We start from the raw sequence: 133,322 nt of genomic DNA, 5'->3' as shown, positions 1-133,322 counted from the left end.
ACACAATGTAAGCCGCCCTGAGTCTTCGGAGAAGGGCGGGATATAAATTCAAATAAAAAAAATAAGCAAGTTTCTTTGAAAAGACATCAGCTGGGAAGACTGGAGTGTCTGCCCAAACCTCTCCCAGTAGACAGCTTAAGAGAAGACCTATTTTTCAACTCAATAGCACTCTGCTTCAGGTACCTCCCAAATACTGGAGTTCTAGTTGGACTGTAGCACCCAAAATTCGCAGCCAGCCACAGCTCTCTTCGGTGATCAGCAGTATAGCTCGGTGTAATTCTCCAGGTTTAGAAAGGGTGTTTGATTTTGGGGGACCATTTAGGAGCAGTAAGAATCATTTCACATGTTAGAGGAGAGGTCAGGTTAGTTGCTCAGTATTCCTTCCCTACCCTGGTATCCTGTTCGACACACTTGTCCAAACTGAATTCCTCTTATGCCAATTTTGATGCCCAGTGTTTTCTATAAGGCAGTTGTTTCTGCTTGTGGAACCATATAGCTTCTCATAGTTTACTTTTACCAGGGGTGAAATCCAGCAGATTCTGGCAGGTTCTGGAGAACTGATAGTGAAAATTTTGAGTAGTTTGGAGAACCGGCAAATACCACCTCTGGCTGACCCCAGAGTGGGGTGGGAATGGAGATTTTGCAGTATCCTTCCCCTGGAGTGGGGAGGGAATGGAGATTTTGCAGTATCCTTCCCCTGCCATGCCCACCAAGCCATGCCCACAGAACCGGTAGTAAAAAAAATTGGATTTCACCACTGACTCTTACCCATGTTGGATAATACTGACCAACAAGTTCAAGAACATCTAGACAGCACAAATTCCCCACCCTGTCTTCATGCTTACTGCTTTCTCATGTCAACCATGAGCTACAAATATTCTCCTTTATTATTACTACTTTCCTTCTGGCGTCTTCTAGAGCTCCGTTGTATCAATTTTCTTGTCCCCAGTCTCATTCTCTCACTGGTTGAATACAAGAATGAGCAAAGCCATGTGACGTACCTGAGCCCTACTTGGCTTTCATTTATACTTGAAGAGGTCCTTTTTTTGAATTGGTGAATTACAGGAAAAGATTTAGGGGTATTTTTTTTAGTGCATTAAAAACACTGCACATCATAAAATTACCGTGCCACATGTCTTTCTAGATCAGGGGTCTCCAACTTTGGTCCCTTTAAGATTTGTGGATTTCAACTCTCAGAGTTCCTCAGCCAGCTTTGCTGGCTGTGGGACTCTGGGAGTTGAAGTCCACAAGTCTTAAAGGGACCAAGGTTGGAGACCCCTGTTCTAGATCACTTTTTTTCCACCAAAACAAGTGCATTTCTGTTACATAAGATCACATTATATTAAAAGTGATTTAAACAAAAGTTTAGGACAATTACAAAGAAATGTTGCCATTCTTAGAGGACTTTCCGGAAAGATTGAAAATATATCTCCGTATCCTAAATGCTTTAATAGAGTGTTGTTGGTTTTTTGGACCATTATTTCAGCTGAGTAATCATCTTTAGGGGATAAACAATCCTTTACTGGCCAGTAAATATTTCTTTCTAAATGTTTTATCTGTGTGTGAAAGTAAAAATAAATATTAAGATGATAATAATTTTCACTGAGTGCAAAATAAGCCTAGCTTAAGAAGTTATGAACAGAAGCTCTGTTCATTTCCCCCAAATCCCAAATATTTTAATGGTTTGACTCATAATTTTGTCTTGTCTAGAGGTGCCAGTATGGAAAATCAAATTAACAAAGATCCTTTGCAGGCTAGGAAGTTTTATCTCAATGATGGATATAGAGCCTTTAAAGAAATACAATTTCACTAATCTGGAATTTTTTTTTGAGATGTAAAGATCTCCTGGATACAGAGCTGTTAATAGTCACTTCATCATTGTAGGATCATTTAATTTCTAGACAGGGCAACTATATCAAGTCATAGAAGCCACTGTCAAATTATACAGTGGCTTCTGTGAATAATCCATGGTTAACACACAGTGCTACATCTTGAACACACATTAAAGCAACCAGATGCCCACACTTGATCTGCCCTCAAAACACGCTTTTTTTTTTTGCTTCCGATTTTGATCTTCAACGTGGCCTGCTAGTTTATTCAGTTTTACCCTGGGAATCTGTATAGGTAAGTGATAAGCTTCTCTCAAAAGAACAAACCAAGAGAATCTAGTTAAGAAAAACACATAAATGAGGGCTGGAGTAAGTCAGCTGTGACTTGAACACAGGGCAAATGAGGATGGATTCTCCAGAGACGGACAGGATCTAGAGCAAGGCCAACAGCGATAGATCACTGATCAGAACTGAAACCTGAGAGCTGCCTGTACGTTTCAAATGACCTAGCTAGATCTGGATTGACTTATGGATCACTCTGACATTGGAATAAGAGATGTCTTCTTCCAAATCCTATCTACCAGCCTTTCCCAATTGGATGCATTCCAAATGTGATGGGGAATATATTGCCCATTCTTTGAACCAGCCCAAAGTAGCAAGTCCATAGCCCTAATATTTCTCGAAGGCTCCTGCTTCAGGACTGATAGTTATCTGCACCAAGAAGCCAGTGTATCTTCTGGCAAAGAGTTTGCAAGAAACATTCCTGATCTCTCAGGAAATGATTTATCAGAACCAGCCACTTCATCAGTTCTGAAACTGTTGCAGGTAACTGTCGTCCCTCCAGATGCCTTGCAGATGTTGCATACCCATCAGCCTCAGCCAGTACGGCAAAGAGTTGGCTAAAACAGGAAGGTCACAGCTTTTCCACTCTCTGGTATTGTAAGGAGCATACGCCATCTGTACACGTGGTCTGTTGTTTCAGTGCTCCGTTAATTTAAGACTGCACATTATTTGCTGGAGTGAGATGTAAATTAGGCTACAATTGTATATGCTCTAGTATTTTTGCACACAGTGGGCTTACTTCTAAGTAAGATTTTGATAAGTTATTAATGAATGAAACTTAGCCTTATCTTTTGAGTTAACTGGTCCCCTGGCCTTTATTCTTGCTTCAAAAATTGTACGTGCGTGGTGTGTGTGCATGTAATGCACACTTGCATTAGCATGTGTGTTGTTTGAGAAAAGCAAGAATGAGCTTTTGGTATTTTTGATTTATTTGGGAAAATGTTCCACCTTTTTTCCCCCTCTCTCAACCGTTGTATTTCTGGCAACCTTGTAGGAGAGCTCTGTTCAGAAGAGTTTAACAAACAAGATCAAATTAAATGTACGTCATGACATGAATTGTGTTCTGTATGTTTTTCAGCCCAAATCTTTCTGTTACTCTTTAACGTTTAATAAAAACATTTAAATTTTTTCTTTGTCTGAGGTTGTGTTTGTCTTTCTTGCCTTAGGATGATAAAAAAGACGATGGCTTCTTAAGAGGTCTTTGGACCCCAAAGTTGAGGCAGGATTCTGAAGGTTAGTTAGACCACTGACTGCTGCTGTGACTCTTTATAAAGGATTTGTGACTCTGCTTTAGAGTAGTTGTTGTTTTTTTTAATTATGAGAAGTAGAAAAGTGTAAATACTTACATTGGGTATTTATATTTTTAATTCCAGACCTAGCTGAAATTAATTTGGATTTAGCATTTAGCACTTTTTCCCAAATTTGCTGAGAATGAAATACGATTGTTCTATGCACAGCCCCTTAAATAATCTGAAGCCCCCAAACAAACCAGTAATGTGTTTGTAATTCTGGAGCAGGGGTCTCAAACTTGGCAACTTTTAAGGCTTGTGGACTTCAACTCCCAGAATTTCTCGGCCAGCCATACTGGGTGGGAAGTTCTTTGAGTTGGAAGTCCACAAGTCTTAAAGTTGCCAAGTTTGAAGATTTGGAGATCCCTGTTTGAGAGGTTTGAATGTCAAAGAACCATCTGGCATCTCCAGATATGATTGGGAAGCTCCTTCTAAAAACTGCTGTACGTTATAGACAACCCTTGACTGGATGATTTAGGCGCTGAAGAAGATCATCTGAAAAAGGGAGGGAGGGAGAGAGGGAGAGAGAGGAAGAAAGTGTAAACTCCTCTCCATATGTTTCTATCACGGACCCTGAAGAGAAGCTCCCTTTCTCCTTTAGACCTTCACTCAATGCATGGAGGATGGAAATACTGGACCAGTGGCTGCTTGCAAATTGGAAGAGAAAGGTTGTGTTCTGCTCCACGTGAAAGCATTTGAAGTACGTAGACAGTGCTTTGCCAAGTTTGGAAAACATTGATGTAGACAAGAGTATTGGGTTATAAAGAAGTACATCAGGGTCTCCCTTCCTCCAATGTGAGGTAATAGATCTTCAGCTCCTTCCACAGAAGAGGACACAGTTTTCTCAATCTTTTGGTCTCCTGTCTCATCTTCATTGCCCATTTTTTGGAGTTCCCCACATCAGGAAAAAGAGAGGCCCAAGAGACTGAAGGGTGAAAGAAACTGAAGCTATGTCCTTCCCCTCTGAGAAAAAGTAAAACCCCATCTTTACAGTATGATAGCAAGTAATTTGTACAACATACTAATCAACAACAACCCCTCAAATCCTAAGATGACTAACCTTAAAAGACTGTGCAACCAATCAGTACTTTTTTGATTTGCCTCCTTAAGCGTATTGTGTGAATACAGCCAGAAGGTGATATTGGTTTTTTTTAAATGGCCGAACAAATCCAGATTTCATAAAATATTCTTTACCTAAAGGTAGGGATCTTTCTAGGCTGCTATTCAGCAGGTTTTGACAGGTTCTGGAGAACCGGTAGCGGAATTTTGAGTAGTTCGGAGAACCGGCAAATACCACCTCTGGCTGGCCCCAGAGTGGGGTGGGAATGGAGATTTTGCAATATCCTTCCCCCAGGAGTGGGGAGGGAATGGAGATTTTGCAATATCCTTCCCCCAGGAGTGGGGAGGGAATGGAGATTTTGCAATATCCTTCCCCCAGGAGTGGGGAGGGAATGTGGATTTTGCAGTATCCTTCCCCTGCCATGCCCACCAAGCCACACCACGCCCACCAAGCCACACCACAGAACCGGTAGTAAAAAAAATTGAATTCCACCATTGGATCTTTCCAATAAAATCTGGGTCCTTGCAGGAAAATATTCAACTTTAGCCATCATAATTCCTCTAAAGAAACAGGAACTAAACTTGGGCAGCAACATCATCTTACACATTGCAATTCTACCAAACCAAGACAACTTTAACATTTTATATTTATCTATCTTCTTCTCAATTTTAACTTTTTATTCGAGATGCTACCGCTAAATTTGACAGAGAAAGATATTGAAGGATATCAGAAAAAATTGGACAAATTTTGCAATGGTGGGAAAAGACCTAGATTAGTGAAAAAAATGTGGTATCAAAATCAAAAGGAAGGTGGATTAGGAATCCCCAAATTATTTAATTATTACTGTGCATATGGTATCCGGATAGTGGTAAAAATACTTAAAGGTGAAGATAACTATTGGAGAGACTTAGAGTTAAGGGATATAGAGAAATTTGGATCAAGGTGGTTTTTAGATAAAGCAAACTTAAAATGTGTAATTAGAAGTTATTGGTTAAAGGGATTAAGTAAAATGTGGAATAAATTTGTTAAAATTTTAATTCCGGATATAATCTTTTTGGGGAAGACAATTGGAAATTGGCCGATTAAAAATAATATAAGACGTAATGAAGTGATTAAAGAGGAAAATATAGAAACTATTAGAGATTGGATAAAAGTTTTGGAAAATGAAAGGAGGAACAAAGAAATTACTGAAAAATTAGGGTTAAGCTGGTTTGAAAAAATACAGATAGAAAAATGGACAAAAAAATTAAGGGAAAACTATTCGATAAATAGATGTGAAACTGAATTTGAATATTTAGTATCTCGGATTATGAAAGATGAAATTGGGCTAAAGGGACTCGTTAGCAGGGTTTATAAGATTATAAATTCTGATGAAAAATTACAAAGAGTGATGAGGACAAATTGGGAAAAAGATCTTAATATTGAAATACCAGAGTCAGATTGGAATGTGAATTGGAATAGTAGAATTATGAGAACTTTATCTATAAGGATTAAAGAGCATAATTATAAAGTTGTTTGGAAATGGTATTTGACTCCAGTAAGATTGTCACAAATGGATAAAAAAATTAGTAAAAAATGTTGGAGATGTGAGATGGAATTGGGGACTTATGAACATATGTGGTATAAATGTGATAAGGTTAAAAAGTTTTGGCAACAATTGGAGAAAATGATATTTGAAATGATGGGGAAAGTAATAATATTGAGAGTGGAAACTATATTATTGTTGGTAATTAAGGAAATAGAATTAACAAAATATGAAAAAGAATTGATTAGAATTATGATTATAATAGGTAGAATTATAATAGCTAGATATTGGAAATTAGATGTGATTTTTAGAATAGAAGAGTGGAATTCTGAAATGTGGAAATTAGCCTTAAATGATAAAATGACATGTGATATTAAAATCAGAAGTGGTGTGTATAAAGAAGATATTTTCTGGAAGACTTGGAAACCATTCGTGGACTATGCGCTTGGAACATTGGATGCCTCGGTACCTGTACCTCGAGAACGTGGATTTTGGCAATCATGAGGATAAATGTATTTATTTATTTTTTGTTTGTTTGTAATGTTAAAAAATTTTTTTAAAATAAAATAAAAACTAAAAAAAAAAAAAAAGAAACAGGAACTAAAGTTTGGAAGCAGGCTGAGAATTTTTCATTAGGGTTTCCTCTTTATTCCCATGTCCTTGCAATCGCTATTTCCCCCAAAGGAATAAAATGGTTTTTTTAAAAAAAAGGTTTCAAAAGATCCCTTGTCCTCTACCAGGCTGGACAAAAAATAAAAATCCAAACCGATCAATATAGTAAAGACTCTGCAACTCTGCATTCCTGACAAGACAGCAGAAATCAGCAAGATACACCAAGGATCACAGTTCCCTGGTCTCTTCTGCAGAGGTCTTAGGACGACTAGCTGTCCAAGTGGCCTGGAAGTTGTGATTCCCAACCCAGTTTAAGGGCATTGTCTGGAAAAGGATGATCTAGACAAAATTGCCAAGGGTGGAGAAATTTAACTTAAAATATACTTACTCACTTGTTGACCCATACAAATACAGCATCAGGGTTCCATGTAACACCCCCAATGAAAGAAGACTCCGAGGCTTGAAGTTCCTCGAAGTTCCATTTTATTAGAAATGTCATATTGGCACATCTGGGAAAACACAAATCTGAAAGGTTCCAGGTTTTCTTCACCCAAAGGAAAGTCCAAGTCTACCTACATGTCCATCACCTACATATCCATCACATGGTCCAATCAAAACACCATCCCAACTGGAGATGCCTCCCAGTTCCAGCCCTCCAGGTGCAGGGCAAGTTGTCCTTGACTCTCTGAGAAAGGAATGTTATTATGACTATATATCACCCATGCTCCATACAATCCCCCCTCCCAATTTCCCACAGTAATAAATGTAACAGTCCTGAAGGCCCAATGCAAATGATGGCTTCCAGGCCTGACATACAGGCTTTCTCCCCTCATTACAGTTAGACTATAACAGGTTCATCCTGAAAAAAGAAAACAACTGGCTTATTTATTTGTATTTAAATCCAGGAACATGAAATGACATAATCAGGGAAATCTAAGTCAATAGTAATTTAGAGACTGGAAACAAGAGCTGTGCAATTATTAAAAAGAAAGGACAGAGTGTTAAAGAGCAATTGCAAGGTGTAGATCATTTTCATCACAATTTAATTATATTGAGAAGGAGCTAAAAGATTTTGCAGAGGTGTCAGGACTATTACGGTAGTTAATTTTCACAAATCACATTTGATCTGTGTTTTTTTTCATGCACACTCAAAAATTCAAAAGGAATTTTCTGCCGTTTTAGGGATTCCAATATTACTATATCTATTATTAAACATGTTAATGATTATTATTAATTTTATATCAGCATGGAAGAAATTAAATAGGAAAACAAAAACTGGGTTTCAAAACATTTTAATGTTTAGAGTGAATTGCAAAATGAAAATCTTTACACAGCTCAACTTTCTATTTCGATGCCTGCCACTGGAAATTCCAGGACAGATTTGAAGACATGGGTCAGTGATGGCTAATCTTTTTGCCATCACATGCCAGGAGGGGGGGAGGAGGGGTCGCACACGTGCATGCCCACACACATAATTCTATGTGCCCCACCCCCACGCATGCACGCACAACCCCCCACGCTCCCCCTACTCTTGGCACGTGATGGCTCGGTAGGCCCGTTTTTGTCTCTCACCTTTCACCAGAGCCTTTCTAGGAGTCTGAAGGGGTGGCAAAAACGGCCTTTCCCACCCCTCGGAGTCCTCCGGAGGCTGAAAATGACCCGTTTGCCAACTTTCAGTCCCACTCTAGTTGATCTAAAGATCAACTATAGAGCAATGAATAGATGATAAGGCAGTGGTGGGTTTCTACCGGTTTGCCCTGGTTCAGGCAAACCGGTAGCAGCGGCGGTGGGAGGCTCCGCCCACCCACCCGGACATCATCATGGACACTCTGCGCATACGCGCACTCACAGTTCTGAGCCAGTAGCAAAGGTAAGTGAAACCCACTACTGTGATAAAGTGATAGGCTCTTTTCAAATCTCTTTGGAACTATAGAAATATTGGAGATTCAGCAGTATGGTCTTATACTAGTTTATACTGGTCATGCAATAAAACTATACCCTTTTGGGATACATTTTTGGGGGGAGGTAACATCACCAAATAAAGAACTAAATACTCCTCAGAGTTTGTTTTACTGCATATATTTGCTGGACCAAATCTCAAGCTTAAAAATATTTTGTTATTTAATTTTAGCAGCCAAAATAACTCTGCAATATTGGAAAATTCTAGACAGAATGCAATTGAGATGTGGATTAACTAGGCCTCTTCAATTGCCCCTTAAGAAAAAAAATATCATAGGCAATGTTGATATAATGAGACAGCAGAAGCAGGGCTCGCAATTTCATCAAATCTGGATGGATTTTATCTTAATAGCAATAGACATAATATGGTATAAATTACATATATATGGAAAGAGACACATACCATACCTGTCTATTTACATTGCAGTAAACCTTTTTTGTATCTTCTGTCTTTTTCCTCTCTATATATGCATCATGCATTTATGTAAATCTAGTTAACAACGCTGTTGCCTTCCCACCAAAGGTGGTCCCTATTTTTTCTACTTGCATTTTTACGTGCTTTCGAAACTGCTAGGTTGGCAGAAGCTGGGACAAGTAACGTGTGCCTTTGGCGTTAAGTCATGCTGGCCACATGACCATGGAGACGTCTTCAGACAGCACTGGCTCTTCGGCTTTGAAACGGAGATGAGCACCGCCCCCTAGAGTCAGCAACAACTAGCACATATGTGCGAGGGGAATCTTTACCTTTACCTTTTTAGTTAACATAATGTGGTAAAAACAATGGGGGAAAAATGCCTCCATTTCTTCTGCACACCATCACTCTGGATTGACTTACCCATATCTCACCCTCTAGTTTAGTCCTGGAGGTTCCATGCTTTTTTTTTCTTTCTCTGACGAGCCAACACTCCTACAACTTCTTGCTCCAGAACTCTTCTTTCCAAGCTGGGCCCAACTCAAATCAACCTTCAACCCTGGATCCAGATACCAGAGTTAATTCATTTTTCCAGCAGAGGTTTGTTTTGAATTAATGTTATCTGCAGCATGTTTTCTTTACCCTCCATCCATTAAAGGCTACCAGCGTCTTTTGGTAGACAGGAACGGGGGATAAAAGTGACACCACTTCATATCTTTTCCTTATTTGGTTTGTAGGTCATTTGGGGTGAAGACCCTAAAAAGTTGTTGCTATTTTTCTAAACACTTTGAGGCTGTCTCTTTCAGGACTTTGATTCTACACTCATTAGTTTCAGTATTTGAAAAAAGTTACTCCCGGTGATTCAAGCAGCGTTTTTCATAACACAGACTGACCTTGTCATCTTAATAAAAGCAAAACAAAGAAACAACCACATCCCCCAAGTGATGGCTTGTATGTTGGGAAGGCAACGGTGTGACAATTGACGCTTCCCTTTGTACCTGACAAACTATCTTGGTTTTTTACGCTTAAAGAAATAATAACTGAACTCAAGGGATGCTGCCAAGCAAGATGTTAGTTAGCTTCAAGCATCACCTGTCTTTCTAAGTATCCCCCTCTGCCAGAAATGATTCCATAAGTTTTCAGAAACAAAAATGAAGCCCAATGCTTTGGAAAGAAAGTGAGGCTCTCGCCAGGTGTATCACAACCTGAATGTGCAAATTGGCAGATGGAAGGCAATTCAAGTAACATTCTAGTCGAAAGCTTGAAATTATTTTATGACGGGCACGCCTTCCTCACGACCATAGGATGAAACAGGCAACTATCCTTCTATATGTGGGGAGAGAAAACCAGAAGGTGAGGGGATTAAACCAAGCCACCTGTTGTTTCCTTGACATATTACGTTACTATAGTTTGGGAGGGGTGTGTGTTTCTACAGTGGAGAATTTTAATGATTCCAACTCCTATCCGTCCACAATTTCTCCAAAATGGTTTGAGCTATAGCTTAGTCTGAAAATACAGGTCCTCTTTCTAATCCTAGCTTTGAGGTAGCCTTGTCCAAGAGTGAGTCCCAACTCCTAGATTGATCTGTCCCCCTCCGCAGTCCAGGAGACACGAGCGATGACTTAATTAGCCAGCAACTATCAGCTCTGTCAGCAAACTACAAGCGTCTGCTAAGTGTCTCTGTTATCTCTCTTGATGCCGATGAGTCAGCCAGGAAACCAGGAACAAACAGGACTTCAGCTCTAATTCTCCCTCTAAGCAGTTGATTTGCTTGCCATGAAGTGGTATAGCAGCCCTTGCTGCTTTTATAACCTTTGGGGTGTGGCTCCATGACTCAGCACTTCCTAGGCCTGCCCCACCCCTGCTTCTGTTGTTCCCGCCTCTCCTGCCTACGAAACCTAGGGTCCAGCCAGGCCTGATTGTCATCAGCCGGGTCTGGAGGCATGGCCTGGGGGGGGGGAAGAGTCAGGGGACGGAGGCCTCATTATCTCCTCCACCTGCCTCTGGCTCCTGGAGCTGAGCCAAGGAAGCCGGTGCTCCAGAGGTAAGTCCTGATGGCCCTTCCTCCTCACTTTCCGAGTCACTTTCTGGCAGGGGCCCAGCTTGGGGGGGCGCAGACACAACATAGATTCTCTGCAATGGCCAGGCTGGCTGGGGATGGCAGGGAAAAGAGGCGTACTCATCTGGCAAGCCACGACAGTCAGGAATACTATTTTTAAGAGCCGTGGCAGCATAGTGGTTAGAATACAGTATTGCAGGCTAATTCTACTGCTACAAGGTCAGGATTGACTCAGCCTTCCATCTTTCCGAAATCGGTAAAATGAGGACCCAGATTGATGGGGGGGGGGCAATATGCTGACTCTGTAAACTACTTAGAGTGGACTGTAAAGTGCTATGAAATGGTATATAGGTCTAAGTGCTATTGCTATTTAAAGAATTTGTATTTATAAGAAGAAGCCTTGAATGTTAACATCATAATGCTTTTCACATGATGGATTAACTGTGGAATTCCCATATGCAGGAGTGAGGGAGAGTGCATTTACTGGTTGCTTCCTATCTAGAACAGGCATAGTTTCCTGCCATATTACAGGAGATTATTTTAAGACCAAAGATGAAGATGAGACTGACCAACCATACTGATCATAAAAGAATCAAGAATTACAGATTTGGAAGAGATCCCAGCTCGCCTCTAAAGCTCAACAGAATACGAAGGTCAGTCCCTATTTCTGCTACAAATGCCCCAAACCTCCAAAAGTAGAAATGGACCTCAGAATCCTACTAAGATGCTTCCTGTTCATATTCTAATAATGAAATGGGATTCTTTCTTTTTCTTTTGCAATGCTGATGGACTAAGAATGGAAAATTAAAGTTATTATTAGCAAAAGGCATGGGTTGGATTTCCATATCATTAGCCACAAGTTGCCATTACCATTAAGTAGAGATTGTTCTTGTTTGCTTTTGTACACCTCCCTGATGGAATATCCTGATCAAGGACTCACCTAGGACCAAGGTCTTGGAGTCACCATAAGGCATAAGGAGAAAGTCAAAATATCCTAGGAAACATCCGAACATTGAGGCTGAGTTTTAATGCCACCTAGTGGTATTGCAGGGGACGCGGTGGCTCTGGGGCTAGGACGTTGAGCTTGTCGATCAGCGTTCCGTGCGCCCTTGGCGTTGAGTCATGCCGGCCACATGACCACGGAGACATCTTCGGACAGCGCTGGCTCTTCGGCTTTGAAACGGAGATGAGCACCGCCCCCCTAAATTCAGCAACGACTAGCACGTATGTGCGAAGGGAACCTTTACCTTTACCTTTATTTATTTATTTATTTATTTATTTATTTATTTATTTATTTATTTATTTATTTATTTATTTATAATTTAATTTCTATACCGCCCTTCTCCCGAAGGACTCAGGGCGGTTTACAGCCATATTAAAACACAGAATATAAATAACAAATTTAAAAAGAATTAAAAACAAATATTTAGTAGGCCAAATCAACTAAAACGGTCATAGACCGACATAAAACCCCTTTAAAATTACAATTAAAATACACTTAGGCTAGTCCCGCACGATGGAATAATAAAGTCTTCAGTTCCCGTTTGAAGGTCCGGAGGTCGGGGAGTTGGCGTAACCCCGGAGGCAGCTCATTCCAAAGGGCCGGTGCTGCCACAGAGAAGGCTCTCCCCCTGGGGGCCGCCAACCGACATTGTTTGGTCGACGGCACCCTGAGAAGGCCCACTCTGTGGGAGCGCACAGGTCGTTGGGAGGCTATCAGTGGCAGAAGGCGGTCTCGTAGATAACCTGGTCCTAAGCCATGGTATTGCATCCAAACATCTAAAAATTAGGCATGTTAGGAATCTAATCTCAGAATTAATAGGGGATTGGTATACATAACTTGCACATCCATAGAGTAAGCTGCTTCCTGAGGTGACCATTTTCACACAGAAACAGTTTCCTGATCTTATGGAAGGCTTCAGTGTAACCACTGCTGTCAGTGAGATTCATCAAGGCAGGTAATCCTCGACTTACAATAATTTGCTTCCTGACTGTTCCAGGTTACAACAGCACTGAAGAAAGTAACCTACAATGGTTGCAACATCCCCATGATCACTTGATCAAAATGCAGATGCTCGGCAACTGACTCATACTTATGACAGTCGCAGTGTCTCATGGACATCTGATCCCCTTTTGCGACCTTCTGACAAGCAAAGTCAATGGGGGCGCCGGATTCACTTAACAACCATGCTACTACCTTAACAATTGCAGTGACTCACTGAACAACTGTGGCAAGAAAGGTTGCAAAATGAGCAGGGGTGGTATTCACTTATCTTCCCTACCGGTTCGCAAATGTGCGTGCGCGCGCATCTTCCGCACATGCGCGAGGCCTTCTGCGCATGCGCAGAGCCTAGAAAACGTGGAAAAATGGGGCCTCATGATGTACGTGCGGGTGAGCAGGGCATCCAACAGTCGCCCCTACTGGTTCGCCCGAACCAGATAGAACCGGCTGAACACCAGCACTGAAAAAGAGGCAAAACTCACTTAATAACTGTCTTGCTTAGCAAAAGAAATGGGCTCAATTGTCATAAGTCGAGGACTACTTGTATATATTTTAAAAAAAACCACTGCCATGGATCTGCTCAAAATCAGACAAGGCCCAGTGAAGAAACTTGCCAACTAACTTGAAGGTCTTCTTGATTCTTGATGAACGTATCTTGTCTTTTTATGTACACTGAGAGCAAATGCACCAAAGACGAATTCCTTGTGTGTCCAATCACACTTGGCCAATAAAGAATTCTATTCTATTCTATTCTATTCTATTCTATTCTATTCTATTCTATTCTATTCTATTCTATTCTATTCTATTCTATTCTCCATATTACAGCCAAACCCAGTTTGGTGTTCCAAGAACACCCTGCAAGATGTAGTGATGGTAACTCTTGGTTTACATGACATGAATAGAAAGTAGATTCTTGGCAGAAGATTGATGGAGGTCCCACTGGGAAAATAGAAATGAAAGCTTCATATTTAGAATCTTAACATAATATTATAACACAAGTCATCCATGAATGGAGGCCTAATTAATCTCTAGAGTTGAGCTTGCCTATTGTGTAAAGTCTGCACGTACAATGTGGGGCTCTCCAGCCTGCCCTGAATTTCTCTGCCAGATTTCCAGAGGAATAATTAAACATTTTTATCTTGTTTGGGATCTGTTGAGCATGTTTTATTTCTGACCTAAGTAAAGTTCTTCAGTCATTTGTCTGACACTCTCCTAACACCAGTTTTCTTTATGGCAAGAACCTGGACATCTCGGGTCATATGCAATAGGGAAGTGCCACTGCAGAGTCATCGTTGGCAAGTCACAGTAAGAAAATGTTATTGCACTTGTAGCCTATTACAGCACTTTTTAAAAAAAATTTGCATTTATATCTTGCCCTTCTCCGAAGACTCAGGGCGGCTTACACTATGTTAGCAATAGTCTTCATCCATTTGTATATTATATACAAAGTCAACTTATTGTCCCCAACAATCTGGGTCCTCATTTTACCTACCTTATAAAGGATGGAAGGCTGAGTCAACCTTGGGCCTGGTGGGACTTGAACCTGCAGTAATTGCAAGCAGCTGTGTTAATAACAGACTGTCTTAGCAGTCTGAGCCACCAGAGGCCCTGTCAAAGACTGGCAAATGGGCTTTGGAACTGGCCTGAACTGGGTTTTTTTTTTCCCTGCCCCAGAACATTGGGACAACTTGATTACACTCTGTCACAGAGGATATTCAAAACAACATGGCAATCTTAAGTCTTTCTGTTTGTCTTTAAAAGAAACGAAAAAGGATATTTACAACCTGGAAAGAGTGCCCTGCCCTAAAGTGAGTCATTGAAAAATGTACCCAGCCTTTCCAGTTTAGGGTTGATAGACATGAAGAAACCTGAAACTGTCTTAACAGCCATCTAGATTTTTATGGCCCTGATATTGTTTCCCCACAAAGGTTATCAGGATCTGTCCTGCAAATCATGATGTTGAGACCTAACGATTTGCTGAATTTTACTATCACAGTATCCAAAATGGCTGCCATTTGGAGACGACTTCCGGTGTCCGGTGGCAACGGACGTCTGGAAGGCTTCTCCTGCCTCCAGTGTCCGAATCCGGCCGCCGCCGAGGCCCTTAGGGGCCAGGTGTTCCGAAAAGGACACCTGCCGTACGGACGGCTCGCCAGGGGTCTCCCAGCCGATATACAGGACTGGGGGGACCGATGCTGGCGCGTCCTAGGCTCGGCGGGGTGCGGAGGCCACAGGCCGCGGCCATTACTTTGGTCGTCGCCTGGGCCGCTGTGCCCGGTGACACCGGGGCTTTGGATTTATAATTGCAGCAGCCTGGTGGTGAACAGGGAACGGAGAAGAATTGAGGAATGAAGAAGGGAAGGGAATATCGGCAAATGTGAGTGGAGTACTCCGAGTGCGGGGGTTTTTCTCCCTGCGACTGGAAGGAGTACGAACCACTTTGGAGAGAGGAGAACTTAAAATAACAAGATTACGGTTTTGTGGAGCTCTGGAGAAGAGGTGATGGAGAAATTTAGGAGGGAGGGTTTGAGGCCCCTCCTCTGGGGAACAATGGTGGCGTCCAGCTTCCGCCTTCACTATGAGAATCTTGATGACATCACTTCCCTTGACTTCCTGGTTGATTAACTGTACTCTGGACTCGTTGCTCCTGTGAGTGCCCGCTGGTGGATCCGGAGGAAATTATAAGGATACTGTGCTTGCCTGAGGATTTTGAAAATTTTTTTTAAATGGCAAAAGGTCAGAGACCAACTGCTGGAGAAATGGAGAATTCTGGAAAAGTTATCTAATATGGACAAGAAACTGGATGAAATAAGAGCAGAAATTGTGACTATCCAAAAGGATTTAAAGGATACTCAACAAGTCTCAGCAGAAAATAAGCAGAAAGTGGAAGGTCTGGAGGGTGAGATGCGGGCGGTGCAGAAAAGAGGGCAGACGACAAGCAATGCTGTGCTTGGACTACAGATGGATAAAATGTCTTATTTCCTTAGGTTTCAAAATTTGGAAGAAGTGGACCAAGAAGACTTGAGAGACGTTGTGACTAAACTGTTGGGAGAATTTCTTGGGAGAGGTGTTGATTTTATGAATTGGGATGTGGATCGAGTTTATAGAGTTAATTCACAATATGCACGCACGCATGCAGTTCCTAGAGAGGTTCATGTCAAATTTGTGAAAAGAGGCGAGAGATGAAATTCTTAGAAAACATAGGAGTGGGGCACTGACTTATAGGGGCAGGAGATAGCCATTCTGAGGCAGATTCCCAGACAGGTGCGTGAAATGAGAAAGAAATATTACTTTTTATCAAGCAAATTGTACCAGAAGGAGTGGGCTTCAGATGGCTGATGCCAGAGGGATTGATGATTTTCCGGGAGGGCATTACGAAAAAAATTAGTACAATTGCGGAGGCTGCGGCCTACGTGGAGGAACACAAAGCCCTCTTGGATTTAGATGACCCAGGAGTTGAAGAAGGGGAGGTTATAGACCATGGGGCGGAGGCGGCTGCCGCTGTTGCGGCCCTGGAGTTGGGTCAGGCTGAACCCAGAGTTCTGAGATCCAAAACTAGGAAGTGATAAAGATATTTGGTATTGTGTTGGTTTTTCTTATTCTCTTTCGTATGATATTCTGATTATTCTTGACCCTTCCTCATTGTGTATGTAAGATTGAAACTTAGCTACTTCGTTTCACCTGCTTGCCATATGGCTGTTGTATGTGTTTAAAATTTTGAGTAAAATTCTTATCATGTATAAGAAAAATGAAAATTTACCATACCTGATATGTATTTGCATAAATCTTTTTTGACCAATAAAAACTTTTTTTATAACAAAATGGCTGCCATTTCCTCATAGCCAATTAACAGCTTCAATAGCAATAGCACTTAGACTTATATACGGCTTCACAGTGCTTTTACAGCCCTCTCTAAGCCGTTTACAGAGTCAGCCTACTGCCCCCAACAATCTGGGTCCTCAGGAGGATGGAAGGCTGAGTCAACCTTGAGCTGGTGCGAATCGAACTGCCAAACTGTTGGCAAGAATTAGCCCCTAATATTGCACTCTAACCATTGCGCCACCACAGCTCTTCAACCTCATTTGAGTTATAAAAATACTCCTGGAGTGGAAGACAACTCCAGATGACTTCAGGACCATGACCATCTTGCTCTTGGCAATGCTGTGGAAGGAGTTAGCAGTTGCCCTCTTGCAGAACGTAGTTTAAAACCAAAACCAAAACTCCAGACTGGTCTACAGATTAGCATTTCCTGGTGGTATTACATGGAAGGATTGAGAGGCATCTTAATAATAATAATAATAGCAACAACAACAACAACAACAACAACAACAACAACAACAACAACAACAGAGTTGGAAGGGACCTTGGAGGCCTTCTAGTCCAACCCCCTGCCCAGGCAGGAAACCCTACATCATCTCAGACAGATGGTTCTTGTGCTTAGCTTTGTGAGATCAGCCAAAGTCAGCTAGGTATTGCCATTGTATTTTGTTATAAACAGCCACAAATCCACTTGAGACAGTATCTGGTAACAAGGAAAGTGTTGCGAAGAGAGGAAATTAAGACAGCTTTCTTAGAAATAAACAACAGACATCAGACCTGTTAACAAGACCTTTCTCCACTCCCCTCCCAACTTTGCTAGCCTACACCGCCCATCATTGATTGAAACAGATCAATAGTCCTTTTAAAGTCTCACTTCCCTCCTTTCTCCCTAGAGCTTTCGACCGAATTTAGTCAATCAAACCTGGAATGACTTGATTGCATATGAGCAGAGAAAGCCTCCTAGCAGCCAGGGTCACTTGCAGCTTTTAAATCAATTATCCCACAGGTTCTTGCTCTTCCTTTTAAGGAAGGACCCTGGGTTTTGCTTCAGTTGTTTCAAATCTTAATTGGTAACAAGAGAGATTGTACAACTCACATGGAGGCCAGTGTGACCACTGTCTTCCAACATGGATGCTCGGTCCTTTAACAAGTCAGAGGTCCCAAATCTGGACTGGAGCCAGGGTCCCAGTTGGGGAAAGGGAATTGACCATTCTGGGTGGGTGGGTGGATGGATTCTTGAAAAGACTGTGCTTTCCAAGTCTTACAGTCAAGCATGGAGGCCTTGCTCCATTGTCCACCATTAAAGACCCATTAGCACATTGATGAGACTTTTTGGAGGTGGCCTCCTCATTGGGAAATGTCATTTATTTAACATCTACTTATTTCCTTCCACCTTTAATAGAAACAAAGCTTGGTTGATTGCAGGATTTTTAACATGGAGAGCATGTGATGGTTGTACTCCTTTTTTGTTGCTGTTTCAGGTGGTACCATCTCATCAGAGATGAATAAATACATCCTCAAATAGATGTCATATTTGAATGATGTAGTTGGACCAGGAAATGTCTTTATTCAAAGGGATTCAAAGGGATGAGGTCAATGCAGTTGATTCTTTCCTGATATGTTGGAAGCATTCTTCTTTCATTCAAATATTTAAAATATGGGCCCTAGTAGTAATAAACAGATGCTCTGTGCCAGCTTTCCAGAGCTCATCTCCTGAAATCCATGATTCATTCGAAAGTGATGAGAGCCCTTCTGAAACTATTGCAACCGAGATGTCGGGAGGGCAATTTGTTTATCCATTGCTATGGCTTTATCATGAAATGCTCTCACTGCCTAGAGACCAAACCTGCTCTTCTTCCCTCCCAATATTAGATGAGAATATCTCTGCAAGGCTGGATCAAGGATAGGTAGTTTGTTACCTCCTCAATGCTGTCAATTGCAGCTCCCAGAATCAATAGCAATAGCACTTAGACTTACATACCGCTTCACATTACTTTACAGCCCTCTCTAAGCTGTTTTCAGAGTCAGCCTATTGCTGGCCCCGCCCACCTGCCCCCGCTCTATCCTGTCCCTTATTTCCTGCTTTGCAGCTCATCTCAATCACGCAGCACAGCTGATTTCCCTCACCTCCCTCAGTGTTCTACTTACCTTTGCTGACTTGGAAGATAAGCAGCTGAGCTTCTAAATGCTCCATTTTCAGCGCTGCATGCAAGCGCCCTAGGTGCAAAGCATGCACTCACCGAACGGTGAGTGCATGCTTTGCACCTAGGGCGCTTGCATGCAGCGCTGAAAATGGAGCATTTAGAAGCTCAGCTGCTTATCTTCCAAGTCAGCAAAGGTAAGTAGAACACTGAGGGAGGTGAGGGAAATCAGCTGTGCTGCGTGATTGAGATGAGCTGCAAAGCAGGAAATAAGGGACAGGATAGAGCGGGGGCGGGTGGGCGGGGCCAACTTATCTGGGTCCAACAATCTGGGTCCTCATTTTGCTGACCTCGGAAGGATGAAAGACTGAGTCAACCTTGAGCCTGGTGAGATTTGAACTGCCAAATTGCAGGCAGCCGGCAGTCAGCAGACGTAGCCTGTAGTACTGCACTCTAACCACGGTGCCATCACATCCAGTGGTGGAATATTGCCGGTTTAACAATCAGTTCGGTGAGTGCATGCTTTGCACCTAGGGCGCTTGCATGCAGCGCTGAAAATGGAGCATTTAGAAGCTCAGCTGCTTATCTTCCAAGTCAGCAAAGGTAAGTAGAACACTGAGGGAGGTGAGGGAAATCAGCTGTGCTGCGTGATTGAGATGAGCTGCAAAGCAGGAAATAAGGGACAGGATAGAGCGGGGGCGGGTGGGCGGGGCCAACTTATCATCGTCGCTACTGATGAACCGTCCTGAACTGGCTGAATACCACCTCTGATCATGTCTCAATAGACTTGTGATTTGGGATCGCACCAGTCATGAAATCCAATTTTGTTTACTACCAGTTTTGGGGGCGTGGCTTGGTGGGCGTGGCACGGGAAGGATACTGCCAAATCCCCATTCCCTCCCCGCTCCTGGGGGAAGGATACTGCAAAATCCCCATTCCTGCCCCGCTCCCATTCCCACCCCGCTCCTGGGGGAAGGATACTGCAAAATCCCCATTCCTTCCCACTCCTGGGGGAAGGATACTGCAAAATCCCCATTCCCGCCCCACTCCTGGGGGAAGGATACTGCAAAATCCCCATTCCCATCCCACTCTGGGGCCAGCCAGAGGAGGTATTTGCCGGTTCTCCGAACTACTCAAAATTTCCGCTACAGGTTCTCCAGAGCCTGTCAGAACCTGCTGGATTTCACCTCTGGATTGCACCAAGATGTAGTTCAGCCAGATCTGCTGGATGAGAGTTTTCCCCACCTGAAAGGTACCTGCTCCATGCTGCCATGAACAGGGGAACGAGGTGACTCCCGAATGCTCCAGCCAGCTAACTTCTCAGAGAGCCATTCTTCCTTGAATTGCACACCAGACACTTTGAGGCTTCTGGAATTACATGGGAAGAGCATGGAGATGATTGAATGAATTACCCACTTGCAGCCCAGCGATTATGGTTCAATTATTTGGAATTACAGGTAGCCCTCGACTTGCAACCATTTGTTTACTGACTGTTCCAAGTTATAACGGCACTGAAAAAGTGACTTGCAACCTTACGACTGCTGCAGCATCCTCAGGGTCATGATCTCAAAAGTCAGATTGCTTGGCAACAGGATAGTTGTTGCCGTCCCCTGAAGTCATATGATCGCCTTCTGACAAGCAAAGTGAACAGGATAACCAGATTCCCTTAACTGTGTCACAAACATAACAACTGCAGCGGTTCACTTAACAACGGTGGCAAGAAAGGTCACAGAACGGGCACAAACATATTTGGCAATGGTCTTGCTAAGCAACATAGATTTTGGGCTCAATTGTGTTCATAAGCCATAATACCACCTGTATAACTTCCATGAATTTCTGAGGGAATGAGGTCAGGTATTACGGGAAGAATGGTCCAAACATTATCAAACTGCCTGTTCCTGCACCTGGTAGGGTTGGAGCCAAGAATTCTACCCATCATGCTTTCCGTTTGTTCCTGTCTTTTTCATTCTACTGTATGATATTGAGGAGAAGATAACATCAGCTAATTTTTTTGCTTTTCATGTCAACATTTCTCTTGTTTTTTGTGTCTGGTGTCCTCTTGTGGCAAACATTTTGCCATGCATCTTTTTCTGAAGCACCTGCTCTGCTTTTTAGGTCTCATTTTGATTGCTGTAACATGCACCTGTGCTCAGAGCAATTTATTTATTTATTTATTTATTTATTTATTTATTTTATTTTGTCGCAACAATATATGTAGGTATCATACAAAAAGATTATATAGTAAATAAACACATATATGGGTAAATATAAGGAGGTATAAGCATATATATAGGAAGAAGAAAAGAAAAACAATAGGACAGGAACGGTAGGCACGTTTGTGCGCTTATGCACGCCCCTTATGGTCCTCCTAGGAATGGGGTGAGGTCAATAGTAGAAAGTTTTTGGATAAAACTTTTAGGATTATGGGAAGAGACCACAGAGTCAGGTAAAGTATTCCAAGCACTGATGATTCTGTTACAGAAGTCATATTTTCTGCAATCTAGATTAAAGCGGTTGACATTAAGTTTAAATCTATTAGTTGCTCTAGTATTATTGCAATTAAAGCTGAAGTAGTCTTTAACAGGAAGGACATTACAATAGATGATTCTGTGAGTTAAGCTTAGGTCTTGTCGAAGGCGACCGAGTTCCAAGTTTTCTAAGCCTAGGATTTCAAGTCTGGTGGGATAGGGTATTTTATTATTTTCAGAGGAATGGAGAACTACCTCTTACCGCATTTTTCAGCATATAAGACGCACCTTTTTACCCCCAAAAAGAGGGTGAAAATCTGGGTGTGTCTTATATGCCGAATGTAGCTCCGCCCACCCACCAGCCCCCACCCTTTGAACATTTTCCGGCAGTTCCAGATGGTATGGATCTGGGCCGGGGCACAGCCTGTCCGGAAGAGGAACAAACCTCTTCGGGGCACTTTGGAGGGGGATCTGCCCGGCGGCTTCGGTGAAGAAGGCGGGCTCCCTGGTTCGCGGCCGGTCACCCTTCTGGCCACCCAGTGGGCAGCTCAGGACACTGCCGCCACCACCACCGCCTAAGACCTCTCGATGCAGGAGCCGAGCCGAGCCAAGCCAAGCGGGAAACGTGAAACGTCCCTCCTTTCCAGCCACCGCTGCCCATTGGCCCGATTCTCCAAGGCCAATTTCAGAGCTGCCTTTCAGGTGGCAGCCAGGTCTCCAGCAATGGGCAGCGGGGGAACCGGGAACCCTTTTGGATTCGAGGAGGGGATCGCAGCGCTGCTGCCTGAAAGTGCTCCTTGGGAAAGAGGTGAGTCTGCTGAGAAGGAGGATGAGGGTGTGCGGCTCTGCAATGTTGCAATGGAGCTCACATGGATTTAAAGTGTTTGATTATGCCTAGCAGGGTGCCAATTTTTCGAGTCAGCCTTATCTATGTTTCCTGGTAAGATACATGGGAAAATCACATTGGGGAAAAAATAGTTAGAGTTAGGTCTTCAGTAATTTGGAGAGCAAAATGGACATTGACAATGGATTCAGAGTGCTTGATTATGGTTAGGAGGGCGCTGACTTTTCAAGTCAGCCTTACCTACAATTCCTGATTAGATAGATGGGAAAATCCCATTAGGGACAAACACAACTAGCGTTAGGGTTAGGTTTCCATGAATGTATAGAACTGGCAGAGGAACTCATGGGAAAAATTGTAGAGATTATTCATTGTAGGAACTGATATTTTTAAAGGCTTGGATTGTACCTTTTTTAAAATAAATAGGCAGATTTTATATTTTCTATTGTTTGTATAGAAAATAGGTGACTACTATTTTGTGGTTAGAAATTAGAACTTATTACCCAGAACCACATATTTCAAGGGTCGATATGATAGTCATCTGCCCTCAGATACTTGATCAAACCTGTGGTTAGAAAAATCAGCGGAAAGAAAATGATCCAGTGAAAACAAAAATCAATTTACCGATATAAAACACCATCTTTTCACACAAGAGGGCATCCAAGAGCTAAGAAAGTCTAGCTGCCCGTTGAAAAAATAGGGTTGGTACAACCATGGCCTGGATGACTGAGAATCTCCATAGACACCCAAGAGGTAGTTTGTTGATCTTGTTCTCGTGAATCAGTTCAGCATCTGCCCCAAAAACATCAGTATTTATTTTTTTTTATTGAAAGAGTTTTAAGAAACAAAAACATTTTTCCCCCTTTTTCCCCCCTCCCTCCCAAAAAACCCCCTTCCCCTCCTCCTCCCCGGCTTCCGGGTCAATCACAAGGTATTGTTATACATAAACCAAACATAGAATAAAATTTTCCTTCAATCCAAATAACCACATCCAAAGCTTTTCATCTCCCAACCCCTCCCATTACATAAAATAACTTTCTAATTATTCAAAGGCAATCTGATATTTCTTAATCTGATATCTATTTTGTAGATAATCAATCCATTTTTCCATTCAATTAAATATCTTTCCTGCGTATTGTCTTTTAAAAAGCTGAGATTTTAGCCATCTCAGCCAAATTAATAACTTTCAGTATCCATTCTTCTATTGTAGGTATCTCTTCTTTCTTCCAGTATTGTCCAATCAACAGTCTTGCTGCTGTTATTAAATTCAGAATCAATTTAGTCTCAATCCCTGTACAATCTGTTATAATTCCCAAAAGGAAAAATTGTGGCAGGAACTTTATCTTCTTCTTCAGTACATTTTGAATAATCCACCAAATTCTTATCCAAAAGACCTTAATTTTCTTGCAAGTCCACCAAATATGAAAATATGTAGCGTCATCACAATCACACCTCCAACATTTCGCTTGGATATTAGGATACATACATGATAATTTTTTGGGATCTAAGTGCCATCTATAAAACAAAAAACATCAGTTGTTAAAAAGGAAAATAAAATGGATACTGCTTGATCCACAGAGAAAAAATTAGCTTGAATCCACCAGGGCAGATTTCTCAAGTTTCTCTTCGCTTTTTTTTAATTTAGAAAAACACTTATTTGAGAGAGACTTTTTTCCATAAATATGTGAGCATTAACCGACTGTTAAACTCTCTATTAGAAATAAAACTAATTTAGCACAAAAGAGAACTTTTATTACTTGTGCAATTGCGTCACCTAATGGAGGGTTTATAAAACTCTCTGGTTTATAAAACCATTAGATCGGTGGTGAGTTTCAAAGTTTTTTACTACCGGTTCTGTGGGTGTGGCTTGGTGGGCATGACAGGGGAAGGATACTGCAAAATCCCCATTTCCTCCTGATCAGCTGGGACTTGTGAGGCAGAGAATAGATGGGGGCGGGGCCAGTCAGAATTTTTACTACCGGTTCTCCAAACTACTCAAAATTTCTGCTACCGGTTCTCCAGAACTGGTCAGAACCTGCTGAAACCCACCTCTGCATTAGCTGTATCCTGACTGGAGAAAATCTTGCCCAAATAAGTGGAGTGGAGAATGTATGACCAGGAATTGTTTGGACTATTGTTCCTAATCAGTGGCCATGCTAAAACTGATGGTTGGGGTATTGATTGGATTCATGACAAGAAAGATTCTCAAAAGTTATCTTCTCCCTTACGTGTACTTAATTGAAAGACAATGGTATCAAACGACTGATTTATAGGAGTTCTCTGTGTTAATATGATCACTGATCTCCCACTCCCAGTAGTGGGAGACGAACCAGAACCTGTTCAAATACTGTAGTGTGCTATGGTGAAACCCTCTTACCCTGAACCAACTCAAGAGCAACTGAAACCTGGAAAGCTATTTTAAGAATATGTGATTGTAACTTCACTGTTTCGTTATGACTTTGCACTTCCTCTGTATTCCGTACTTCCTTGTCTTTCAGACTGCAGAAAAGCTTATTTATGTCTTACTGTACATTTAGTTTAGGTTTAAAAGACTTGATGCCTAAAATTCCTAAGAGACACAGTGCTACTGTATACATCCACCTCTTTCAAGGGCAGCTTTCAGAAATCACAATGGTGTTCAGAGCACAAACACAACAGAGCTTTCAAAATAAAACCAACTTTAACGATGAGCTTCCTCTAATGTAAAGCCTGCTAATAATATGACTTAACAAAGCAAATAGAACATTTAGCCTATAGTCACCCTTCCAGTTAGGCTCCATGTGAAGGACAGTCCTTTGCTTAGGACAGCGGTTCTCAACCTGTGGGTCGGGACCCTGTTGGGGGTCGAATGACGATTTGCCAGGGATCGCCTAAGACCATCGGAAATATGGGAAGTATACTTGTGAGTCGAAGAATCGCGCTCCAATGGTTGACTCCACAAGCCAGCTGCAGGCTCTTCAAATCGCTAGCCGAATTCGGCTTCAGGCGCGATGAATTAAAAAAAAGAGAGAAATCTTTGCTTTGATGTCTCCCTCTCAAGCCAGCTGCAATCACTCCTAATCGCTAGCCTAATCTGGCTTCAGGCGCGATAAATTTAATAGGGGAGGAGTCTCTGCTTTAATGCCTCCATCCTCAAGGCAATCACAAGCAGTTCAGATTGCTAGCCAATACGGCTTCAGGCGCGATAAATTCAAAACGAAAATAATTTTATGGTTGGGGTCGCCACATCATGGGGAATTGTATTAAAGGGATCGCAGCACTATAAAGGTTGAGAACCACTGGCTTAGGATATAAAAAGGGCTTATCGTAGAAATGGTGAGGTTTGGGTAGTGTCATAAATAGGGGTTCCTCCTACTTTTACACAAATCAGCCCAAGGTGCTTTTAGCTATATAAGATTTGTAAGACCCATTAAAGCAGAATGGAAACCTTAAATAAACCATTAGTTATAGGGGTAGGCACTATATGGAGAATATGGCTTGTTTCAAGCTCAAAATGAGAGCTCAGCTCGAAGTAGTTCAGGTTGGTTTGTGTAGTGATGAAACAACATTCAAAATATTTTAGTATTACAGCTACAGAAACCATTGGGAACTTGGAACAAATTTTTTGCTTTCTTGCTTTCCACTAGAAGTAGGTGTGCTGCTAGTCTATGCAGAATTCCCCCCCCCCATAAGATATTCCAGTTTTTGTCTGACAATTCAAGGTAGCGAACATGGGATGTCTCCTTATTTTTATTCGCAAAACAATTCGGTAAACTAGGTCAGGCTGAGATTATATGCCCCAAAGACATGTGACCATGATCAAGTGAAGTATTGTAACTACTACACCGCACCGCACTAAACTGCATTGTTCATTGCCTTCCAAACGGCGGTAAAATTGATACACAATTTTGGAACTGTTAAAAAAAACCTTAAGGAAAAATATGAATAATCAACTGGTTTAAATTATGTAAGTGGAGAGCCTTGTTAGTCTATGCTAGCAGGATTCTGGGGGCACCTTTTAGAATATGTAATTGGGCAAACTTCTTGGGGTACCTCAACAGAGAAATCTTTTTAAGTTTTAAAAATCCTGAAGCTCCCAGTCAACCCATTAACACAATGAAAATACTACTCAGAAACATTTCTTACCAGGCTCCCTTTTTCTTTTGCAGTCGGCCAACTCTATGACATTTTCCGATACTTTTGAATGTATGTAATTGGGGGAGGGAGGGAATTGTTCATGCTAATACATGAATATTAAAATGACAAGATATAAAAGGGAAAGGCCATGCATCCTGGGGCTAGGAAATGAACTTCTGGAATTAATCTCCCCCTCCCCCCTCAAGCCTGTGGATTTGTGAAGCTTGAAAGACTGATTAGAAATATGGATTTCTAAACCTTGTCTTCCAACACTACTTCAACACCAATGTTGTATGTTGACCCATTCTTTTTTTTTAGCAGCCTTTTAAAACCATAGACTTTCCCAAATGGCATGGGGATAATGGAATAATTATTCACCTAATAATACACTGATGTGTAAGCAGTTCTAAATAAGCCAATTTACACTAAAATACAGATTCAGAGTATCTATTCAAGTATGTAAGGTGGTCACACCGAAGTAAACTGCCAAACTAATTCCAAATATAGTAAACATTCACAAATACTAATTTTTAAGATGCTTCACAAAAGAGATTTGACTGCAGGTATCCAGGCTCGGTTTCTAATTGTTGCTATTATCATTGCATGATTCACCTTGTACCTGCTTACAGGCAAAGACTTAAAGCCATAAAACCAATAATTAAATCAGTGAAAACCTGGACGGAGAAATCAGAATTAAAGCTACAGGCATGTTTTGACTGCACTGATTGGAATATTTTTAAAGATACCTCTGCAGACCTGGATGAACTCACAGATACTGTAACATCATATGTCAGCTTCTGTGAAGACCTATGTGTACCTACAAGGAACTTGCGAATACACAGTAATAACAAACCTTGGTTTACACCTAAACTTAAGCAGCTACGACATTCCAAAGAGGAAGCCTACAGAAAAGGTGATAAAATGCTGTACAATCAGGCCAGAAATGCACTAACAAGGGAGATAAGAGCAGCAAAAGAAGCTACTCTGAAAAGCTAAAGAATCAATTTTCAGCAAATGAACCAGCAAACATGTGGAAAACTCTTAAAAATATCACCGGCTATGGCAAACCTCCTTCCCAGGCTGAAGGTAATCAACAACTGGCAGATGACCTGAATGAGTTTTACTGCAGGTTTGAAAGGAAACTACAGCCACCTATCTCCACAACCCCATCTCAGACACACCAACAACAGCCAAGCCTCCTACAACTGACCCCATTTCATTGGGTTCACAACCCTAGTGATCACAGAAAAGGAAGTGCAGGACCTATTTCACAGACAAAAGCCAGGAAAAGCTCCAGGCCCAGACAAGATAACTCCTTCTTGCTTAAAAGTCTGTGCTGACCAATTGGCCCCATCTTCACCCATATTTTCAATAAATCACTAGAGATGTGTTATGTTCCTTCTTCCTTCAAACGCTCTACCATCATCCCAGAGCCAGAGAAGCCCACCATCAAGGAACTGAATGACTACAGACCAGTTGCTCTAACATCTGTAGTCATGAAAACCTTTGAAAGGCTAGTGCTTTCCTACCTGAAAACCATCATGAATCCGCTCTTAGACCCCTTGCAATTTGCATACCGAGCAAATAGATCAACAGATGATGCTGTTAATATGGCTCTGCACTACATCCTACAACATCTTGAGTCTCCAAAGACCTATGCAAGGGTCCTCTTTGTAGACTTTAGTTCAGCATTCAATACCATCATTCCAGACATTCTTCTAACTAAGCTAAACCAGCTACAGGTACCGGAACAGACTTGTAAGTGGATCACAAGCTTCCTAACAAACAGGAAGCAGCAGGTGAAGCTAAGCAAGATCACATCAAATACCTGTACAATTAGCACAGGGCCCCCCCAAGGCTGTGTGCTCTCCCCACTTCTCTTCTCTCTGTATACCAATGACTGCATCTCCAATGATCCATTTGTTAAGCTACTGAAGTTCGCAGATGACACAACAGTGATTGGTCTCATTCGAGACAATGACGAATCCGCATATAGACGAGAGGTCGAACGACTAGCCTTGTGGTGCAACCAAAACAATCTGGAACTGAACACACTCAAAACCGTAGAAATGGTGGTAGACTTTAGGAAAAACCCTTCCATACTTCCACCTCTCACAATACTTGACAACACAGTATCAACAGTAGAAACCTTCAAATTTCTGGGTTCTATCATATCGCAAGATCTCAAATGGACAGCTAACATCGAAAACATCATTAAAAAAGGACAACAAAGAATGTTCTTTCTGCGCCAACTCAGTAAGCTCAAACTGCCCAAGGAGCTGCTGATCCAATTCTACAGAGAAATTATTGAGTCTGTCATTTGCACCTCTATAACTGTCTGGTTCGGTTCTGCAACCCAACAAGAAAAACACAGACTTCAGAGGATAATTAGAACTGCAGAAAAAATCATTGCTACCAACTTGCCTTCCATTGAGGACCTGTATACTGCACGAATCAAGAAGAGGGCCGTGAAAATATTTGCAGATCCCTCGCATCCTGGACATAAACTGTTTCAACTCCTACCCTCAAAACGACGCTATAGAGCACTGCACACCAGAACAACTAGACACAAGAACAGTTTTTTCCCGAAGGCCATCACTCTGCTAAACAAATAATTCCCTCAACACTGTCAGACTATTCACTGAATCTGCACTATTAATCGTTTCATAGTTCCCATCACCAATCTCTTTCCACTTATGACTGTATGACTATAACTTGTTGCTGGCAATCCTTATGATTTATATTGATATACTGACCATCAATTGTGTTGTAAATGTTGTACCTTGATGAACGTATCTTTTCTTTTATGTACACTGAGAGCATATGCACCAAGACAAATTCCTTGTGTGTCCAATCACACTTGGCCAATAAAATTCTATTCTATTCTATTCTATTATTTTACACTTCTGTTGGAGGCTTGTCAGACAGTTGGAGATTATAGTTGAGAGTTCCCTTTGAAATGTCAGCCCTCAAACAAGATAATATCTGCATGCTTCAAGATTCAGAATGTTTTCTACTCTGGTGATGAAATCAATTATCAGGACAATACAATTCTAAGTAATGTTGAGAATGAGTGGCTGCCCAGATTCTTCAAAGCCTGTCACTCACGCTGAACAAAGCAACAAGTCAACGGTCATGTTTCCTTCCCTTAACTATTTTTTCAGTCCTTTATGTCTCATTGGGAAGGAAAATATGGATGCAAACTTGGTGAGGGCCTACTCTAGCACTTCTTGAGGGAAAGAAAAGGTCTTAGAATTAGCTGGTCTAAACTCATCTTCCACTTGAGCGTGCAACATTTCACTTGGGGGCCCAGCATCAGTGAGTCTCCCTATAGACAAATCACTCAACTGGTAGAATGATGCTTTGCTTCATTCTAGTCCCTTCCAGTCACCAGACTTGGGGGTTAGAACTGTTGCTTGTTTTCAATGATTTCGCAGGGTAGCCCTTTCTTCATTAGTACAATAAAAAGAGGCAGAATGCCTTTATTAAAACGCTGCACATCCTTTAAAAGAGCACATCCCCCCCTCTATAGAGCCAATCTCTTTCTATTCTTACAAAGTAATTTCTCAAATAAAAGAAAGATATGGAAAGAAGCTGAATCTCCTTTCAAACATATATGTTTATGCAGTGGTGGGATTCAGCCAATTCGCACCTATTCAGGAGAACCGGTTAACTTTCTAAGCAGTTTAGCGAACCAGTTGTTGGAAGAAAACTTGTTTTTTCCCACTTTACAGGGCTAATCCTGTAAGGAAGGCAGGAAGGAAACATTCTGGTGTTGTTTCTAGCCTAATCTTTATTGCCCTGCTTACAGAAACTGCCTCTCTGCTTAACCCTTATTACATTGTAACAGCTAAGGCAAAGCACCCATCAACGTAACGTTGAGTTGGCCATGCCCACACAGTTACATGATCACTGAGCCATGCCTACCCAGTTGGTCATTAGGGCAGAGAACCGTTCGTTAGATTATTTGAATCCCACCACTGTGTATAGGGCCAGATGTCAGTATTCTCTTGTCCTGCAGACTATAAAAGATACATGGTAGTTAGTCAGTGTCTGGCACTCCGGTACCTTTGCATGCCCACAGGGGGCCTCACACAACATCTGCCAACAGAATTCCAAATTGCACAAAATGTTTATTTGCATTAATCCAGCACATTTAACCTTCAGGAACTAGATTAAATTAGGGGTAGGACATGTTCAGTTGTTTTCAACCTTAACACTTTTCATCCTTAAAATATGCAACATTATAAAGACCACAAGAAGTTACCATAAAGGTAGCAGTATTATTTAGAACTAGTTTTGACAAAAACAGAGCTTTAAACACATTTTAGTGGTTTTAACAGCACTACACTTGATTACGAGAACTCATGTAAAGTGAAAATATTTAGAATCAGATACATCAGTTAAGAAAATAAAAAACAGAGCTGTGTCATTCAGATATTCCAGAATGGACGCAGTAAATGTTTTGTACTCTGATATATATATTTTTCTGACATTCTACTCAGAAAGTTAAACAAGTTCTCCAACTCTTGGATTCCAATAGCTAGGTGGAAATTTCTTGTAAGGTTCTTCCGTTCTTTTGCAACACTGTCTATAAAATGTTGACATGTTAAGAAAAAGAGTGAAACAACTACTGCTTAGTCAGAAATTTACAGACCCCTTCACACTCTGAACAACTTTGGAACAGAGTCTGATAAGTTACAATTTTATATTCATTAGCTAATACTGCACTTAAACCAGGTTTCTTTCTGAGCACCCTTTCCATCTAAAAGGAAGGCATCAAACTCTAGAAGCCACATTACAACCAACTGGCAAATGTTGAAGAAGTTTACATATTCCTGGATGGTGGGGGCAACCCTTCTCCAACATTTTTATAGTTTCATTCTGATGTTTCACAGGTAAAATCTCCAGAGTAAAATCTGAAAAAGGCAACGTTTCGTTTTAGTGTTTTTTTTTAAACACTTACATGAAAAAGAGCAAGTTACAAAAAGCATAAATTCAATCTTAATATAAGACATTCATAGTACAGTGGGACGTATACAGTAACTTGACAATGACCATCACAACGAAGATTCAAACATCTTGTCATTTAAAAAGCACATCAGACAACCAAACTGCTACCATTATTATCCCAATTACTATGGTAAGAACCACATACGCTTGCAGTTTTGTGACTTTAAGTCCCAGATGGAAGAGACATCACAAGCCTTTTAAGTTTCCCTTCCATAAAGGCCATTTGGGTGTTATAGTGAACCACTCACTAGTAATATTCAAAAATTTATCAGCAATTCTTTAGTTTTCAGAAATGGCAAAAGTACCCTAGTGAGGTTACACCCAACGGGAGTAATTGGCTCAACTAGTAATCTTGAATACTGTAAGGACGCAGTCCTAATATCACCAGGGAGTAAACCTCATTAATACCACGAGATTTACTTCTGAGTAAATAGGCAAAAAGTTGCACTAGAACCTCTGCTTGAGCACCAAAGGTCTTACGAATCTACAAAATTACTGATGCTTTAGTCATTCAAATGTTACAGCTGTTAACCGCTGGTCACAATTTCTAACTAAAATGTCCAGAATGCTTTCACACAAATACCTACAAATTCTTCTAGAAATGGCACTGTATTAGGTAGCATTAGTTGTACATTCCACACAGGCAATTCAGTTTACCACAGAGGGCGGAAGCTTTTCAGGCTTTTAGTTTGGCAAAGCCAGTTTTAGAAATTATTATCAATCAGATTTTCTTTTAAATGAAAAACCTGATAGAGATATTATGTACCAATACATGGAATGTAGCCAGGTTTGTTTTTGGTTTTTGCAAAAAAAAAAAAAAAAAAAAAAAAAAAAAAAAAAAAACCATTTCTTTAATTTATTTAAAAAAAAACATTTTATAAAAGTCACATTGGTTATCAGGTTTGGGAAGGAAGCGCTAAACCCTATCAGTCCATGATTATATTTTATGAAATTATTTGTGAAAAGTGATAGAAGCAATTTTAAAAATGTGGTTTTGCTATCACATAAACTTCTACAATTCATAAGTTTACATCGTTTAAAGATGCAGAAGTTAAAACTCAGGACAGACATTAAAAAAGAATTTGTAAACATACCCCCCCCCCATTTTTTCACATTGTTGTAGCTTGTTAATGTGGAATGGATATTTCATAATGCAGCATGTTGGTTTGACCCACAATCCCAACCTGGGTTTAAATGGATTTAAATGCCCCACCTATAAGTTCACCATTTAGATGTAGCTTCCACATCTTCATGGTGGATGCAACGTGAAAAGAACAGGCTTCTGTGCAAGCCGCCCTGAAATGAACAGGAGTGCCATGTTCTTGCCCAAGTCCTATTTATTTCAATTGAGGCTCTCCTAGGACAGTGCTTAGAGAACGAGGTGCTCCAGCACTTGCTATGCGAACTGTAATTCTACGAAAGACTCTTGTCACTTAAGTTCACAGTAAAGGTGAAAACGGTCGAAGTCAGTGCATTTTTCCCTCTACAATCCCCCTCCCCACCTTTCCCAAGAATTTCTTTTCCCCAAGTAATACTGAGTCAAAGGCATATTGTTGTGGCAAATGTCTCTGTCTTTGTGTTTCATATCATAGCTGAAGGATGATATCTGCAGGACTTCTGTAAAGATACTTCCAGATAGCATAATAATGAACGGCAGCTGCTGTGGCAACAAATAGATGCCAGATGGCATGGGCAAATGGAATTATTCCATCGCTCTTGAAGAAGATCACTCCCATACAATAAATTACACCTCCCCAGGCAAGTTCTTGAAGTCCGTCCGTGTTGTTCTGTAGATGAACAGAAAAGGAAACAAGTTTCTTTTTAACCCGAGTACATATAAAAGAACAGTCATTAACACTTAAGGAATGCAGTACAATTTCTGTTCAGGCTATACACAGACAAGGTAAAGGTAAAAAACTATTAACAGGTATTGACGTAAAAGCCTCTTGGCTTAACACCAAGCAGCTCTGTAGTGCGGCATCCTGGTTTCTGCAGTGACCAGCAATATATAAACCAAATATATTTATTGGTTTAGTGAAGGGAGAGGATTATTGTGACCTAGGCAGATGTTTACATTCCTCACCAGTAGCTACTGGTGTTGCTATCCAAGTATAATAAGGCTAAATGGAAGAAGAGGAAAATGGGGGAGACAGATCCATGTGAGAGGTTAGACTATTTAGACATAATGATTCTTTCCTGTGCCTCTACTTGTGGAAGTAACCTGGACAATCAGGTGGAGCAGCCCCAGATCTTGATACTATTTCCAACGAACACCAGATTGGTCTCTAATAAAAATGTTAACATCCATGACATTAGAAAAAAATTAAGCAGTTAACTAAATGGGGAACATCAACTTGTGTGGGTTCACCTTCTGCCAACCGAGTACTTCATGCAGAAGAGACCCTTCCACAACAGTTCTCTCTGGGATTTGGCTACTTTAAAGGATATATGCTGGCAGCTTCACCACCTAAAAGAAACCTTGACCGAGCAGATACAAGGTGCTCAGGGTTAAATGTAGGGTTAGAGATCTGAAGGCTTCCAAATTTAACTTCCATGCTGAAGTCAAGGAAGTTCATGATTTCATGCGTTCTGTGCATTAGTTTGGATTCCCCTCAAAGGTCAATGGATCTGACTGAATTCTAGATGATTCTGGGGAACATCTTTTTTGACCAAGTGCCTTTCAGTGGCTTGGTTGGATGTGGAATAATCCCTTAAGGAAAGCAAAGATATTTGCCTTAAGGAAATATCTTTGAACCCAACCAATTCCTACTGTCCCTCTTTGTAGCCAAATTAATGACAAAGGTAGTAGCATTGCAACCCCAAAAGCTTCTTACAAATAATTATCTACATCACTTTCATCATTTGTACTGGAGAGATGCTTGCTGTATCTCTCCACAGGCTTTTATGCTATTGACCAGTTTCCTTTTAGAGCATTGGGAAGTCCTCTGTTGTCTATCCATGCAGTGCTAGGAAATAGTTTCCAGGATGCTGTACTTTGATCCAACAAAGGAATGCAATCCCTATTAATAGAATGTGTCCAACATCAGCGGCTCAACATTATTTATATCCATTAAAAAGGACGTTGGTCTTACTTGACATGTCTCTTCTCAGTGCACTGCAGGAGAATCCAAGCATTGGGTAAATCAGTGGTAATCAACCTGGTCCCTACCGCCTACTAGTTGACGTTCCAGCTTTCATGGTGGGCAGTAGGGGTTTTGTCCGATACTGAAGCACTTTCTTTTTATTTAATTTAATTGACTTCACAGCATTATTTAAAAACATTTTCATTAGGTTTTCATAAAATTCCCCGTGACAATTTAAATTTCTGAAAATATATTATTTGTATCGCCCACGCATAAGTTTAGTTCACGCTACATAAGTGAAACTAAATGGCGCTATAGTGCGACCGCAAACAAAAGAGCCTCGACCCAGAATAGCTCGCGCATCTCCCCCCACACCACCCAGCTGTAACAGACAAGCATAGCTGGTAGCCGGCGCCCCCCCCCCAGCCCAATCCACGATGCGCGAGAAGCATGTTCAGACGACGATACATGGCGCATTACTGTGGAACCGGTGGGCAGTTAGAAAATTTTACTACTAACAGAGATACAAAAGTGGGCGGTAGGTATAAAAAGGTTGATTATCCCTGGGGTAAATCATCAATCCTATTGCCAGAGACTGAGTTGGTAGAACTTTCTTGACCATGTCTCCTCTGCTCAGCTGAGCTCCAGTTTTTTGATGAAGGAATGGCTGTGAAGAGCACATGGTCTTGTCGAGGACAAATTCCACCCCGGATCAGGACGGTCGGCAGGGCAGGGTTGGATTCTCCCGCAGTGCACTGAGAAGAGACATGTCAGGTAAAATCAACGTCCTTTTTCCAGTGCACTGCTTGGAGTATCCAAGCATAGGTATATACCCAAGCTTAAGGAACAAAGGGCGGGAGACCAGCTAGTCACACCCCCACCCCCACCCCGGTAGAATGGACTCACTGAAGTACTCTTTGTCCAAAAGACGCCTCAGCCGAGGCATACATGTCCACTTTGTAATGGTGGATAAATGGTGATGGGGGTGACCAGGTCGCCACTCTGCTAATGTCCTCAATTGGAGCCTGTGTGGCCCATGCAGCTGTAGTAGCTGTACTGAGTGGAATGAGCCGTGATTTGTTTAGGAACCGGTCTCGCCTTCAGTTCATAAACTGTCGCAATACAGGCTTTCAATCAGCGGCCAATGGTGGAAGATTACACCTTCCTGCCCATGGTAGTGGGCTGGAAAGAAAGAATAAGGACTCTGTCTTGCAAAATGACACAGTTCGCTTGATGTAATGTCAAAGAGCTCTTCTGACATCCAATTTGTGCCAATGTTCCTCCGAAGAATGAGTAGGACCTTGACAAAAGTCAGGCAAAATGATCTCCTGGACCTTATGGAACGAGGAGTTCACTTTGGGCAGAAAGGAGGAGTCTAGGCATAGGACCACCCTATCTGTATGAAAAATACAGACATCCTCCCGCACAGATAAGGCCACTAACTCTGAAATCCTCCTGGCCAAAGTTATGGCCACAAGGAAGGCCACCTTAAGTATCAAAAACCGAAGGCTGGAAGTCTTTAATGGTTCAAATGGTGCTGATGTAAGCGTCTGGAGCATTAGAGCAAGGTCCCAGGTAGGGTAATGGTGGACAATTGGAGGTTTCAGGTTGGCAGCCCCTTTAAGGAAACTGCGACTCCTGTGATGTGCATGAATGGTTGTCCATTCTAACAGGACAAAACTGTGGATAAGGCTGCTACCTGTCTCCAAAGCGTTTTGGGAGACAGTCCTCTGTCCAATCCATATTGAAGGAAATCCAGTATCTCCGGAACCGATGCTATTAATGGATCAAGTTGTCCTTTGCCACACCATCTGCAGAATCCTGTCCAAGTGGCATTGTAAATTCTATTTGTTGATGGGCGTCTAGATGCCTGGATGGTCTGAATGACTTTCCCAGATAGCTTGACTCTCCTTAACATGTGCTGTTCAAGTGCCAGGTGGTCAACTGGAGCCACTGGGGTTCCGGATGTACCATGACCCCTGGCTGAGATGGATCCTCTTCCTGTGGAATCCTCCAGGGGCGTGAGATGGAGAGACTTACCAGAGGTGTCTGGGCCAATAAGGAGTGAGGAGAATGATCTCTGCCTTCTCCTCTAACACCCTCCGAATGAGGGGAATCGGTGGAAAGGCGTAGAGCAGACTCTGAGGCCAGGGATTGCAGAGGGCATTGACCCCTTTCACCCTCGGTGTCGGGAATCTGGAGAAGAATCTCGGCAACTGGGCGTTCAGTGGATGGACGAACAAGTCTACGATCGGGTGGCCAAATGTCTGGGCTATTTCATTGAAGAGATTTGGGTGCAGGCACCACTCCGAGTAGTCGATAGTTGTCCTGCTCAACCAATTTGCTTGTACATTGCTTGCTTCCGAGATATGTTTCGCTCTGATGAAGAGGAGTTGCCGCTCTGCCCAGAGCTCCAGCTCCTCCACTGCCATCATAAGGGACTTGGACCGAGTGCCCCCTCCTCAATTTATGTAAGCTTTGGCAGCCACACTGTCTGTCAAGACAAGAACATGGCGTCCTGTTACCTGTTCCTGGAAGTGGTGTAGGGCCATAGCGCTAGCCAATTTATGTTGTTCACAAGGTCTGTCGGAAGCCATCTTCCCTGGACCACCTGGGATTGAAAGGAGGGCCCCATCCGAAAAGGCTCGCATCCAATGTTAAGGTGATGTGTTGGGGTTCTTTGAATGTACTCCCCTTCCCTATGGCCAGGGAGGTCCACCAGTGAAGAGAATGAAGACCCTTCACTGAGAGCCTCACTTTGAGATGCTGGTGCCAGCCCTCTGATGAGGCAACAGATACCATTGGAGCAGCCTGGCATGCAGCCGCACCCAAGGCACTATCACTGTACAAGAGATCATTTCCCCTAGAAGCTGGGAGAGAAGATCCAAGGGAACTGATCTCAGAGACCGGATTTTGCTCACCAGTTGTCTGATACTTTCCTGTCGATCCAGAGAAAGGAACACCTCGCATGAGGTGGAATCTATCAACGCACCCAGATGAAGAAGATGGGTGGTGGGGACCAGATGGCTTTTTTTGGTGTTTATTGAGAAACTGTGTCTTTGGAGGGTTTGGATCACTGTCGGCAGGTCCCTTTGCGCTTGGGATGTTGAGACTGACTGGATTAGTATGTCATTGACATAACATTGTAATCTTACTGGAATGGCTCTGATGTTTGCTGCCACTGCTGCCAACAACTCCGTGAAGGTCCTGGGGGTCGATGACAGACCAAATGGCAGTGTCCGATACTGAAAGAGGCATTCTGCATAGGTGAAGCACAGGAATTTGCAAAGGTAAGACTTTATGGGTACATGAAGGTAGCCCTTGAGGTCTATTGACGCCAACATGTCTCCTTCCCTGATGCAGCCCAGGATGGATGGTAGGGACTGCATCTTGAAGCGCTTGTATACAATATACCTGTTGAGCCATTTTAGATCCAATATTCCTCTCCAGCCTCCTGAACTCTTTACCAAGAAAAGGATCGAGTAAAATCCTCATTCCTCCTAACCTGTCGGAACCGGCTCTATGACACTGATGTCCATTAATTGCTGGAGCTCGGCCTCCATCAGGTTCCTTTTCTCAATGTTCACTGGGACTGGATAATGAATAAATTGGTTTGATGAGCTGGAGAGGAATTCCAATGCGAAGCCAGTCTGAAATACCTACATATCTGTGGTGGACCCCTCCCATTAGCTTGCGAACAATTGCAGCCGCCCGGCAATGGCGGAATTGATGTGATAGTCATTTTCCCCTATGAAAAGGCCTGCTGGAGGAACCTCCAGGGCCGTTTAGCTGGAGGTTGTCTTCTCCCTCTGTCATGGTATGAGGGTCTGTCTGAAAATTGTTCAGGACTCTGGGCATAGGTCTGCTGAAATTGAGGGGCCTGACAGCCCGATTCAGCTGATCTAAACGGCTGTCTTTGATAATAAGGCGTGGTCCTGCAATCCGCTCGCCTATGCATATATGGCATGATCTTTCTCTTGTCCCTATTCTCAATGAGAATGGGATCCAGCACTTCCCCAAACAGATTGGCGCCCTTGTACGGAACTGAAGCCAATCTCCATTTGGAGCACATGTACGCTTGCCAATTGCAGAGCCAAAGGAGGCGACGTGAAGTGACAGTAGACACCAAGGCCCTGGATGCAAATTTTGCCGCATTGAGCGTGGCATCTGCTGAAAACTCCATGGCTGCCATCAACTTATTCACATCCTGATATAATCTGGTCTCTTCAGGGGGAAGCCTCGCTTGTAACTGGCAAAGCGAGATCAAGGAGTCTCTGTTAAAAAAGGAAGCTGCTGACGCTGACCTGATTGCCCAGGCTTGCCCAGGCAGCAGCTTGATGCATCTTGCAGAGTGTCATTTTGGTCTTTTTGTCCTCAGCCTTTAACCCTTCTGCTATGTCAGCAGGTAAAATGGCTGATGATGTTAACGTTGCCACTGGATCATCCACTGCTGGCAATTGGAGGATCTCCTAGAGATCCTGACTGACGCTGTACAACTTCCTGTCATTCCCACTAGGGGCTGGGACAGATCCAGGCTGTTGCCATTGACACTGAATAACGTCTAAGAATAGTTTCAGAGAAGAAATAACCTCCTGTTCCAGAACCATTTCAGAAAAAAGGCCCTCGTGAGAGTCTGGAATATCCTGAGAATGTTCTGCAGTAGACACTGCTATCCCCATGTTAGTGGTTGTCTTAGCCTTATGAAGTAAGGACTTAAATAGAGAGGATCGAACAAGACCTGAGAAGGCAGGTCTATCAGGAATCATTCCTTCATCCTCGGAAAATTCCTGATCCCATTGATCTTCCTCACCCCATCAATGACCCTGCACTGTGCATAGAAGAATGCAAAGAATGGGGCTCATACAATGATGACAAATTCCCAGGCAGCTGGGTATGCATGGTGGGTTGAAATGACTCAGCATGGCCTTTTTTTTTTGCAGTTCTGCAGCTATTCCCTTGGAGATTGAGTCAGAAATCAAATTCCTTATGTCCTGACGTAAGTCAGCAGTAGGGGTCTCCACTGGGCGGAGTCCCATGGCAGTGGGTGTAAAGGTAGCTGTAGGAGCTGAGCCTTTAGAATGACCAGACCCCAATTCCAGGCCAGCAGAAGCTAGGCCAGATAGTGGACTAAATTCCTGATCTCCTGCTATCAGAGCAGTGTAGCTCACCAGCTCCCTCTGGTAACCACTCCCTTTGTTGCACCTCACTAAGTTGAGGAGATAAATCAGGTTGCAATGATGCAGTGAAGTCTGCTTCTGCAAGAGAGACAGGGTGTTCCCTGGATTCCTGGGCCTGCTGTTGGGCCTTGGAAAATTGTTTTTCTAAGGCTTTGTGGCCCTTCTGAGCCTCCTTCTCCATGGCAGCAATAGCCCTTTTGGATAATGGCTTCTTAGACCTATTGTGGTGTCCCACTCCTCCGCTGACGACCGGGTCAGGGAAATCTGAATCAGGCTTGCCTCTGCAGCTCTGCCCAAAGTCCTAGCAAAGTCCTCAGAGCAGGCAGGAGACCAGAAAGTGACTTCAGCAAGATAAGTTCGACTTTGCCTGACTCAGAGACTGCCAGAAAGCAGATCCTTTATATAGGCCATGGGGTGTGGCTCCATGACTCAGCACTCATTAAGGCCTGCCCCTCCCTTCCTTCTGTTGCCTCCGCCTATCCAGTCTTCTGATGCGAGGGTCACTCCAATCAGCAGCTGTTGGAAATAAACTTTCCTCAGGCTCACATGCTGTGGAGGAGGGGGAGGGGTCGAGCTGCTCCGTTTGCCTGGGCATGGAGCCAGGGCTGGGGCCGGGGGGTGCTCCCTCCTCTGCAGCCTGCTTGGGCATGGAGCCAGGGCTGGGGCCGGGAGATGCCCCCTCCTCAGCCTGTCTGGGCATGGAGCCAGGGCTGGGGCCGGGAGGACATTCTTCAGCGTTCGGAAGCAGATAAGCAGACCCTGGCTGCGGTGAGAGCGGGCAAGACACAACACCTATCCTTATGGGATGATCCCTTGGCAGCAGCCGTAGGGCTGTGGCCTCCCGCTCTGTGGAGCCTGGGGGGGGGGTCTGAATGGCCCTCATTAGGGGACAGGTCCCTCTCCGCCATCTTGTGACCATCCACGCTTATACCGACCAGTCCGAAGGCTTCTTTCACCGGATCTGGTTGCTCCATGTTTTTGGGGTGGTAGAGGGCCCACTTGGCTGGCCAGGGAATTGCAGCACCTCCACAAATTGCTGGAGTTCGAAGTATGAAACAGGCAATGCTGCCATGCCGAAATTTCAGCTGTGCCTCACTCCTCTCCAAAATGTTGCAGGATCGAGAATCTGCCCCTCCCAGCGCCTTGCAGCGAAGCAAGGGTAACCAGCCAAATTCCTTTGGAAATCAAGCGCAAAGCCCGGCAAAGCTTCCGCACCCAAATTCCAGCCGTCTTACAGCTGATTACTCTGTGCACAAGAGTCATTTGGGTCCTCTCTAAGCACCTCGCCTCTAACTAGAGCAGAGCCAGCTAGTCAAACTGTGAGAAACGTTGAGCGCAAAGACTGGAAAAGCCACCGTGCTCAAGGTTGAAGCTATGGCTCTCAACTGGTCCCAAATTGCATGAGAGCAGAACGTCCAGCTCTCCTAGCCCCGTGCAGCTCATGTGATTTGAAATCTGTGGAGTATGTCCCTGTAATGGACAGTGACTCTGGAGTCGCCTCCCAGACCGTAGGATAAATGGTGGTGGCGGTTTTGCCGGCAGAGCAGGGAAACCAGCCCACTCACCAGTGGCGATTTCAGGTTGTGAGAAGCCGTTGCCTGCACACACGGAGGATCCCTGCGAATGGGTTGGCCCCAGATTTGCTACTCACATTCTATGTCTTCAGGGTGGTGACAGTCAGTCCAGACTTGCCAGGCGGGACCAGCACACCCACCCACAGTGATGGGAGATAAAAGCCTTGAACCGGCTAAATTTGCTCCCTTCTCCTTCCATTTACTTCAAAAAGTAAATTACTGGAGCTAACTTTTCCACGTCTCTCTCTCGGCTGGACTGAGTTGAAAAACTGGAGCTCAGCCAAGCAGAGGAAGTGTGGCCAGGAAAGTTCTAGCAACTCAGTCTCTGGCAATAGAGTTTATGATTACCCAATGCTTGGATTCTCCAAGCAACGCACTGGAGAATCATAACTTTTCCGTTAATTTAATATTACTAAAAGTCCTCATAAATTAAGATAATGATCAGGCTTTTATTCATTTGTTATCTGATTTGTATCCTGCCTTTTATACAGAAGCTCAGAGAGACATAAAGAATGCTCCCTCCCCTATAAAAAATATTAACATCCTTTCACTGACTACTTCTTAGCTTTGTTTTTAAAGGTTCTCCCCCCAGTTTTTGTGTTTTTTAACAATAATAATGATAATTGTTTTAGGGATTTATTATTTGCTTTAGTTTCAAAGTATGCCACCTAGAATCTCTCATTTTATGAAATGGGCAGCTATATAAATTGGACAAACAAACAAATAAACAAGAATAACCCTATGAGGATCACCAGTGAGTTTCTGTTGCCAGTGATCTAGAACTTAACTCTCCCATCTCTTAGTGTAACACTTAACTACTACACCACACTGAAGATTTTTAGATGTTGCTATTTTTTTACATTTGTGTTGTTCCAATACCAAAAAAAAAAAAAAAAAGGGGGGAGGGAGAAAAAAATAAAGTTTGCTTGTTAGTGCTCTTTTAAATTTGAAGTGCATCCGTGATTGCACACGGGTTTTCTTTTAAATGCAACTATTTAAATATGCGTTCCTTACCATGGAAGTTACAACTAGAGCAGGAGAAAATCCCATTGCTAAATAGAAGAAGAGTTCCACGATTTTATACCTATGTACAAAAACAAAAGGTACATTAGCCTGCAATTATGAAAACTACACTTTCTTGCTTTAAAAACACAACATATTTTTGCTTCAGCATCAACCAGATTCCTGTTGTTTGTGAACAGAAGATAGAAATAAACTTCAGCAAATCTTTAATGATAGATTTGTTAATATAACATGAAGCAGCCAGAAAATGGGAAATTCTTGTTGTTTCAATTTCCATTATTAGTAGAGAAATAAACAGCATCTGTAAGCATGTGAGTGTGTATCACTCTCTTGCCAATATTCAGAAGGAAGACTTTCCCTTACACTGGGGAATGCATTCTAAGGGACAGAAAAAGATGCACCCCAAGCACCTGTGGCAACAGTATCTTGTGCAGCCCAGCATAACAAACTTTAGCAAGAATATGCACTAGCTAGTGACTCAAAATCTGCACAAGACTTCATGTAGTATGCTGAAGGTCAAGCAGTGTTGGGCCAGAGATAAAATAGTTCTGATTTGTGGTGGGTTTAGTTTCTCTAAAAAAATGAAACGTGTCTTCAAACTTTGTAAGAATAAAGACATTGATATTCTCTTTAAAAATTGTTCCAATCCATCCCCAAATAGAAGAAAACAAAAACTAAATCCTGCTTATTTTCGGCCTGGCATGCTCAAAAGAAATGCTGTGGCCCAGTCTGTAAGTCTGGCACCCATATTCTACAGCAATCTTTTAAAGTAGTGGTCTCCAAACTTAGCAACTTTAAGGTTTATGGACTCCAACTCCCAGAATTCCTCATCCAGCCATGTCCGCAAGTCTTAAAGTTGCCAAATTTGGAGACCTGTTTTAAACCAACTATGATAGACTACTTGTATTGGGTAACAATTTTCATATCTTCACAAAACATGTGAAAAGCTACTTCAAATGACACATTTGGAGGCAACACGTTGGGCTAAGCTCCTGTAAGGGATCAGTCACACTTACTAGCTAACATAACAATAAGCATAGTTAAAACTTTCAGAGCCTAGTTTTGTATTTTACTTCAACTCTTCAAGCCAGAAACAAAATATGTGAATTTAGAATTAAGAGAGCTTCTCTTAGAATATTCAGAATCCGATGAACTCAGTTAGCAATAAATCCTAATCTACCTTCTGTCCAGTGCTTTTTTAGAAAATATGTTCCCCTAGAATTTTAATATTAGGAGTATAGTTTGTGGAATAAAAAATGGACTGCAACCACATACTCTTATTTTTTTTCATATGAATCCAAGCTGTTCTCATCAAGCAAAATATTAAGTGCTGCTTCAATTATTTATCAAAAAGAAATGTTAAAAGCGAGACAAGTGATTTTTATAGGCTGATAATGTCCTCATACTGGCACTGCGAGAGAGAAAAAAATTAATATGAAATGCATTTTTCTTAAGAGAAATAAGAGTGTGATTAAATAAAAATGGTCTGTTTTATCCTGAAAAAGCAATTGACTGGCACTCTATTCCAATTTTTATGTAAAAACATCACATGCAAAACTTATCAAAGAGATATATCCCCAAATTTAGAGACAAATATATAACTTCAATAATAATCATGATAATCCTTACTTTTCATGGTAGAGAAATACATAAAAAGCTCCTCCAGCAGCCATTAGCCAGATAAACCAACGCATATGAGATGCCAAAGGCCCAAGTTCACGAAGATTTAACCTAAAAAAAAAAAATTAAATGATTTTCTGAACTAATAAAAGAATGGCATATTAAAACATCTTAAATTATTTTTCCAGATGTAAAAAAAAAGATCCAGTCAGGAGTTCTCAAAGGCAGGAAGAAGGAGAACAACAAATCCTTTTTGTTATTAATATGGTTTTAGTTTAAAAAAAATCAAGAAAAAAGTTAAGTTAAACTATAGCAGTATGAATGCATAATAAGGTAAAGGTAAAGGTTCCCCTCGCAAATATGTGCTAGTCGTTCCCGACTCTAGGGGGCATTGCTCATCTCCCTTTTAAAGCCGAAGAGCTAGAGCTGTCCAAAGAAGTCCCTGTGGTCATGTGGCTGGCATGACTAAATGCCAAAGGCGCACAGAATGCTGTTACCTTCCCACCAAAGGTGGTCCCTATTTTTCTACTTGCATTTTTTACGTGCTTCTGAACTGCTAGGTTGGCAGAAGCTGGGACAAGTAACAGGAACTCACCCCGTTCCACGGCACTAGGGATTCGAACTGCTGAACTGCCGACCTTTCAATCGACAAGCTTAGCATTTTAGCCACTGAGCTACGAGTCCCTTGAATGCATAATATTCAAGCTTATTTAGAACATTCGTATCACTGACATTAAACAATGAATTGAAAAATTTAGTTCTTTTAACAAAATATGGTCATCCAAAGACTGTTTTTCTCACTTATGATTATTGCAGCATCCCTTTGGTCATGTGATCAAAATTTGGATGCTTGGCAACTGGTTCATGTTTATGATAACTGCAGTGTCCTGGGGTGATAAGATCAGCTTTTGCAAACTTCTGACAAGCAAAGTCAATGAGGAAGCCAGATTTACTTCACAACCATGTTAGTAATTTAACCATCGCATTGATTCCTTTAACAACCGCATTGATTCCTTTAACAACTGTGGCAAGAAATGTGGTAAAATGGGGCAAAACTCACTTAACAAATGTCTCACTTAGCAACATAAATTTTGGGCTCAAGTGTGGTCTTAAATTGAAGACTACCTGTACATTTTAATTTATTAATCTTATAATTTATAATTCCTGTTACACTGGAAACTAAAATTTGCTTACAGTTTCATAAAAATGTGTACCATAGCTTCTTATGACAATAAAATTCTATTAAAATTATTTCAGTTCCCTGAATAGAGTAGCGTGTAAGTGCAGCATCATATAATATTGTTGACTCATATTCAGAGCTACAGCTGTGGTACATTATTTGGGGGATGGTCCCCAAAGAAGCAGAAATCTGATTCTGTATTATTCTTATGGGATCAGATCAACTAAGTTGAAAAGGAAAAGACAAAAACAAACCAGCAATTCTCCCCCACCACCCTGCACCAATCACCAGACATAATTTATCAGATGGAAAACAAATTTTACTTTTATTTTTTTTTCAGATTAGGAGCAATTATTTAAATAATCCTTCAGATGGAAGCTACAATGGTAATATGGAATTACATTTGTTTCCTACCCAAGAGCATATAGCTTCCTCCTTACCAAGGTGCATATGATGCTGCAATGAAGATATAGATCATCATTCGGTCACACATATGAAAACAGTGCTCCATTGTCCTAAATAGCAAACAGAAAAATCAGAAAAAAGTACCCAATAAAATAATTACCCTGGAATTCCACCCAAGAAGTACTAAGCAGACAGAGAAGACTAAACTAGCCAAATGAAAGATCATTATAAGATGCTTGTTTTCTCCAGCCTCTCAGAAAAAAAAAACACCTGGCAAAGCATCTAAATTAAACAACAGGTATCCAAATGTGCTTTTCTGCTCTTTCTTCCCAAAATTGTATTTTTACTGTATTTTTGAAATGTAAAATTGGGCAATATTAGAGTCTTCAGTTCAAATACTTCATTCAACTGTCCTATGAGGTTTTTTTTTGGTTTGTTTTGCTTTTAAATAAACATTTTAGCAAATATATTATACAACAGAAAGTACCAAGTCATTTTGTTGCTTAAATTCTGGAGAAAAGAATTCTTGACTTTACTTTGCAATACAGCTTAGGAATTTGGTACCTGGAGAAAGAAAAAAGCTTTGTGTTTTTCATATATATATTTGGGGCAGACCAGACGATATATATCACTGTAGTATACTTATATGCTCATGTATTAACATTGTTTAAATGGATTCTATTAAAAGACTTCATTCATCATACTTGTTTGACAATTAAAACTAAGTGCCAAAATTGTTCTTGTGTGTAATGAAATCTTCAGTCACTTGCAAATTGGCTTATAGTGGCAGCAAGAATGCCTTTAATTTTAGGAGTTTTTCTTCCCCTCTACTCCCTCTCCCACCTGACTTTCTAAAATTGCTGGAAGGAAGCAACAAGGCTTCCTCCTTCCTCACTGTGACCTTTCAGCAATGTTTGGCACCAGGAAGCCATTTATATTTTCCCTATGCTTCCTGACAGCTTGCTGATCTGCTGACAAGGAGACTGCTGGAGAGTGTGTGTAATATCCCATTTGGGGAGCTCCATTGCATATCAAGGCTTCTCAGAAGTTGAGGGATGAGCATGCAGCCGATTCCCATTCTAGTATATTTTAGGCTAAAAATTAACATTTTATTTGTTCCATGATATTCCCATCTTTATTGCAGGTATACACTAGAGGATTAATTGATTAAAAATAGATGTGTGGTCATCAAAGCATTTTTAAAAATATAACCTGAAATTTGAAATGGACACCTAACATTAGAACTATTATTTCAAAGGCACAACAAAGAATGTTCTTCCTGCGTCAACTCAGAAAGTTCAAACTGCCCCAGAGGAATTATTAAGTCAGCAACCAAACAGGACTGGTACAGAATAAACGATAGTTAGAACTGCATAAAGAACAATTGCAACCAGCCTGCCTTCCATAGAGGACCTGCATATTGCATGGATCAGAAGGAGGGCTGAACAAAATAACTACAGATCTCTCAAATCCTCAATATAAACTGTTTCAACTCCTCCCCTCGGGACACCACTTACAGGGCACTGTATGCAAAAACAACTAGATACAGAGACAGTTTTTCCCTTCGTGCCATCACTCTGCTGAACACCTAATTCCCACAGTACTTTCTTATATCTAAGTATATTTACCCATGTGTTATGGCTGTAGTATTATTATCTTTCTCATCTACTCTACTACTCCCTCCTATTGGTATCATTATTTATTTATTTATTTATTTATTTATTTATTTATTTATTAATTAATTAATTATTATTACTTTGTTGCTTTGCATGTACACCGAGAGCTTCTGCACCAGAGACAAATTCCTAGTGTGTCTAATCACACTTAGCCAATAAAGTATTCTATTCTGAATGTCTGGATGCTTCAAAAATAAATTAATCAAAGTGAGTTTTTTGACCAGGCTAATGATTTGATTATTTTACTCCCCTAATTATATTATGCTGGCATGTTTATGCTTTTAGATGCCTTTACATTTTCTGTCTTTAAAAAAAAAGTGTTTGATCATACCCCATGTGAGTCCAAATAAATAAATCCTAGAACTATTCTGTAGAAAAAGCTAGAAGTAGGTAAAGATAGGACAATACTTTAGTATTTTAGAGACCAGTAAACATTCAATAAAAAGATAGGAAGATGACTTGTATAGGACTCTTGAGAAAGTTTTCTTCCCAAAATTAGAAGAAGGGATGCAAATGTTGAGGGTAAGATATGGTTTTCTTACATAAGCAACTGTTGCAAGAGAGTATAATTCTACGAAGTTACCTAAGTTTGTTTCTTCATCCTGAAGTTCCATGTTTGCTAATGAGTTTTGAGGGACTAACTAAAAATGTATCTGGATTATTTGATTGCAAAAATGTAGTAAGTGAATATTTTAAAGAGTGTATATTCCTTGCAAAGAGTGGGACTAAGCCCTATGATCAATGCTAATGAAGTCAACATTTGCTCTCGGTAGCTTAATTTTCAGGATATTTTGTGGTCTAGATATCAGGGAATATTTAAAATTACAGGATAAATTGCACCAAGAACCACCATTGTAACAAAGCTATTTTGCACTGAAACATAACAACACAAAAGACTTACTTAAAAAGCACTCTTAGAAACAGATCAGAGTGTATCAGAAGAAAGTGCCAGAAATCTCTACCTTAGATGACTCTTCTTCCAAGAAATAATATGAAACACTGTTGAAACGATGAAAAGTGCACACAGACCAACTCCGTATATCCATGCTGTTATCTTTTCCCACTGATCCTCAGAAAGTCGATGAAGGAGGGCACTACCAAAAATGGCTGGGAAAATAAGAAACTAGGCCAAAAAAAACAAAACAAAAAAACAGCAATGCATTACTTGATGTCCCTCCTCTGAATTTTATGCCACTTATAAATTTGCCCTGCATATTACTGTGCAATTCCTTCAATAAGGCATTTGGCTCACGAACAAAGCACCCCTACTTAAAATAATGAATGGTCTCAAACCTTCCCAACGTTTCCTGGGCACATAGGAGGTTGGCCCAGAAGATATTTTACCTCAGATAGCTGTCAAAGCCCTGATAGTCACTTTTTTTTCTCTGCCCTTGGATTCAAATGAAGTGAAAACAAGTGAGGTTTTAAAACAAAATTAAATTATCCCAGTTTATAACAAATAAATGTATTTTTAATTTCCATTTTTATCATGGAAAGGAGGAACAATGTTTCTAATTTCCTCAAGCATTTAATCTCAAGATCTCTCAATTATCTTGAATAGCAACTGCTGGTAACAGAATTGCTGTGTCACAAAGACATACCACATGCCAAGGCACAACAGCACCATCCAACTGTTAGGCAACTTTGTGACATTAAATTAACTGTGCAAGTGAGACACCCCCTCCCGAATACTTACAAAATATCTAACGTGTATGCTTTAGATGCAGTGATTCATGATTACTGTCTTTAAAATTGCTGGATGCTGGTTTAGTACAATCTGTAAACTACGCATTATAAACTATAGTTTAGGCTTAGAACTAGTTGTGAACCAGGCTACAATACCTTGCTCAAAAACACAGAGCTAAATCAACCAAATTTTGCAGTAACATGTTTATGTGTTGTATCTACTTCATTGCTTTTAAAATATAAAGTAAGATGTCTAAAATATTTTCATATTCAAGCCTGCTGAAAATGCACTTGTTTCTAAACAGCATGATGAAAAGCCTAGACGTTTTATTCTTATATGTATTATATATAAAAATTATATGAATTTTTTGGTGTAGTCCAAGATGCATGACATAACTAGATACTTTCTGTACAGTATTGTGGTACTAGCCAATACATACAGTATATTACTCATCAAATGATTTTCAGATGCCTGCTTAATTCCAGTTTACAAGCACAATTGTTATATGAAACCACTGTCCTTGTAGCCAAAAATTAAAAATCTTACCAGACAATTCTCTTAACAGTTAAAAAAATCCACAAATATATCCTGTTATTTGACATTTTAACTACACCACTGCAACTATGCTAACTATCGCACTAACTATCTAATCTACGATTTACTGGTCAACCTAATAGAAGGAAAATTTGAAATAAAAGGAAGATATATAGAAATAACAGAAGAATGATTTAGCTGACGCAGACCAACTTGTTGATCAGCATTTTAATAACTGTGACACATTTTGCTAAAGGGAAAGGAGAAGGAAGACAATATTATTTCCAGTTAAGTTCCTCAAAATCTTAGTATTTCAATTTACTGTCGTGATAATTTGGGGGGAAAAGGTGAGGGACTCAAAACCTGATATAATACTGAATTAGTTTACTATATTTAATAAATATATTTAATGAATTTCATATCCCATGAAAGCAAAACAATGGAAAATAATCTACAAGGTTTTGGTTGAGCCCCCCCTTTAGCATAAACTGCAAAAACTGTACACAAACCAACGTAACACAAGTAGCCTGTACTGTACCAGAAAAATGAATTAAAGCAATACATAACAAATGGAAGGTTCACTATCGAATCAATTATCAATATACTATCAAATCTAATGTGCGGTATACATTCACAGATAAACCGAGAATTTAGGTGCCAAAATAAATCCCCACAATTGGGTTGAGTTTATCCATGGATGGGCTTATCTATGAGTATATACAGCAATACTTTTTTAAAGTACTCATGCATATTCTCATATTAATCCAATCGCAAATAAACAGACCCTCATTTTTTTAAGCAAAATACGATGAAAAATATGCCATCTATGGATAAGCTGACACTCAAAATATTTTGATGTATTGATTTTCACAATTGGCTTATCTGCAGATGGTGCATTTTTCACTGTATCTTGGTTAAAAATTTGAGGGTCTACTTAATCCATGGACGGGATTATGCACTAATATATATGGCAGACAGTAATCAGAATTATTTGGACTATCTTAAGAACTGACTTCCAGGAAATCTACTTACCGCATGAGTGTAACAGTTAGCAGCATGCTCATAGCAAGTAGGTTTATAACGACTGTTTGCTGGAGCTGGATGATTCATGAATCTGTTGAGATAATCAAGATATTAGACAGATGCAGACTAATATTTCAAGAATGTAAAGGAATGCAATTATTTACTGAGTTAAATCTAATTCATATTTTAATGATTTTGATACTGAAAATTAAATAAATACATTTACAATAAAAAATTAGAATTTCATTAAAAGTGCTTTTTTTCCATACTTGGCACAACAAAACATTTAGAATTTAAAAGTAACATTGAGCAATTATAAATGCAATAAATAAAAAAAAAGTAACACTGAACAACTATAAATGCATTAATGCACAATACATCCATTTTACTGCAACATTATTTGGGGGAAAGAAACCAATGGCAAAAGACTAAACACCTTGAAACAAAGATATTAAGAAGTTGAGTAATAGAGGCATAATTTGGAAATGTTATTCCACCTTATTTCTCATTCATAGTAGAAAAGGCAGCAAATTTTTCTGAAATTATGATAAATAAACCTAAGCAACTTCTTTGAGGATTCCATTTCCTAGCTTCTGGTTATATATACACATGCTTTTTTTAAAAAAAAATCTATAAATCTCCATAATTTAAGAAATCATCTCTAAATCTTAAAATTAAGAAATCTACACCAGGGTTTTATATATTCATTTATCAATTGGAATAAACTGCTTATCAGTACTTTCTTCCAATTAACTGATTCAACTAGAGAGTATCTGGTAAAAAAGAACCAAAACGTTTACCAAAAGTTATGACATATACCGTATATACTCGAATATAAGCCGATCCGAGTATAAGCCGAGGTCCCCAATTTTACCCCAAAAACTGGGGTAAACTGGGGACTCGAGTATAAGCCGAGGGTGGGAAATGAGGCACCTACTGGTTGGGGAAAGCCTCCCTCCCTCAGCTGAGAAGGCTGGCGGCTCCCCCGCCCCGCCCTCTCACTGCACCGGCAGGGCTTCCGTCCGGTAAAATGTGAAAAAAAAAAAAAAAAAAACTCGAGTATAAGCCGTATATACTCGAGTATAAGCCGAGGGGCTTAAAAAAAAAAAAAAAACTCGAGTATAAGCCGTATAGACCCGAGTATAAGCCGAGGGGACATTTTTCAGCACAAAAAACGTGCTGAAAAACTCGGCTTATACTCGAGTATATACGGTAACTCCAAATCTTAATAAAAATATAGCATTTTGATGAAGTTATAGTTATCATTAACTCTTAATGTGCACACTGAATTTCATTCCAATAATAACAAAAGCTCCAAAACATGTATCACTATAACACTATAAAATGCTTCCTGACTCTTTTCAAAATGGCATGGGATTAAGCTTTGCTTTGTACTAAGAGAAACAAATCACAACTTTCATTCTATCTCAATCTTCATAAAATTTTAATAAAGTATTACAGTAGTCAAATCAGTTTGTAACTTGAAATAAAAAAATACAGATTCTGAATATATAAATCAAGTGTTTCAAATTTCAGCTGAATTATCTGAACAAGTTAATCAAGCAAACTAGTTCAATTGCAAAAAACTTATTGTTTCCAGCTGTTCTCCTTACCCTTATAAAGTTGCTATCTTCCCCAAAGTAATGATTCCCCAAATCATATCACAGAAATGTGGCCATTAGTATCAAATCAGCAATATACACTCAGGGTGCTAGGTGATAATAAAAGTGATACTTTGGGACTATCTGCTTTCTGCAGACTCTTTGATACAGAGATATTTGTAAGTCCAATTGTGTTCAGAGCCATTCAACTCTCAAATTACTAAACATTTAATTTTACTAAGTTAGACTATTCACAATTCTGTTTTAAGTACAGCATAATCGTTCCGCCTTCAATTTGGAAATATTGCTTATTTCTCTTCAAAATGAAAAAAAAAAGGTAGGTACATACTTTGTTTTTATTCTACATATTACATACCCACAAACATTTAATCTAGGAGCATAGCCACCCCTTAAAATTTATATTGATTGCTTTTAAAGTAATAACAGAAAAAGGAACCGAAAAATACAAAGATAATCATGACAAAAATATATACATTATCAAAATAAAAGGTATAATTGCTTTAAAATGGCAATAAAAAGGAAAAATATAATTATGAGAGTAAAATTTCAATTCTGTATATACTTACCTAATGCAAGTATGTACAGTGGATACAAAAAGTCTATATACCCCTGTCAAAATGCCAAATTTTTGAGATGTAAAAAATCAGACCAAGATATTTCACTTCAGATTGGGAGGGCATTTCCTGCGCACATCCCTCTTCACGTCACCCCAATTAGATTCAGGTCCAGATTGTGGCTGGGCCATTCCACAATTTTGATCTTCTTTTGATGAAGCCATTTTATTGCTGATTTGGAGGTACGCTTTGGGTTGTTGTCGTGTTAAAAGATGAAATTTCTCTTCATCTTCAGCATTTTAGCAGAGGCCTGAAGGTTTTGTGCCAAAATAGACTGATATTTGGAACTGTTCATAATTCCCTCCATCTTGACTAAAGCCCCAGCTCCAGCTGAAGAAAAGCAGCCCCAAAGCATAATGCTGCACCACGTTTCACTGTGATTATGGTTTATTTTTGGTGATGCGCGTGGTGCAGCATTATGTTTTTGCGCCAGGCGTACTTTTTGGAATTATGGCCAATATGTTCAGCCTTTGGTCTCATCAGACCAGATTAACACATTTTCCCACATGCTTTTGTTAGACTTGATGTAGGTTTTTGCAAAACGTATATGGGCTTGAATGTTTTCCACCCTACTCCACAGCCCAGATATATGCAGAATATGAGAGACTGCTGTCACATGTAGTACGCAACCAGTACTTGCTAGAAATTCCTGCAGATCCTTTAATGTTGCTGTCTCTTGGCTCTCAGATGAGTTTTCTTCTTGTTTTTTTTATCAATTATGGAGGGATATCCAGTTCTTGCCAATGTCAACGTTGTACTATATTTTCTCCACTTGTGGAGGACTGTCTTCACTGTGTTCCATGGCATATCCAATGATTTGGAAATTCTTATGCACCCTTCTCCTGATTGACACCTTCCAACAATGAGATCGCTTTGATGCTTTGTAAACTCTTTGCAGACCATGGCTTTTGCTGTAAGAGGCAACTGAGCATATGTCAGAAAAATCCTACTAAACAGCTGACCATTACATAGGCTCAATCAGAGTCACTTTAATTAATGGCAGGTGTGTACTGACTACTTTTTAATATTAGTTTGGATGAGAGAAAAGTAACAATAAAGATGTACAATAATGTGGTTTGCATAAATGTGCACAACCTCTTACAAGGAGGGATGTGGCTTTGTTCAGAATTTGGTTAAATTCTGAATAAAGCCACATCCCTCCTTGTAAGGGGTTGTGCACATTTATGCAACCACATTATTGTATTTTGTTAGTTTTCTCTCAAAAGATTTCATTTCATTTTTTAATTAAATTGTATAGCTTATAGATTATATTAAAAGTGGGGGAAAATTCCACTGTGATTTAATCTTGGTCTGATTTCTTTACATTTCAAAAACCTGGCATTTTAACAGGGGTCTGTAGATTTTCAACCGTTTTCTAAACTTACTGCATTTTGTATAAATTAGTCCTATATTTCATTATACTTGTCCACACAAAGTTTACGTTCATAGGCAATCTGCGCATAACGAGCACAGCAGCCTTAAAATACTGTCACCTTAAGCCATTGTAAAAGTTTGGTGGCCAAAAATCTGCTGCACGAATCGTTAATCTACAATATATATTGCCATAGTACAGGACTCTTAATGACTGGTCGCTTAGTAACTATTTGATGGTATGGTGGACCCGAAGTTACAGCCACTGCAGCATTTCCCTGGTCCCTTGACCAACCACAGGGATGCTACAGTGCTCCCCTGCCTATCTCTCCCCAGTTCCCCAGTCTCTCCAGGCAGCAATAAGAAGGGAGGCACTATGCCACAATAATCCCAAATGGTGAACTAGGGTTAGATAGATCCCACCCATGACTGTACTAGCAACCACATTGTTAATGACATTGTAACCATGGCAAAAATTGTGTTGGAAGAAGAGGGAAAACACTGTTTAACAATGAAGCAGCTAAAAATGAATTTAAGGTGTCTCACTGTGGGCTCAGCATCAGGAGAATTTGGCACAAAAACCAGTTATTCTACTGGGACATTTGTTCTGCAGTCAGGGGGATGTGTGGATAAATCATAAAAAAGGTTAAGAACAATGAGGAACATACAAAAGAACAGCGAAAATGGTGTTCACACAAAATCTATTACATTGAATTGATAAAGCCACTTAAGAGCATATACAACTTATTGTTCATGTGTGCTAAGCTTTTGAAAACAAGTGCAAGATTTAGCTTTGCTGAATAGTTTCTGTTCTGTTTTATATCATTAATTTTCTTTTTACATGTGGATTCTTGATCTCACTTTGCAATTTTCATACTCACTTTGCACAGTTTACAGCTTTGATATGTAACAGGCTGGAATTCAGACTGTTCCTTGCATGAATGAACTTCTTCTGCACATAGAAAATACGTTAAATTCCAAAGATGGCTTCTTATTAGAGGCAGAGAATCAGAGGTTGATAATTCCTAGTTCTTTGTTTCCTATGTATCTTTTAAAATGCCTTACATATTATTTTGAAAGATTTATCATTCCTGCAGGGCATAATACTGTAATCCATAATAAGCATCTCCCCCTCCCTTCCTCCACTGTAAAAAAGATGCTAGCCCTATTTATAATCCACTCTATACCAGTCAATCTACAAGTTTCAAATGGGGAGAAAGGCTTTGATCACTAACCAGAACTCCAAATAAAATAATTTCAATAAGTCTGCTTAGCATGGCACCATCCTGCAGCAAATATAGCAAACTAGTAACCAACACCTGAAGTTTACAGACAGAGATGAATATGGAAAATATGAGCAATTGTATAGGATACATAAGGCATACTTTCCCAATGAAAAACTGGGAGGAAGATTAACATTTGTCCAGTATTTGCATGGCCCAGAAACTGTGAGAAAACCAGCATGGGGAAGGAGTGTGTGGTGGGGGCGGAGATGGCTGGAGTAAATCTGCTTGGGTATTCTAAGGGTCTCTTTGGAATATTCTCCTAGTGTTTACTCAGCATCTTCCCTTTCCTTTAGAAGGGCTGGTCAGGTAGAATATACTACTACCAGAAGGAGCCTGAAGCATGCCACATTGAAGCAATAGTGCACAACTAATATGCTGCTCTCCTTCCTGGCACTTTCCCAGGGTAAAGTCAGAAGGAGGTATGCAAATAAATCTTGGGCACTGTTGTGTGGAGGGATTTAGCACTCTTAGGGAAAAAGTTCACCCAGAGCTTGCCAATAGAAATTTGGCTGTATAGATTCCTACACACACTCCAGTGATTTTGTAATTATCCCAAGGTTTTTTAGCAATACGTTTCAGTACCAAGCTACATCAGCTTCCTTAAGCCAGGTGTTTTATTGCTATTTTCTGTTGTGAATCTCCTCCATAAGACATCTTTAGGCTGTTTTTTAAAAAAGAATAATTAGTTTGATGTCATAAATCATGCTGTTATCAGAACTCAGCATCTGTTATACTGAATTACCTTTAAAGCTTTTTCTATATCATTTACTTAAGTCCTTTCCTATAAAATGGTTTAATTTTTTCTCCTTAAAGGCAAAAAATATAGGCAATCCTCATTTAGCAACTATCTCAGGCAGCAACTGTTCATAATTACACGGGTGATGAAAAAGTGTCTTTACAGCCAATTCTCACGTTTACAACCTTTTCATACCTGTAAAGGAAAGGAAAGTCGAAGTTAGCACAGTTGTGGTTTCACTTAGCAATCAACTTCGCTTAACAACCAAGCTGCTGATTCCAACTGAGGTCGCTAAATGAGGACTACCTGTAATATCATATACACTTTGTATACATTCTAATAAATAAATAAAACATATTAATTAAAAATAATAAGTTAAAAATAAGCAAAAAGAAACAAAACACTCAACACGCAGTCTGGATGAACTACTGGGTCTTTTTCTGCCATTAGTTTTCTATGTTTCCATGTTTCTATCAAGCAAAGGTATATAGCATTAAGGGTAAAATAAACTGAATCCTGCTATTAAAAATATTTTTTATGCTTTTATCAACTTTAGTGTGCCTCTGAAATTCTTCTTCTTTAATTCTACATTCTCTCCTAGAATACAGATGATAAATGTTGGAATAGCTCATTTCAAGCTTACAATACCTCAAAAATGTTTTGCAGAGCCCTATTTCTAGCCTTAATTATGTATTATTAAATAACTGTATTGGACCAATATAGGGTATTGTAGGATGCATAGAGGCAAGATTCTGCTTCATTATACAGACAGTACAAGCACAAATTCTATTTCCTTGTATTCTTCCAATTAAAAATTCCTTGTAAGGGATATATATCTCTACCAATTTTATGTAAAATTAGGAAATAATTTCAAATGCAAATTGCTAATATTTGAATTCCGAGAATGCATCAATTTTATTGTACTTTTCCAAATTCGTTTTAAAATTTAGTAATATAGTAATCCTCTTTATGTTTTGTATTTCAAGAATTCAAATAAACAGCTATTAATATAATATTTCCCAAATATTGTATTGAAACTTGTTTTCCCTCATGAGCTGCCTCTAGTTTCTTTAGGCAGAAAATCTCTAGCTTGTCTTTCTTTTTGTCTTTTTCTTTTTAAGTGGGGGTGCTTTCAGACTTTTGGCTCCTGGCAAATGCCCAGACAACACCCCGCAGTTTCAGCTGGGCTGGTGTAGTAGTTAAGGCATGAGGCTAGAAATGGGGCACAAAACCATCTGAATGGCCTTGAGCTCATTCTTTTTTCACAGCCCTAGGCAGAAGACAAGGGCAAAGACTTCTAAAAACATTATCAAGAAAACTGCAGGGAATAATTTGCATTAAAGTACAGTAATTATAGTATTAAACAGTAATTTAAAATATTAAACAACGTTCATGTTGTTTAAAAACAGAAATCATTGCAGGCAACAAGCTGGCAGCTTACAGGTATAATAGGAATTGGAATTTTTTCCTAATTGAGATAAGGTATTTACATCCTCCCTTTTCCCTGCCTCACCAAAACATGTCTTGAATACTTCGTTTAAAAGCAGAGTTGGCTTAAAAATAAGCCACAAAAGTTTAGCTATGCTGAGTTATTACAGAACAGAAACAAAGTGTTCTCATTAATTTACATGCGTGAAAATACAAGCAGGGAACCCCATGTATTTGCTTGCAAGTAACTCTTGGTTATTTATACCATGTTTCCTCCAAAAGAAGACCTAACCGGAAAATAAACCCTAATGTCTCTTTTGGAGCAAAAATTAATTTAAGATCCGCTCTTATTCTCGGGGGAAACACAATAGTAACCACTGTAGGAATTTAGCACCCACCCCCCTCCTAGAAGAATGAAATATTTTAGAAAATATTTAAAAGGCAGAATATATTTCCCTGGATGAGAAATGGAGAAACATGTTTTAAAGACAAAGCAGCTCCCTGCAACTTCCTGCCACCCCCCACCTTTGTCAATGGGCCATCATCTGCATCATAATAGAACCCATCTAGCAACAGAAACTCACCACATGGCAAGGCTCAGGCAAGCTTGAGGGACAACTTACATTGTTAACTAAGACCCCTAGACCACCTGGGAGTCTGACAACCAATCAGGATACTCTTCCTGTGCCCCAGAAAGTTCAAAGCTCAGAAAAAGCATAAAATCAGGGAGCACACAGGATCTCATCCCTTTTCTGTTCAGGATCTCAAGCCATGTGATCCTGGCCACCATTAAACCATCTTTCCAAGCAGCCTCCATGTTTCCAGTGTCTTTGTCCCCACTTAGAACTGAACCCAGATGGATATTTCTTCCAACAATTGGCGACCCAGATGGGACTCCAAGCTAACCTAACCAATGGATCTGGCCCAGGTAAGCCTCCCTTGCTAGCAGCAGACCCATTGAGTCTGTGGGTAAGTTTTCCTGGACCTTGGCCATTTGGAACTAGGTTTTAAAGGGGTTTTGAGTGTTGAGCTCAAAGGCTGCTTGGAAAGAAGGTGAGTACCTCTAAATTTTAATTTTAAGCATGGAAAAGCATGGGAAATATGTGTATGCCTGCATGTGTGTGAGTAAGAGAGCCGTTCTCCCAATCACAGCTGGATCTTGCTTCCTCTGTGCATTTCCTAACCGCAGAAAGACCAAAAGTCTGGAGAGCATGGGGGTTTTGCCAGAGCACAGGACCTCCTGTTAGGGAAGGAGGAAGTGTGTGTGTGGGATTCCACCTGAGAAAACAGTCTGATTCCACCTCTTTGAGCAACCTCTAGCCGCACCTCTGCCTACTGCTAGCTCCACCAAGCCGTGACCGGTAGGATAGAGAAAGCAAGGGGGGGAAGCCAAATGTGGAACTTTGTGTATTCAAGGAACGGAAGCTGAGTGAAAGGAAAAGAAGTGTGAAGGGGGAAAAAGAAATATATAGGAACTATTGGTGTATCTAAAAAGGAAAGGAAAGCCTAAAGTGGTGCATGTAGAGTGAGAGGAGGTGCTTGTACCTGCTGTAGGGGCAGCAAGGTCCTCCGGGATCACTATTTTTTTTATTGGTGATCTTCAAATAAGAGTTCCCTTAAGGAAGGGGCCCATACTTCGACAGAAGGGAGTCGGAGTCCTTCGCGGATACCTTTTTTTTCCGAAACTGCGGGAGTACCCGGCTATGACAAAGTGAGCCTCACATTCCGAGGATCATGGGAAGCGTAAGCTCGAGGGTAGAGGGAAATCCCCTGAGAGACATGCTTGGGGCCTGGGGCGCCAGGCAGGTGCCAGTGTTGACTGACATGCGAGAAAAGAAATTGAAGAAATTGTGTAAAAAAAATGGGCTTTGCTAAGAGATAACACCAGGAAGACAAATTTGGCTAAATAAAGGTACTTAAAAGAAAAGGGAAATATAAATAGGAATGTTTGGGTTTTTGTTTTGTTTGTCTCTTTCTCTGTCTTCTATTGAATCACGTGGTATGTCTGTTAAGATTTGTGCCTTCCCTAATTTAACTGAGATTTATGGCGGGAATGATCAGTGTGTGTGTAAATCTCAGTTTTGTTTTCCTCTCTTTGTCCTCCTTGTTTTTTATGTGTGTATGTCTGTCTTTGTGGGCCCTCGAGGTAATTGTAACTAAAATGTATCTAATCTCTAGAGACAAGAATTTTAAATTGTTAGGGAAAAAGAAAAACAAAAGGTTGAAGCAATGAAAATGGGGAAGAGAGAGAGAAAAAAAAGGAAAGAGCCTTTTTCCTGTCTTTGTCCGGCCAACAAAACAGTAAAGAGGACTTTTCATCCTATTTCTGTTTTTTTTTCTCCTTCTCTCTCTTTATCTTAAAGTAACAACTCAAGTTTATGAGGAAACGTTTTAAGTTCACTTACAAGAGAAAAAAAAATTCATTCTTGCATTTACTGTGTGTTTAAATGATTTTACCTGTTCATCCTCCTGAAGCATGTGAATCCAGTTTTTTCTTTCTCATCAGTTGTGTCTCCATTTTGTTGAAACTGCATTATCTTTTAGTAACTGCATACTGATGTGTTGTTTCTTTTCAAACTCTGCCTGCAAGATATCTACCCCCCCCCTTTAATCCTGTTACAATGCCTTTCCTGAGAAGATTACCCACAAAAGTGGGGAGGAGATCCTGTTCTAATGTCTTTCAGCCCTGAAAAGATGACTCTGCAACTGTGGAAGCAGAGCACATGGTTCCAGATGCTGCCCCCAGAGGAGACCTTCCATTTGTTGGAGCCAGGAATTGAGTTTGAATCCAGCCCCCACTGAAAGTCATCACAGCAACCAGATTAGAGCAGACCTTTCCAAACCTGACTGACCAACAAGCATGCCACCCAAAAGATATGAAAGAAAGGACCCTGAGATGTACAAGTAAAGACTAAAAGACTCTTTTCAATTCCCAGAAGACAGCTGGAAAGACTATGGCGGGAGGGTGGAAATTCATTGTAAGGTTTTCTGTCTTGTCTCCTTTATATTGTAATCAGTCTAAAGTATTCATGTAAGGATTGTATTTGAAAGTGGCTGCCACAGTTAGTTCTGAACACCTGAGATTTCTGTCTAATGGTAGGGAAATTTGTCCAGCATGTTTGTATTGTTTGTATTGCCTGAATTGTAAAGGTAGCTGCATACACAGGCACACACAGAGACACACCATTCAGAATTAGACTGAAACTATTCCCTTCACTTACCTGCACACAAGGCTTCCCCTAGGTTGATTTTGCTCTGTGGCACTAAAAGCCCAAGGAGTCAGATCTCCCTGCTAATTCCATGGGGGAGGGGCATTCCCCTCAGGCAATTCCTCTCTTGAAGAGATAGCAGAAAAAGTGATATCCAAAACCCAAGCCCTGACTATGACTCACAAATGATGCTGCCCAGTTGCCCAGTAAAGCAAGATATGTTGCACTGGTGGTCTCATGAGTAGAAGTCCCAGGGCTCATTGTGTGTAACTTTAAAAAAAAGAAAGAAAGAAAGAAAGGAAAAAGCCTGGATTGCACACTGATTAACCTCAATTTGGACTAAAAAATAAAAATTAAAATAAAAAATTAAAAAAAAATCTTGGATGCACTAAAGTAAGAGCTAGGGCAGGTTCAGTAACCAACCCTTGGAAATGGGCAGCTTGTAATTTAAAGGAAAACCATGGCTGTGAAAATTTTGGGATGTGTGCTTGCTTGAAACCTGACTGGAAGCTCACAGAAAGTGATATCTGACATCTGAATTAATTGGCATAGAAAATTGGATACTCTAAAATTCTTATCAGAACCTTTCCCCTGGCTGCTAGACCTTCATGGTGAAAGCTTTTGGGGAGCCACTGAAGGAATCTTTTTTCTGTTGTCTCTATCAATGGCTTCCTTTGCATCAGAAAAATTAAAAACACCTATCAAGCCTCCCTGATTTTATCAATTTTAATTTTTTGCCAAGAGCATGTTTCAAAACTCATGTTTTGAAAAAAAAAAAAAGTAGGGATTGTAGGAATTTAGCACCCACCCCCCTCCTAGAAGAATGAAATATTTTAGAAAATATTTAAAAGGCAGAATATATTTCCCTGGATGAGAAATGGAGAAACATGTTTTAAAGACAAAGCAGCTCCCTGCAACTTCCTGCCACCCCCCACCTTTGTCAATGGGCCATCATCTGCATCATAATAGAACCCATCTAGCAACAGAAACTCACCACATGGCAAGGCTCAGGCAAGCTTGAGGGACAACCTACATTGTTAACTAAGACCCCTAGACCACCTGGGAGTCTGACAACCAATCAGGATACTCTTCCTGTGCCCCAGAAAGTTCAAAGCTCAGAAAAAGCATAAAATCAGGGAGCACACAGGATCTCATCCCTTTTCTGTTCAGGATCTCAAGCCATGTGATCCTGGCCACCATTAAACCATCTTTCCAAGCAGCCTCCATGTTTCCAGTGTCTTTGTCCCCACTTGGAACTGAACCCAGATGGATATTTCTTCCAACACCACTTAATATAAAATAGCTCTAAAGGGCAATCTGATACAAAATTAGATTGAAACAATCTTTTTAATACAGGCTGCTTGATCCATAGTTATCAGTAGCCATAGTGCAGTTTTATTTCCCAAAATTAGTTTATTAGCCTTTCTCTTGTTAATCTAAGATTGTTTTGCATCTATTTACAGTTGTGAGCAATTGCATTCTCCCAAATATTATTAAGTTTTTTGGGAGGGAGAGGAAGAGAGAACTAAAAGTTCTCGTGAAAAAATTCTCATGAATTTTTTTAAAGTAAGGTTATAGGCTATGTCGAAAAGGCAATCTTATTAGCATGTGGTTATCTTCAATTTACTAAATTTCTGCATTTTAACTAATCCTTTTTGAAAACTTAAAAATGCACTTACTGGTACTTCTACAATGTTGTGCTAAAAGTGTCCAATTGGGTCAAATTTTGTATGATTATTTAAATGAGTAAAAACTCATTCTACAGTCTTGAATTAGCTTATCAGAAGAAATGAGATTTTTTTTTTAAAAAAAATGATTCAAATGAATCTTAAATTGATAAGCATGCAGATCAGTGCTGGCTAGATTTTAAAGGATAAATCTGAGAGGAATAAAAATAATATACATAATAGCCTAGTCTTGTTTTCTTAATATTTATTGGTAATTTGAGAGACAATCCACACAATTTTCTTGGCAACAATGTTGGAAGTGGTGTGCAATTGTCTTCTTCCTAGAGTTGCATTACAGTGACTGGTCACTGTTGAAGTAATTCAGCCAGCTTCTATGCCTAAACCAAAATTAGAACTCGGCTTGCTGGCTTCTAGCTCACACTTTTTAATGTAGCCCCCAAGAGTCAAGTTTGATTCGAAGGAACAAACAAATGCACACCTTGGGATAATTAAGATACCAGTTTTTGCAATACAAGTTATAATTTACCTCACTGTCTTGCTGGTATGAAACAATCCAGACAATTAACTGAGCTGCAAGTCTCTTCAGTGATGACAGACAGGGACTGGAAAACTGGTAATTGCTTTTTGATATTCAAGCCAGATCTCTAAAAAAGGGACTTTAGTAATCAGGCTCGTTCATATTTATTTTCAAAATGAAATAAGATTTTTAAAAAATCAATGGTTACAATCATGGTTGGTGTGTACAAAATTATAAGGTCGATGAAACTTCCTATCACAATTAAAAACATTTTTCCAACTTTTTGATTTTGGTTTGAAAATATGGACCTGAATTGCCTGGAAATGTTTTGTCATTTTGATGTAAGAAAGCTAAAGGCAAAATCTCCTTCAAGACTGACTCTCACAGATTTCACAACACTCCTATATTGTTTTCTTGGAAATACTGTAAAACAAAAGCTATTTGTATTACAAGAATACAAACAAAAAAGCTGTTTGTATCCCCCCTTCCTTTTACCTCTCACTTCTGCAAGTCTCAGATGGTCTCATCCAAATACTAAACTAGACTATATTTCCTTACCTTTCTAGATCAGCCAAGGTTGGTAAATACTGCTACCTACTACCGTTTGACCTAAGGAGTTTCCCTTAATTAAAGGATGGAGCCAAAGTTTACAACGGTTCTACTCTCACTATCTGTCTCCTTTAGCTGTCTATTTTTAACTGTGTAAAAACTTGCTCCCAAATAACTGTTCTTGACTCATATGTGGGAAAAAAATTTTTAGGTCTTTTTCAAAGCAAAAATGATTATAAAAGAAGAAGAAAGCCAATGCTTCATCATATCCAATGTGAATAATAAAGGCATGTGTTGCCATGTGGAGTTGGACCACATGTAAAAGCAGGTCTAGTCATGCATCAAATTAAACCATTCTTGTCTCTATCACATCATGCTCCAGTTATTCTTTAGATTTTTAAAGAGGAAATCTGATACATTTTCCAAGCATCAAGATAACTGTAGCAAAGAATACAACAGATGTTACTTTGAGCGCTATATCACATATTGTTTAAAACGAGACCAACATTTGCATTATTATTTTAGCAATGTTGTTTCTGACCTAACACATATTTAACTCATTTTCGCACATTCTATTAACACACAGTATTTTCCATATTATTTTAGTTCACAAATTCGCACTAAATTCAAATTTGTGGCATCACATTGCCATCGCGTGGTATTTTTTCCCTTCACGCAGCTGGAGTGGGTGTGGCCTGCAAGTGACGCATCCCACCCACGGGCTACCAGTTTGACACCCCTGCTTTAGTATATTGTTCCCAAACTGATTTTAATCCTTCCTTTGCCCCTCAAACTGATGAATCTGTCCCACAACTACATGGATGATTCTGAAAAATAAAAAAGGGGGAAATGGAAAAGCTTTCTAATATGCTATACATGAAAGAGAAATGTAGTTCAAGTAAGATGAACAAGACACAAACCGGATATATGAACTTTCACCTACTACTAGAAGATGAAAAACTTCATCTCACTATGATCTATTATTTCCTTTCTGAAAGAAAAGTACCATAATCATGCCTATTGTACTCTCATCCATAAGCAGATGCCTATCCAATTTTTCTCAAGCAGCAGAGATAATAGCCACTTTTTCATATATGTATAAATTTAAGAAACTGTCAACAGCAAGTATATGCAATATTAAATGCTCACATTCCCTGTAACTTCAGCTGTCTCAATTATCAGTTTCAAAGAATGTACAGATTCAGTTTTTTTATTTACTAAGGAAATGTACACTGCCTGCTCACAGTAACTCTAGGTGGCTTACAGAAATACCCCCCCCCCTTCTCTTGCTTGGAGTTATAGTGGAAGAGAGGAAACCATAAAATGCATTGATGCACCAGAAGAAAAGAACAAGGAAGGGAAGGGAATCCAAGAATTTGAATTTCAGATGCCCTTCTGAGAAAACTCAGGCCAGAAATGTTTACATGCCTCAGATAAATAGCTGTATTTATAGGAAGAATGTCAGGAGAATATAAATAGGTAATTCAAGATGGTGAAGGGAAGAGAAATGAGGTAAAATTAAATATGATGTATAAAAAAAGTGATGGGAGATGTGCCTATAAGCTATCAGCTTGGATTAAACTAATGTCTTGTTAAGTTTATTAAAACAAAAGTAATTTTTATTTATTTTATTTTATTTGATTTATTTGATTTTTATACCGCCCTTCTCCCGAAGGACTCAGGGCGGTGTACAGGCAACAATAAAATACAAAACACCACAATATACAAATTTAAAATACGAATTAAAAAACTTATTATAATTGGCCTAAAACCTTAAAATTTATAAAACCAAACCCCGTTTAAAATTAATAGAAAATTTAAAATCGATAAAATTTATGTAATTTAAAATTTAAAATTTAAAATATAAAATTTAAAATTTAGGCCAGCCCCGCGCGAATAAAAAGGTATGTCTTCAGTTCGCGGCGGAAAGTCCGAAGGTCAGGTATTTGACGTAAGCTTGGGGGAAGCTCGTTCCAAAGTGTGGGAGCCCCCACAGAGAAGGCCCTTCCTCTGGGGGCCGCCAGCCGACATTGTTTGGCGGACGGCACCCTGAGAAGTCCCTCTCTGTGAGAGCGTACGGGTCGGTGGGAGGCATATGGTAACAGCAGGCGGTCCCGTAAGTACCCAGGCCCTAAGCCATGGAGCGCTTTAAAGGTCGTAACCAACACTTTAAAGTGCACTCGGAAGGCCACAGGTAGCCAGTGCAGTCTGCGCAGGAGCGGTGTTACATGGGAGCTACGCGAAGCTCCCTCTATCACCCACGCAGCTGCATTCTGGACTAACTGAAGCCTCCGAGCGCACTTCAAGGGGAGCCCCATGTAGAGAGCATTACAAAAATTTGCATATACTCTTTCAATTTTTCTCTGTATTTCACAAAACCACTTCCAAAATCAGATGCACACACATGCATCTGTTTCTGACAGCAGGAATTTCTTTATGAACTTATCTTCAAAAACAAAATTAATTTTATCATACACAAAATGTCATTATGCACCTTTTTGTAAACTCTAAGCAAAAAGCCTGTATCCCATCCACTGAAATACAATAAAGAACTAGAAGCAAAAATTAGTTTACTGATAAAAACCCATGCTTGTAAGCCAAAATAAATCTCACCTGGGAAAAAAAAAGTTGAAAAAGTTCACCAACCCCAAATGTGGCTATACAATTACTGTACATGCACTTTTCTACAACACTTGGTGGAACTCATCAAGTCATACATAAAAGGTAAAGGTTCCCCTCACACATACATGCTAGTTGTTGCCGACTCTAGGGGGCGGTGCTCATTTCCGTTTCAAAGCCGAAGAGCCAGTGCTGTCTGAAGACATCTCCGTGGTCATGTGGCTGGCATGACTCAACGCCAAAGGCACACGGAACGCTGTTACCTTCCCATGAAAGGTGGTCCCTATTTTTTCTACTTGCATTTTTACGTGCTTTCGAAACTGCTAGGTTGGCAGAAGCTGGGACAAGTAACAGGAACTCACCCCGTTTCACGGCAGCACTAGGGATTCGAACCGCTGAGCTGCCGACCTTTCGATCGACAAGCTCAACGTCCTAGCCCCTAAGCCACCGCGTCCCTGTCATACACACACACACATACATACATACATATAGATAGATATGTATACATACATACATATAGACATACATATGCTTCGAAGCAGTAGACACCAGCCTGAAGATGATGAATGAGACTTCATCGAAACGTCGCCAAGACAGTTCCAATTTTACGCGGGAGAAAACCCAAATAACCAAAGACCTACATACAAACACCCGCAAAAACCTCAGAAAACAAATATATATATATATATGTATGTATGTATGTATGTATGTATGTATGTATGTATATACATAACTAGCAGTTAAAAGGAAGAAACAGCTGCGATCACACATTGCTCCCAGAAGCACGAAGCTGAAGCCTGAAGATGACGAATGAGACTTCGTCGAAACGTCGCCAAGACACTTCCAATTTTACACGGGAGAAAACCCGAACAACCAAAGACCTACATGTATGTATATGTATATACACACACACACATATACATATATATATGGAAATATGTAGGTCTTTGGTTATTCGGGTTTTCTCCCGCGTAAAAGTGGAACCTCAGAAAACATATATGGAGCTATATATATATATATATATGGAGATATATATGGAAATACTGATGGATTTATAGCAGGAAGATATATAATCTGCCCATCTTCCTGCTATAAATCCATCAGTAACTCCCAAATTCCACCTGTACTGAGATATATATATATATGCACATTGAACTGCTTTAGAGAAACACCCTTGGTGGCATTCAAAATTGAGTGCTAGAGATTAAATCCATAAGCATTTGTATGTGTGGGGGGGAAAAAAGCCTCCTGGCAACAAGTCAAGACCACAGCCCTTTTATAGGTTTCCAGTCTTTAGAAAAAGAGGCAACGGTTTTACACCTATGCCTGAATGAGAGACACAGCACACACAGAGCCACATCGACATCATTTGTGTCCTGCTTTAATTAATCTCGCCCCGAATCTATTTTCACTTGACCCCTCGACACGACTACCCCGCAGCAGGTTATTGTGCCAACTCAAATTAAGCTTCTCTTGATATTCTCTCTCTCTCTCTCTCTCTCCCCCCAACCCAAAAATAGCAAATTAACCTCCCCCCCCAAAGCCATGCCATGAAACGGGGGGGGGGGGATAGCGAAGCCCACGTTTCGGACCTTAACTCCACGGAATGCGGCCAACTGGAGAAGGGAGGATGAAAGACACGTGTGTGGTTTATTATTATTATTTTTAAAAAAGGACCGTTGTATTTTAAGAGGTGTCCATTCCCGAGGTGGAACACGGGGTGAACGGTGGAAAATAAGGTCCGGCTACGAGAACAATGCAGAATCTCCCCCATTTAAAAGCATCCGAAGGCGAACACACCCATAAAAAAAAAAAAAGGGGGGGGAGAATCTGCCTTCTTCCTACGGTAGAGAGAGGAAGGAACCGCCGCCAAGCCTAATATAACGGAGTCCCCTCCGCCCCAGATAAGCCGCCTCCGCCGCGCCTCACCTCCTGAACTTCTCCTGGAGCCGCCGCATGGAGAGCCAGTCGACCCGCCCTTATTCGGGCCGGCGGTCGGCACGGGGGGCTCCCGGCAGCTCCTGAGGCAGCGAGGGCCGGAGTCCGGGCCCTCATTGGCTTGCCAGCCCGCGCCGAGGCAGCCGAAGCGCCGCACAGCAGGCCCGAAGCTTCCTACAGTAACGACGGCGACAGCGCCGCCGATTCTGTCCCGCCGGCTTCAGCCTCCCGTTTTCAACCGGCTCCGGCCCGCCTCCGAAGTGTCAGTCGGAGGCCGGGGAAAACCCCGCCCACCTCCGAGTGGGTGGGGGGGAAAGCGATGGGGGGTGGGGAAAGGAAGCGGCGGCAAGCAGAACAATAGGCTGGAGCGCGTGAGGGGCGGCCCGGCGGGGAAGGGGCGCGAGAGGCAAAGAGCCGCGCGGCAGGCGCGCGCGGGCGCGCGGCCTCGCCTCTCTTTCCCCCCCCCCGCCCCTCTCCTCAGCCCAGGGAAGCCGGGCGACGTGGGACCCGCTGATGGCGCGCGAGGCTCACTTTTCCCTCGGCGTCGAGGGGAAGGAGGCGAGGCGCGGGTTGCGGGAGCGACTCATCTTTCCCGCTTCGCCACCTTTTGGAAAGGAGAGTCCCTCGCTGGCAGATACAGGGAGGGCGCCGAGGCCTAGCAAATGGCTGCCGGAGGGTCTGGCTGCGTGGTGTTGCTCGGGTCCCTCCAGACCCTACGGCAGGGGGTAACGAGCCGGCTCCGCCTGGTCGTCGAAAAAAGCGCACGATTTAAAGCGTGCTTGCCTGAGGCACGTCCGCTGTGGGCCGCCCTTTCTTTTCATAGCAAAACGATTTGTGAGGGCTTCAAAATCCCCCCCCCCCGTCGGTGCAGGCACTCGGCTGGTCGTTCCCAGAGAGGAAGCTGCTTGCTTTAAAAAAAAGAAACACGAAGGGATGTTTCATTGAAAGTTAAATGATCCACCCGTGAAGGAGATGGCCATCTCTCCACGATCTGTTGTTCTGGTCTCATTTGGTTAGGGAAATTTTGCTTTTGTTTCATTTATGACTTGCCTGACCTCCAAAACATTGTGCTTACCAAGTCCTCTTCCAAAATTCTCCTCCTCGACTCTAACCCTGTGAGCTAAAAGAATCTAACGGCAAAGAAAATAATGATGAAACAGTTAAAGCAAACCTCTTCAACACATTCTTTGGCTCAGCCTTTGTTAACAGTAATAGCTCATACCCGACATTCAACAATCGTACCAACTATGAGTATAACGATCTAACACATATAGACTTCACAGAAGATAATGTTGAAAAAGCTCTACACAAACTAAAACCATCCCTAGCTATTGGACCTGATGGACTATGTGCCTACGTCTTAAAAAAATGTTCTATTAATATAGCAGAACCCCTAAGCATAATCTTTGATAAAGCTTTCACAACCAGTTCCCTTCTCAAACTATGGTCACTAGCCACGGTCATCCCTGTCTTCAAAAAAGGAGACCCCAGCCTAGTTGAAAATTACAGACCGATATCTCTATGCTGCGTCACCTTCAAAATAATGGAATCTATCATCAACCAATCCATTACCCTCCACCTAGAAACAAACAACCTACTCTCTAATAAACAATTTGGTTTCAGGAAAAAATTATCATGTAACTTACAATTTCTTCACTGCAAAGAATATGGACTACAAACCTTGATCAGGGCAAAACAATAGATACGATCTACATTGACTTCTGTAAAGCTTTTGACTCTTGTACATGACGAACTTCTAAAATTAAAATCTTACGGCATCTTAGGACCCCTCCACAACTGGATAACAGCTTTCCTGTCAAATAGACAAGTGGTCAAAATTGGCAATGCACTATCAAATCCTGTTCCTGTAAAGCATGGCATTCCCCAAGGCAGCGTTCTTGGACCAACGCTCGTCATACTATACATTAATGATCTCTGTGACCTTATTACTAGTGATTGTATCCTTTTTTTCTGACGACGTCAAACTATTTAACACCACCAACGATACAACTACCCTTCAAAAAGACCTTGACTTTGTATCTGAATGGTCTAAAACGTGGCAACTTCAAATCTCAACCAGTAAATGCTCAGTATTACATATTGGAAAAAAGAACCCAAACACTAAGTACAAGCTTGATGGACATTACCTTACAGATGACCCCCACCCTGTTAAAGACCTCGGAGTTTTCATATCAAATGATCTAAGTGCCAAAGCCCACTGCAACTACATAGCAAAAAAGGCTCTAAAAGTTGTAAACCTAATTTTGCGTAGCTTCTTTTCCAAAAACTCTACACTACTAACCAGAGCATACAGAGGAATTATTGAGTCTGTCATTTGCACCTCTATAACTGTCTGGTTCGGTTCTGCAACCCAACAAGAAAGACACAGACTTCAGAGGATAATTAGAACTGCAGAAAAAATAATTGCTACCAATCTGCCTTCTATTGAGGACCTGTATACTGTAAGAGTCAAAAAGAGGGCCGTGAAAATATTTACAGATCCCTCATATCCTGGACATAAACTGTTTCAATTCCTTCCCTCAAAACGACGCTATAGAGCACTGCACACCAGAACAACTAGACGCAAGAACAGTTTTTTCCCGAGGGCCATCACTCTGCTAAACAAATAATTCCCTCAACACTCAAATTATTTACTAAATCTGCACTCCTATTAATCTTCTCATCGTTCCATCACCAATCTTTTTCCACTTATGACTGTATGACTGTAACGTTGTTGCTGGTAATCCTTATGATTTATATTGATATATTGACCATCATTTGTGTTGTAAATGTTGTACCTTGAAGGTATCTTTTCTTTTATGTACACTGAGAGCATATGCACCAAGACAATTTCCTTGTGTGTCCAATCACATTGGCCTATTCTATTCTATTCTATTCTATTCTATTCTATTCTATTCTATTCTATTCTATTCTATTCTATTCTATTCTAAAACATTTGCTAGACCTATTCTTGAATACAGCTCACTTGTCTGGAACCCATGCCACATCTCTGACATTAATACAATTGAACGAGTCCAGAAATATTTTACAAGAAGAGTTCTCCGCTCCTCTGTAAACAACAAAATACCTTATACCTCCAGACTTGAAATCCTGGGATTAGAAAACTTAGAACTCCGCCGACTCCAACAAGACCTGTGTTTAACACACAGAATCATCTATTGCAATGTCCTTCCTGTTAAAGACTACTTCAGCTTCAATCGCAATAATACAAGAGCAAACAATAGATTCAAACTTAATGTTAACCGCTTCAATCTTGATTGCAGAAAATATGACTTTTGTAACAGAGTTGTTAATGCTTGGAATACACTACCTGACTCTGTGGTCTCTTCTCAAACTCCCAAAAGCTTTAACCAAAAACTGTCTACCATTGACCTTACCCCATTCCTAAGAGGACTATAAGGGGCGTGCAAAAGTGCACAAAAATGCCTACCGTTCCTGTCCTATTGTTTTCTTTCATTGCATGTGCTTGTATATAATGTTGTGACAAATTTAAAAAAAAAAGTTGGGCTGAGAGACTGACTAGCCCAACAACATCATCCAGTGGATAGCCCTGCATCTGTATTTTCACAGTCGCAGTTCAACTCTTTCTTCAGTATAACACTTTAGAGCAGGGGTCTCCAACCATGGCAACTTTAAGCCTGGAGGACTTCAACTCCCAGAATTCCCCACCCAGCTTTGCTGGCTGGCGGATTCTGGGAGTTGAAGTCCTCCAGGCTTAAAGTTGCCATGGTTGGAGACCCCTGCTCTAAAGTGTTATACTGAAGAAAGAGTTTGGCTCAGTGTTTCTATTTGAAATTGAACAAGTCGGAGACAAGTAGAACCATTCACTCATATCTCAGATCCCTGGTGTCCTGTATATGATCATTTTGTATGAACCTGCTTCTTGCTATTAAAAGGAACAGCTACTGTTTGAACTGCTGCAGAAATATGTTGTGCCGTACTCTGTAATTTCTGTAATTTGTGTGCTGTAAATTTAATTTACCATACCTGTTACGGTAGAAAAGCAGTGGATGAAAAACAGTGGACCCATCCTCCCATGCTTTTAGGAATACTAAAAATACACAAGCCTGACAATTTTTTCATCCACTCATATTACCAGGAACCCCAACATACCACATAGCCAGAGAACTCACAAAAAAATAAGAAAAAAAAGTGTGGACATCTCACAGAAGGGAGCAAATATTCTACCAACTGCTCACTACCTCCAGAAAATTAAAGACCTAAAAGTAGAAGATAAAATTATGGTTTCATTCAATGTCACAGCACTCTACATCCATAGATCTAGAACTAGCGCAAAAAATAGATGGTAGCCATATTCACAATATGCCCAACCTAGCCAAATGCACTAATATCAAAATACCTAGAATCAACCTCTGCCTCATTATTTATTTGTACCCTATGACTGTCATTAAGTGTTGTATCATTAAGTGTTAAATTTGTACCCCACGATTATTGTTGTAAGTGTTATACCTTGATGAACGTATCTTTTCTTTTATGTACACTGAGAGCGTATGCACCAAGACAAATTCCTTGTGTGTCCAATCACACTTGGCCAATAAAAAATTATTTTATTCTATTTTCAGTTTGAAGGGCAAATATACCAACAAATCAGAGGAACGCCCAAGGGATCAGCACTCTCGGGACTCACTGCAGAGACTATGCAGCGTCTAGAAACTGGCACTTCTCCACATACACAGAAAAATATGGATTTGTTATGTAGACAACACCATCATAATAAAAAAGGAATAACTAGAGAAGATACATGAAATAATCAACAATATCTTCAAATGAATAAAATTCATGAGGGAAGAAGAAAATATACTACTCTTCCTAGATAGCGTCATCTGAACAGGAAATTTTGGCACATTAGAAACTCAATTCTATTGAAAATCCATACTAACCGAGTGCTCCATTACTAAAGTAACAACTCAGCCTTCCACCAGAGGAGCTATGTAACAACATTATTCAGATGAAATGATGCAGCAAATAGGAACACCAAACAAAAAAAAAAAAAGACTGCCAACATTTTACATACCAGAATGCTAATATATAACATTTTCCAACAGAATGATATCCCTGCAACTTTATCAAAAAGTACCTGATCACTGAACCTAATATAACACACCAAAAAAAAAAAGCTATGAAAAGGATAACAGTACTATATACCAAGAATATCTCAGAAACAATGAACAGACTATTACATTTTACCCCAAAACATCACTATAGTACAAAAACCAGCTAAAGCCTCCAAAGCTTCTTAAGCAAACCAAAAGACTCTGTAACCCACGGGTGTCACACTTGATTTCACTGAGGGCCGCATCAGGGTTGTGTTTGACCTTGGAGGGGGTGGGGTGGGGTGGGAGTGGTTGGGGTATGTGTGGCCAGCTCAACATCACTTGTGTCTGGGGAACCTTTGGTGGCCCCGGCGGCGCTGGGGGGATCCATTGTCTTCAGCAGAGGAAGGCAAGACCAGGGAAAGCACCAAACCCTTGTCCTCCAGAGGCGTTTTGCCGTCTGCTGGTGGCCAAGTGTTAAGGTAGGACTTCCCTCTCTCCTTCCCTCTCTCCTTTTCTTTTTCCTTCCCCTCTTTCGTTCTTTTTCCTGCCTTGCTCTCTTCCCATCTTCCCATCTTTTTCTTTGTCTTTTCTCCTCTTCTGTCCCTTCTTGGAGGCTCAAATGCAAAAGGGGAAACATTTCTCCTTTTGTTTTGCTTTTAGTTTGTTTTGCTAGCTCTCTGCCTGCAAAAACAGAGCTGGGGGGGGGGTGCACACGCCCCCTGGGTCCTGTTTTCAGCCAGGACAGCCTCCTGCAATCCTCTGCCAGTGAAAACAGAGCTGGGGAGGGTCTTCCATTTTTGGCGGCAGAGGCACCCTGGGCCAGTCCTTCACTATCTCCGGGGCGGCTCCGCAGGCCAGATCTAAGCATTTTGTAGGCCAAATCCAGCCGGTGGGCCTTGAGTTTGACACCCCTGCTATAGCCCAAGAAGAGGTAAAAAGTATGAGGACTGTAAAAGCCACTATGTAGGACAAATAGGCAGAAGACTAGCAAAGTACATCCATAAACACCCACTAGCAATCAAAGACACAATGAAAATTCCATACTGTCACAACACGTGGACAGACTCAATCATCGTTTCAGTTGGGAAACTGAGCATCTTAGATCAAGCTAAATGCAAAAATGCTAGAGTATTCCTAAAAGTTTGGCATTTAAAAAAATCAACCATCAATAGAGACACAGAAATGAACCAAATTTACACACCATTCAAGAGACAAAAGCTAAGAAGGAGACAAAAAGACCAGAGCACATCCTCCCCAGCAGCCAACATCCATATAACCACGATCTAGACCAGAGATACAATCAAGCAGAAAACAATATGTACTAAGGAACTACAAAGGAGGAAACCACATTCCCAATCAACACTGGCAGGGCAAGCAACTATACTAAATAGGGAGCAAACCCCACACTTGCTAGCACTGTAATGAAACATCTGCAGGCAAACAACCAACTTACACATCACCAAAGACTGCACAATTCAACCCTGAGCTACATATTTCTCATCTATTGAAAATATGAATATAATTAACAGTAGGTTTGAACAGAACTATACAAACATACAGTCAAAAGATTGCCTTATAAAAAGAAAAGCAGGAAAAGCATCGAAGAGCAGCTAGAATATAAAATTTAAAAACCTGCAGTACCTGTTTGCAGGATGCCTGGCCTTGTGAGTTGAAAATAATAATCTGATTTCATTTTTTTAACCTATCTGCTCAACAGAACGAAGATGTCTCACATTTTTTGTTGAAGGTGAATCATTTTGGGAAATGATACAGAAACTGCAATAAATTATAGTGCTTAAAATAAATGTTGACTTGGATCCAAAGGTTTTTTCCTTAAATAGAAGGATTTTTTTGTAACTGTTCTATGTTTTTTTCTATCCATTGGTTCTATCAACCAATCTGCTGTTGTATGATCCTGATAAGCCTAGAATGCTCTTGTACATATAGCAAACTTTCCTTTTGTGTGTGTGTATGTTCTAACAGAAGGACTGAAATGTACTATGTCAATTTCAGACACTTTTTTGGGGGCGAACAAGTGCCCCAACTTTTCTTTCCCCAGATATTTTCAAATATTTCTTCAGGAGTAAAACCTAATTCTAACATCATTTCAGATAATCATAACTGCAAGATTATCAGTTCTCACATAGATTATTAGCGCTAGGAATACACCTCAGTTGATGGGTTTATTGTATTTTTAAATTTGCTGTGTACCTTTCATACTAAGTTTAAAATTTGATGCCCAGTAGAATTAAGTGAATAAACCTGAATGCAAACAACCAACATTGCAATGATCTTTATACAGGTAACTATGGCAGTAGTTCTCGATTTACATCAGTTCATTTATTACCATTAGAAATTACAATGGCACCAAAAAAAGTGACGTATGGCTGTTTTTCACACTTATGATTGTTGCAGCATCCCCACGGTCATGTGATCAAAATTCAGACATTCGGCAACTGACTCATATTTATGACCTTTGCAGTGTCTTGGGATCATGTGATAAACCTTTTACAACCTTCTGATAAGCAGTCAATGGGGAACTCCGATTGGCTTAATAGCCATGTTACTCTCTTATAGCTATAATGATTCACTGTGACAAGAAACATCATAAGATGGAACAAAACACACTTAACTGTCTCACTTGGCAACAGTAATGTTGGGCTCAACTGTGGTTGTAAGTCAAGGATTACCTGTATCTACCTTAAAACTGGACCTTATGTTAAGGTCAAATGGATTTTAGAAAATCAATTTTCCTCAAGGTTTCCTGGAGTTTGGGTGACAGCCACTTGCTTAATAACTTAATTAAAAAAATATTAACATCTGGCAGATTGTTGTTTTTTTTCACTTTGGGATCCAGATTGGGTTTTATCAGCACATTGAATAGTATGATTTCTGCTTCTTTTTAAAAGGCTGGCGTATCTCTCTCTTTCAAGGAGGAATTTAAAATCCAGACTAAACTATTCCATCCTCTGTTATTTAACATAACAAATCACAATGGGCAAGGTTGAAATATACAGACGACCAGTTGCATATACTTGGTCATCATGCAATGCACCTAGATGAATGCCTTTCCCAGAATTATATTTAAGATATGTGGATGCATGCCTAGAAAACTTGGAGGGGGCTTTTGAGCAGCATACTAAACTTTCAAACTTTTGATTTGAGACTTTGAGGAACAGATCCAGAAGTTTAATTTACAAGGGAACAGATGCCTGAGAAATCATACTATTCAATACCCTGATGAAACCCAACCTGGATCTCAAAGTGAAAGAAAACAATCTGCCAGATGTTCTGTTAAATTATTTTATTTACAAGGGAATGGATGCCTGAGAACAATTATGCAAAGTGCCTATCTATGAGTAATTAGAGCTTCAACAGGAATGTTAGTCATACTTACCTGATAATTCCATACAACTTTCTGGGAACCCTTAGAATTCCTCTTGATGAAAGAGGAGTCGGGATAGTCTTGAAAGTCTACATTTCAAGAAGAAGAAACACAGATCCAGAATATCACTGCTATATTTATTGGACTGTTGATATATTTATTGGACTGATGACAACCCCATCATTGGGCACATTTTCATATTTTCTTAGTCCCCTAAATTAAGTTGTGTAGTCTTCCCAAATGGTTCTATTGATAAATTTCAAGTTGTCCTGAGGGATATATGTAGTAGTACACAATTATTGTTTCCCATTACTGTCATAATGTGGACGGTACAGACACAAGTCTACAAATGGTTCATCAAATTGTATGAAACTCACTAAACTCATACCAACTATTGGATAGCTGGGATATTTTTTTCAATCACTCAGTAATGTGAGCAAAACATGGTAGTATGGTTTCCCCTCCATCAAACTGATATGGTGTCCATTGTGTTTGGAAGATCCATAGAATCAAATCTTGTGAACATGGCAAATTTGTTCAAGTCATTTTTAGCTTTGAGAGAACAATTTAAGAGTATACTGTTTGCAATAAATTACCATCTAAAAGGCATTTTTAAAAATGTAACATTATTTTAATTTTTTAAATTTTTGAAAGCAATGATGTAGAAAGTGCTCTTTAAAAAAGAAATACCCAAGTGCAAATTGCAAATGCATTTTTTATTTATTTCTGATTGGAAACCTTTTATTTTTCACATGAGTGGGGGCTACTAAGAATAGATTATTTTATGGGATATGCTTGCAATTGAAATCTAACAAAATTCCTTTTAAAGAAACTAAACTCTAGCCATCGTGGAAAACTGATTTGTAATAGGCAGTGAAAGGGGAAATAGATCTTTGAGTGATGAAATATTTAAAAACAAATCAATGTTACCTGTCATACAGAACTGACAACGAGATCAATCTGATGGTTAGCATGCCTTGACAAAGGAAAACATATTTTGAAATTTTTTTAACAAATGCAAGATTTGTAACTACCGTAATTGTTTAAAAGCTCTTGGAATAGACAATAAGGATACCCTTCCCCCCCCGAAAATAAGACATCCCCTAATAATAAGACCAATCGGGCTTTTGAGCGCATGTGCTAAAATAAGCCTCCCCCCGAAAATAAGCCCTCCATGAAAATATTTAAACGCAGAGCTAGAAATCAGGTGAGATGGCAAGAGGAGCCCCATCTTGCTCCATGTGCCCCAAAATAATAAGATCTCCCAAAAATAAGGCCAAGCACTTATTTCGGGGTTCAAAAAAATATAAGACAGGGTCTTATTTTTGTGGAAACACAGTAGCACTGTGAAATGGGTATATATAAGACAAAATTGTGAGGAATGTAGGGGGCATATGTCAGGCAAAGTCCTTCAGATTTGTTCCAAGTTGGATTCTAGGCTTGGGGAGATCCTCTGGAGGTGATTCTTACAGGCAGTGATTCACCCCCTTCTTAAGAAGTTATTGTTGTTGGACAATTTTTATCTAGTTTCTAACCATAATTTTTTTAAGGCAGGTTGTAGAGAAAGTGGTCATACAATAGCTACATAGAATTCTGGAAGAAGAAGGTAATCCGGATACATTACAGTCAGGTTTCAGGTTTGGATATGGGACCAAAACAGCATTGCTTGTGCTTGTGGGTAACATCTGGTGAGTGCAGGAGGGGTGGTGCATTCCTCCTTCCTCTTCTTGACCTCTTGGTGGCCTTCAATAACATCCAGATGTGGATATTCTTTTGTAATGGCTCTGAAGAATGGGTGGCACTGTGTTGGCTAGTTGTCTTTCTTTTTCCTGGGCTGGTTGTAGTTGGTGTTGATGGTGGGGAATCCCAGCCCTCTGCTCCTCCTTTGCAGGGTTCCTTGGGGCTTGGTTCTCTGTCTTTCCCTGCTTAATGTCTACATGAAGCCCCTGTGTGTGTGTGGTGGCACCATGCCATCAGTAGGCCAATGATACCCAGTTTTTATATCGCCACCCTTGACCTTCCAAATGATGATGTGGAGGTTCTGACTCAGTGACCAGAGGCTGTATGACGAACAACAGGCTTCAGCTCAATCCTAGCAAGACTCAATGGCTTTAATTATTAGGGCCCCCTGGTTTTGGAAAGTTTCCTTCACTAATTTTGAATGGAGTGGAATTATCCCAAACAGAACCTGTGCACAATTTGGGAGCCGTTCTGGACTCCTGTTCAAGGAATGTGTGTACCAGCTGTTCTTAGACAACAAGCACTTGTTCTTGGACCATGACCCGGCTCATTCCTAATCACCTCCTGAATGGACTACTGGAATGTGATTTACATAGGGTTGCCCTTGAAGATCACCTGGAGGCTACAGTTGGTACAGACTGCAGTAGCACAAGCAGGTATGTGTGTTCCTTGATCAGTGCATGTTATACCTCTGTTCCATGAGCTGCACTGGTTATCTGTATGCTTCCAGGTTCAATGGGTGGAATTATTGGAGGGACTGCCTTCCCTGATAATGTACCAAAGACAAATTCCTTGTGTGTCCAATCACACTTGGCCAATAAAGAATTCTATTCTATTCTATTCTATTCTATTCTATTCTATTCTATTCTATTCTATTCTATTCTATTCCACCTGTCTCATTAGATCTGGTAAGATCAGCATGCTCTGGGTCCTGTCATGGTGGAGCTTTGGAAGACGGTCTTTTCTGGTGGCTCCTGCCCCTTGGAACATTATTCCTCCAGAGAATAGACTGGTTCTGACCCTGCTGGCTTTTTGTAAGGTCCTAAAGACAGGGTTTTGTCACTGGGTTTGGGGATCTGGATATGGCAGAGCCCATGCAGGGGTTGGGCTAATTTATATTTTTTAATATTGGCTGCTGGTTGTATTTTTCTTTTTTTTTTGAATTTATATCCTGCCCTTCTCCGAAGACTCAGGGCGTCTTACATTGTGTTAAGCAATAGTCTTCATCCATTTGTATATTATATACAAAGTCAACTTAATTGCCCCCAACAATCTGGGTCCTCATTTTACCTACCTTATAAAGGATGGAAGGCTGAGTCAACCTTGGGCCTGGTGGGACTTGAACTTGCAGTAATTGCAAGCAGCTGTGTTAATAACAGACTGCTTAGTCTGTTGAGCCACCAGAGGTATTTATGCACTTTTTAAAATGTGGCTTTGTGTTTCTATATAATTTTTAATTGTGGTTAGTTGCCCAGAGTCATGAGTTAGGCAGGCATATAAATTAAGTAAGTAGAAATATCTCATTTTCCCCCTTGTGACAACTCTTAAATTTTGTGCCTAAGGACAGGAAAACAACCAGTATAATCCCAACGTTAAAAAGGCATGCTGTTCCCATCATGATTTTCCCCTGGGAAATCTTAAGATGGAAAAAATACAAAGTAATTTTTTTTTCAAGTATTCAGCAGTATAGTATATCAAGTATAGGTTTACCTGCCAGAATTTTTTAATTTTCAAATGTATCTCAGTCACTTTGGATTATAAATGTATGTGTCCTTTTTAAAAAAAAAATGGATATCCTTGGAGGGACAGATTTATATAAAAAGAGGCAAGAGGCAAGGATCTACAGTTCCTTCAATAGCTAACTTTTCAGCCTTCACTTTGTGTAGTAAATGCAAAGTCTTTCCAATGTATTGCTCAAGCCTGACGAAAGGAAGATCAAGGATGAAAGACCAGAAGAAAAGAGACATTCCTATGTGATAAGCCAATGCTGCACAGCAATTCTAAATGAGTTTAGTACCAGCAGAAACCAAGCTCCCGTAGGAAGCCCGGTGACAGTAGTAGATATTTACACATTTCACCCAAAAGCTTCAGTGAGGTGGTACATTCACAGCTCCCACAATCATTTCATCAGGGCAGGACTATGTGCCATCACGCACACGTTCCTCAAATGAAAACAAAAACCGGGCAAAGCATTTTCAAGTCTGGCACTGAATAAGAAGAAAGGAGATAAGACGATGACAACTTTTCATAACAGCAGTCAGCTTGAGTGCTTATTTAAATGCTGGTCCAGATATTACATACAAAGGCTACCGTGCTCCCAAGAATACTCACTGTTCCGCTTTTTCTGTGTTTTCACATAGATCCTTGGTAGCCCAGATTTTCCTTCTTCTGTCACAGGAGCAGTCAGCCATCTCACGGGACCAAAGAGCAAGGTGGTTGTAGGGCAGGGTCCTTCCCAAGTCACACCTTTTAGAAGGTAGGAATCCTTGCCTTCTCCTGCCTGCAGTAGATTGATTGACCTTCTTTAGTCCTCTTGAAAAAGAAGAGTGAAAAGAAAACATGTACACTGGCAGGCTTAAGAACTAGTTCACCCACCATAAGAGTGTGAAGCAAGAGATGAGTAACACCCACGTGACTCTTCTGGTAGGTAATTATCTATCTGGGAAAAGAAAGCTTGGAGCATTTAAGAAAGAACTTTACAAAGTTGTGTTAGAAGTGTCCTGGGGAGCAAAGGTGATTGCTGATTGACATTTCTGTCCCCCTCTATATAGCATTAAACCTTTAAAATCAACAACAAATTCATGAGTTTATTAGCTTAGCAAAATAGTGTCTTTTTAATAGTTGTTCCATCTCTGAATTAGTGCAGCATTAGGGTGTGGGTCCAACAACTGGGTGTTCTCAAGACCCTCTCAGAAGTCCTCCAAATCAAGTTTATTTGCCATCCTATACAGAAAAAATAATATAATATTAAAATTCTGTCAAACAATTACCAGAAGCGCTAGCAGCAACGAAGGCATCAATTTTATTTTTTAATAGGATAAATTTCAGGAAACATAACCCACAGAAACAAAAGCTCTTTTGATGGTTTTTCATCATTTTTAAAACTAGGAAGGGCTCCTGAGAAGAAGAAGAAATGTTTGAGAAACAATGTATTAGTGGATGTGGAGTATGCATATATATTTATTTATCTTACAGCATTTCAATACTGCCCCAGTCCTAGAGCTCTGAGGGTAAACAAAAACAAACAAACCCTTAAACCACAAAGCCATAATCAAATAATAAAAAGGTAATAAATCTAGCCACAAGGCTGCAAGAGCAGAACTACAAACTAGACTCTAAAACCACTGATTGTTTTGGTTCCCTCCTGAATTTTAAAAGGGAAGGGTACCATTATACTGAGAGGAGGGCAGGATGCTGCATAAGGCCCCAGAGCCCCAGAGAAGACAAATATTCTGGTCCATATGTCTTGACACAGGGGATAGGATCATATGCAGCAGCAGCCAATTTGGTTTAGAGCAGGGGTGACAAACTCAATCCCATCAAGGGCTGTATCAGGATTTTGTTTGCCCTTGGGGGCCAGGGTGGGCGTAGTAGCCTGGTCCTCGCGTCCGACTGGGGGGGGGGTGAGGGTGGGGCGAGCTGGGGCCAGGGCCAGGGTGGCATGGGCTGGTCCCATGTTTTTTTTAGGCAAAAAACCCAAAATGCACAGGTACCGTATATGTGGTACCTTGCTCAATAGTAGTACCTGTGAGAGGAATCTTGGAGTCCTAGTGGACAACCATTTAGATATGAGTCAGCAGTGTGCAGCAGCTGCTAAAAAAGCCAACACAGTTCTGGGCTGCATAAACAGGGGGATAGAATCAAGAACACGTGAAGTGTTAGTACCACTTTATAATGCCTTGGTAAGGCCACACTTGGAATATTGCATCCAGTTTTGGTCGCCACGATGTAAAAAAGATGTTGAGTCTCTAGAAAGAGTGCAGAGAAGAGCAACAAAGATGATTAGGGGACTGGAGGCTAAAACATATGAAAAATGATTGCAGGAACTGGGTATGTCTAGTTTAATAAAAAGAAGGACTAGGGGAGACATGATAGCAGTCTTCCAATATCTCAGGGGTTGCCACAAAGAAGAGGGAGTTCTCCAAAGCACCTGAGGGTAGAACAAGAAGCAATGGGTGGAAACTGATCAAGGAAAGAAGCAACTTAGAACTAAGGAGAAATTTCCTGACAGTTAGAACAATTAATAAGTGGAACGACTTGCCTGCAGAAGTTGTGAATGCTCCAACATTGGAAATTTTTAAGAAAATGTTGGATAGCCATCTGACTGAGATGGTGTAGGGTTTCCTGCCTGGGCAGGGGGTTGGACTAGAAGGCCTCCAAGGTCCCTTCCAACTCTGTTGTTATATTATATTATATAATATTATATTATCTCCCTGCGGGACAACTCTGGGCCTATCGTGGGCTGGATTCGGCCCGCAGGCCACTTGTTTGACGCCCCTGGTCTAGAAGTTAAGACACCAGGCTAGAAACCAGGAGACTCTGAGTTCCAGTCCCACCTCAGGCACAAAAACTGGCAAGGTGATTTTGGGCCAATCATGCTCTCACAACCCAACTCACCTTACAGGGTTGTAGTTGTGAGGAAAATGGGAAGAAGACGGAATATTAGGCATGTTCACTGCCTTGAGTTACTTATACTTCCAACCACTTGTTTGTTGTTGTTCGAAGTTACAACAGCGAAAGTGACAAAAGTGACTTAGGACCGTTTTTCACACTTACGGTCATTGCAACATTTCCATGTTCATGTGATCAAAATTCAGACACTTGGCAACTGGTTCGTGTTTATGATTGTTGCGGTGTCCTGGGGGTGTCATGTGATCCTCCTTTGCAACCTTCTGACAAGCAAAGTCAGTGGGGAAGCTGGTTTCACTTAACCACCGTGTTACTAACTTAACAACTGCAGTGATTCATTTAAACAAGTATGGCAAGAAAAGTCATAAAATGTGGCAAAACTCACTTAACAACTGTCTCGCTTGGCAACAGACATTTTGGGCTCAATTGTGGTTGCACGTTGAGGACTAGCTGTATTTATTTTCAGCAGGGTAAGGTAAGATCAAATATGCCCTCCTTTGCAAGCCCGCTTGGGGCTTTATCATTGAGACAAACAGAATTACATGTGCTTGTCATAGATTCGCACAAGTTTGACTAGAGGTAAAACCTTAGGTGACTTTTGTTGTGACCGAAGCCCAAGTAGTGATTACCAAACACAATTAGTCCTGAACAAACTTATTTTATTAAAACAGCTGAGAATTAATTCATTCTCAGGTTAGTCCAAAACTAATTCTTCATAAGCAGTCCTTCGGCCTTATCACCGAACTTTGTTGTCTTTGGCAACCTGCCAAAGGCTTTTCTTGGCAAAACCCCCACAAAATTCAAGAGACGCTGACAGGAAGCACTGGAATCAACGTTGCTTTTCTACAAAGAACCCAATGGCTTGTTGCTGCTCTTTTAAGCCTTATCGGAGTGGCCAATCATCTTCTGGCCTTACTCCCGAGTCGTCCTTTTTGCTTCAGCTGCTCTTGCCTTCTGGCAGCTCTTCGCATGTGGGAACTAGGAACAGGCTCCTTCTGTTCCTCTGCCTCTCTGCTGTCCGCCTCTGGAGACTCCGGAGTCTGCGCATCGCTCCCAGATGGCCCTGGCCCCATCTCTTCCTCCAATGCAGAGCCCTCGTCCGGGCCTTCCCCTGACTCCAGGACTGGCCCATTGTCCTCCCCAGCCTCCTCACTGTCCGACTCTGCTGCCAGGTCCCCAAGCTGCTGGCTGACCACAACTTTCTGGAGTAGCAAAGTGATATAGATCCCCACTGGGCACAGAAGTTGTTTTTTTATACATGTTTTACTTTCTGTTCTATTATTTGTGAATAGTCTTGAATTTCAAATAGCATTGTGATTTCACCAGGGAGGGGGAGGGGACTGCAATTTTATATATAAAGATTTGTTGCTGGGACAGGCAGTTCTGTCGAAACGTTGAGTCAAATAATAAAGCTTTAAAATATGCCCGCTTTAAAAAAAAACAACATCAACTCTATTTGCCATTTGAAGGCATGCTTTCAGTATCCTGATTAAGTCATCAGTTTTGTAACAACATGGGAGAACTTTCCTAGGGCTTGACGCCAAAGTAGAGAACTCATTTGTATTTTCATTTCTCTTCAGAATACCTTCAGGTTTTTACCCAAGTAGATCCTGGCCTCTTCCTTTCCGCCTCCTCTTATGTTTAGCCCTGAGAATTGCAGGAAATCCTTTGGAACCTGCCCCCACCCAGATTTTACATGCTTCTTTGCAATGCAAATTTTCCCAACCCAGATGTTGATATGCAAATACCTGCAAAGCTATTGCCTTGCAGCTCTCCCTCCTGCCACCGCTGCTGTCTCCTCTGGTAAGAAAGATGCTAGCCATTTATTTCATAAGTTATAGTCTCAGAAGATAACAACCCTTAGAACAGGATGGTCCAACCCGCTGCTCTAGACAGCTAGTAATGGGCCCCCCATAGGATCGTTTAACATTATGATGTGATTTATATACCTTAACTATATTATATGTTTTATGTGCAGCTGAAGACAATTCCTCTTCACTCAATATGGCCCATAGATAGTCTTGTGGAAGCCTGGTAACCCAACCTGGGAAAACCCAAGAAAATTACCAGGTTGTAGCTTACTCCGGAATGTTGAAAATACAGATTATCTTTGCTTAATGACTGGTCACTTAGCAACTGTTCAAAATTATGACAGACCCACCCCCTAAAGCAGCTTACGACCCCATTTCAAAGTTACAGCCACTGCAGCACCTCCCATGGCCATTCGCCCTTGTGACTGCAGAGGTGCTGCAGAGCCTTTCCCACCCATCTCTCCCAATCCACCCTGCTTTCACTGTCTCAGTGGGTGGACCAAGGGTGAGGGTGGTCCTTGGGAGATCTGGAGCAGGTGGGCCTGGGCCTGCGCTAGGCCTCTATGGGCCTCTCCCACCCTTGAGGCACCCCATGTTCCACCTAGCAACCTGCAATGAGCCGTGATGGCATAGTGGTTAGAATGCACTATTGCACGCTAACTGCTCACTGCCAGCAGTTCGATCCTGACCAAGATTGACTCAGCATTCCATCTTTCCGAGACTGGTCAAATGAGGACCCAGATTGTTGGGGGCAATAAAACCATTTAGAGAGGGCTGTAAAGCACTGTGAAGCTGTATATAGTCTAAATGCTAGTGCTCTTGCTAATGATTGCATCAGGGAGAGCAAAGAGTGGGAGTCGTTAAGCAAGGCTGCCTTGCTTAAGGGTCATCACCACTTGCGGCTGTAATGGGCAGACTCCGTTTGAGGACTGCCTGTACATCCTGGAAGAAGGCATTACCCAGACATGTCTGTACTGTTATGAAGAAAAACTAAGAGAAGAACATGTGTAGTCACAAGCTGACGTTGACCTGAGGGCTTTTTTAAACAATAGTAAATATAGACAGCATGGCTTTCTTAATACTCACAGCTATTACTTTAATTCTTATCCTGACTTCAAACTATTTGTTTGGCTTGCAGCCAACATATTTTACTTTAAGGAATGGCTGATTTAAAAAGATCTGAAAGCAATTACTCAGTAATAGAGTCAGGCTTATCTATGTGGGCAACAACTGCAGTACCTATGAAACTTGGGAAAGGAGGAACAGCTTTTCCAAAACCGAAAGAATTTGGATTGGATTGTTGCAATTGCAGAACTGAAGAGGAGGCAGCGAGGCAGCAGCCAAGAGCAAGCAGGAAGCAGCAGAAGTGGGGATCCAGCAATGGAAGTGCTAGATCAAGGGTTAAAAATTGGTAGGTGCCGGGACTGACAGATGCCCATCTATTCAGCTAGTTGTCATATTTCCAGACATGGTCTGCAAACCTCACGAGTCTATTATAAATAAGACATATTAACATTCAAGTCACTGCTAGAGGCAAATAAAAACCAATGCAAATGGTGAGTCAGTTCCTAACTGTATATATGCCTCTTTTCTTTGGCATATATTTTGTTCTTTGGTGTACGTAGATGGCCATCTTAAATCACACCGTGTGCCTCTTCTTGAGTTCCTTTTTATATCCTCGATGCACTTTCACGAATTACAGCCTTGCTGAAAGATAGAGACAATGAAAAGTTTAAAGGACACAGCAAATAAGAAGCTACATCATTTGTACGTAGTCATGGAACAAATATCTCTTCTTTTTGCCTTGTTCGCATGATATCACCTTCATTCTGATCCCACAAGTCCATGTTAAGCCATCCTAAGTTCTAATGGTACTGAAGTCCAATGATATCTACAATCAGCTTTTGTTGTTGTTGTTGTTAGTTGTGAAGTCATGTCCGACCCATGGAAAATGTTCCTCCAGGCCTTCCTGTCCTCTACCATCCTCTGGAGTCCATTTATGCTCACGCCTACTGCTTCACTGACTCCATCCAGCCACCTCATTCTCTGTTGTCCCCTTCTTCTTTTGCCCTCAATCTTTCCCAGCATTAGGCACTTTGCTTGCCTTGATTCATGGATCTTACATTCCAGGTTCCTATGGAGAACAGATCTTTACAGCATCAGACTTTCCTTTCATCACCAGATACATCCACAGCTGAGCGTCCTTTCGGCTTTAGCCCAGTCGCTTCATTCTTTCTGGCACTACTAATACTAGCCCTCTGCTCTTCCCCAGTAGCATATTGGACACCTTCCGACCTGAGGGGCTCATCTTCCGGCGTCATATCATTTTTCCCGACAAGAGTCCCGTGTCACACCCACCATGGCCATGCCCCAGCCCCTACTCCTCACGGCCCTCCAAAATCAACAACAACAATAGAGTTGGAAGGGACCTTGGAGGCCTTCTAGTCCAACCCCCTGCCCAGGCAGGAAACCCTACACCATCCCAGACAGATGGCTATCCAACATCTTCTTAAAAATTTCCAGTGTTGGAGCATTCACAACTTCTACAGGCAAGTTATTCCACTGATTAATTGTTCTAACTGTCAGGAAATTTCTCCTTAGTTCCAGGTTGCTTCTCTCCTTGATTAGTTTCCACCCATTGCTTCTTGTTCTACCCTCAGGTGCTTTGGAGAACAGCCCGACTCCCTCTTCTTTGTGGCAACCCCTGAGATATTGGAACACTGCTATCATGTCTCCCCTAGTCCTTTTTTTTTATTAAACTAGACATACCCAGTTCCTGCAACCGTTCTTCATGTTTTAGTCTCCAGTTCCCTAATCATCTTTGTTGCTCTTCTCTGCAACCCTGATGCAGCCCTCAATGAAATCAAGTTGGACATCCCTGGTCTAGTGAAAAAACTGTTCCAGCCCGGGTGTCAGGTGTAAGGAACCAGAACAACTCTGTGAATAAGCCAAAGCAGTTTTTTAAAAAATTGTTGCTCATCTATTTACAAGCATCTTGTCAGACTGGCTGCATTACCTTGAGAATCAGTAGATAAGAGCTTTACTAGTCAGTCAATAACAGAGTTGGAAGGTAGTCTGGTCTATGTTGCTTCCTCCCATGGAGCAACATAGGAGGTTCTTCTCTTTACTGCCCTCTCTCCCTTAGCCGGTGATTCCACCATATCAGGCTCTGCTGGCTTCATCAGACTTGCGTAAGGTCACTCAAGCTGACAGTGCTGGCTTTTGCTCAAGGCTGAAATATGTTTACAGGGAAGTGATGGGGCTAACCTTAGGGTTTTAAGCCCAACACAGAGAAATTTACAAGTCAGGATTGACAGGCTGTCTAAGATAAAGAAAGGTAAACTGGGGAGCAATCTTAAATTAAAAAAAATGTTCTTCCTTAAGATCTGCTCCTGGAGATTGCATTCCCTCCTCAATCCCACTTTTTCCTTACTTTGTCCAACTTGTCTCGAGGAGGCAGGAATGGAGGAGGAAAAGCACATGAAACCTGAATCAGAGCATCAATAGCAGCATCCACACAAGTTATATTTGTGCCCTGTTTAAGCCCAAGTTGATTTGAAATTAAACCTGAAGAGAATTCAGATTGTATCTAATCCAACCCCCCTGATCAGTGCTCTGTCTTTCTGACAGATAACCATCCAGCCTCTTTTGAAAGACCTCTAGCAAAGGAGATCTCAGTATATCATATAGCAGCATGTTCCACTGGCTGACATCTGACACAGTTAGGAAGTTCCTCCTGATGTCTAGCCTGAATCTACTTCCTTGTAATTTTAAACCAACAGTTTTTTCCCTGTATTCTCTGAGGCAATAGAAAATAAGATGACTCGTCCTTCTGAGTGACAAGCCTTCATCTCTTCCAACAGCCCTGAGCTCTTCAAGGCCGGGTTTAATCAACCAAGAGACTCAGCTCTGTCAATATTTTAAAGCTGTAGGAGGCACCATCCAAGTCTTTTGATGTGTCTGATGAAGGCCTATGCATTTTGTCACAACATTATATACAAGCACATATAATGAAAGAAAACAATAGGACAGGAACGGTATGCACTTTTGTGCACTTATGCACGCCCCTTATAGTCCTCTTAGGAATGGGGTGAGGTCAATGGTAGACAGTTTTTGGTTAAAGCTTTTGGGAGTTTGAGAAGAGACCACAGAGTCAGGTAGTGTGTTCCAAGCATTAACAACTCTGTTACAAAAGTCATATTTTCTGCAATCAAGATTGAAGCGGTTAACATTAAGTTTGAATCTATTGTTTGCTCTTGTATTATTGCGATTGAAGCTGAAGTAGTCTTTAACAGGAAGGACATTGCAATAGATGATTCTCTGTGTTAAACACAGGTCATGTCGGAGTCGGCGGAGTTCTAAATTTTCTAATCCCAGGATTTCAAGTCTGGAGGTATAAGGTATTTTGTTGTTTACAGAGGAGCGGAGAACTCTTCTTGTAAAATATTTCTGGACTCGTTCAATTGTATTAATGTCAGAGATGTGGTATGGGTTCCAGACAGGTGAGCTGTATTCAAGAATGGGTCTTGCAAATGTTTTGTATGCTTTGGTTAGTAGTGTAGTATTTTTGGAAAAGAAGCTACACAAAATTAGGTTTACAACTCTTAGAGCATTTTTTGCTATGTAGTTGCAATGGGCTTTGGCACTTAGTTCATTTGATATGAAAATTCCAAGGTCTTTTACAGAGTGGGGATCATCAGTAAGGTAATGTCCATCAAGCTTGTACTTAGTGTTTGGGTTCTTTTTTCCAATATGTAAAACTGAGCATTTGCTGGTTGAGATTTGGAGTTACCACGTTTTAGATCATTCAGATACAAAGTCAAGGTCTTTTTGAAGGGTAATAGTATTGTTGGTAGTGTTAAATAGTTTAACATCATCAGCAAAGAAAACACAATTATTTTTTTTTAATTTACATTTATACCCCGCCCTTCTCCGAAGACTCAGGGCGGCTTATACTATGTTAAGCAATAGTCTTCATCCTATTTGTATATAATATACAAAGTCAACTTATTGCCCCCAACAATCTGGGTCCTCATTTTACCTACCTTATAAAGGATGGAAGGCTGAGTCAACCTTGAGCCTGGTGGGGCTTGAACCTGCAGTAATTGCAAGCAGCTGCTGTTAATAACAGACTGTCTTACCAGTCTGAGCTACAGAGGCCCTTAACAATAACTTGAGATATAGTCACAGAGATCATTTATGAATAGTATGAAGAGTGTTAGTCCAAGAACGCTGCCTTAAGGAACGCCACTTTTGACAGGAACAGGATTTGATAGAGCATTGCCAATTTTGACCATTTGTTGTCTGTTTGATAGGAAAGCAGTTATCCAATTGTGAAGAGGTCCTGAAATGCCGTAGGATTTTAGTTTTAGGAGAAGTTTATCGTGTACTACTGAGTCAAAAGCTTTGCAGAAGTCTATGTAGATTGCATCTATTGCTTTGCCTTGATCAAGATTAGTAGTCCATATGTTTTTGCAGTCGAGAAGTTGTAAATTACATGATAATTTTTTCCTGAAACCAAATTGTTTATTAGAGAGTAGGTTGTTTGTTTCAAGGTGGAGGGTAATGGATTGGTTGATGATAGATTCCATTATTTTGCAGGTGACGCAGCATAGAGAGATTGGTCTATAGTTTAAAGTAGGCTGGGATCTCCTTTTTTGAATAGAGGGATGACTGTGGCTAGAGACCAAAGTTTGGGAAGGGAACCAGTCATGAAAGCTTTATCAAAGATTATGCTTAGGGGTTCTGCTATATTAATTGAAAGTTTTTTTAAGAAGTATGCACATAGTCCATCAGGCCCAATAGATAAAGATGGTTTCAGGTTTCGAAGAGCTTTTTCAACATTATCTTCTGTGAAGTCTATATGTGTTAAGTCGTTGTAATCATTGTTGGTATGATTGGGGAATGTCGGATATGTGCTATCACTGTTAACGAAGACTGAGCCAAAGAATGTGTTAAAGAGGTTTGCTTTAACTGTTTCATCATTGCATTCTTTGCCGTTAGATTCTTTTAGTGGTGGGATGGATCTTGATTCTTTAAGTTTATTGTTCAGAAAATTATAAAAGGCATCTTTTGATCCAGCTCTGCATTGACAAAATACTTCACTTGAAAAGGTTTTCATGGCAAGGGTCATTAATAAAAATATTAAAGTGGCAAGGAAACCGACCTCTGAACTAAGAAGATTCAATTTGGATCTCATTGTTGCTGTTACATGGAATATACTAGGAAAACCACTGTCGCTGTTTACATTAGGAGTATACAGTTTACAAAGCGGTCCTATTACAGCAGTATAATGAAATGCTGGTTCAGTCAAGTGGCACTTCACAATTGGCAGGTCCCATTTCAAAACTAAAAGATTATGGAAACCCCATTGTTGCTTTGGTATTCTTTGATTTTTCAATCAATAACAATAATCTAGGGAAGCCCTATAAACACATCTGCTATCTGAAAGTTTACATTTCCCAAACTCGGTATATGGTCAACTTACTTCCACCTCACTTCATTGATCATGTGGCAGATCCGATTGTAAAATTGTGGGTGGTATATTTAAATCTGCAAATGTATCATTTAATATATACCTGTTTTGGAGTCCTCATTTTTCAGTCATGAATTCCTCTCCGTTATTGTCTTTTGCCACATTGTTCTCTTAGGGCCACAGTATAATAACAGCTTTTTTGTGATGGCAAATAAGACATTTTAATGCATTGATTGTTTTAATGCTTTTTACTGTTTTATTGTTTTAAAATAATTATTAAATTTTAATTGTAATATATGTTTTGAATTGTCAGACACCCAGAGTCGTTTGTTGATGTGGGCGGCTATAGAAATCAAATAATTAAGTAGTATCTTCAAAGCATTGGTACCACAACTGTTAATCATTCCCAGAATTTCCCATAGCATCAGAGATAAAAAATGTAGATTCTCCCTGCCTCTTTCTTTGTTGAAGAAGAGTTTTAAAAGGCAAAATGAGTGCCTTCAGCTACATAGGTGGATAAGGCACCTATTTCCTCTTTTAAAACTCTAAACTTGTTTCTCAAATGCCAGTCAGAATCTGGTCTTGTCCTTAAGTAGCCCTGTCTCAGATTGTGTGCCTCCATGTTCAATAATTAATGCATATTTCTTCAAGGGTGAGAACCCATGGGCCAAAAAAAGAAAAAAAGACTGCTGGGACATTTCTGGATGTTATTCTTTTGAGCTCCAAACTCTGCAGATCCTACCCTTGCCAAGTATCCACTGTTCTGCAGCAAAGGAAAAGGAGTCAAACAATGGAAGCCAAGTATTTCCAGTATATACTGAACTGCCACATATGACTGGCAGGCAATGATATAGTATACCCTGAGATAGCAGTGGTAGTATTAGAGGAACACAGGACCCCAAGGCATATTACATTTATTTCAGGGCATATTAATGGCCCTCCTAGGTAGTTAAAAAACAAACAAACATCTAGGCAGGGGCTTCCCTGAGGTTGGATAGATGTTTTCCTCAGCCTTTGTCTGAAAATTTGTGGAAGTGACCTGGGACCAATTGCACAAATAGGTAATTATTTCCATGGAGGAATTTATCCTGGCAACCAAGATATCAAATAGACAGCTGTGGAAAGCTGATCAGCAATGAATTCTGTTTAACAGCTCTTTATAACAGCTCCGAAAATGGAAAAAAACAAATGCATTATTAATAGGCCTTGCATAAGGAAGCAGTCGCTGGAGCACTCATCAAGAACTTCACAACCTTCTGTAAGGAACTATTACTTAAGCAGGAACTAGCTTGTGAGAATAGGACCTTAAATGCTGAGTAACTTACCTCTGAACCAGTGTAAACACATCATCTAAAGAAAGAAAAGAAAGTCATATGGGCAAAGAGAAGCTGATTTACAAATGCTCTTGAGTTTGCAGAGCCCATTTTGTTTGAATTTAGGATGATCTGATTATTAGTCTAGAGCAGGGTCAAACCTGATCCCATCACGGGCTGTATTGTGACGTATCGGGGTATATCATGACATATCGGGATTTTTTTTGCCTTTGCGGAGCTGGGGTGGGTGTGGCTTGCAGAGGCCCAGGCATGGCCTGCCAGTTTGAAGGTCTGCTCTAGAGTATTCCTTGTGCTTTTGGGGATCCTGAAAAATCACCCCTTTCCCTTTGTCGCAGAGATTTTTTTAGTGATTTTGGGGGGAAAAAATGTGCCATCAAGTTAGTGTTAATTCCTAGCAACCACCTAGATCCCGGATGTCAAATTCACGGCGTCATGTTGCCATCATGTGATGTTTTGCGACATTTTTCCCATTCGTGGAGCTGGGGTGGGCGTAGCCTGCACGTGAGGCATACAGCCTGAAGGCCACTAATTTGACACCCTTGAGTCCTAGATAGCCTCTTTCCAGGATGATTTGTCTCTTCAGGTCTATGGAGATTCTCAGTCATTCAGGTCATGGCTGTCCCATGATTGTCTCAATGGGCAACTGGACTTTGTTTTTCCTTGAAGACATTTTGCTTCTCATCCAAGAAGCTTCTTCAGTTCTGACTGAATGGTGGAGAATGGAAGGATTTATATTCCTTGCAGTCATCTGGTCAATAGCCCTTTTTCTGAGAGCCTTTGAGGCATCTGTGCCCTCAGGATTACCTGAATAGTACAAATAGGTGTGGAACCTTCTTGGAACTGCTGAAAGGACTGCATTGTAAACAGGAGACAGGTGGTGTCATGTTCCTTTGAGTCTTGCAATACGACACCCAACATTGCTATAACACAGTGGTTCTCAACCTTTATAGTGCTGCGATCCCTTTAATACAATTCCCCATGATGTGGTGACCCCAACCATAAAATTATTTTTGTTTTGAATTTATCGCGCCTGAAGCCGTATTGGCTAGCGATCTGAACTGCTTGCGATTGCCTTGAGGACGGAGGCATTAAAGCGGAGACTCCTCCCCTATTAAATTTATCACGCCTAAAGCCAGATTAGGCTAGCGATTGGGAGTGATTGCAGCTGGCTTGAGAGGGAGACATCAGAGCAAAGATTTCTCTCTTTTTTAATTTATCGCGCCTGAAGCCGAATTCGGCTAGCGATTTGAAGAGCCTGCAGCTGGCTTGTGGAGTCAACCATTGGAGCGCGATTCTTCGACTCGCAAGTATACTTCCCATATTTCCGTTGGTCTTAGGCGACCCCTGGCAAATCGTCATTCGATCCCCAACGGGGTCCGACCCACAGGTTGAGAACCGCTGCTATAACAAATTCCATCCACCTTGCTGTTGGATGTGCTGCTTTCATATTTCTTTTAATTTTAACGTATTTATTGCTTTTCTCTTTTAACCTGTTAAACTATAGTTTTATTGGATTGTAAGCTGAGTTGCACAAGAGCGAGATGGGCAGCAAATAAAAGTAATAAATAAATAAATAATAGGCTTCCCCAAAGAGCAAGATCTTTACACGATGTGTCCAAAATATGATCATTTGAATTTGGTAATTTGTAGCTGTGGGTTAATTTGTTCTATGCCTGTGTATTTGTTTTTTTAGCTATCCATGATACTCTCAGGAGTTTTCTCCAACACCAAAGTTCAAAAACATCAATACCCTTCCCACCTGATTTTCCCAAATTCCACTACCATATAGCGGATATGATAGTGTCACATAGTTTTCTTGTGATAGTGTCACAAGAAAAGCCATTTCCTGTGTGATTTTTGTAAGTGTAAACACATTATGACGTTTGAATATATTTTCCACGGCCTTCATTGCCATTTACCAAGTTCTGGTCTACAATACTGCTGGTTCTTTTATGTTGCTAGTGATCACAAAAGGCATTTGCTGTCTATGACCTCAATATCTTCATTGTGAATTCTACGGCTGGAAGCCGTATTATTTGCCTGGTTTTCTTTATATTTAATTATAGTCCCATTTCTCCAAAGTGGTCCTTGACTTTCATTACTAGAGCTTGCAGATCATTTGCATTTTAGCACAGGTTATTGATGTTTATCCCTCCAGACACATACTGAGTATCATTTGCATAATGATTACAGAATCAGTTATTTCATGTAGATGTTAAATAGGAGTGGAGAGAGTCGAGAGCCTTTCCTACCAACACCACCTTGAACCAGATTTAGCACTGGGAACTATCATACCACCATTCCCTCCCCCAACCCTAATGTTGATCCCGAAATCTACCATGATTTATGGTTTTGAAGGTTACTGAGAGATCAAGGAGAGCAAAAATGGATGCACCTATTCTGATCCCTTCAGAGATTATCCAAAAGCACTTTGAGATCTCACTTTTGTATCCTGGTCTGAAACCAACTGAAAATGGCCCAAGTAATTTATTTCCTTTGACCACCTTCTCAACAAAGTTGCCTCAAAGGAAAAAAAAAATGGAGACAGGACAAAAATTGTCCAATGTTGTTGGACTTAGCCACTTTTTCTTGGGGACAGGATGCCATTGGAGCCATCAGAGATGGGCATCAGATACTGTAACAACCAGTTTGCCCAGCATTGGAAATGTGAGTGCACGCTGTCCATGCATCTGTGCAGCGTCACAAAACATGGGAATTTGCTCGTGTGCGATCCGTGCATGTGTCCGGCATCAAAGAATACAGCGATATAGGACGGGATTGTGCCAAGGCGGATGGGCGGCCTAACCACAGGTCGTAACTATCGGTTCGCCTAAACCGGCAGCAGCCCACTACTGGGAGCCATCCTCTTTCTGAAATATCTTTTCACCAGTTTCTGGATCCAACTACATAAAGTCCCCCAGGAGGCCTTAACTAGCTATGAGGGATGAGGATCTAATATACAAGTGGTTATGCTTACAGCTTTGAAGATCCAGTGCATTTCCTTGGGACTAACACGTTCAAACTGTTCCCAGATAACCAAGCCAGATTGTACTTCAGTCAATCTCAAAGAACCTGAATGGTGAGAGTTCAACCAGAATAGATATGAGTGACTTTTTCCAACAGATGCCTTCAGTAGTGTTCACAGCAGTTCTGCAGATGTTCTTCTACCTCCTCTCCCCCAGTCAGGAAGAACTGGATTGCCTTGAACAGGGCTACTAGATGGCCACATGTGGGTGTGATGAGCGTAGAACAATAATTATGTTTCACCACGCTTGTTGTCATGAGGTAATCCTTAATAAAGCCTTTTAGCTTGATCAGATTCATTCTTCATTCTCCACCAGTGGCACTCTAAGGTTCTCTTCTGCTGTTTCATCTCCTGGAATACCAGCCGGTGACTAAGGTCTCAGTTATTTTGTGCAGCAAAATTACCTCAGATTCCTTCCAAAATCCAGCAGAGCCCATTAGGTGCCTGGTGGGGCGGATCAACAAATAGGACTTCTTCCCTGAGGCAGGGAGTTGCTGCAGAGAACGCCAAGGTTAATAAAAAGCAGTCTCTGATTCTGATCATGACAAAGAATTAATCATAACATCTCCCACTTCTAGATATATTGCCAATGTCCTGAGACAAAAAACAATCTAATGTGGGAACTCTGCTGTGAGTAGGGCTCTTGATTCAGGTCAAATCTATGGTTGCTCTGCTGGCCACGAACTCCTAAGCTGCTTCTGACTCTGTACTCAGGGTAGGCAAATTAAAGCCCCTGAACCATTAACTGCCTAGCTGCAGCTTGGTTAGGAAAGCCAATAGGCAGCTGTGAGGCTGTGACAATAGCAGCAATCCCATCTGATCCCTAAGATCTAATCAATAGGGTTCCATCTTCAGTTATCTGTGGGACAGTGCCTCTAAAAGCCCCCGATATTGGGTGACTACAGCCATTCCACCAGCCCTAAAGTGGCAGCTGTGACCACACTGAAAACTCAAGTGTGCATATATCTAAGTGGGGAATTCTCCTTTCTATACTCAACCAAATGAAACATGCCAAATCACCCTTCTCCTTTATTTAACTATGGGTGAGGGAAGTCCTATTACAGGCCAACCTGGTATTCAGAAGCAGCAGCTGAAAGTCAGAGCTTCTGATTGGGACTTTGAGTTTAGCTTTTGCCACTGTAGCCATTGCAACATTTTCAGCAGCTGAATGTGAGGATCTCCAGGCCAGCCCCATGTGCTGATTGGCAGCACCACTGACACCTCACCATCACCTCATCATCCAGACTGGGCAGCCATGTTGCCCAGCTTAGCTTTGGGTTTCCTAATAGCTGCCGAGCAGTTCATCCTCCCCAGGTGCTCAACAGGCCACTTGAGAGGTTTGCTTGCTGTTTGCTGTGGCAGTTACTACCAACCTCTTGTTCTGTTCCCCCACCTCAGTCCAGGAGGCACGTGAAATGACTCAGTTAGCCGGCAATTTAGTCCACGGCAGCTATCAGCTCTGGCAGCAAACCAGCGAGCATCTGCCAAGGTTTTCTTTTATCTTCCTTGATGCCGGCGTGTCAACCAGGAAGTCAGGAACAAACAGCACTCCAAGCCAAATGCTCAGTCAAAGAGTTCAGCTCAAGTTTTCTCCAGTCAGTTTGTTTTGTCCATCACAAAGTAGTAGAGCAGCCCCTCCTGCTTTTATACCCTGTGGGGTGTGGCTCCATGACTCAGCACTTTCTAGGCCTGCTCCACCCCTTCTTCTGTTGTTCCCGCCTCTCTTGTCTATGAAACCTGGGATCTAACCAGGACTGACTGTCCAAGCTGGGTCTGGAAGCGTTGCCTGGGCGGGGGGAGATACAGAAGACAGAGGCCTCTTTACTTCCTCCACCTGGCCTGCCTCTGGCTCCCGGAGCTGAGCCAGAGAGACCGGCCCTGCAGAGGGGAGCCCTGATGGCCCTTCCCCCTCACTCTCTGAGTTACTCTCTGGCAGGGGGCCAGGCCCGGGGGGGGGGGGACTGGACCCACAATACCTCTGCTGTGTTGATACGCAACCTGATGGGAGACCTGCAATTCTCCAAAACTTTCTCTGAACTTCTCACCTCCACAGACCAACACCAATATACTAACTAGTCCCATGGCCCATCACTGACAGGCCTCTGGCCTCAGTGACATTAAGGGGAAAAACTCTTAACATACTGTATATTTTAAGCATACGGCTGAATTGACAAAAATTTCAAGTCCTATCTTTTCCCTTCGAAGAACAGAATCCTAACTGTTACATTCTGCTGTCTCTCCCATGCTTTTAGGTGCAACTGGGTAGGCATGTTAGACTCTCTATGGCTAGCTACACAATAGACAATATATTGCTATGTTGTGCATTATAGCACTAGCACTTAGACTTATATGCCACTTTATAGTGCTTTACAGCCCTCTCTAAGCGGTTTACATAGTCAGCATATTGCCCCCAACAATCTGGGTCCTCATTTTGCCCACCTTGGAAGGATGGACGGCTGAGTCAATCTTGAGACTGAGGAGATTTAAACTGCCAAATTACGGGCAGCCGGCAGTCAGCAGAAGTAGCCTGCAGTACTGCACTTTAACCACTGCGCCACCAAATGCCTCTGGTATTTATAACTGTTCGAGATCAATTTTTTTTTTTCTTGGACAAAAATTATTTGCCACCCTTTTGGTCTCTTACTATACTGTGCAAATCCTCTGAGACAGGTGCTCCAAAATCCACAAGAGTACATATAAAAGACATTTTTAAATCATTAAAGTAGGTGCATTTTTTTCTAGGCCATACCAAGCTGAGTTTAATCATTCAAATCCACACATCTGAAGCATCTCCTTTGAAGATTTGAATAGCTCTATTACTCATAGGACAAGGAACATAAAAGCGCCATTAATATATTTCAAGGCCTGATGTCACTTCTTTCAAATATAAGAAAAAACATTTACTATTCCATTTGTGAGGACATGAAGACTGCTTTAGTTTACCAACTGTGGGCTGGTGATGTAAAACAGGCAAGGTTATTAGGCTGGCCATTAAATGTACCTCCCGGCTCCTTTTCCATATGCATTAACATAATACATATTAAACTCACTCTTCCAAAAAGAGGAATCATCAGCCAGCTCTGATCTGATAGCAAACAGCTCATTCTGTCAACAATTCATTGTGTTTTGAAATACACTACAATTGAGGGCTGAGATGTGTCATTAACTCAGCTACAGCTTACTAAGAAGCAACGTTTGGCATACATTTATTGGTTCATTTCTATCCAAAATTTCAATCGGCATCTTACGGTGGTGTGTGATATGATGGGAGATTCTCCCCCTGAGGCTACCATCAAAATAGCAATCTCTAAGTTAGATGGGTTGAAGACAATCATTGAGTTTCGTGGTTAACACATAACCATAATCCAATAATGTATGGTTGGTTTGCTTATTGATTTGTTATGTAGTGTGAGATGTGAAGGTACCCTTTATAATTCCGAATAACACCAGCAAATTAGGCTAAAATGGCATATTGAGTAAGAGCTCAAGTTATGGTTTTATTATTTATTTATTAAATTTATATGCTCCCCATCTTGCTATCTAAAGTTTTTATGTGACCAAGTGTCTGAAAGTTATCCAATCAGCTCCATAATCAAGTAGAGGCCTCGATATGGTCCTGCCCATGGTTAATACTACCATAACGTTTACTCCTTGTCTAGTCCAGTCCAGTCCAGTCCAAAACCCTTCCCTTCTTCCTTCCTCCCTCCCTCCCTCCCTCCCTCCCTCCCTCCCTCCCTCCCTTCTTTCCCATCTCACTCTCAGAGCTGTTTACAACTTTAGTCATTATTGGTGGTATGGTATACTGAAACCAAAATATATCCTGTAACTGTTTATTCTTCTTTATAAGTCCTAGAAGATGAAAATGTTTCATTAATTATTATTTATATATTTAAACTTCATACGTATCACAGGACTTCCTGATTATTAGTATCTTCTTGCTCTTTCTTGTGTAGAATTTGGTGTCTTTCAAAATGTTCCAAGGCCAAACTTTTTCCAAAGGGCAGTCTCATTGAAGTTTATATAAGCAAATATTTGTTCACAAGATGGACACACAATAGGAAATAAATGGAACCTCTGTTCTGCTGGTTTTATATTAAGGGCAAGCAACACTTTTTCTTTTGGACAAAGAAGGAGGAAGAGAAAATCCATACTGAAAGCCAAATTGTATTTAATTGTTTAGCTCTTTGTGGTACATGAATGGAGGCTTAGCTGGGGGAGTCTTGAGAACATGTTCCTGCTGTTAAGGAGTAGAGAACAAACATTTACAAAACAGCTTTACTTATCCAATTCTCAACAAAGCAAGGCCACCTCATTGCCATCTACAATTAGAGGTTTCCCGAAACTACTGCATTATCCCATGAGCTGCTGGGGGCGGGGGCAGGGGGGGGGAATGTACATTCAGAATTTCTCATGGCATCATTCCTTGAATGGGATATCTGTAGGACGTCTAGAGCAGTGGTTCCCAACCAGTGTGCCGCGGCACTAAGGGGTGCCGTGAGATCTTTTGAGGGTGCCGGGAACTTTTGAGCTACGGAGATTTTAAATATCTATTTCCTTATAAGGGTGCCGGGAACTTTTGAAAGGCTTTCCAAGGGTGCCTCAAACAAGAAAAGGTTGTGCCTCAAACAAGAAAAGGTTGGGAACCACTGGTCTAGAGTTTAGCAGTTAACCAATTAAAAAAAAAATATCCCCCCCTCCCCAAAACCCACCCTAGCTTCATGCAAGTCTGAAAACATAATCTGCTGGTTGGATCAAAGTCACAGAGTACTATGCTCAGTAATGAGCAGAAGAACCTTTGCGCAAAAGATATTTCCTGAAAAAGAGCTAGGTCTTCTTTTTTATTATTATACAAAATGACAGTATACACAGCAAATGAGATAACTATGCTGGATTTCGTATCACAGATCACTAGTCGAACACTTCCCAAGCGTTTAGGACTGCGTGATGTATCGGCGAATTATGCGAGCAGATCTCAGTAAGGTGGCCTTCTGCAGCTGACCAATGGCGATCTTGTCAGCACCAATTGCTTTTAAGTGCTTGCCTAGGTCTTTAGGCACAGCTCCCAGTGTGCGGAGTACCACTGGAACCACCTGCACTGGTTTATGCCAGAGTCTCTGCAATATTATTATTATTATTATTATTATTATTATTATTATTATTATTATTATTATTATTATTATTATTATTATTATTATTGCCATATTTTCTCCTTGGGAAAAGGGAAAACAACACCCATTGTAATAAAATTTTAAAAATAAAGATTTGGAAGCATCTGATATAGAACATTTTTAATTGTAATTGTAATTTTATTTAATTGTAATTGTAATTGACCCAGAGTCACTTTTATACTGTTGGAAGAAATATCCATCTGGGTTCAGTTCCAAGTGGGGACAAAGACACTGGAAACATGGAGGCTGCTTGGAAAGATGGTTTAATGGTGGCCAGGATCACATGGCTTGAGATCCTGAACAGAAAAAAGCGAGATCCTGTGTGCTTCCTGGCTTTATGCTTTTTCTGAGCTTTGAACTTTCTGGGGCACAGGAAGAGTACCCTGATTGGCTGTCAGACTCCCAGGGGGTGGGGGTCTTAGCTAGCCTTGTAGGTTGTCCCTCAAGCTTGCCTGAGCCTTGCCATGTGGTGAGTTTCAGTTCTATTGTGTTGCAAATGATGGGGGGATTGAGTGAGCTTGGCTGAAGCCTTAATTGCCCATTGACAAAGGTGGGGAGTGGCAGGAAGTTGCTTTGACTTTAAAACATGTTTCTCCATTTCTCATTCAGGGAAATATATTCTGCCTTTTAAATATTTTCTAAAATATTTTCATTCTTCTAGGAGGGGGTGGGTACTAAATTCCTACAATACAAAGCAGAAATCCTGCATTTTTGTGTATATTTACCTATCTTCTTCCTCATTTAGTACTAATATGTTGCAATTTAATCAGGATCAGGTTGACCTGGGAGTTTCATATATTTGTTTGTGGCAACTCAATCCTACGTATGTCCAAGTGCCACTGAATTCAAAAGGACGTATACTAAAATGTGAATATGTAGGATCTCAGTCTAAGTATACCACCAGCTCATGGGTTCTTCATCAAAACGCAGCCACGAGATCTTTTTTTCCTTAATGGATATTCTAAAACGAGGGTGTCAGACTCGTGTTGTCATGGCATCGTCATGTGATGTATTGTGACTTTCCCCCCTTCGCTAAACCGGGCGTGGGTGTGGCCAGTGCGTGATGCATCCAGCCCGTGGGCCGTGAGTTTGTTCTACAACCTGGGAGGGATGTATAATTTAAAATCTCTCCAAGGGTTCCCTTGTAGTTAAAACTGAGTACATTATTCTGGCTGCCTCTCCTAACACCCTTTCCCTCCAACTGAAAGATTCTTAGCTATTCCACCTGGGATTTCAACCCTGCTCTAGGAAAAGGAGAAAGGAAGGAAAGAGTGGTGGATTTTCCTGTCCAGATATACAGGTATAGCCCATATCTTAAACCTTCTATCCAGAGGTGGGTTTCAGCAGATTCTGACCAGTTCTGGAGAACCGGTAGCAGAAATTTTGAATAGTTCAGAGAACCGGTAGTAAAAAATCTGACTGCCCCCCCATCTATTCTCTGCCTCCCAAGTCCCAGCTGATCGGGAGGAAATGGAGATTTTGCAGTAACCTTCCCCTGGAGTACGGTGGGAATGGAGATTTTACAGTATCATTCCCCTGCCACGCCCACCAAGCCACGCCCACCAAGCCATACCACACCCACCAAGCCACACCCACCAAGCCATACCACACCCACCAAGCCATACCACACCCACCAAGCCACACCCACAGAACCGGTAGAAAATTTTTTTTGAAACCCACCACTGTTTTGATTGTTATGGTTGTTCTTTTCTAGGCTAGGTTTTCTTATGTTTTTAAGTGTCCTAGTTGCATATTTAATATGTCTTAAGCCCCCACCCCCAGAGATATTTTTAGGGAAGGGCAGCTATAGTAAATCTAATATGCAATAATAACATATCCGTGCATGTAGAGTGAACGGTCATGTACATAGTTAGCACATCAGGGATGCACACATTCGCTTTATCACTCATGGTCATAATTCAATTGTACAGGACATATGCATTGTTTCTAGGATGTCGTGACATTTTCCAATACAACTGGAAAAACTCTCTGTATGATAGCTTGAAAGCTACTGCTACTATGGACAGTACTAAACTAGTTGAACCTTACATTTGTACCAACTGGTGTTGTGCTAACATTACATGTAAGTAGGCCAGTAGATGTATTTTGAAATGTCACTGGATCCCTACGGCACTCCTATAGAGACAAGAGCCCTTGTCTCAAGTGACTTGGCCTAATAGTCTTTCCTGGGACAGAAAGATAAGGACAGAGGAAGGAGAAATAGGCAGGTATAGGCCTGGATCTTCTAATGCCTTGCCAAAAAATGCATGCTCATTCGTATTTGTCCAAACAAACTACAGCTTCAAATGCCTACAACTGCTTGTAACACCTACGCTTTCTAATCAACCATAAATGTCACATAGCATTTGATACTGATTTTGAAACAAAGCAAAGATTAAGGTCACTGAATCTAGGAGTTCAGAGGAGCTCTGAATTTTCTGTGAAAACAGTCAGCTATTGTGAAGAAAATTAGTAACTTTTTTTTTTTTAGTGAACCACTTACCCCGTGATCATAACACAAAATACTTGTTAAATAAGGGCTAAAAATGATACCTGGTTAATTGACATATTTCCTTCATAATTCTAGGATCACTGGCAGAGAAAACATGGGTGACAGCGATAAGTATGTTTCACTAATAGATCTGGAGGTATTGTCAGTCATAGAGAAAAAAGACATGATGGGCCTTCATAAAGGCTATTTGGAATTCAGCTGCCAATTAGTCCATTATCAGTTAAAAGTATCTTTCATCTGAATGGAATAAAAAAATAGACCCTGACCTGGGTGTTGTCATTCTCTTGGTAAATGTCATCTTCTACTTTCAGAAGACATCCCACATTGATTTCACACAGTTGTTTCTACACATACAAAATGATGATAGTCCTCTGAAATTGATGGTTCCACCTAGTCCTAGTCCAGACAGATCATCTACAAGGACATCATAGGCATGGCTACTGAAAAAACAACAACAACCAGTGTTGAAACTATCATAAATCACAATTAAATACATACTAAGATAAACTCAACTTGATGATTTATCACACATCACAGTTTTTGTCCAAGAGATCAAATCATAAAACTCCCACCCTTTGTTTTATCTCTGTAATAATAATAATTTTGAGGTAGGATGAGCTGGCAGAAACAGACTGCCCAAAAGTCACACCAATGGCTTTCCACAGTTAAAGATGAGCTTGAATGTGGATTTTTCTGGACCTGGTACAGTAGCCTAACCTTTACCTCAAACTGCCTCAAAGGTGACATTCTGGTTATAATGGCCCACTTTTTTTTTGTCCCTTAAAGATACAAGGCAGTTTGTTTCAAAATCAAGGAATTGAGCGAAAGCCTATCTCAACGTGCACTTACAGCTTTTTATTGTTTTATAATAATGGAAATAAATCAAGAAGTGCCAGATGCTGCAAAAGCTGCCAAAATAATTGACCTGAACAACAGGGGGAGGTAGGGCTGCTGTGGGGAGCATTAACATGGCCATCTGAAGGACAATCAGAAGGTATTCCCCAACTTTGGATCTTGCTTATATTAACATAGTCTCTATATCTAGGACTACTAAGTTCAAGGCCAAGATAAAAGGGACAACTTTATACATACAAGGTTTGTACAGTGAGTGTCCAGTCTGCCTGGATTTTATGTACTCCAAAAGAAAATCCTTCCTTTTGTCTTTGTTGGCAAATAAAATGATTTAGTTAATTTTATAGTACTGTATGGCCTTTCCAGAAGTACCTGCAAAAATTCATATACAGATAATCCTTGACTTCCAACCATTCATTTAGTGGACATTCAAAGTTACAACAGCACTGAAAAAAATGACTTATGACCATTTTTCACATGACCATTGCAGCATCCCCATGGTCAGGTGATCAAAATTCGGGCGCTTGGCAACTGGCATGTATTTACATGGTTGCAGTGTCCCAGGATCACGTGATCAGCTTTTGCCACCTTCTGACAAGCAAAGTCAATGGGGAAGCCGGATTCACTTAACAACTGGGTCACTAACTTAGCAACTGCAATGATTCATTTAGCAACGGTGGCACAACAGGTCATAAACTGTGGCAAAACTCACTTAACAGCTGTCTTGCTTAGCAACAAAAAAATTGGCCCCAATTGTGGTTGTAAGTTGAACACTATCTGTACCCAGTCTCTGGGGACTACTTTAAAACCGCCAAAGCCAATTCCTCTCTTTCCTACAAGTCCCTAATTCCCATATAATGCCAGCTAGGTAGAAAGAGAAGCAAGGAAATCTGTCATAGTCGTGCTTTGGGGCCCTTTTGCACTGACGTTCAATTTTGGAATACCTCTCTCACTGGGGCTGAGGGATTTCCCCCAATCCCCACTCCCACCCCGAGCTGAAACAGACAAACCACTGGAGGCAAAGAGGCAAAGTATGTGTGCCTTAATAGAGAGAGATAAACCTAATTTGGCCTTGGAATCTTCTACTTGGATACTCACATGGCACTTGTCCAGTTCTCAATGCAGAGTTTGCCAAAGAAGGAAAGTCAGAGAATGACTCTTGGAAAGATGGTGTTCTCTACAACTTTCATGTTAGGAATTGTAAAGACCTAGGCATTTAACCCTAGACTCACTGGAGAAGAGCTTAATGCTGGGAAAGATTGAGGGCAAAAGAAGAAGGGGACGACAGAGAACGAGGTGGCTGGATGGAGTCACTGAAGCAGTAGGCATGAGCTTAAATGGACTCCAGAGGATGATAGAGGATAGGAAGGCCTGGAGGAATGTTGTCCATGGGGTCACGATGGGTCGGACACGACTTTGCAACTAACAACAAGGCCTTTAAAACCTGTTATCTGGAAAAAGGTTCTAGCCAGAGCAAGATTTAGAGGAGGCAGATTAAGCTGACTTAGCACCCACTTAAATATCTATTGACCTACTCAGTTGGAGAAACAACATGTACCTATGACATTTTCAGTCTTAAAAAAAAGGAGGGGAAGGGAACCCTATTAATGTTCTGACTGTACACAATTATATGATTTGTGGCATCAGAATAATTGCTTCATGTGGCAAGCCGAGACAGTTTGTGCAAATTATGAATCCATGTTGAGAAATGAGCTATGGATAAATAAAGAAATAAAGCACATGGTGTGCATTTCTGGATGTTCCCTTACATCACAACATTATCCTGGCTTGGTCTATATCCTCAGCTATGAAACAGGAGGGTAAACACCCAGCTCTTTTGATTGTTCAGTTTCATAAGATGTGCCTCTTTTTTCCCCCCAGGGCTTTGAAGATTATTAGTAATTTACCATATTTTTAGGAGTATAAGACGTACCGGAGTATATAAGACGCACCTTAGTTTTTGGGGAGGAAAATAAGAAAAAAGCTAATTGGCAGGTGGATCGGCCTCCCGGAATACCCCCAATCAGCTGTTCCCAGAGGTGAATTTTAGCAACAGGTTTCTTGGTTGTGAGCTCTGTGCCTTGCTTTTTTTGGCTTTTTTCCCCCTGCCTCTGAAACTCTGTTTCAGAAAAAAACTTTTTTCTGCCTCTGAAAGCCTCCAAAACAACTTCAGAAAAAAAGCCTCTGAAGCTCTGTTTGGGGCTTTTTTTCTGAAGCTCTGTTTCTGATGCTTTTTTCAGCCTCTGAAACCTCCGTTTGAGAAGCTGGGCGGGGCTACATCAGTGGCTTTGGGGTGAGTTACCAACTGTACGCTGACGATACGCAGCTGTACTTCTCCACCCCAGGCCACCTCAACGAAGCTGTCGAATTGCTGTCCCAGTGTTTGGAAGCTGTACAGGTCTGGATGGGGAATAACAGGCTCAAGCTCAACCCCTCCAAGACAGAATGGCTGTGAATGTCGGCATCCCGGTACAGTCAGTTGCAATTGTGGCTGACTGTTGGGGGTGAGTCATTGGCCCCGATGGAGAGGGTGTGCAACCTTGGCATTCTCCTGGATGATCGGTTGTCTTTTGAAGATTTGGCGACCATCTCCAGGAGAACTTTTCATCAGGTTCGCCTGATTCGCCAGTTGCGCCCCTTTATAGACCGGGATTCCTTATGCACAGTTACTCATGCTCTGGTTACTTCTCGCCTGGACTATTGCAATGCTCTCTACATGGGGCTCCCCTTGAAGAGCACCCGGAGGCTCCAGTTAGTCCAGAATGCAGCTGCGCGGGTGATAGAGGGAGCGGTTCGGAGCTCCCATATAACACCTATCCTGCGCAGACTGCACTGGCTGCCTGTTGTCTTCTGGGTGCGCTTCAAGGTGTTGGTTACCATCTTTAAAGCGCTCCATGGCTTAGGACCGGGTTACTTACGGGACCGCCTACTGCCATCTTGTACCTCCCACCGACCCGTGCGCTCTCACAGAGAGGGACTCCTTAGGGTGCCGTCAGCCAAGCAATGTCGGCTGGCGGCCCCCAGGGGAAGGGCCTTCTCTGTGGGGGCTCCCACCCTGTGGAACGAACTTCCCCCTGGACTTCGACAGCTACCTGACCTTCGGACCTTTTGCCGCAAACTTAAAACTTATCTATTCTCTCAAGCTGGACTGGCTTGAATTTTAATTTTTTAGATGATTTTATGGGTTTTAAATTTTAATTAGTTTTATAGGGTTTGAAAGTATTTTAAAATTTGGGTCAAATTTAATAAGTTTTTTTAACTATTGTTTTTAGTAATATTGTATGTGTCTTGACTGTTATTTTATCTGGCTGTTCACCGCCCTGAGTCCTTTGGGAGAAGGGCGGTATACAAATTAAATAATAATAATAATAATAATAATAATAATAATAATAATAATAATAATAATAATAATAATAATAATAATAATAATTACATTCGGAGTATAAGATGCACCCGGATTTTCACCCTGTTTTTTGGGGGAAAAGGTGCATCTTATACTCCGAAAAATACGGTAAATGCAAGCCCTATTGGTCTCACCAGCATCAATATTTTATACAATGGGCTATTTTGTAATATACAAATATAGAATCCACAAATCTATTGCAAGAAATGTGCAGATAACTGTAGACACTCTTCAGGTGTCTATCAGAGATGGGAAGGAAGTTTGGGGTGATTGGAATGTAGTTTAAATATACTCTGAACTATTAATTTAGGCTTCCCTTTCAAAGCAATGTGCCCTCCATCCCAACCACCACATCCATAAAGGCAGAGAGAATATTCTTAATAGCTAGTGTCTGGAAGCCATACGGGTCTGGATGGGGAGAAACAGGCTCAAGCTCAATCCTTCCAAGACAGAGTGGCTGTGGATGCCGGCATCCCGGTACAGTCAGCTGAGTCCTCGGCTGACTGTTGGGGGCGAGTCACTGGCCCTGATGGAGAGGGTGCGCAATCTGGGCGTTCTCCTGGATGAACGGCTGTCTTTTGAAGACCATTTGACGGCCGTCTCCAGGAGAGCTTTCCACCAGGTTCGCCTGGTGCGCCAGTTGCGCCCCTTTCTAGACCGGGATGCCTTATGCACGGTCACTCACGCCCTCGTGACGTCTCGCCTGGATTACTGCAATGCTCTCTACATGGGGCTCCCCTAGAGGGGCATCCGGAGGCTTCAGTTAGTCCAGAATGCGGCTGCACGGGTGATAGAGGGAGCCCCTCGTGGCTCCCGTGTGACACCTATCCTGCGCAGCCTGCACTGGCTACCTGTGGCCTTCCGGGTGCGCTTCAAGGTGTTGGTGACAATCTTTAAAGCGCTCCATGGCATAGGGCCGGGCTATTTACGGGACCGCCTACTGCTACCAAATACCTCTCACCGACCCGTGCGCTCTCACAGAGAGGGACTCCTCAGGGTGCCGTCAGCTAGGCAGTGCCGTCTGGCGACACCCAGGGGAAGGGCCTTCTCTGTGGGGGCTCCCACCCTCTGGAACGAACTCCCTCCAGGACTTCGTCAACTTCCGGACCTCCGAACCTTTCGTCGCGAGCTTAAAACACACTTATTCATCTGCGCGGGACTGGATTAGATTTTAAAGTAACTGGTTTTAAGGAGTTTTTACTATTTATACTGTTTTTAATAATTTGGGCTATAGAATAAGTTTTTTTAATTGTCGTTTTTAATTGTATTTATATGTATTTTAACTGCCTGTGAACCGCCCTGAGTCCTTAGGGAGATAGGGCGGTATATAAATATGAAAAATAAAAAAATAAAAATAAAAAATAATAAAAAATGCACATATAGATTCTGAACAGTCAGTAGGAATAGCAGATAGTTCTGGGATGTTTCTGTGGAGGAAGTGAGACCCCACAATTGCAGTTTGGGCAGAGCAGGAAACAGTGCAAGAACAAAGACAAAACAAACAAAACAAGAAGCTGTTTTGCTTCTCCTTTCTCACTAATGTAATTCACCAAACGTCCAATTTGTTGAGTCTAGCTTATTTAAAAGCAAGTTCTGTTGCATTCAACTGGATGATTCCCAGATAAACATGTTTAGGACAGGACCTTTCTCCCATGCATGCGTGCTTATTTAGAAGCAAGTCCCATCAAATTCAGTTAAGGTTTATTTCCAAGAACACGTGCACAGAACGAAAGCCTCAGCCTATTGTTGGATCATTTCCTGGTCCAACGCAGTTGTGTGCGAGATAGTGACACTGATTACATCTAGCCCTGCATCTCACTCTGCAAGTGTTCTTTACCCCTAATGAGGGTTCATTCACATTTCAAAATGCTAGTTAAGTTAATTAGCTGGACAAATGAGTATTTAGGCAGCAGTGTGCAAAACAACAGAGACCGTGAAAACAATTACACAAGGGAACAAGGCCTCGAAGCACTGGCAGAGAAAAGCAAAACAGTAGCTCTTCTATCCAAGGAGACTGAGAAAAGTCCTTTTTTTTTTGTAGGACTTTCAAAAAGATTTCAGCAGGGGAAAGAAACAAGACAGGGTGACAGAGATAGAATAAGAATCGGTGTTTTAAAGACATAGTTAAGGCTCAAAGGAAAAGTCACTAAACTGTAATACACATCTGTTCATATGAGCCACAGTATATTTCTGTTATTGTCAAAAAATAGGTTAGGGTTTATGAACTTTGTAATGGTATGAGGGGATGACTTTCGGAGTCAGGAGGAGGAGCCGCAGACTAGACAAGAGTCAGATAAGAGACAGTTGAGTCCAAAGAAGGAATGAGGGCACAGCAAAGGTCTCAGAAGAGATCCTCTCTAGTTTCTTGAAGTGCAAAGGTGAGTGGGGGTGGGGAGAGATGTACTTTTAAGATTTGCAAGGTCCTGTTAACGTAACCTTATAATAAAGTTAGAGCTAATATTCCTGGGTGTGTTTCTTGTCTGGACTATCTCACAAGGCTGATAAACCAAGAGAAAACCAGGCATGCTCAACCCCAAGTGATTTCCAATCCAATCCAGTTTATTACAGTCATAGACCAGAGACCAGAACAAATAAAAACACTCAGTAAATATACAATTAAAAATTCTAGTATTAAAATAATAAATAACAACTAAAATCTGTGATAAAATCCAGTCTGTCAATTTTATATGGTTTAACTATACTAAAATTACAACCCATAAACCATGTGGCCTGTTGTCAGTTTAATACTAAAAGGTAAAGGGATAAGCAATGCAAAGGGTTTGCCATATTTGTTATATAACATAACTATGATGGATTAGACACGTGTTTCTAATGAATCTCCAGTGCTGCTGTGCAGAATCGAGCCACTTGCACTGTAGTTACAGACTGTTCATCCTTAAGCAGCCACTGGAGATAAGCAGTGTAGGAACCGCCAGGATACCTAGCAATTATTGGCAGAATATGTTTTTTCCAAATCTCAGAGTAAAAGGAACATTGAAGAGTACATGACCCACAGTCTCCACCTCAACTGAGCCACAACAGCAGAGTCTTTCAGTCAATGGTATCTTGTTATACTTGCCGTACAGGACAGCCGATGGAAGTACATGGCACAGTGGGAGTGAAAATGCTTTCTGGTGGTTTGCTGACTCCAACTGATTGGAATCCTAAAGCACCTAGTGAGGTTAGTGGTATAAGCCAGGGGTGAAATCCAGCAGGTTCTGACAGGTTCTGGAGAATCGGTAGTGGAAATTTTGAGCAGTTCGGAGAACCGGCAAATACCACCTCTGACTGGCCCCAGAGTGGGAAGGGAATGGGGATTTTGCAGTATCCTTCCCCTGGAGTAGGGTGGGAATGGAGATTTTGCACTATCCTTCCCATGCCATGCCCACCAAGCCACACCCACAGAACCAGTAGTAAAAAAAATTGGGTTTTCACCACTGGTGTCAGCTATTAACATTATTTTGTCTTCAAAATGATCTACATATTTAATAAATACATATATGTAAACATTTTCCACATTCACAGAGTGATTAGAGTATCCCTATAATCTAGTAGAGATTATGGTAGAGTATCTCTGCTGGAAAGGAGCCCCTTTGGATATTGAAGAGGAAACATATGTCAACATACATTAATTACCATTGCAGATTAAAACATTGGAACAGGGGTATTACAAAAGAGCAGAAATTTGTACTACAATCTGTATTAAGGCTCTGGAAGAAATGTGCTTTGAAATATGATAGGCTTGTTTGGGTCATTGTTACTTCAGTATGACTTTCAGGTTTTTTTGTTTTTTTAAATATTTTAAATATTTTAATTTGTATACCGCCCTTCTCCCGAAGGACTCAGGGCGGTGAACAGGCAGATAAAATACAAACATACACAATAGTAAAAACACCCTTAAAAAACTGATTTAACTTTGCCCAAATATTAAAATAACATAAACCCCCATAAAATTACAAAAATTTAAATTCTAAAAACCCATCAAAAATCAATTAAAATTTAAAGATAAAAAATCAGGCTAGTCCAGCCATACGAAATAAATAGGTTTTAAGTTCGCGGCGAAAGGTCCTAAGGTCTGGTAGTTGTCGAAGTCCGGGGGGAAGTTCGTTCCACAGGGTCGGAGCCCCCACAGAGAAGGCCCTCCCCCTGGGGGCCGCCAGTCGACACTGTTTGGCTGACGGCATCCTGAGGAGTCCCTCTCTGTGGGAGCGCACCGGGCGATGGGAGATCGAGGCCGGCAGTAGACGGTCTCGTAGGTAACCCGGTCCTAAGCCATGGAGCGCTTTAAAGGTGGTAACCAATACCTTGAAGCGCACCCGGAAAACAACAGGTAGCCAGTGCAGTCTGCGCAGGATAGGTGTTACGTGGGAGCTCCGAACCGCTCCCTCAATAACCCGCGCAGCCGCATTCTGGACTAGCTGAAGTCTCTGGGTGCTCTTCAAGGGGAGCCCCATGTAGAGAGCATTGCAGTAGTCCAGGCGAGAGGTAACGAGAGCATGAGTGACCGTGCATAAGGCATCCCGGTCCAGGAAGGGATGCAACTGGCGGATCAGGCGAACCTGATAAAAAGCTCTCCTGGAGACGGTCGCCAAATGATCTTCAAAGGATAACCGACCATCCAGGAGCACGCCCAAGTTGCGCACCTTCTCCATCGGGGCCAATGACTCACCCCCGACAGACAGCCGCATCTGCAGCTGACTGTACCGAGATGCCGGCATCCACAGCCACTCCGTCTTGGAGGGATTAAGTTTGAGCCTGTTCCTCCCCATCCAGACCCGTACGGCTTCCAAACACCGGGACAGCACTTCGACAGAATAGTTTTATTGGCCAAGTGTGATTGGACACACAAGGAATTTGTCTTGGTGCATATGCTCTCAGTGTACATAAAAGAAAAGATACATTCGTCAAGAATCGTAAGGTACAACACTTAATGATAGTCATAGGGAACAAATGAGCAATCAAATCATACTAGGAAACAGTCAATATAAATTGTAAGGATACCAGCAACAAGATTACAGTCATATAGTCATAAGTATAATAAAACAGCCCCCATTATCCATTTTGAAAGGAACAATTAAAGGTCCAAGGGATCACACTTAGAAGGAGTTAAGGATGCTTTGTGGATGAAGAAATACCTACAGTAGCTGCTTTATTTCTTCTGAATTGTGTAACAATCGAGAAAGAATTCCCAATGATGCCAGAAGGGATAGCTTGGAAAGAAATTGTACAAGATCTGGGTAGTTGTCAGCCTTTTGTCATATCATGGAAAACTAGCTCCATAACACTTCTCAAATATTTCAAGCAGAGATATGAAAAGTGTGCCTCACTTTTTGTAGCTGCCAGAATGTGTATATTTTTTCCTTTAAAAGAACACTTTGGGAGATTCAGGGTTAAAGAGCAGTCTTACTGATGCTTGAACCAATGTCACACTTAAAACTCCCCAATCCCCACTCCCATCCCTAAACAAGCCCTGGCTGACCCACCTGTCTTTCAAGTAGAACCTTCAAATAACTCATAGAGTAGGGGTCTCCAACCGTGGCAACTTTAAGACTTGTGGACTTCAACTCCCACTGGCTGAGGGATTCGGGAAGTTGAAGTCCACAAGTCTTAAAGTTGCCAAGGTTGGAGACCCCTATCATAGAGCATGATGTACACAGTCATGCTGATGGCAAATGTGCATATCTAGCTGAAGGACACAAATCCTTTGGAAAAATCTGAGCATTTTCATGTTCTGGTTTGGGGTCCTTGGTGCTTCTGAGCTTGGTTGTTTTCTTGCAGATATTTAGCACTGAAGATGTTCCCTAGTTGGGTAATGAAACATCTGCAAGAAAACAACCAAGCCCAGTGAGCACCAAGGACCCCACAGTTCAACCCTGAGCTACAAATCGTCTCTTCTAAATTGCGACGTACTTACCTCTTTGAACCCAGATTATTCTGTGGATGGGACAGATCAAGCACTTTGCTGTATAAACCTGTATAATTAACCCACTTTTAAGTGTGTAGAGAAAGAAGAGAAAGTTTTGGGATGGAATTTAACTGGAATGGGTTCAGCATGCCAGACAAAAACAGCTGTAGAGAGTGAGATGAAGCCAGGAGCCAATGCCTGCTAAATTCTTTTTATCAACAAGTCTCTATTAATAATTTTGATGCGGAAACATCAATAATCCCAAGGTATTTTAATTTTTTTTTAAATTATTGGCACTATGTCAATAAATATAACTTGATTTGTTCTTCTTTCCGACAGGTATTTCATTCAACACTCAAATATGCCCAGGCAGGATTTATAATTCATCTGGCCATTAATTAAGTTAAGCCAGGGGGAAAATGAGGATCTTGAATAGCTGTGGAGAAAGAGGATTTCATCACAGAACCTATCTTTTTAATCCTATTAACACCCACCTCCAAGCCGCAAATGACAGGCCAACATGCTCGGGCTTATAATGTTGTCAAGACAGAGCTTCCAAGGACATTGAATCATTGCAAAACACAAAGAACAGAGGACGCCTGAAGAATGAGAATCATAGAAGGGACCTTGGAGGTCTTCTAGTCCAACCCCCCTGTCCAAGGCAGGAGTCCTTATACCATCCTGGGTAAATGGATGGTCAATCTTTTCTTGAGAACCTCCAGCGATGGAGCACCCACAGCCTGGGAGGCCAGCTGTTCCATTGATTAATCATTCTTACTGTCAAGAAATTCCTCCTTCTTTCCAGGTCGAATCTCCCTCTGATGGGCTTCCACCCATTGCTTCAGATGCTGTGGCGAATGCATCGCCCCTCCCCCCACTTCCTGTGCCAGCCCTTCAAGTATTGGAAGACTGCTATCAGGTCTCCCCTAAGCCTTTTCTTCATTAGGCTAAAGAGATTAATCTTTGAGGAATATATTCATCCATTGTTCTTTCTATTATATACATAGCTGTTCCATAGTTTGTTGGTGGTGGCATTAATATTTTTGTTTGAGTTTCTTTGCTGTTTGAGATACCAGTTGAATTTAGGTTGCAGTTGGAAATAAATGATCAATTAAGTCAAGCTTCTCTTGGTGGATTTCACGGACATCTGTGTACTTTTCTTCGCAACATGCATTTTTTTGGTTCCTGCAAATATGTCACCTGATATTTCTTATAGGTCTCCTCCAGGGATGAAATCCACTTATCTTCACTACTGGTTCGCAAATGTGAGCATGCGCGCCTCCTCCATGCATGCACAGAGCCTTCTGCACATGTGCGGAGGGTAAAAAAAGGGACCTGATGACATCCAGGCAGGTGGGCGGAGCCTCCCGCTACCGGTGCTACCGGTTTGCCTGAACCGGATAGAACTGGCTGAATTTCACCATTGGTCTCCCCTCTAAATACTCAATGCATCTGATCCTGCTAGGTTTTTTTTAGATAAACCACAATTGTCTAGATCCTGCTATCTAGAAGGGCCTAGGTAACAACAATTGCACAATGAAGATGTTGCGATCAAGATAGGCTCAGTTGTGGATCTGTATCAGAAGCTGTATTTTTATCTGTATTTAAGCTGTATTTAAATGTACCTCAAAATTTATGATATGTTTAATTTTAATGGTATGTGGTAAATCAGAAGGATGATTATAAATTTTAAAATTCCATTGTCTCTCTTAGTAGGCTATAGGGACTCCTACTGCTTGCTTAATGCGTCTCTGTATATCTGTGGATGAAATATAACTAGTCTCAGTCAGATATCATAGGAAGACACAGAAATTAAATTGACTGGCACTATTGTAGATATCACTGAGTCATAGATGTTACAGAGTTTTCAGATCTGGACTGCAAGTATCTGAACACCCACTAGATCAGGGGTCTCCAACCTTGGCAACTTTAAAACTTGTGGACTTCAACTCCCAGAATTCCTCAGCCAGCAAAATCCACAAGTCTTAAAGTTGCTAAGGTTGGAGACCCCTTCGCTAGATAGCTGCAAAAACACAGAAAACTTCAGCTTGTGGTTTTCATCTAGAGGTTGTCTGGGGGTTCTGGGAGTTGAAGTCCACAAGTCTTAAAGTTGCCAAGGTCGGAGACCCCTGCTCTAAGGCACAGCCAGATAGCTGCTTTTAGAATGCGATCCAGAGCTCTTTGAACTCTCACAAAAGTATGGTGGAATAAAATTGTGTTACCCCAATTGTTAATGTCTACTCTGCTACAGTAGTGAACCTAACATGTGGTATCATTGTTGTTAATATTTCATATGAAGCATATTTAATTGAATGGGAAAAATGGATTGATTATTTACAAAACAGATATCAGATTAAGAGATATCAGATTGCCTTTGAATAATTAGGATGTATTATTTTATGTAAAGGGGGGGTTAGGAAATGAAAAGACTTGGATGAGGTTAATTGGATTAGAAGGGAAAATTTTATTCTATGTTTGGTTTATGTATAACAATACCTTGTGATTGACCCGGGAAGCCGGGGGTGGGGGGAAGGGAGGGGGGAAGGGGGTTTTGCGGGGGGAGAGGGGGGGAAAAAGGGGAAAAATGCTTTTGTTTGTTAAAACTTTTTCAATAAAAATATATAGATATATTTCATATGAAGCAAGTTAAAGAAAACAAGCAGAAGCAGAGAGGTTCATCTGCTATCTCAACAAGTGCCATTTCCTGACGGGAAATGACCAGCACGCCCTGTCCTCAGTGTGGGGTGAGGCAGAATTGGGTACATGGAGGGGAATGCTTAGAATGACCTGTTTAGCCACCTGTCAGACAGGTGCCTGTTTAATGTCATTCTTTGTGCCCCGAAGGATTAGCTACCTGGTTTTTAAAACACTTTTCCATGCCATGTTTAGAAAACAATCTAGTACTCAAGTTTATCTGGAAGGCTGCACAAGATCTGACATGTGCTTTCAAAAGCGTTGGTCAAGGAAGTATTACAGAGGCAGCTGTGTCTGCAGAAACCAAATCTTTCCTGCAGGTCAAGCCAAAATGGCCAATGAGGGCAGTGCCAGAGATGTGGGATCACAGAAGATATATTATACCAATAGAAGAGAATATTTGTAACTCAGGGTTGAACTGTGAGGACCTTTGTTGTGTCTCGCTCGCTTTCCCCACAGCCGGGCCCCTCTTATCTCCTTCCGAACGCTGAGGAATGTCCTGGCATGCCTCCAGGCCCCAGCCCTGGCACCGTGCCCAGACAGGCCGAACAAGACGAAGGGCCTGAAGTGCCTCCAGCCCCCAGCCCTGGCTCCATGCCCAGGCAAACGGAGCAACTAGACCCCTCCCCCTCCCCCACAGCATGTGAGCCTGAGGAAGGTCAATTACCAACAGCTGGAGCCTGGAGAGATCCTCGCTTCAGGAGAATTGATAGGCGGCGTCAGCAGAAAGAAGGGAGGGGCAGGCCTGGATAAGTGCTGAGTCATGGAGCCACACCCCATGGCCAATATAAAGGATCTGCTTTCTGGCATTCTCTGAGTCAGGCAAAGTCTAATTTGGATTGCTGAAGTCACTTCCTGGTCTCCTGCCTGCCTTGAGAACTTTGCTAGGACTTTGGCAGAGCTGCAGAGGCACTCCTGATACGGACTTCCCCGACCTGGCCGTCAGCGGAGGAGTGGGACACGACAACCTTGTTGCTTTCTGAGCTTGGCTGTTTTCTGGAAGATGTTTCATCACCCAACTAGGTCGTACCATCAATGCTAATACTGATAAAGTTACCTAGTGGGGGTAATGAAACGCCTGCCAGAAAACTACCAAGCTCAGAGGGGACTAAGGATTCCACATATATATTATAATTAAATTAATCAATTCATACAGGAAGCTGAACCATGAACTCATTATCTGAGCTGGGACTGTCTACCATATTGGGCTAGTTTGATTGGCTAGTTTGTGTTTCAGAGGGTCATGTGATTCCTAAAATGTGTTTGTGAAAGATTGAGAAATTCTGGAGTTCTTCTCCCTTCTATATCTATTTTTATTTGGGTTATTTCCCTGGTAGCACTCATTCCATTTCCTTGCAAGTCTTGAGAAATCACATTCTTTATTCTTACACAAAGGCAGGCTGCTCAGTTTAGGAGTGTTGAGTTTTGCAATGCTGCCACAGCTGTTGATAAGATTCCTGGAAAAAGTAATCAAGGTTTGCTCAAACTTTTGAGGTCTTTGAGGTAATCTCTGTGAGAGCAGAAATATTCAAGTTGACAAGATCAACCCCTTTCCTCTAATAAAAAAAGATAGAGTTTCGTTGGTGTAAATACTTTTGCATTGAAAGGCAGACATCTCTTGGGAAATTCCACTGTTATCATTTCTTTTCTCCTAAAATTCCTCAGATATTTTGCCTCAAGAGACACTCTGAAATTCTTTGAATACTTTGCCCAGGCAGCAGCTTTCAAAATTGTCCCCAAAGTCATCAGTTAAAAATTCAGTGATTAGTTAAGCTAATTAGTTAAGCTTTATAGAGGGGAGTTTTCCACTTGAATAGACGAATTAGTTGTTATCTCTCAAATGCTACTCTGAATATGTTGCCTTTGGTAAATGTGTGTATTCTTTTGTCTTGTTTTCATGTTCAGATTTTTTGGGGCCAATATATGAGGCCAAGCCAGGGGTGAAATGCTCCCGGTTCAGACCGGATCGCCTGATCCGGTAGCGATGGCGGCAGGTGGTTCGGAGAACTGGTAGCAAAAATCCCTGCCCCTCCCCATGTCCAGCTGAGCTGCGTGATCTTCAGAGGTTTTTTTTTTTTACTTTTAAAAGCATTTTTTGTTCGGCCGAAAAAATGATTGTCAGAACCCTTTAAAAGCATTTTTTCTACAACCTTTTCAGCCGAAGAGGTTGTAGAAAAAAATGCTTTTAAAAGGCTCCTCTGGTGATCCCACCTGAGTTGCCTGATTTATTTATTTATTTATTTATTTATTATTTAGACTTTTATACCGCCCTTCTCCCGAAGGACTCAGGGTACAGTACAGCCAAATTAAAAATATATACAATCTACAATATTAAAACAATAAATTAAAATAACATATTATATAATGGCCAAAAAATTTAAAAGTTTAAATGTAAAACCGTCCAATTGACCCCAATAAAACACAGTACCCCAATTTAAAATTATTAAAATTCAGATTTCAGAGTTTAAAAATTAAAAGTTAAAAATTAAGCCAGTCCCGCTTGGATGAACAAATACGTTTTCAATTCACGGCGAAAGGTCCGAAGGTCAGGTAGTTGATGCAAACTGGGGGGAAGTTCGTTCCAGAGGGTAGGTGCTCCGAGAGAGAAGGCCCTTCCCCTGGGGGCCGCCAGCCGACATTGCTTGGCGGACGGCACCCTGAGTAGACCCTCTCTGTGTGAGCGTACGGGTCGGTGGGAAGCATAAGGTAACAGCAGGCGGTCCCGTAAGTACCCGGGCCCTAAGCCATGGAGCGCTTTAAAGGTGGTAACCAATGATTAGCCTCTGATCATCAGAGGCTTTTAAAAGCATTTTTTAACAACCTCTTCAGCCGAAGAGGTCATAGAAAAAATGCTTTTAAAAGTAAAAAAAAAAAAGTTGGCCATGCCCACCCAGTCACATTAACCCTACCACCAAGCCATGCCCACAGAACCGGTAGTAACGAATTTTACATTTCACCCCGGGCCAAGCTATCATATCTTTCTATTCCAGTAATGATCTGGGATCTATTCAGATAACCACAAGTACCAATAAAGGAGAATTTTTGTAGCTCAGGGTTGATACGTGGGGTCCTTGGTACCCTCTGAGCTTGCTTCTTTTCTTGCAGACATTTCATTACCCAAACTAGGTAGCCTCATCAGGACTAGCACCGATGACGTTAGCTAGTGTAGGTAATGAAACATCTGCAAGAAAACAACCAAGCTCAGAGAGCACGAAGGACCCCTTGTAATCACGGGTCTTTTACTATTTCAGAAGTGGGCCATCCCAATCAGTCCAAACTGAAGAAGCTCAGCAATTGACAGCAAAGATTCCCAATCTCTTATTAGCAGGAAACCACCTGAACGTAAGAAATCCCTGATCATTGTCTTCCCCAACCTCCTGTTAGGCTTTCTATTTCAGGGTATTTAAATTAGCAAAAAACCCTACCCCCCCCCATATAAATTAAGGCCTATTTATTTATTTATTTATTTATTTATTTATTTATTTATTTATTTATTTATTTATTTTTGTCACAACAATATATGTAGGTATCATACAAAAAGATTATATAATATATAAACACATATATGGGTAAATATAAGGAGGTATAAGCATATATATAGGAAGAAGAAAAGAAAAACAATAGGACAGGAACGGTAGGCACATTTGTGCGCTTATGCACGCCCCTTATGGTCCTCTTAGGAATGGGGTGAGGTCAATAGTAGACAGTTTTTGGTTGAAGATTTTAGGATTATGGGAAGAGACCACAGAGTCAGGTAAAGTATTCCAAGCACTGATGATTCTGTTACAGAAGTCATATTTTCTGCAATCTAGATTAAAGCGGTTGACATTAAGTTTAAATCTATTGGTTGCTCTAGTATTATTGCAGTTGAAGCTGAAGTAGTCTTTAACAGGAAGGACATTACAATAGATGATTCTGTGAGTTAAGCTTAGGTCTTGTCGTAGGCGACGGAGTTCCAAGTTTTCTAAGCCTAGGATTTCAAGTCTGGTGGGATAAGGTATTTTGTTGTTTTCAGAGGAATGGAGAACTCTTCTTGTAAAATATTTCTGGACACGTTCAATTGTATTGATGTCAGAGATGCGGTGCGGGTTCCAAACAGGCGAGCTGTATTCTAGAATTGGTCTAGCAAATGTTTTATATGCTCTGGTTAGTAGTGTGGTGTTTTTGGAAAAGAAGCTACGCAAAATTAGGTTTACAACTCTTAGAGCCTTTTTTGCTATGTAGTTGCAGTGGGCTTTGGCACTTAGATCATTTGACATGAAAACTCCGAGGTCTTTAACGGGATGGGGGTCGTCTGTAAGGTAATGTCCATCTAGTATGTACTTAGTTTTTGGGTTCTTTTTTCCTATATGTAAGAGTTATGTATGATTTGTATGTATGATTTCCTGTGAAAGTACATAATAACAGCCCTGTTCGCAAAGCATCCGTTCTGAAGATGTTTTCAGCGTGATGCCTGCAGGGGGAGGGGCATAGGGGGAAAGCTGCTGTGAAGCGCTGCCTACCCAGGTCAAGGAAGCAATTGCTGTGAGTGGGGAAGGAGAGCAGCAGAGCTTAAGTTAACGCACTGCCTATCCAGCCTCTCTGTTGGAAGTCCCTGCTTTACTTTGCTTAATGGTGAGTCCAAGTGGGGAGAAGGGATGAGGCAGAGTGGAATTATCTTCAAATAGGATATAGTCCTGCAAGAAACTCTCCATTTCATGGACTTTAGTTTAGCGGATTCCGGTGGTTTAATGGACAAAGTGGACTTCAGCGGTTTAATGGACAAAATCTGCTGGATTGGAGTTTTGTTCAGATGGTACTAATGGATTTTGCCTCAAATAACAAAGTGCTGCTTCAGTCAATCAGAATAGAGCTGGAAGGTCTCCTTGTCCGACCTCCTGCTCAAACAGGAGACCCTCTGCCATTTCAGATAGGTGGCTATCTAGTCTCTTCTTAAAAACCTTCAGCGAGAAAGCACCTACGACTTCTGAAGGCAAGCTGTTCCACTGGTTAATTGTCCTCACTGTTAGGGTGTTTCTCCTTAATTGCAGGTTGCTTCTCTCCTTGATTTGTTTCCATCCATTGTTTCTTGTCTTGCCTTCTGGTGCTTTGGAAAATAAGTTGATCCCCTCTTCTTTGGGGCAGCCTCTCAAATACTGGAATATCGCTACCATGTCACTCCTAGTCTTTTTCTCTAGACTGGCCACACTCAATTCCTGTAACCGTTTTTATATGTTTTTGTCTGCAGGCCCTTAATCTGGTGGCTCTGGTGGCTCAACAGACTAAAGCAGTCTGTTATTAACACAGCTGCTTGCAATTACTGCAAGTTCAAGTCCCACCAGGCCCAAGGTTGACTCAGCCTTCCATCCTTTATAAGGGAGGTAAAATGAGGACCCAGATGGTTGGGGGCAATAAAAGTTGATTTTGTATATTTTAATATACAAATGGATGAAGACTATTGCTTAACACAATGTAAGCTACCGTGAGTCTTCGGAGAAGGGCGGGATATAAATTCAAATTAAAAAAAATCATCTTAGTTGCTTTTCTTTGCACTTTTTCCAAAGTCTCAACATCTTTTTTTTTTTTTATTGTGCTGACCAAAACTGGATGCAGTATTCCAGGTGTGGTCTTACTAAGGATTTACAAAGCAGTACTAATACTTCATGTCATTTTGATTCTATGACTCTCTTTATCCAACCAAGGATTGTATTAGCTTTTTTTGGCTGCAGCTGCACACAGCTAGCTCATGTTTAAGTGACCGTTCACTAGGACTCCAAGGTCTCTTGTCGAATCAGTCCAGACCAGGGGTGAAATCTAAACATTTTCCCTACCGGTTCAGTGGGCATGGCTTAATTGGTGGGTATGGCTTGGTGGTCAGGTGACTGGGTGGGTGTGGCCAATAACAATAAATAATAAAAATAATAAAGTACACAAAACAATAAGAGGTACCAAAAACCAACTTTCACACTTTACACACACACAACACAACACAACTGACTCACACACAATGTAAAAGCAGTTGCACTTCACCCAAAATGGCTGCCTGCAACAAGCAGGAACCTCACACAGCCCCAAAAAGCCCCAAAACCAACTTTCACATTTTACACACATACAACACAACACAAAACAACACAACTGACTCACACACACACACAAAATGCCACATACAGCTTTGTGAGATTTTGTGTGTTTGTGTAGTTAGAGTGAAACACTACAAAAACACACGGAATCTGAGAAAGCTGCACAAATATTTTATTTTATTATTTAATTTAATTTAATTTATATTTTTAGATAAAAGCAGCTAAATTTAAAACTTCCTTAACTTTAAATTGCTATGTCTAAAAAAAAAAAAAACTCCTAAAAAAACCCCAATTAACTATTTTTTTAAAGCTCCCTCCCTTGCTTAGCTAATTCAAGGGGAAAGGCAGGCAGATTGAGTTGCTCACCAATGAGATGGATTGCAGGCAGGCAGATTCAGTTGCTAGCTGATGCAATTGATTACAGCAGCTGAAGCAAGGCCGGAATAGTGAGCGAGACCAAAAGAAACAGCAAGCTACCAAGTAGGCAAGTGGGGACTGGGTGATTGGGTGGGCATGGGCGGGAGGCCAGGGATTTTTGCTACTGGTTCTCTGAACTACCCACCCTCATTGCTACCAGATGGCGTGATCCGGTCCGAACCGGGAGCATTTCACCCCTGGTCCAGACTGGCGATCCGGTAGCAATGGCGGAGTGACGCTCTGCCCACCCGGGTGTCATTACTTCCTGGTTTTAACCAGGAAGTAATGTGTTTTTTACCTTCTGCGCATGCACAGTAGGCTTTGTGCATGAGCAGAAGGTCTGCAGGCGCATGTGATGCGCGCGGGGACATGTGCACTTCCGAACTGATAAGGAAGGTAAGTAGATTTCACCCCTGGTCCAGACAATGCTTGTGGCTTCCTCTCAGAATGAGTATTCACTGTTATCAATACAGTAGGTTCTCTTGTGTACATATAGGTCAGAAACTGAGTAGATCAGACCAGAAACCCAACTCTCTTTTATTGTAAATGACTATAGTAGCAGAAGCTAATAGTGCTCTCCTCCTCCTCCTCCTCCTCCTCCTCCTCCTCCTCCTCCTCCTGCTTTCAAATGCTATCTCATTGTTCTCATTGAAGCTTTAGCCCCCTTTATCTGGATAAAGGTTTCTGTATATTGTATTTGCATCAAAGTATATTTTTCTTACTCTCCATAGAGTATGTTTTTGAGACAACAACACCCCCTCCCCAGCTAACCGTAACAACTCCAAGTCTAAGCATAGTTTTAGAGACCCACACAAGGGCAGCTTTTAAAAATCGCTTAAATGCAAGTGGAATTGTTTAGGAAAGAAGCATCAGCCTCTTTACTCCTGTTCAGGCAGTACAAGTAGGGAGTCCTCTGCCAAATACCGATCAAGATGTCTTAGCTAAATATGGTTTGCAAAAGGCAGATGCAAGCTACCGTCCAGACCATCCAATATTGACAGCAGCTTTCCAGAAGCCTTGAATGGCACTTAGCTTAAGGAACGATGGAGAAATCTTCAGCTCGTGCGGAGGTTGGACCTAACTTATGCAGTCATCTTATCCACCCCCACCAACGATTTTTTGAAAAGACTTATTTAGAAAATTGATATGCCATTCTTTCCCTTAATGGGTTTAGAAATACTTAATAACAACCGGTAATACAACAGAATGAAAAGAACAAGAACGCCGAACAATAAACATTAAAGTCACATTAAACTCTCATCTGCCTGCCTTTTTAATGCCTAGAAAAGAAGTTGCTTTTTCTAAATGCCAAAAGCATTCTCAACCTGTTTGTTCTGTTGGACTCTAATAATGCCTTTGACTGTGTCCCCTACCGATGTGCGACGCCAACCATACGAGCAGGGCTATGAATTCAAAGGGTTGCATTCGTGTTCGTTGTGGTTGTTTATAGAAGGAACTTGCTGAGGTTCCAGACGCATGCTGTCATGTCCCACTCCTCCTCTGACGGCCGGGTCGGGGAAGTCCGTATCAAGCGTGGCTGCAAAGCCTCTGCAGCTTTGCCAAAGTTCTGTCAGAGTTCTCAGGGCAGGCAGGAGACCAGGATGTGACTTCAGCAATCCAAATTAGACTTTGCCTGACTCAAAGAATGCCAGAAAGCAGATCCTTTATATAGGCCATGGGGTGTGGCTCCATGACTCAGCACTTATCCAGGCCTGCCCCTCCCTTCCTTTTGCTGACGTCACCTCTCCACTCTCCGGAAGCGTGGGTCCCTCCAGCCTCCAGCTGCTGGCAATTCCAGCTCGTGACTGGCTTCACACTCCCCAGGCTCACATGCTGTGGGGGAGGGGCCCAGCTGCTCCGTTTGTCTGGGCATGGTGCCAGGACTGGGGGCTGGAGGCATGCCATGACATTCTTCTGCACTATCAGCGTCCGGCAGAAGATGAGAGGGGCCCGGCTGTGGCGGGGTGTGTGTGTGGCGAGCGAGGCACAACACATGCGCGCATGCACAAACACCCACACACAAAGGCATAGAGAATGCTGGCCCAAGAACAAAAACTACTTTAAACCCCCAGCAAAATGTCCACCTCTCCCACGTAAGAGACCCAGGAAACGGACAGTGTGACTCCTGTCCCACTCATAGATTGGGGTTGAGACCATGTATAGCCCTATCCTGGTGACAGGCATTTCCTTTCAGAGGAATCTGGGCCAGAGGCCATCCATAAGGTATTGTGTCCTTTGGAAGATGGGATAAGGTCAGCCTAGGCGTCAGGGCACTGAGTGAATGGCTGTATCAGCTAGATAGGAAAATAACCCAGTATCCTGTGAGTATAAACTGGATGCCCTCTATGTATAAATGCTAAGTGCTGATTAGCAACAGCAGGCAGAAAGAGAATGGCAAAGCGTGCATAAGAGCACAAGCGTGCCTACCATTCCTGTCCCATTGTTTCCTTTCATTATATCCAATTAATATAGTTATTACATACTTACGCTTCTATATATGCTTCTATATTGTATAGTTATTTCATGCTTATCCTTGTATATACCGTGTGACAAAATAAATAAATAAAGCAGAAGTGGGCTGCTTGTTTACAGAGGCTGACTCTGTCTCGCTGCCTGATGTTGATGTCACAATAATCCTCTGTGTAGACAAAGACAAAGCCATCTGGGGAACGGCCAGAGGATTTTAGAGCAAGTGCTGGAGAAGCTGACCTATTTGTAACGCAACGTGGCGGGTAAGCCGCATATCCAAATGTCAAATCGACAGGGGATTCTACGAAGCAGGGCAAAGAGTGTCCGGAGCTGGCTGTTCACATGTCGGTGAAACACATGCATTTCACTCAGCGTGTGAACCTTGATTCAGGTTTCCTCATCGGCACTCTAAATTTTACAGAGAATGAGAGTGATGGGCTGTCTGCTAAAACGAAGCAAGGCTATGGCATGCCCTTGAAAGAAAACTGGGATGCCTGTCATTGTGGAGTCCATCTGGCAAGAACAAAGAATGTTTATTCAGAGTATATTTATTTATTTATTTATTTATTTATTTATTTATTTATTTATTTATTTATTTAATCATATTTTTATACCGCCCTATCTCCCAAGGGACTCAAGTGGTTTACAGCCAAGTAAAACATCCATATAAATACAAGTTAAAACCCCAATTTAAAAAACTTATTAAATACGGCCAAATATTAAAACCACAATAAAATAATAAAACCCCGTTAAAACCTAATTTAAAGTTTAAAATTATAGTCCAGTCCTGCGCAGATAAATAGATGTGTCTTAAGCTCGCGGCGAAAGGTTTGAAGGTCAGGAAGTTGGCGAAGTCCTGGGGGAAGTTCGTTCCAGAGGGTGGGAGCCCCCACAGAAAAGGCCCTTCCCCCGGGTGTCGCCAGTCGGCACTGCCTGGCTGACGGCACCCTGAGGAGTCCCTCCCTGTGAGAGCGCACGGGTCGGTGGGAGGCAATCGGTGGCAGGAGGCGGTCCCGTAAGTAACCCGGCCCAATGCCATGGAGGTGTAACGCTTGTAACCATTCTAGGTGCTTAGAGGACTGATAACAAAGATTTGGACATCCTGCATACCTCAGCTAGAAGTTAAGAACTGGGATGGCCTGGAGCACATAGAATGTGTATTAGACAATTCCTGGAGCATTCATTAGCCAAGGTTTAGGAATAAGGACAGCTAGAGACCAATAGGATAATTGTTAGATCATTGCTAAAATGTTTATTAGATCTGCGGTCTCCAATTTTGGTCCCTTTAAGACTTGTGGACTTCAACTCCAAGAGTTCCTCAGCCAGGTTTGCTGGCTGAGGGACTCTGGCAGTTGAAGTCCACAAGTCTTAAAGGGACCAAGGTTGGAGACTCCTGTATTAAATGACTTGTTTTATATATCCCATCTTATCCCGCCTTCTTCTTTAGTGAAAATGTATAAAGTTTTCTTAATTCAATTGTTCAGGGTTCCATGGCATTTTCTAGCCAGGACCCCTTTTCTTGGAGCACTTCAATAAAAGGAAACAAAACTTGCACTTCGTGTCTGGTGTTCTTCATTAGCTTTGGCACCAGGCTTGGACCCGAATTGGAGAGAATGGGAGGAGGTATTATACCAGGGGTAGTCAACCTTTGTATACCTACTGCCCACTTTTGTATCTCTGTTAGTAATAAAATTTTCTAACTGCCCACCAGTTTGGGGGGAGATGCGCGAGCTATTCTGGGACAAGGCTCTTTTGTTTGCGGTTGCATTATAGCGCCATTTAGTTTCACTTACGTAGTGTGAACTTATGCGTGGGTGATACAAATAGTATATTTTCAGAAATTTAAATTGTCACGGGGAATTTTATGAAAGCCTAATGAAAATGTTTTTAAATAATGCTATGATTTTTTTTAAAAAAAGTCAATTAAATTAAAAAAAAAGGAAAGTGCTTCAGTATTGGACAAAACCCCTACCATCCACCATGAAAGCTGGAATGCCCACTAGTGGGCGATAGGGACCAGGTTGATTACAACTGTTTTATACAAATACTGTCCCTTCACTTTGTGCTGGAAAGATAACAAGAAGCACACAGAACAAAGAAATCGTATATTAACATCTTATCAAGTTCTCCTGTTTTGCTATCATGCAAGACCGAAAGGCTTATTAGAGTTTGAACAACCTTCTAGACAACCTTCAGCCTGATTCTTGCTTGGTAAATCAAACTTATCATAAATCTGTTGAATCTCTGGATTAAATTAGAAACCAGATGTTCCCTGCTAAAGCTACAGCTTGTAAAATTGAGGTCATTAAGTCAGTTTCAGCTGCTGGACATTTATGCTTGAAATCATGTTTCCATGATTGATTGATTTATTATTTATTATAAATGAGGAGTCAGATAGTCCTCATTGTTACTGGCAACACATTGGTGGCACTAAGCTTATAAAAATATGTTGGGCAGATAACTGACTTACACTTCACTGGTGACTGGCAGGGAACTCTCACCCCAAAGTCCCATTCTCTGTGGAATAGAATTCCCTTTGCCAGACTGCCTGGAGAAAGCCTGTGAAAAGTGTTTTGTTCTAGAAATGGTAAGTGACATTCCTATTTGCCCTTTAATTATAGATCTCCGATTGTGTAATCTCCCAATGGTATTTCCTTTTAGATATTCAGTACGGCCCATCAGCAGATGAGTGTTGAGTGCTAGACCTGGTAGACTTCATTGGAATTGGGTGCCAACAATTTTAAATAGATCCTGTAAATAACTACGGGTTTTCCAACAAATAGATACTGTAATATGGTTTTCCCAATTGCCCCACTGTAAGAATATGGATGTCTAATGAGCCTGGCCTGGCATGAATTATTACCAATCAAGAACTGTTTACTTAATAAGGATACTTAGCATCCTATAATTTAAATTATCTCATATTACAACAAAGGGAGAAACTAGGCACACCTTAATATTGCATGCTTAGGATATTTGTGTCAAGGTATCAGCGTCAATAAACTAATTAAGGGTTAAAACCAGCAATAAGTTCCCATGTACAGGAACTGTGTACCAGCATTCATATAACAATACTTTTGAAAAATGGAAAACTAGTTTCTGTTGTCAAAAGGCTTAAGTATTTAGTCCTCCCTGTTGATATAGAAAGTAGGAGGATCATTGCACATATACAATGGGCTAAATTGAAGGCTTTCATTCACATAGGAAATTGGATATATTTATAAGTACATCTGAATTTAGTTCCCGCACTGATCAGAACCTGAAATATAACAGCAGACATGTGAAGAAGAAGCCATTCAGCTTTAATGCACTAGCAGCTGCATCATGACTTATGACCAGTGGCTTAGTGACCATTCAAAGTTACAATGGATCCCTCCGAAAAGGATATGCAGTTGCTTAGGAGGTGGGGTGTTGGCAGCACAAGGAAACAACAGCCAATCTCCAGCCATCTAAACAACTATCAATCAATAGGAAAGCACCACGTAAATACAGCTCATAAAATAGCCCAAAGCATATAGTGACCAGACGTCCCGCTTTTTAATAATTTGTCCTGCGTTCCGCGGCATTTCAAAAAAGTCCCAATTTTTTTTTAAAATTTTTTTTTAAAAAAAGTCCCACCTTCAGACGCAGACTCCATTCACTCCCATTCTGAAAATGGGAGGCGGCAACGCAAGAGGAGGAGGAGGAGGCGGAGAAGTGGGAGTGGCAGAGAAGGGGGCGCGAGATTGCCCGCTCTTGCGAGAACGGGCGGAGGAGAGACGCCACTTGACTTCACCCGCTGGAGGCTGCCTGGAAGAGCCGAGAGGAGAGCCGAGGAGAGCCGAGCCTGCCTGGAAGAGCCGAGAGGAGAGCTGAGCCTGCCTGGAAGAGCTGAGAGGAGAGCCGAGCCTGCCTGGAAGAGCCGAGAAGCAGCAGCCGCTCCTCCTCCTTCAGCCAGGTGGCAAGACTGAGTGTGCATGTGCAGCCCCCCGCCCCCCCCGTCAATGGTGTCCCGCTTTGCCATCGCTGAAATCTGGTCACTTTACCAAAGCACACACTCTGCTAGAGAGAAGTTCCTTGAAGATGGGCTCCAGCAAGAGTCTGAAAGCTCGGAAGACAAAACCTCTGGTCCCGGTGACCAACTCAGATGGGATCTTGCAACACTTGTTACTCTTCTACATGCTGGCCTATGACTGAACAAAGAGTTAATGATGAAATGTCATCATTAATCTTTATTATTACATGTTAGGCTTTATTATTTCTATGGTCGATCGTAAGATGGAAACATTAATATTTATCACTGATTTGGAAATATCAGATTCGGCAAGAGGAGCTTGTATGGTGTTGGGACTAAAAAGCAGGGGTGAAATGTAAAATTTGTTACTACTGGTTCTGTGGGCGTGGCTTGGTGTGTGGGGGGTAATGTGACTGGGTGGGCGTGGCCATTTTTTTTTTACTTTTAAAAGCATTTTTTCTACAACCTCTTTGGCCGAAGAGGTTGTAAAAAAATGCTTTTAAAAGCCTGTAATGATCAGGCAACTCAGCTGGGATTGCCAGAGGAAAAAGAGCTTTTAAAGGGTTCTGACCATCCCAGCTGAGTTGTCTGATTGCCAGAACCTTTTAAAAACATTTTTTCTACAACCTCTTCAGCCAAAGAGCTTGTAGAAAACATGCTTTTAAAGGGTTCTGATGATTAGGCAACTCAGCTGGGATTGCCAGAGGAAAAAAAGCTTTTAAAGATTTCTGACGATCCCAGCTGAGCTGTGTGATCACCAGAGGCTTTTTTTTAAGTCTTGAAAGCATTTTTTCCACGGATGAAAAAATGCTTTTAAAAGTAAAAAACAAAACAAAAACACAACCTCTGATGATTGCGTGGCTCAACTGGGGCTTGGGGTGGAGGGAGGCAGGGATTTTTGCTACCGGTTCTTTGAACCACCTGCCTCCATCGCTACTGGATCAGGCGATCCGGTCTGAACCGGAAGCATTCTTCCCTAGAAAGATTACACTACTAACCAGAGCGTACAAAACATTTGCTAGACCAATTCTCAAATACAGCTCACCTGTCTGGAACCCACACCTCATTTCGGACATTAATACAATTGAGCGTGTCCAGAAATATTTTACAAGAAAAGTTCTCCACTCTTCTGATCACAGCAAAATACCTTATGCCACCAGACTTGAAATCCTGGGTTTAGAAAATTTAGAATTCCGCCGCCTTCGGCATGACCTGAGTATAACTCATAAAATCATCTGCCACAATGTCCTTCCTGTCGAAGACTACTTCACCTTCAATTGCAACAATAAATGAGCACACGATAGATTTAAACTTAATGTGAACTGCCCCAATCTTGATTGTAGAAAATATGACTTCAGTAACAGAGTTGTTAATACCTGGAATGCACTACCAGACTCTGTGGTCTCTTCCCAAAATCCCTAAAGCTTTAACCTAAGACAGTCTACTGTTGACCTCACCCCATTCCTAAGAGGTCTGTAAGGGGCGTGCATAAGAGCACCAGCATGCCTACCGTTCCTGTCCTAATGTTCCCTTTGATTGTATCCAATTCGTATGTTATCTCATGCTTATACTTACTGTATATATACTGTTGTGTTTGACAAATAAATAAATAAATAAATAAATAAATAAATAAATATTTCATCCCTGCTTCAAAGTCAGCATCAAAGAAGCAGTTAATTCCTCCCACCTTCTTCTCTGTATAACAAATCAGGTTCAGTTTATCTGTCCAGGCTTAATGTGTAGATTTCTCCATAAATTTTCAGACAAAGAAAAAATAGGATTTGCAGTGCATTGCAGTTTAGAGTCAGACAGCGAAGTAAAAATGTCAGAAGGAGACTGATAGCACCTTTTCAGATTAACACATTTTAATAAAAGGCATAAGCTTTTGCGGGCAGTTTTCAGGCCATTTTTCGGGCTGTTTTTGGCTCTAAAACCAGCCTGAAAACGCCCCCAAAATGGCAAAAAACCTGGCATGTGCACATCGGTCAGATCTTTGGGTTTCCAGTGCTCCAGCATGCATGAAGACCAGCTGGCAGTTGTGCGTGCATGTGCTGGAAACCCAAAGACCAGCTGGCCAACACGCACATGCTTGCCGGCCAGCTGGTCTTCGGGTTTCTGGTGCTCCAGTGTGCACAAATGCACAAGCATGCACACGCATTCAAGTTTGGGCACTTGGTGCCCAAAAGGTTTGCGTACATCTCGTACATCTTGTACATCTCATACTATACAGAATATAATTTTAGACGCTGCAGAAAAAGTTCTGATGGAATATTTTGCCAAAGAATGTTGGAAAGACATCAAAACACGCAGAAAGTACATTTCATAAATGCTCACTTCCAAAAGATTAAGTATTTGGAATTTCAGTATTCAGACCTAATTCAGACCTATGAATTCATATATTTAAGTTTGGACAGAGAAATTGCAGCCAGGATATCTGCAAAAAATAGGTTGGGAAATTGTGTCCTTGTGCAGGCACATATTGTTAAATACAGTAGATATCATTCTCAAATGTTGTCTTTGTGACCCAGCATTACTTAGAAAAAACAGTCCCAGTCCAATGTCATCATCAGAATCTACTACCAAATTGTGTCATCTAGTATTAATAGTTTTCCAACTATTTTTGTTGTATGATAGCTCCAAATTCTAGTTAAGGATGCTTGGGGGAAAAAAATAGAGTTCTTTTTTAAACTGGGGATGTTGGAGATTATAGTCGAAACGTCTAGAAGGTTGCCAGCTGTATATGTTGAACTAAAATATCAAATATGTATGCGTTTTATGGACAAATTCTGTGGAAAAAAGAAATATTTAAATAGGACCAGCAATTACAGTATATAAGTGAAAATTGTTTGACACTGCTTTTTGCAATAGTCATAGTTCAACACAGACAAATGCTGTAAAAATATGGAAAAACTGACACAAGTGGAAAAGAGAGGCATTAATCCAGAAACATTAAATAAGAAAAAAATGGAGCCAAGTTTATTAAACAGGTCAAATTCCTCCTCTGGATTGGAAAGAAGAAAACTGGCTGATGTGCCTAAGGAGAAATACATAAACGCATTATAACAATTTCCAGAATATAATGTTACGGCATGCTTCAATTTGCATATATGCTTAACAAGGTGGATAAAATCTGTCTCCAGGCCTTGGAAATTTAAGTCTGACTGTAAAGCAGGCATCTCAGAGTTCATGGAACTTTTGCCACCTAAAGCACTACGTGTCAGGGCAAAGTCTAATGAACTGCAGCTCCAAAGAGATGCTCCAACTGATAAGGTCCATTCTGGCTGCTCCTCTGTTATCATTAACTGTATCGTAAGATACAGCAGAGATAAGCACAGCCTTATGGACTCCTGCAAAGTCTCGATTCCATCTAGGAATGTGTTACAGGCACTACGGCTGTGCAGCTTTTTCCAGTGAAGGCCAAAAGGTGCTTCAGAGCAGGGGCTGGTGCTCATGGAAGTCCAGCTTTCAGGACCTCCCGAAACCCAAAGTATCAACTGTGAAAGTTAGAACAGGCCAAGAAAAGATGCAGCTGCCTAATGGCTTGGTCAACAGCTGCCCTGCAAATTCTTCCATGGACTCCAAAACATTTTTAGTCATTGCACAATCCTAAGGGTTACAAAGTGGGACATCCGTCCTAGCCAGGAGAGGTGGGGGACGGATGGACGGATGACCAGTGGCTTTGCAGATGTTGATACACCGAAATTCCCAGTTTGCCCAGTTAACTATGTTGAGAGGTGCTGAGCATTTTGCTCAGTTGTCATTACAAAAACTACAAATCCTGATCAAAAATGGGTGTGGTTCTTTCTGAAACTCTGTATAACACAATATTATTTAATACATTCTGCATCCTGTTCCCCCAACCCTTGGACATTCTTTCAGCAGCCTTAAGCAATCTAATTACACCATTTTTAATGCGTTCTCCATAATTGTTTATTCCTCCTTATTAATAGAATTCCTGATCTGCCTCACTTTCAATTCATTTTAGATGCTCTGTTTCCCAAAGGAGAACATTTGAGAAACACTGAACTTTGCAAAAAGGACTTTCAGGATTTCAAAGTGTTTTCTCTAGTAACTCAGCCTAATTATTGGACTGCAAACTCTCTTCTTCAGATCAGAAAAGGCATCCAACCTTACCCAACCATACATAAGTATTTTTCCTTGCTTTAAGATCATGTCCATCTTCCCTCCAGCTACAAATCTTCAAGGAAACTAATTTCCCAGTTCCAGAGTAAGTGATATATTTCACGCAGATTTGATTGATGTTTCTCATTTAAAAAAATTATGCATTGGCATTCTGCGCATCAAAAGCATCGGACCTTTCTTTTC

The 133,322-nt window shown here is 41.3% G+C and overlaps 1 protein-coding gene across 15 annotated transcripts; it reads right to left on the bottom strand.

Moving 5' to 3' along the window:
• Window positions 1-30,593: 30,593 nt before the first annotated feature.
• MMD (monocyte to macrophage differentiation associated) lies at window positions 30,594-80,846 on the bottom strand. 15 transcript variants are annotated; one of them, XM_058165699.1, is made up of 11 exons: window positions 80,581-80,846; window positions 77,440-77,485; window positions 76,522-76,598; window positions 56,105-56,293; window positions 54,958-55,028; window positions 50,479-50,560; window positions 48,188-48,348; window positions 45,585-45,659; window positions 43,974-44,075; window positions 42,336-42,405; window positions 30,594-33,274 (listed from the first exon to the last, which is right to left on the bottom strand). In XM_058165699.1, exons 6-11 carry the CDS (start codon window positions 50,554-50,556, stop codon window positions 33,074-33,076), a joined length of 687 nt encoding a protein of 228 aa, XP_058021682.1. In that variant the 5' UTR covers window positions 50,557-50,560; window positions 54,958-55,028; window positions 56,105-56,293; window positions 76,522-76,598; window positions 77,440-77,485; window positions 80,581-80,846; the 3' UTR covers window positions 30,594-33,073. The 15 variants fall into 15 exon arrangements, with proteins under 15 accessions (XP_058021682.1, XP_058021686.1, XP_058021685.1 ...); XM_058165703.1 differs by having other exon boundaries at window positions 56,237-56,293; XM_058165702.1 differs by lacking the exon at window positions 77,440-77,485.
• Window positions 80,847-133,322: the final 52,476 nt, after the last annotated feature.

The sequence above is a fragment of the Ahaetulla prasina genome, chromosome 2 (assembly GCF_028640845.1).
Source record: "Ahaetulla prasina isolate Xishuangbanna chromosome 2, ASM2864084v1, whole genome shotgun sequence".
NCBI lineage: Eukaryota > Metazoa > Chordata > Lepidosauria > Squamata > Colubridae > Ahaetulla > Ahaetulla prasina.
The sequence above is the reverse complement of the archived record's forward strand: the minus strand, read 5'-3'. Positions and strand labels throughout refer to the sequence as shown.

Bases quoted from the DNA above. Each gene is read 5' to 3' on its own strand.
- MMD (XM_058165692.1), bottom strand. From the start codon at position 80,810: ATGTTTTCTTTTCACTCTTCTTTTTCAAGAGGACTAAAGAAGGTCAAT. The intron at 50,561-80,580 runs GTGAGTATTCTT...TTATCTCAACAG, and splicing joins AACACAGAAAAAGCGGAACA to ATTCATGAATCATCCAGCTC. The intron at 48,349-50,478 runs GTAAGTAGATTT...TTTTTGGCCTAG, and splicing joins CTAACTGTTACACTCATGCG to TTTCTTATTTTCCCAGCCAT.